This window comes from Stigmatopora argus, chromosome 14 (assembly GCF_051989625.1).
Source record: "Stigmatopora argus isolate UIUO_Sarg chromosome 14, RoL_Sarg_1.0, whole genome shotgun sequence".
Taxonomy (NCBI): Eukaryota; Metazoa; Chordata; class Actinopteri; order Syngnathiformes; family Syngnathidae; genus Stigmatopora; species Stigmatopora argus.
The window spans coordinates 4,927,148-5,059,929 of NC_135400.1; the positions used below are offsets into that span (position 1 = coordinate 4,927,148).

A 132,782-nucleotide genomic window follows, 5' to 3' on the forward strand; every position below is an offset into this window, starting at 1 on the left:
ATTCTTAATGATCCCATTTACTTTGATTTACTTTGTACTGGGTGCTTTTTGCTTTGTTGTTCTGTCTAATCACCCTCTGCTACTGTCACAATGAAATTTCCCGAATACGGGATGAATAAAGTTATCCAATCCAATCCAATACACACAAAAGTGAGCATACACCTACATAGGAGAAGGAGATGACATAATGGCCTGGACATCTGAGAACAGAAAAAAATGTTACTTTTTCAGTGTGATGTAACATGAGTACCCACTGGAAAACACACACATTTCACAAATTAACAAAATGACACAATGTCCCGAAAGAATTCCATCATTACAAAACAAATATTTTTACAAAGATCATGCCCTGTCTGCTCACTGATGCTGAAGTTTTTTACCCTTATCACACAGTATGTGGGTCTTTATAATCTAGTGTTTTTGTCAGTGTGTGGAGACAGACTTATTTGCTAAGGGTGTGACAATAGTATATCATTGTGGTGATATACGATACTAGATACATTCTATCCCAATATGATGTTGATTAGCTACTACCAGGACTCGATTGAAGTATTATTTTCAAAGACCAACATTTTGTATTAGAATAGCGTCTATGTTAACTCAGTGTCTGCTTTTATGGGTCCAGAAGTGAATTCGTAACTTGGATTTAGTAGAAGCATATTTTATGTTGACTTAGCATCTTTAATACTACTCCCCAAACCTTTTAAAATGGGCATACCAATTTTGTATGAAATATGTATGCAAATGTACGTACAGTTGTACCTCTACTTACGAAATTAATTGGTACAAGAACTTTTTTCGTAACTTGAACATTTTGTAAGTAGAGCAATACTTTATATGTAAATTCTCTCATTTGTTCCACGGTCCTCACACAACTGCCAACTAAATCCTTTTAAATTGGTCAAAGTGTCCCAATTTAGTATGAAAGATGTGAGAAACACAAAAAAATAGAGAAAATTATACGGAAATGATTTATCAATGTCTTAAAATTAATAGCAAGCATACTGTGCCCTGTGCCGCTGAAATAGTTCCCTCAGCGCCATTATAATGGGAGACGTAATACCCATGTTTGTTCGCCAGACAAATATATGCCGTGTTGCATTTGTACGGTTTTTAATCGCTTAATAGGAAGTATTGCAATCATTAATAAGGGGAGCATTTAGCCGAGGTGGACAGGTATGTAAGAGAGAATCTTGAAACATGGATAGTGGTTGTTGTGATACAGCCAATGAGAGCCCAGTGGAGGGTAGCGAGGTATTAAATGGACAATTAATGCATCCGCAACAATATTTTCATAATAAAATAACAGATAAGGAAATGCATTTATTTTGGGGATTTCGTAACTTGGATCTTTTTCGTATCTCGAGTCACTCATTTGCATATTAAAAAAAATTCGGAAACTGAACATTTCGTAACTAGAGTCTTTCGTAAGTAGAGGTATGACTGCATGTCAAAAAGAGAAAAGGATAAGAAAATCATTATGCAGCAAATAAAATGAATAAAAATTGCAAAGATATTTTCCAATGGGATGGAATTGCCTGTAGCAGCTGAGTACACATTCGTACACTTGCACATAAGCACACTACTTAGCAACTTCAAATTATGTTACACACACTTAGAAAAACAAACGATTTATTGTTATTTCTTTGGTGATGTTGAGCCTGGAAACACAGAGTGGACCCAGATGCAGGGAAGCAGGCAATGGGCGAGGATGGAGTGCTCAAACCAAACTTGAATTCCTTAGGCAGAATAGGTTTCACAAAACTTAACAACAACTTAGAAATCAACTCACAAAATCAAACCTCACGTGGAACGACATGGGGCAACGAGGAATGATGAACTTGCAACGTGGAAACGTGGAAACCAAGCAGGCGACAATGACAAAACAATCAGCTGGTCAATGAGAGTAAATGGGAAGCCAGGAGAGACACAAGAGGCGAAAAGCAAACACGCACACACAGAGAAAAAGGGAATAACAAAACCCAACCAAACCTAACAGGTATGACGGTACACAAATCAGGAACATACTATATCTCTCGCCCTCATCTCATTTTCTGAACCCCTTTATCCTAATTAGGGTCGCGGGAGAAGCTGGAGCCTATCCCAGCTGTCTCCGGGCCAAAGGCGGGGGACACACTGAATCGGTAGCCACGTGATCGCAGGCCACAAGGAGACTGACAACCATGCACACTCACACCCATACTTAGGGGCAATCTAGAGTGTCCAATCAGCCTACCGTGCATGTTTTTGGAATGTGGGAGGAAACCCACGCAGGCCTGCGGACAACATGTAAAAATCACACAGGTGGACCAACCTGGATTTGAACCCAGGACCCCAGAACATACCTATATATGTTTATTCAATCATCGTCCATGCCAGAGCCAATCTCAGCCAACCACTGACTGGCTGGAGGCAGGGGATACCCCAAATTGGTTGCAAGTCAATTGCAGTATAAAATGAAACAGACAACCACTCAAGCTCACAATCACACCACCACCGAGTGGGAAACGAACCCAGTGAGTCTGCACCCAAGTTCGTACCTTCTTGTGTGGAGTTTGAATGTTTGTTGCATGGGTTTTCTCTGGGTACTGCAGTTTGCTCCCACATCCCAAAAACATGCAAACTAGCTAGGCTGTTTCAACACTATAAATTTCCCCTAGGCCTCAGTGTGAGCGTGAATGATTGTCCATCTCCTTGTGTCCTGTGATTGGATGACAACAGATTCAGGGTGTCCCCGTCATTGTGCCCTGTGATAGACTGGCATCCAATTCAGCATGTCCCCCGCCCAATGGCCACAGTTGGCTGGGATAGGCTCCAGCACCACGTGTGACCCTTGTGAGGATAAGCAGTACTTCCGGAAAATGAATGAATGAATATATGCACATACAGAAAGTGATAAATAGTACAGTTACATCCTATATGGGGGCACCCCGGGGAACGTGTGGTTAGCGGGTCGGCCTCACTGTTCGGAGATCAAGGGTTCGATCCCAGGTCCAGACCTTCCTGTTTGGAGTTTGCATGTTCTCCCCCGGGCTTGCTTGGATGTCCTTCCACATCCACAAAACCTGCACGGTAGGCTGGTTGAATACTTGTGCCGGACGTCACCTGGAGTAGGCTCCAGCACCCCCTGCAACCCTTGTGACGGTAAGCGGTACAGAAAATGAACAAATGGATGAACATCCTAAAAAGAAAAAAATGTACAAGTAGGCAATTGTGCAACAGAATTTCTCCTGTGTCAAAAACAAATGTTATTTTATTCAGACTGTGAAAGTGGTGTCTAGGGAATGAATTAGAAGGTGTGACATAGTCTGATTGTGTGGAGACTAAATCTGGTGATACTGCACAAGCTCCTGCTAGAAACTAGTATGCTGTACAGCCTGTGTTTTGGGTGCTTTGGATTCTTGATACAGAACGATGAGTCATCTGGCAACCCATTGTTTGTCAGCAATGGCCATAACTGGTCTAAAAGTACGTATAGTCCCAATTATTTCTCTGCAATTGTCTGCATTCTCTGGGGAACTTTGCAGTCAATGTCTTTACTTCCTGGAGACCAAACAGAGATGCAGCCAATCTCAGTGGCTCCTCATTGCATCTACAATACAATACAATACAAAATTTCTATTTTTAGTTTTTCCCAGGAATACAATAAGCCAGCAGAGAAAAGATAGACAGCATAACCTTGCATGAGCCATCTTTCTGTCCCAGGGTTGCTGCATTGAGGATAATGTGGAGAAATCACAGTACAGTTGATTCAATGATGCTGAATGTGGCTCACAACCCGACCTCATTTTTGAAAAATGTTCTCATATTGCACCACAAAATAAAGGATGTTTCATGCTAAATCTTGGTAAACCTCAAGAATACCTACTGTATATATACATATCACTACAACTACAATTGCTGTAAATCTAAGAGATCTCAGGACAGGGAACAGTTATTTGCATTACACTTTATATTCAAGCTTTCCTCCCTTTCAAACATGAGTGTATATTATATTGTATGAAATTATATCTTTTTATTTCATATCAACACAAGAAATTAATCATTTTGCCCCATGGAATAGAAATATTTTTGTACAATGGAAAGCCAGTTTCTAATTGTGTTATTTTTCCTGCGCTTTTTTGGGTGTATTTTAAAAAGAAATGGATAATGGGTTGCGGCTGAGCAAAGTCAAATCTATTGAATTCAGTAAAGTACCTCCCCGCATGATAGAGGGCTTTTAAAGTAAGAATTCTAACCACAAAAATAAACCATGGCTAAAAAATTATTAAAATGAGGACAAAAACAACAAATAAACATAATAACTCCTGCAGCAGGCACCCTACTTTGTATATATTTTAGAAGCCCAATCTCTCTCTTGTGTAAATTTAAGCGAGCATATTTGGTCAGAATAACAACATGTCAGAATACATGGGTGGCGAGGGGGATTTATATGGCGCCTAGATCTTTGATTCATACCCAGAATATCTTGATTATGAGCGCAATTGTACCATGGCACCAATTCAGAATTAAACTAAATTACATTGATATTTAACTAAAAACATAATATGGTGGCATGGCATTTTATAATACTATATCACACACTTGCGCAAATGTTGGCAGGGCTCCAGAAAATGGTCACTGAATGAGCTAAATCAGCTTTCATCACATCTGACTTTCTTCTCCTCACTCCTCAGTCTGTCTCGGCCCATCTGGTGTCAACTCACTGTCATCTTGTGAGGGTGAGACATACACACCAGAGAGATTGCATAAATTGAGAGTAACAAGGTGTTTATGTTAGCATATACAAGATTTTACATTTAAAGGAAAAAGGAAAAAAAATGAACATCTGCTTATTTTACCCATCAGGTTGTGTTATTATTATATTCCACTTTGGTGAAAGTATTTGAAATGTAATTGGTTTGAACATGTTTCCATTAAGATTGCTTTTATATCAAAGTATACACTCCAGAAAGGTGTCATTAGTAATCCTGCAGAGTAGAAAATTACGATTAGCTATTTATAATGATGAAATCATCATTTGTATGAAAATGATGAAAACTAGGTGCTTAAATAGGGATTCTCTGTTTTCTCAATCAGAATATATTTGTTTTTCTGCTATGAGCATGACTGTACATTATTATTGATTGTAGTTCTTATCAAGGTACTTTGTGACTATGCTACCCTCCTTGATTAATCTATTTCATTTTGATCTGGTCTAAGAAAGAGAAATATCTATCCGACATTGTGAAATTAACTGATAAAAGTCCCTGTTAGTTTTATTCACCCTGGAATTTGTGCACATATAAGTCATAATAATAACAATATTGTTTAACAATACTATTCTTCGAGTGTGTGTGGGTGTTTGGATTCAGTACCATCTGCGGAGTTAAATCATGTTTATAAAGTCATGTCATAAGGACTTGCATTATTCATTCATTCATTCATTTTATGAACCGCTTTATCCTCACTAGGTTTGTGGGGGGGTGCTGGAGCCCATTCCAGATGACTTCGGGCCACACACCCTGAATCGTTGGCCCGCCGGTCGCACGGCAAGAGGAGACAAACAACCATTCACTATCACACAAGCGCAATAAATACACCAGTGGTGTGCCGTCAGGGCCTTCAAGGCCTTCTCTGCTGGCCTAAGAAATATCTGAATCACAGACTGATGTTAATTATATTTTGCCCATGAATATTTATTAAATAATTCCAAATTGTCTGTTAGCTTCCTTTCATTGCTTTTCCCCCTGGTTCCACTGCTTCCAGATGTGTGTTTTCATATTGAAGCATTTAACCAATCACATTTCAGCCATTATTTGTTGCCAGGGTCAGAAATCTGCCTCAAGGCCTTCACAATCAGTTCTGCAGGCTCTGCTGCATTAAACAAGCGTTGACAAGACTGTTTCTTTAACCAATCAGAATTCAATTTGGTGACACCAAGGCCTTCTCGCAGGCGTAGGGATACGTCATTGCCTACTCGCAGGCATAGGGATACGTCATCGCTTTCACCAACTATGATTGGCTAGTGATAGAGTGGACTAGCCAGAACTACCAAACTGTATCTGAAGCGAGCTGCACAAGCAAATATATTGCTGTGTTGTGATTTAATAGCGGTTTTGTCAACCCGCAATGGCTGAAGGAGAAGAAATTGTTTTTTTTTGCAGATTTACTGTCAAAGTCATTTTCAAGACGGACTTTTCAAGAAAAAAAGCTGGACATCATTAAGAAAGGTCGGACAACTCTAAAGCAAGCAAGCCTGTCACAACCGGGAACGAACATTTTCAGCACTAAATCAAATAAAAACGTTTGCCAGAAATACGACAGGATGGGCTCGACTTTCAGCATTAGCTTCGATGGCGATAGAAAAGAAGGAGGAAAGAAAGGAGGATGGATATTGTGTACAGGTAAAAAGGATTATTGGTGAGTAAAATCTGGCTATATTCCTAAATAATATTTAAATTGTATGAGGTTATTATTGATTATTTTTTATGTGTTGCAGCTGTAGCTGCAGTATAGGTTTTATAGCCATAAAATAGTTTTTGCTGAAGGCGTCACTAGAAAATGCACAGACTGCCACTGAAATACACAATAGACAAACATCCTCTTTTCATATGCATTTATTTACCACCTTGACAATTAACAAAATATTTATCAATGTAGCTGCATCATGTCAAACACACCAACTGATGGATCAAAGGTGTTAAATCAATATCAGCTTTCAGATTTCAAATGTGATAAGCACCATGGAACATCAAGCAGTGCTTTTGTTTTCCTGAACATACAGTCATACACATATTACATATTGCAACATAATGATGTATGAGCTTGACAAATGCTTTGGTCAAAGTCCTTCTACTAATCCATTAAACAGCAACCAAAAGTATTGTGTTAATTCAAAAAATTTCTTTTCTTAAACTGCTTTTACAAGCAATAATAAACCAGTTCTATCTGTGGGTCTTCTCTGCTGTCAATTCTAATGTAATTTGCTAATTTTGACAGTTGTCAACGTCCACAGTGCAACTTTCAGTTTACTTGAGCTTTTGTCTCTGAGAAAATATCAAACTGTGCAGGTACAGACGGACCATGTGGCAAATTTGGGCAAACAATTTCAAAGTGCAAGATTGGCAGTTCTAAAGCAAGAGGGATGGAGCAGAGGGAGGAAGCATAGGACAATGAATAATTTCACTCCACACCCAATGAGAAATAGGTTGGGTCAATTAGAACCACCTTTTCTTCTGACCCTAATTATTACTGCCTCTGTCTGGGAGTGCAGTTGTCAGATATTTTCTTTTGGGACTGTAAATAAGCACGAGAGAGGGCCCATGTCTGCTGTAGGTTGAGCTATAGCTGACCAATGTCCAAGTTAATCAGGATAGAAAGTCTCCCCAACAAGGCCACCATTGGAGCAGGGGCATGTAATTAGAGCTGGGAGCAATAAGCCCTTACTTTTACACAATGAGTACAGCACACAAAATAGGCATTCATCTGAGCCCCGGTAATTACTCTCTGATGACAAAAAGAGCCTGTCTATGCAGAACCTAGAGTTATTACCTGAAACAGTTATTTAAATAAAGAAGATGGTAACACTGGGATGTCGAGAGGGGGAGATTTGGAGAATGCAATCACATCTTAATGACGGCGAGAATATTACCAGGGTGTGGAAGGAGTCTCAAGGGTAAATGCAAATTTCATTCAGAATTCAACTGCAGGTGTAGAGATGTCCTCATCATGTATGTGTGTCTAAGATGTGCACTACGTATTTTTTCCTTTCTTCAGTCCATTGGTCATATTCTTCTTTGTTTAATTCATTTGCACGTCTTCATGCAAAACAAACCTGGGAAAGCTACAGCCTTGTAGCCTTATCCCACACCCTCCACAGTCTCTGGCCAGCCCTCATAACGTTACTAATAAATTTAGAATTTGGGAGGTTGAATTTTGAAAACAGTGCTTTCATTTTCATCTGCACATACAAGAAAAAACGGTACAAAGTATGCGTTGTGTGGCCAATTAAATCAAAGGGTAAGAACGTCTAGACCAGGAAGAAATCATGAGTTACGACTGGTGTTTCAGTCCACTTTTAAAATGTATGGCATTGAAGAAGTGTTGCGTATGGAGGAACCACAAAAATCGGACATTAATGATGAAATTCTGACTCCAATATTGGATTTCATTCTCAGAATTCTGATTTCATTCCCTAAATTTACTCTCAGAATTTTGATTCTCCTTTCGGAATTCAGAATTTAGATTTTGAAGTGACAATCTTGGCCTCCTTTTCTTTTCTTTTTTCATTTCTTCAGTGCGCCTAATCCTCTTTGGCAAAAGTGGTTTGTACAACCTTGGTCGGGCAGCCCGTTGGGTGAGTGATTAGGGCGTCGACCTCACAGCTGTGGGGTCCTGGGTTCAAATCCAGGTCGGTGCACCTGTGTGGAGTTTTCATGTTCTCCCCGGGTGTGCGTGGCTTTCTTCCGGGTACTCCGATTTCCTCCCACATTACAAAAACATGCGTGGTAGGCTAATTGGACACTCTAATTTGCCCCTAAGTATGGGTGTGAGTGTCCATGGTTGTCCGTCTCCTTGTGTCCTGCGATTGGCTGGCCACCGATTCAGGGTGTCCCCCACCTCTGTCCTGGAATCAGCTGGAATAGGCTCCAGCACCCCCCACAACCCGAATGAGGATAAAATAGTTCAGAAAATGAATAAATTAAAAAAATGACAACCTTGGTCAAATAGGTTGAGATACTTTCTCATATAACTGAATGGAGAAATGTATGAAAACCTATTATAAATCATACATAAATGCAGCTTTTGTGAATCTTTATAGTACACTAATGTGTGTAGAATTTGTAATCATAACAATATTTAGGGACCTATATAACATAACTACGAGGGGGTTGACAATATATTGATTTTGTCATACATCATGATATTTTGTATCTGAATAGGTTATCGATATGCTCCCGCCAAAATTAACGAACAGGCTGCTGCCAAAGGGTTCCACTAGACCAGACCTGGGCATTTTACGGCTCGCGGGCGATACTGGGCCATTAAAAACTGCCCCCCAAAGAGTTGCCCACAATTACAAAATTAAAAAATAATTTAAAAAAGCGACAGTACTTTAAAAAGATGCACAATGCATATTATGCAGTGGCTTTGGCCCATTAAAAGTTGCTTGGAAGTACGAAAATAAAACCCCTTTGGAAAACTGAATAGTGCGTAGAACTGTAATCATCCCCTAGTCTGTGGTGGATGCAACAATTTTTGGGAGATTGGACATAACAGTGCAAAAAATTTATGTTTACTTTTCCATTTAGAAAAACGTGTTATTTTTCTTAATGTCTGCATTGTAGAATATGATAGATTGGTTGCCTGACCTATTAACCGCTAATTGTTGTATCACCACATTGTCAGATAATCAATATTGTGACCTATTTATCACAAATCCGAATCAGGAGTTCACCAGATGATTCCACGCTTAATATCTACACAAGAAGCAGAATATCATCATGTCAATGCATGAAATTAAAATAGAACACAGTTGAGGGGGTGTGGCCCCGACAAAGGTAACACTTTCTCAAATAGCTCTTTTGGAAAATTAATTGCCCAACACTAATGTAGCGGAAAATCTGTCACCTTGAGGACAATGGGTGTTTAATTGCTACATTTGTTTACATTTAATTAATAATAATTATATCTATAGGTGGTTTCAGAAAGCTTTGTGGCACCAGGAAAATGATGGGGGGAACTTTTATTTCCTGTCTTTCCTAACTTAATTATTTGTCAGAAAAGATCTATTGTCTGCTTCCAATCATGTTAAAAGACAAGTGAAGAGCAATTCGGCCAAAATATTTGATTGGAAGATTAAACTTTCATAAACCTTGAAATGGGATCTCTTAAAGATTGATAAATATTGATAGCTTGGCCATAAATATTTGATTAAATCTTTGAGAAGTTGTAGTCAACTCAAAACTTTGACAATGTTATTGACTTATTAGTTGCTGAAATGAGAGAAAATTAATTTTGGCTCTAGTGTGGCAAATGTTAGAGTTTCTTAATCATTTTTGTTGCATATGATTTAGCTTTGAGGGCAAAATCATGCAGGCTGGCAGAGGTCTTTCAATGTAATTAATGATAAATTTCACATAATGGTCACCTGGAAGTATTAGCAATACAACCATCAGACAATGCTCAATTTGATTGACACTTTTGCAATGTAGTACTTTTAACAATATGTATCTTTGTTATGACTAATATTTCTCAAGTGGCGAACTAAGGTAATCAAAATATTGGAAACAACTTTTGTTTAGGGCCAATGCAGTTTTACAGCGATTGCAAACGCTATAAAATGGATATATACCATAGATCGACTTTATTTACCTCCTGAGGTCAATTAAAGAACAGAATGGGACACATTATGAGAATAGGATACGGAAACCTAAGTGCTTCAAAACCTTCACACCACTCCTCTTGTGGCTGTTCCAAACACAGACTTATTCCTTTTGCAATTTACATCTTAATTGTACCCAAACCACCTTTTTATTTTATGTATTTAAAAAAAAAACACTCTTTACAGATTGAGCGAGGCAATATTTGTGTAGTTTGGGTATGGTGTTTTGTACAAGTTCGACAAGGATGTCTGCAGTACATCTTTGCCCCCTGGATCCTCAATGCCACTTTGATATGCATGTTTCCGCTGGAGCAGACTTGGGCCATCAGTGGAGGCTGAGTGAGTGACCTAGTTTAGTCCTGAACCCTCTTGTGGATGAATTGGAATTTTATTTCTTAACACTTACAGAACACTTATTAAACTCAATGGCTGCCATTGACAAGGCAAGACTTGGAGTCATAACTAGTATGTATTTCTGTTTTTTATTCTTTTATTTATTTATTTTTTTCTCATGTAGTTTTTTTTCATCTACTTAGGAGGCGCCCCGGTGAATGAGTGGTTAGCACGTCGGCCTCATAGCTCTGGGGTGCTGGATTCAAATCCAAGTCAAATCCAGGTCAAGTCCAGCTGTGTGAAGTTTGCATGTTCTCCCCGGGCCTGCGTGGTTACCTCTGGGTACTCCGATTTCCTCCCTCATTCCAAAAAATGCATGGTAGGCTGATTGGACTCTCTAAATTGCCCCTTGGTATGGGTGTGAGTGTACATGGTTGTCCTTCTTCTCGAGCCCTGCGATCGGCTGGCCATCCCATTCAGCCTCTGGCCCTTAGACCACATGTGTCAAAGTGGCAGCCCGGGGGCCAAATCTGGCCCACCGCATCATTTTGTATGGCCCGGGAAAATAAATCATGAGTGCATGAGTGCCGACTTTCTGTTTTAGGATCAAATTAAAATGAAGAGTATAGATGTATATTAAATTTCCAGATTTTCACCCTTTTAAATCACTAATTGTAATTTTTTAATCAATTTTTTCTGTGTTTTTAGTTCAAAAATCATTTTGTAAAATTTAAAAATATATAAGAAAAGATAAAATAAACATTATTTTAGATCTATAAAAATGGAATATTCAGGGATTTTAATCCAGTTCTTTTAATCAATTTATAAAAAAAATCTAAATATTATATCTAAAATGGTCCGGCCCGCATGAAATCAAGTTTACGTTAATGTGGCCCGCGAACCAACACGAGTTTGACACCCTTGCCTTAGACAGCTGGGATTGGCTCCAGCCCCCCCACGACCCTAAAGAGGATAAAGCCCTTTAGAAAATGTGATGAGATTCCATCTACTTATGGTTAGCATGTCCACCTTACATTTCTGAGATCAAGGGTTCAATCACCGGTGAGTTCCCACCTACCTGTGTGGAGTTTGTATGTTCTCCCCAGGCTTGTGTGGGTTTTCTCTGGTTACTGAGGTTTCCGCCCACATCCCCAAAACATGCATGGTAGGCTGGTTGAATACTCTAAATCAGGGGTGCCCAATTTCGGTCCTCAAGGGCCCCTATCCATTCTGTATTTAGAGATAATGGAGAGAAAAAATGTTTAAGGACATTCTGGACTCCTAATTGATTCCAAGGGAGATAGCTAGCTCATAAAACTTTAAAGGGACTGAGATAAGTTATTAAACGGCTGACCTCAAACGGTTTGAGGGTTTAAATGCATCAAATGCCTGCACTTCCAGTTCAAATCCTCATCATGACACTTGTCATGACAAATTATATACATTGTATTATAAAAAAAATTGATGGGGCAAAGATTGTTTTCTTCAAGCATGAAGGGCAAAAGATAGAAACTCTCCTCCATACTAAAAACTACTTGTTCTCTCACAAATTATTAGCCAGTTAAATGCCTTTAAATGTTGTGTTACGGTATTTTACTGAGGCTTCCAAAAAAAGGGATATCTAGTAAAGAATAAAATGAAGTCAGTTGAAACTATCTGCTGCTGTGTGAAGACAAAAGCTGTAATAATAACTTTCATTTTCCTGAACATTGCCACAAAAGCTGTCATAAGCTGCGAGAAAAAAATGACGTCATTTTTCTCTCGCATCCCTGAGAGAAAACATTTTTGTGTTCTTCCAGTGGATGTACAGACCTTCACTGGAGTGAAAGAAGAGTGTGATGAGAACAGAAGGGATACAACAAATGTTTGGAGAAGACAAAGGAGACAAAAAAACTTCTTGCTTTAGTTCTTCCAAAAAAAAGATGGAAGAGTGGAAAGTCTAATTAAGGATGAGAGACTCCTACTGTCTCCCTCCTTTCTTTTGTTTGCCTCAGCAACTTTTACAGCTCCTACTTTTTGCCCTCCTCCTCTTTTCCCCCCATTTACTGCAGTGGCAAGCACATTCCCCCACTCATCTCAATGCCTGCAGCGTAGAAAAGGGCTACAGTACATCGGCTCTCCTCACGGCCACGCACACATTGGTAACTTCTGCATTTTGGGCACGAATAAGCATGCACATGCTTAATCATGTGTTAACGTAAAAAGACGCAACACCCATGCAGAATATTGCACCGTGTAACGCTCTGCTGGGCAACAGCAGGGGTGCGGAGGACTTAAAGATGGCGTGATTCCTCCCCTGATCTCCACTAATGTGTTTGTTTCCGCAGAGAGATGAGAGAAAAATGAGTAACATGGAGAAGTAGGGAATTAAGGGGACACAAAAAAGGGCAGAGAGTTTGAGTGAAAAATAGGACAAGTGGGGAGAGATGAAAGGGTTAGTGAAGTCAGTAGGGAAGGACGAATGGACGGACGGGCAGGAAGGGAGGGAGGAAGGGAGGAAGGGAGGAAGGGAGGAAGGGAGGAAGGGAGGAAGGGAGGAAGGAAGGAAGGAAGGAAGGAAGGAAGGAAGGAAGGAAGGAAGGAAGGAAGGAAGGAAGGAAGGAAGGAAGGAAGGAAGGAAGGAAGGAAGGAAGGAAGGAAGGAAGGAAGGAAGGAAGGAAGGAAGGAAGGAAGGATGGAAGGAAGGAAGGAAGGAAGGAAAGAGGGAGGGAGGGAGGGAGAGAGGGAGAGAGAGAGAGAGAGAGAGAGAGGGAGTGAGGGAGGGAGGGATTAAGGAAGGATGGAAGGAAGGTGGAAGGAAGAAAAAAGGAAGGAAGGAAGAAAGAAAGGGAGGAAGGAGGGAAGGAAGGAAGGAAGGAAGGAAGGAAGGATGGAAGGAAGGAAGGAAGGAAGGAAGGAAGGAAAGAGGGAGGGAGGGAGGGAGAGAGGGAGAGAGAGAGAGAGAGAGAGAGAGGGAGTGAGGGAGGGAGGGATTAAGGAAGGATGGAAGGAAGGTGGAAGGAAGAAAAAAGGAAGGAAGGAAGAAAGAAAGGGAGGAAGGAGGGAAGGAAGGAAGGAAGGAAGGAAGGAAGGAAGGAAGGAAGGAAGGAAGGAAGGAAGGGAGGAAGGAAGGAAGGAAGGAAGGAAGGAAGGAAGGAAGGAAGGAAGGAAGGAGGGAGGGAGGGAGGGAGCGATGGAGGGAGGGAGGGAGGGGGTGAGGAAGGAAGGATGGAAGGAACGTGGGAAGGAAGAGAAGGAAGGGGCAAGGAAGGAAGGAAGAAAGGAAGAAGGAAGAAGGAAGGAAGGAAGGAAGGAAGGAAGGAAGGAAGGAAGGAAGGAAGGAAGGAAGGAAGGAAGGAAGGAAGGAAGGAAGGAAGGAAGGAAGAAGTGAGGGAGGTAGGGAGTTTTGAAGGAAGGCAGGGAGCCAGGAAGGGAGGAAGGAAGGATGGAAGGAAGGAAAGAAGGAAAGAAGGAAGGAACGAAGGAAGGAAGGAAGGAAGGAAGGAAGGAAGGAAGGAAGGAAGGAAGGAAGGAAGGAAGGAAGGAAGGAAGGAAGGAAGGGAGGAAGGAAGGAAGGAAGGAAGGAAGGAAGGAAGCACGCAAGGAAGGAAGGAAGGGAGGGAGGAAGGAAGGAAGGAAGGAAGGAAGGAAGGAAGGAAGGAAGGAAGGAAGGAAGGAAGGAAGGAAGGAAGGAAGGAAGGAAGGAAGGAAGGAAGGAAGGAAGGAAGGAAGGAAGGAAGGAAGGAAGGAAGGAAGGAAGGAAGGAAGGAAGGAAGGAAGGAAGGAAGGAAGGAAGGAAGGAAGGAAGGAAGGAAGGAGGGAGGAACAAAGTAAGGGAGGCAGGGAGGGAGGGTTTTGAGAGAAGGAAATCCAAAGATCCTTCAACAAGAACACTATTAGTATTCACCTCCCGATCAATCTCATTCTCCCATCGGCTCTCCGCCATCTTGTCTATCAGATTTCACCCAAGACTGAAGGGTCAAAAGTGTTTTCTCTCTCACACACGTACACAAACAAGCCTATTTAGAACATTTCCAGGTTGGCCGTATTTGCATCATTCTTTCCATAGATGAATAAAATCATCTGTCTCAAGTGTCCAAACAAAAAAACAACTATGGGATGATTTTTTTTCAGATCCATTACTCTCCAAAATCTCCACCTTCGGGGAAAATCATTTGTCCAACATATAGTGTATACTTGGTCAAAAAATATGAATAACACAGAAGGTATATTGTAATGTAACTGAGCTAAACTGAAAAACAAGCAGAGAAGATTAATGACAGAAGTGATTGAGGCTAAAACGGATTGCAAAGAAAAAAGGTTTAAAAAGAAACAGCCCATAGGATAAATCAACGTTTACATAATGTTGTGTTATTCTATATTTTTATACCCCAATATATATATATATATATATATATATATATATATATATATATTTGGGTATATATATACATATATATACATATACATACATATACATACATATACATACATATACATACATATACATATATATATATATATATATATATATATATATATATATATAAACAGCCCACAAATTTGTGTAGGAGTCATTTTATTTTTTTTTATTCTATTTTTTTTCGTCGGAATAAAAAGAGACTTTGGCTACAACATTTATTTTCTCCCAGAACATCATACACCATTTAAAAATGAACTAGACTAGTTATAGCTGCAGTCATTCTAAAAAAAATGCAATTTCTCCAACAATAACAGTCCTTTTATGGTTACCTCTAACTCCTAGCATCTGCCATTGCGAACTTCTATGTGTATCCTTCCTACCATGAGTTTAAACAATTTATGCACGGCTCACTTATCACCTTCATACGTTTTATTCATTTCAAACATGTTGGTGTACTGTTTTTATTGTGCACACGGAATAGTGGATGGTAAATAAAATGCAGCTCGTCGCAGGTGATGTTCTAGGAACATGTGTTCTGCAGGGTCGCATGAAAAACTACAATGGAATTTATGCAGAAGACAACCTGAGTCATTGGACCTACTATATTAGATTAGATAACTTTATTCATTCCGTATTCGGGAAATTTCATTGTCGCAGTAGCAAGAGGGTGAGAATGCAGACACAGGAAAATACATTTTAGACATATATAAATAAGTAATAAATAGGTTAATAAATAAATAAGTGCGTTGTATGTATATATATGTGTGTGTGTGTGTGTATATATATGTGTGTGTGTGTATATATATAGATATGTATATGCATATATATATATATATATATATATATATATATATATATATATATATATATATATATTTATATATATATATACACATAGATGTATATGTATACATATAAATCCATTCTAAATGCAAAGTGTTCTTAACAACTTTACTCCACTCAACTGTAGTACATTAACAAGGACAAATAAATCCAAGGAGGATAATGGCTACTATAGCAAAAATTTAATAATTTGATAATTTGTCTTCGATATATATTTTTCCACATGTCCTATTATTACAAGGCATTCTGTACAAAAATGCTGTGTGGTTGTAGCTGCTCCAGCAGTTTTGAGTCCGGCCGTCATGGACAATAAATTTTGTCATTTTCTTGCCTGGGAATAGTACTGAAAAAAAAGTACAAATTACAGTGACTTCAGCGACACATTATACAGGAGAAACATCGAGTCAGTGAGTTGGGACAGGTCGCTATAAATATTATAGTGTATAGCCATATATACACTAGTGCTAAACGAAAAATTGAAATCCATTTTTGCTTTTACCATTTATTTTATTCATTCATTTACTGAAAAGCTTATCCTAACAAGGGTCGCGGGGGTGCTGGAGCCTATCCCAGGTAACTACGGCCACCAGGCGAGGGACACTCAGAATTGGTGGACAGCCAATCGCAGGGCACAAGGAGACGGACAAACCATTCACGCTCACACTTATACCTAGGGGCAATCTTGAGTGTTCAACCAGCCTACCCTGCATATTTTTAGGATGTAGGAGGAAACCAGAGTACCCGGAGAAAACCCACACAAGCCTAGGGAGAACATGCAAACACCATCGAACCCTCCGCCTCAGAACTGTGAGGCCGTGGTGCTAACCACTTGACCGATTTTATGATCAACAATTTCATTCCATTTATTTCAAATACAAACAATCAGGCAGCATGCTCGTAATGAAATAGTGCATTGTTTGAAGGGGCAATATCAGCCGGGATCCTATATTGCATTTTTTCAATATCTCTCAGATCTATTATACTTGGAAGAAATTTCAATCTGTGAGTGAGTTTTTATTCATTGCACTTTTAACTTCCTAGCATGGGGACTACTGAACATAAGGTTAATTTAAAAAAGCTAAAATTGATGTGCTCGGCAGCCCGGCAGATGAGTGGTTAGAGCGGAGACCTCACAGTTCTGGGATTTGTATGTTCTCCCCGGGCCTGTGTGGGTTTTCTCCGGGTTTTCTGGTTTCCTCCCGCATTCCAAAAACATGCCTGGTAGTCCAGTTGGACTAAATTGCCCCTAGGTATGAGTGTGACTGTGAGTGGTTGTCGGTCTCCTCGTGCCCTGCGATTGGCTGGCCACCGATTCAGGGTGTCCCTTGCTTCTGGCCCGAAGTCAGCTGGGATAGCATTCCCCATGACCCTTGTGAGGATAAGCAGTTCAGAAAATGAATGAATACAATCCCTGGGCCGCATTTATGTTAAGACATCCAGGGATGAGGTAATTTTCAAGATCTTGAAGGTTTAGTTTGGATTTTTCTCATCTGATCTCATTTCATTTTCTGAACTGCTTTATCCTTACTAGTATCGCGGGGGGTGCTGGAGCCTATCGCAGCTGACTTTGGGCCAGAGGCAGAGCACAAGTAGACAGACAACCATGCACACTCACACCCATACCTAGTGGAAATTTAGTGTCCGATAAGCTGACCATGCATGTTTTTGGAATGTGGGAAGAAACCAGAGTTCCTGGAGGAAACCCACACACGCCCAGAGAGAACATGCAAACTCCACACAGATGTACGTGACCTGGATTTGAACTCAGGACCCCAGAGCTGTGAGGCCGACACTCTAACCACTCGCGCCACCGGGCTGCCCTGGATTTTTTTTGTGCCCACCAATTCTTTGTTTCTGACTGTACTTGCCTGCAAGTGGGTCCATTCCTCAGTCCACCTCCGCACATAACCGGGCAAGTGTCGGCATTGATGCAACACAACTTTTAAGATCTTAAGTTGCTGTTCACTCATTTCTAGAGTCACATATCAAAGTTTCTGAATGTTCCTGATTTATATTAGGACCATTTGTATTCCAATGGCTTTAAATTGGACTAAGTAATAGTAGCTTGAGGCTCGGCTTGTTGACAATATTGTGTGAGGCAAGCATCTGTGGCCCTTCTCTTGCATGTTTAAAGTTCTTTTAATTAGAGCACTTGCCAGCTGAGCTGCTTGTTTGCTAACGGTAAGGTGCAGGTGTTCAATTGAGGATATGTGTGCATCCAATGTTGCACATTGTGCACACTCAGCAATCCCAAGGTAGAAGAAATCTGATTTTATTATGAATGAAATTTGAAAAATACAGCAAAGAAATATGTTTAGTATGCATTCATCAAACAGTTTATGGAGCGGAGGCTAGAAGAGAAACAATAATATCCTGAGGAAATTGCACAATCCTGTCTCACAGTCTGATGTGACACACCTTAGGAGGTTTTTGAATTCCAAATATTCTGTACATGTTTTCTCATACTAATAAATACTCTATTGATATTGCACTTGAAAAACTTAAATTAAAACACATGTTGAAGTGTCACTATCCATATTTTATTCGTTTCCTGACAGAAACAGAGAAATGTGATGGACATCATCAGAACGTAACGGACATCATGGTATCTTTTTAAGCTTTTAAGCTATGGGTCTCGATCAACCCCAAAGCCATGAGAACATTTCGTAAGACTTGAAGAGAAATAGCCGCCAAAATACCACAACACTGTCTTGGACAAACTACATGGCTGTAGGCATTACATACATTCAAATAATTGCCATGTTCGCATGCAAGCAATAACCCTTTAAACATAAATATGCTCTCACGGTGAATACTGTTTTTGTTGTTGATTTTAGGACAGGAATCCATGTTGATTTCTAATATGTCAAAAACACAAAATAAAACATGTGCCACAGTGAAAGAGTGGTTAGCACATCTACTTCATAGTTGTCAGATCAAGGGTTCAATTCCCAGTGGTGTACAACCTTCTAGTGTGGAGTTTACATGCAGAAATTTCCTCACACATTTCTACTTTGGTCTACATATATTTTTTCTGTGTGGCAGCAATGGGGCAGAAGTTGTAGACCTAAAGTCTACTTGAGTGAAATATAGCCTACTTTTGGGTCATCTGTTTTCCTTCCTGTCGTGGCTATTTGCAATCTTTTGGAAAGCATTTTGAATTGCCATTCCTGTTGTGGCAATTTGCATTCCTAATTTTGAGAAGTGTTTTGGACTATGCAGTTCGCCTAACATTGCTGAGGCACCGTAGCTCACGCAAGAAACAGATAATCCTAAATGTCTATTAAGAAAGAAAAAAAATAGAGGGAGACTATTGTCCGCCTACCAATCGGTTCAGGAACCCCAGTGACTCTTTTGAGGATAAATGATGGAGATGAATGAATTAATATTTACCTTTGCCACCTGATTCTGTAGTTTTTCACTCGCCTGACTCTGGTGTGGGCAAGTTTGGGATTGATTCCTGCTCGATGGCGATATGACTGAGTGCGTATGGTTGTCTGTCTCTCCGTGTCCAGCTGACTGGCGACCAGTCTAGGGTGTTGCGTGCCTTTCGCTCGAAGTCAGCTGGGAGAGGGTCCTGAAACCCTTGCGAGGATGCGCGTTACGGGTAATGAATGAATGAATATTTATTTTAACCATGGACATTGGGCGCTAAGAGGAGAAAGGAGGTAAGATTTAGTGAACAAAAACTGGCCAAATACATGTAGAGTCATTAATCTTTGTGATGTCAAGTATTGTCCTGGTGCTATTTATAGGCTGTATGTAGCCTGGTTTGCACAGGGTATCAACCATGTTCTCATTGGGAGAGAGGAAGATAGTAGGTAAAATGATTTAATGTATGTGTGTGCATGCATACATGTTAGAAGATACAAATTTTACTTAATTCTGTGCGTCTCCAGTGGCTTCATTATCGAGCACTAAAAATAAAGCACTCAAGAAAGCAGGATTACCTTTTTAATGGGACAGCCAAAGTGAAAGGAATGAGAGAAGACAACGTGTACACACAAACTGTAAATACTCACCCACTTAAGTGGAAATAAGGCACATTTAATCAGCAGTTATACTCTATGTTCTTTACGTGGCCATCAGAACATTCTTACATAAATGTAATGTTGTGGCTAAAAATCACAATAAAAAATAACAATGAAAGTTGTGCAGATTCCTGTTTTGTTCATTTGTTGGAGGATGATGTGCAGTCACAAGTTGATTGCGTCGTGTATCAAGTTGTCATTGCAACAGACAAATGTGTATATTCATTTAGTCGTGAAATTTCAGGATTCTTGGGTACCTGAATTATGATGGTTGAAAATATGCATGAAGACTAGAGGTAGCTCGTCAGCACATAGTTTAAAGGCAGCAGGGAAAACGTCGTATATTCATCCATGCTGGCATTAGAATTTTCAAAGATGTTCCAATCTGTGAAGTACAACCAGTATACTGTCTCATCTCTGCCTCATTAATCCACATCAACACAGTTGTAAATATGTTCATGGAGGATTAATGGCACCATCGCAGTTAGACATCTTAGTGGTGTCAAAAGGCGTTGCTGTTACAGAACTGTTATAAATGAAATATAGTATATGTAAAAAAAAAATTTTTTTTTAAACACCCCTGAAATAACATCTTGATTTTCGGACTATGAAATGCAACTTTTCCCCTTTGTTTTGAAGCTTGTGACTTACAGTACAGTGTGTCTTTTAATGCATTTTGTAGGCTAATGAGCTACATACGTTTTGGAGTAAAAAAAAAAGAGGCTGTACATCAGGTGTGCCTTATAGTCCAGAGATTACGGTCAATAAATAAACATAAAATATAGGGACCATGCTTCAGAAATACTATAGGGTTAAAAGAGCTAATTTAAACTCTGATTCGACAACTAGATTTACATTAAAATATTAGTTAAATCATCTAGCATCATGACAAATCTTTTGAAATGGCTAAGATAGTTGTATTCGCATGTTCTTTACACATATAAAATAAAAGATGAGAGCTTTTATGCCACATATATATCAGTCCTTCAAGACCTGATTGATTGCTTTTGGGGAATTTCTCATGAAATATGGGATAAGTTTCCTTGTTATTCTTAGAAAGGAGAACAATATAAAAAGCCCATAGTTTAAATACATTACCGCTCAGAATGATGAAAGCCCTGCACCATGGTCTTTTCTGGTAGTGATGCCCAAAGCAAGTTGTGACATTAAAACTGAGCTGACTTGAAATATGCAAATCACTTGGTGTGAAAAAGGCTTGGTTTCCCTTTTAATATGTCTTTTTATGGGAAATCATGGAATGGAAGTTTAAAAAACCGTTACCAATCAAGTGGGGGGTTAGGGTTTCTCCACTTATCCAAGGTTGGCTCGCGGGGGCAGCAGCTTCAGCAGGGAAGCCCAGATGTCCCTCTTCTCATCCACTTCATCCAGCTCTTCCAGGAGGATCTCAAGGGGTTCCCGGGCCAGCTGGGAGACATACTCTCCCCAGCGTGGCCTGGGTCGGTGGGACATGCCCGGAACACCTCACCAGGAAGGCATCCAGGAAGCATCCTAATCAGATGCCCAGGCCAACTCATCCGGCTCCTCTTGATACCACGGAGCAGAGGTTCTACTCCGAACCCCTCCCAGATGATCGAGCTTCCCACCTTTTTTCCCAAAAGGAGAGTCTGGACACCTTGCAGACCTAACTTATTTCAGCCACTTGTATCCAGGATCTTGTTCTTTTGGTCATGACCCGTAGCTCGTGACCAGAGGGTAGCAAAGTAGATCGACCAGTAAATAGAGAGCTCCTTCTTCACCATGACGAAACAATGCGGAGTCAACATCACAAAAGACGCCGCACCGATTCACCTGTCGATCTCCCTCTCCATTCTACCCTCACTCGTGAACAAGAACGCAAGATACTTGAACTTCTCCACTTGGGGAAGGACCTCAACCCGGACCTGGAGAGAGCATCCCACCGTTTCTCGGCTGAGGACCATGGTCTGCTTGTGCCCTTCGATTGGCGGGCTACCAATTCAGGGAGGATAAAGCCGGTTCAGAAGATAAGATGAGATATATAATTATATATATATATATGTATATATGTGTGTATGTATATGTACATATATATATATATATATATATGTGTGTATGTATTTATATATGTGTGTGTATGTATATGTGTATATATATATACATACATACACATATATATATATATATATATATATATATATATATATATATATATATATATATATATATATATCAGGTTACAGGTAATGAAGAGAGATGATTGAGGAGGTGTTGAGAGATACTGAATCATCTGAATTTGCTTTATGATCCAAATGTTTTCTACCCAATTATACAAACATAACAAGTTTGCACTGTTGAGTCTCCCCTGCAGAAATAATGAGTCCTCAGCCTGCAGGGTGTCCAACCCTGCTCACAGATTCACCCAAAACAAAGATTAACTGCTGTAACAAAGCAATAATATCACAGGGGGGAAAGTAAGCTTTAGAAGTTTTCCTACTCCCTAATAAATGTCGAAGCTCGCTCCCATGCCGGGTTCAGGCAGCCGTTGTCCCACAGGGACAGCCGTCGTCCGGACAACCAGAATGCATCTGACAGCCAATCAGATGAAAATCCAAGCCCACGTCAGGTCCCATGATATCTGGCCTTCCCGAAGCTTGCGTGCCGGAGAGCAAGCGTGCGTGTGTACGTGCATGTACGAACAGACCTGCTGGCAGTTGTGTCCATCTTGGCTCTGTCACCAATACCCTGACCCCTCTGCAATGATGGTATGTGACACCCCCGCCCCTCCTGTGCCCTTGTTTGTTCTTTTCCTTAAGTGACATCAACACTCACCCAGACAGAGTTTTAAGTAGGATACATTTTACTGTACACAGATAGTTTCTGCTATGTGCTTGTGCAATGTGTTCCACACTAGCCTGCGGGTGAAAACTGCTGGCCAGTTTATTTTGTTCCTCTCATTGATTATCAGGACGATGGTGTTGTTTTAATTGCATCTATGAAAATGTGTGCTGACAGCATGACCAATGTGATTTTAGAAGATGAATTAATTGTGCTGCACTGTGTGCGTGTGCTGAAGTAGTATGTGTGCCTGCGGGCCTACGCTTGCGATTCTTTCTTCCCCGATGCAGAATATTTGCTCCTTATTTGACCTCAAAGAGTGGAAGGCAAAAAGTAGGACACTAAAGCAAGTACACACACGCACACAGTAGTCAGCATATTCAAATCAACCTTGCTAATCTAGAATGCATTTGGATGTGTTGTTTGATATGATGTTCAAGTCTCTTGTTATACTTCCCAAAGTGGGGGTGTTGAGTGCTTAGATTTATATAGTGTCCTTAAAGTTTGCATACACATTTTGTACATTCATGATACACTTTCTCTCCAAGGGCTTAGAGTAAATGTGAATGATCTTTTGTTAAAATAAGTCACCCTGAAAAAGCATGACATGGTATTCAGGTGCATTTCACACTTTTCTCTGAATACTCCTCACTTAACTCTTTACCTGCCATTGGCAACAATAGATGTCCAATTCATTTAAACTTGGAGGACTGACTGTGAAAGCTCATGTTGTATTGTTATCTAGTGGTGGCATTTGCTGTAATTGACCCTCTGCAAATTTCAGGTGGCCAAAAAAATAAAATTAAATAAAAAGCAGTAATTAGGGGGGCTAATATAAAGTTGAATGTGTTTTCTTAATTTAACAAGACAAACAAAATGCCTTGGTACATTAAATGAATAATTTCAAGATTACGATAATACCAATTTCCGCCCATTTTATTTGGCTGTAAATAATTACAAAGGTATCCACACGTATTGATTTTTATCTTGTTTATGTTTTCATTTAAACATGCAATTTAGAAATCAGTGTATCTAGTTTTCCTACTGTACTGTAAAAAAAGCTTTATACAGAAATCCTTTAAAATATATGAAATGTTCGCACCCATCTGGTATTCTCATATGCTTCAAATGACTCATTACAGCATTCAAACACAATGGAAACTTTTTTTTAATTAACTGTATCTATCATAACAATCATATTTAGTAATGGCAAAATAAAATCTTAAACTAACTGATGGTAGTCCGATAGTTTGACATAAAAAGTTTCCATATTCCACCAAAAATGTATTTCTATAAGCGTAAATTTGAACTGAAAATTAGCAATCCATCCCCAACAATTGAGACTAGTATTTCCGTCTATTGTAACAAAAGAAATGTGTTCTTTCCGCACCTGTAAATGTTGCCGCAGTCGCATTGTAAATGTTGCGTTTGGCACAGTCATTATCCTGTTATGATTCAAGCCACCTGTTTTGGTTTATATGCTTCTGCATAGGTTTTAGGCCATTGGTCATGTGTCAAACCATGGCCGTTTATGAGTAAAGTGACATATCATGTAAATAGCAGGTGCAGTACCACTGGACGATGCTCCATGGAGAAAGAAAATGTAATAAACACGCGCCAAGTACCTCAGATGGTGTAGTGATTTAATTCGCCTGAATTCAGTATGGGATCGATCCCGTTCAGGGATTGGGAGTGTGAATGGTTGTCTTTCTCTGTGTGTGCCCTATGAAGGAGTGGGAACCAGTTTAGGCAGTGGCGGGCCGTCAGGGCCTTCAAGGCCTTCTCTGCTGGCCTAAGAAATATCTGAATCATATATTATATTTTGTCCATCAATACGTATTAAATAATTCCAAATTGTCTGTTAGCTTCCTTTCATTGCTTTTCCCCCTGGTTGCACTGCTTCCAGATGTGTGTTTTCATATTGAAGCATTTAACCAATCACATTTCAGCCATTATTTGTTGCCAGGGTCAGACATCTGCCTCAAGGCCTTCATAATCAGCTCTGCCGGCTCTGCTGCATTAAACAAGCGTCGATAAGACTGATGCTTTAACCAATCAGATTTCGAGTTGGCAACACCACAATGCTTTGTCGTAGGCGTAGGGATACGTCATTGCCTTGTCGCAGGCGGAGGGATACGTCATCGCTTTCACCAACTGTGAGGCTAGTCATTAGCCAGAGTTACCAAACTGTATCTGGAGCTAGCTGCACAAGCAAATATATTGTTGTGTTGATTTAAAGCCATTTTCAAGACAGACTATGCCAGAAATACGACAGGACAGGCTCGACTTTCAGCATTAGCTTCGATGGCGATAGAAAAGAAGGAAGAAAGAAAGGAGGGTGGATATTGTGTACAGTTAAAATGATTTTTGGTGAGTAAAATATGGCTATATTCCTAAATAATATTTCAATTGTGGGCCAAGTTCTGATATCTGAAAAGCTCCAGTGTTTGTATTTAATCACTAAATGCTGCTAGGACCTTGATTTTACCCCATTTTAGTGCAATTTTTGCCTTTTCGCCATTGACGTCCATCGCTGTTTTTTCCCGGGGAAGTCACCCCCTTGGCCCGGGTGTAATGTCTGAAAAGCTCCAGTATTTATATTTAATCATTAAATGCTGCTAGGAAGTGGATTTTACCCGTTGAAGGCGCTACGAGAAAATGCATGGACCGCCACTGAGTTTAGGGTGTAGTCTGCCTTTCGCCAGAGGTGAGCTGGGATAAACTTCAGCACCTGCGACCCTGATAGATATGAGAGGTGTCGAAAATGAACGAAAATCCTAATTAATTTCAATAACTCATTTTAATAATCTATGTCTGGTTACGTGCATGGACAATCCAAACAAATAAAGCAACCAGTGTTGGACCTGCTCACGCCATGTGCACCTTTTGTTTCTCACCCGACCATTAGAGCTTTTTCATCAAAATTTATTCTTGTCCTTAACTCTCACACTTCCCCATTAAATTTCAACTGCCTCAGAAAGCAATCATACACACATGCAGAATGTACAATGCTTCATATTCACAAACAAGGCCAGCACTCAATAACACGAACGCACACACACCACCTCTGTTGCGACTCTCGTTTTTGCATGCTCTTGTAGTTGTTGTTTAGCTTTTATTTGCATGGAAGCTTCTGGGGATTGTAAGCTGAATCAAATATTAATGATAACAAAGAAAGAAGACATCAAAATCTGAAAGACTATATACCTTGTACTGTACTATATACCAGTGGTCCCCAACCAGTTGTCCCCAATCAGTGGTCCTCAACCACCAGTCCGTGGACCGGTATCGGTCCGCAAGCCACCTCATGCCGGTCCGTCAGAGTCATAAATATTAATGTTTTCAATCTCGCCCTCCTACTTGAAATGAAAAAAGTTGTTATAATAGCAATAATTAATTGTTATTATGCTTGGAACTTGTTTTTTATGCTGTCGTGGATGCCGTTCGTGTACCGAACCCACCCCCACACAATTTTGTCTTAATTAGTCGCCCTCCCCATTAGGCGGTCCACGAGAAAATAGAAAGAGCTTTACCGGTCCGCAGTGAGAAAAAGGTTGGGGACTGCTTTATACCTCATGAAGGTAGGTACTGTAGTGTTACCATGTGGTATGGGCCATTGCTGTACCAAAAACAAATTCAACTTTAAAAAAAATATGAAACATATTTTTTCTCTTTCATACCACTTATCCTTATGAGGTTTGCGGGGTCTCGGATAATTATGGGCAACAGGCGGGGTACAACATCCTGAATTGGGTACTAACCAAGCACAGGCACATATCTTTAAATACATCAAAACATTCCTGAAATACTTACTTGAAAGTAAAGGAATTCCATTGGTCAGATACTGCTTAACTCAATTAGCTGCCATTGATAGCACTAGATGTCAAATCCATTTGAAGTGAGGGGGCTTTAAGCAAATTAATGAATGTTCATTCAGTCTACTGGTGATGAACTAATTTAAACTAATTTGAATACACAGCAAAAGTGTGATTGGACACCACACATTTTTTTACAAAAGCATGCATAGCTGGCAGCCATTTCGTGAAGGGTGAGTGGTGTTTAGAAGTAAAATCTCGAAGAGTACATTTTGGGCAGCATTGTTATGTTATTTCTCAGGATTAACCGATACGATAACATCATTTTATTTATTTATAGTTACCGATACGATAACGTCATTTTATTTATTTATATTTACCGATACTTGTATAATAATCATTGCTCCCACTTTTGAGATATTGGAATAATGTTTAAAAAGTACAAACATTACTACCACCTCCTCAGCTCTGCTTGAATAAACACCTAAACATTAACTCTGCACAGATTCCTATTTGAGCAGACATTGCAAGTAATTTCCCATGCAAGCTTTACTTAAAGAGGAAGGCAATGGTGGATGCTTGTCTCAGTAAATGTGAAATGTGGCAAAAGTAGTTGCATCAAATGGAACAAGGGTGGGAGAGATAGATCAACTTAAAAAAAAAAGTCATGAAAGATAGATGTGCTTCTAATTCGGCTGAAAGAACCTCTCTCTCTCTCCCTCTCTCTCTCTCTCTCTCTCTCTCTCTCTTTCTCTCTCTCTGTCACGTGTCACATCTAGTACTTTTCATAACGAACCAAACGATGTCCTGGCCATCCAAACTTGAACTTCCCAGTCAACATCTGAAAAAAAGAAACCAGATGTACTATGGCACTGCACCTCATTAACATGCAGTGGTCTGTTGGGGATGCGGGAGCACAGAGAGAGAGGGACAGGAACAGGCTAAATAAGCTGGTCAGGAGGGCCAGCTCTGTTCTGGGCTGTTTTTTGGACTCTGTGGAGGAAGTGGGAGAGCGGAGGATGCTGACCAGGATGATGTCCATCATGGACAGCACCTCCCACCCCCTGCATGAGTCTGTGGAGTCCCTCCAAAGCTCTTTCAGCAATTGACTGCTGCACCCTCATTGCAGGAAGGAGCGCTTCCGCAGATCCTTCCTCCCATCAGCTATCAGGCTTTTTAACAAAACAAATGGCTGATTGTTAAGAACTACCGTATGCATGCATGTACATCTATGTGTATGTATGTATATGTGCTTATATATATGTATGCGTATGTATATATGTGCTTATATATATGTGCTTATATATATGTATGAGTCTGTATGTATATATGTGTATGTACACGTATGTGTATCTCTCTCTCTCTATATATATATATATATATTTCAGCAACACGCTTATTTATTTATGTATTTCTTCATTTATTTATTTATTTATTTATTAACTTACTTATGTCTAAAATGCCTTTCCTATTTCTGCATCCTCACCCTCTTGCTACTGTGACAACGAAATTTCCTGAATACGGGATGAATAAAGTGATCCAATCTAATCCAACATCATGTTCATTGCATATAAAGTGTGATAAGTGAAGACATGTAATTTTACCAGCTAATAAATGTAACCAGTTGATGTTTCCCGGAGCTATCGGTGACGATTACTACAAAGTCTATATGAATACAAATGTATTCCTACTGGTCACGTAGTGTAGAAGAAGATTGCCGCCGTAAAAATAACCCACCTCATGTAAGACGGGGGCCATGCTTTTGCAATGTGTTACCAAATCACATAGTACACATAGTACTGCACATCCAGTGTGTTATCCTTTATTGCGCTGAGCTGACAGTCAAGCTTAATATGCTGACTGTCTCCTGTTACTCTTCAGAAGCATTCAATTGCATGTATATCAGGAATTTAAGTATTTGTAATTTTTTGTACGATCATGCACACAGGACATCAACATAAGCAATCAATCAGCAAAAGTAAACATAGAAAGCAGTCCTTGACAATGGCACACAGAGAAAATTGAAGGATTGAGTTACTTACCCATACAAGTTTTGTATTTACAGTAGTCATGGGCGATATAACAAAAGTGGTTGTCATGCTAAAAATAAATAAATAGTTATATGTCGATATCGATAATTATCACATCCGTTGTCTTTCAAATTTGAAACTTCAAACTTGCCCAGAGAAAACCCACACAGACCCAGGGAGAACATGCAAACTCCACCCAGAACTGTGTGGCCGACGCGCTAAACACTCATCCGCCGGGCCGCCATGAAAGTAACTACCTTTCCTTAATATAAAATAAAGAATATATAATATGATGATGGTGGCACGGTGGTGCGAGTGGTTAGTGTGTCGGCCTCACAGCTCTGGGGTCCTGGGTTCAAATCCAGGTCATGTCCATCTGTGTGGAGTTTGCATGTCCTCCCCGGGCCTACATGGGTTTCTTCCTGGTACTCCGGTTTCCTCCAACATTCCAAAAACATGCACGGTAAGCGGATTGGACACTCTAAATTGCCCTTAGGTATGGGTATGAGTATGCATGATTGTCCTTTGTCTCCTTGTGCCCTGCGATCGGCTGGCCACCGATTCAGGGTGTTCCCCGCCTCAGGCCCGGAGTCAGCTGGGATAGGCTCCAGCACCCCCCACGACCCTAATGAGGATAAAGCGGTTCAGAAAATGAATGAATGGATGGATGAAGATAAAGTACATGACAGGGAGTCTTCACTTAGGTCTTATGGTGAGTAGTAGTTACCTGGGATAGGCTCAACCCTTGTGAGGACAAAAGAGTTCAGAAAATGAATGAATTGTGTGACCATTTACAATGCGTGCTCCTGAATCCCTGTCACCATACAACAGAGGAAATATCATTTGCATTGAAATGGTAGAACAAAGTAGACCACATGCCGAATAAACGTGTGACGGTTTTCTACCTGATAGATAGACGATGAAGTAAAGTTTGTTATTCAATTTAAAGGCAACGTACTATACTTATTTAACCCAAGTTAATAAATAATAAGTTGGTAAATAAAATATGTTAACCGAGTATGTTCCCAAAACCTCAAGGATTTAAAATAGATGTACCTTTCGCTATGTTGACAGCACTATTTTTGAAAACATGTTTTCTGATGCTATTCCCAGGTGAATGATTGAAAATATAAAAATTGAACCAACCAGGTAGTCCAATTCACAAAGCAAAAAAACTAGCAATCACGTGATGGTGTTGCAACAGCAACTACGCTATGCAATACATTATACCCACTGAAACTGTGCTTTCGTCAAAGAAATAAAAAATTGCACATGCATTTTTATCCGTTTTTTGTTGAATAGCAGGAACAGCTCCAGATATGAGTATAATTTTAATGGCAAAGCCTCCCATTACCATAATAAATCAAATCAATCCATCTCTCATGTATGTTCTGCTCCAGGAGTTACATGTCAATCCAAAAAAATACATATAGTAAGGTCTCGAGACCTGCGAGATGTTTTCAGGACAGGAGACCACTTAGGCCTGCCGCACAGATTAGTGTCAACACCATCTTGGCTATAGTGGCCCCCACTCATTACTTGCAAATTGGACAAGTTGGAGGAGGCAGCAATGCACCATTTGGTTGATATGCCAACTACCTTTGACCTCTGGAGATGAGAGATCAAAGAAGTAGATTAAATGAACGAAGAAGAAAGACGCAGGGGGCGAAGTGCAACATGTCTGTGTGAAGTGGGAAGATGGAAGATGGGACCTTGAATTAAGAGGTGTCATTCATTGAGGGTGCGCCTTATAATGTGGTGCGCCTTATAGTCGTGAAAATACGGTAGTAGCTCAGTCTTTGTGACAAAGAAAAGTTACAGAAGAACAGAAACTGCTGACTTTAACCTCTATTTCTGAAAGGAAAGGGTAAATTGAATGAAAAATACATAGTATGGGGTCTTGACAGTAGACTAAATGATTATAAATGTAGATCTTTCTGAGGAGGATTACTGTGACGGACTGTAGCGATGTTCATGAACGGACCCAAGGGGTTTAATCACAGTGACTTCGGTGATCCCTGGACCTTCCGGAACTTTGGGACACTTAATACTGCCTGACGTTTAAAACATATGGTTAGCAAAAGTGAGTCGAAATGTGGCTATGAATAAATAATTTGCATAACTCAAACAGGAGGTGAGTCATGCGTTTGAGGATTTAGGCCTGTCTTCTCAAGAGGATGTTTAGTTTTGTCAGTGTGTGTAAGTGAGTGCCTGTTTCAAGGTCCTTTTACTATCCAGACAATAATGACATGACAGTGTTTTTTTAGAAAATTTTAGCGGTCACAATACTTTTCTTCGGCTTCATTTCAAGAGGAGATTGATATGGGTGGTTGCTTCTGTTTTTTGCTGATCAAGAAGCAATTATGATGAGAGTATAAGCCTAAGGAGAAATGCAGTGCCAGTGACAATGACGAGGCTCTTTTTATCCTTCATCTGTGATTAAAAATCAGTTTAAAACTAGTTTATCAGTTGTAGAGTGACAGCAGATGAAAAAATCTGTTTATTCACTACTGGTCCTTGTACTTCAAATGAATTGGACGTGAAGCGCCGTCAATGGCAGCCAGTGATTTAAAACAAACATGCACAGGATCCCTGCAATTTATTGCAGGCTTGTCGTAGAATGATATCTTGGTAAGCACTTCCATCTACTGGCGAATCTATGAGCTGCATGTGAAATAAGGATGCACTGTGATGCCCCTTCCTTGATTTAGGGACTTTTTATTGAACATTCATTCATTTTCTGAACCGCTTAGCCTCAAGGGTGACAGGGGTTGCTGGAGCCTATCCCAGATAATTATGGGCACCAGGCTGGGGAAATCCTGAATTCGTGACCAGCCAATCGCAGAGCACAAGGAGACGGACAACATTCACATTCACAACTAGCGGCAATTTAGAGTGTTCAACCAGTCTACCCTGCATGTTTTTGCCCAGAGAAAACCCACACAAGCCCGAGGAGAACATGCAAACTCCATACAGTGAGGACCAACCTGGGATCAAACCCTCGAAACCAGAACTGTGAGGCCGAGGCGCTAATTACTTATTCACCTTTTACTTGAAATTCATTTATTCAGTTTCTGAACCGCTTATCTTCACATAGGCCATGGGGGCTTCTGGAGCCTATCGCAGCTAACTATGGACACCAGGCAGAGGACACCCGGCCAGCCAATCACAGGGCACCAGGAGACAGAAAGCCGCTCACACTCATTCCTAGAAGAAGGATCTGAGCCAAAGGGCGAAGCTCTCTATTTACCGGTCGATCGACATTCTTGGCCTCGTCTATGGTCACAAGATGTGGGTCGTGACTGTAAGAAGAAGATCCCAGATACAAGCGGTTGAAATGAGTTTCCTCCGCAAGGTGTCTGGACTCTCCCTTAGAGATAAGGTCAGAACCTCGGTCATTTGGGAGGGCCACGGAGTAGAGCCGCTGCGCCTCCGGATTGAGAGGAGCTAGATGAGATGGCTCGGGCATCGGGATAGGATGTTACGATCGCACCGAGACGTCGTGGCGCGATCGGAGGGATTTGGACCCAGTAGCGGGGAAGCAGGAGGGGACGAGACGAACTGTGCTCATGATAATAACTTTAATAACTCAGGAAGCCCTACAAAATAACAAGGACTTGTACATCCAAAACGAAACAAAACCAGAGCATGGAGAACAGTACATTTGCAGCGATGTATGCAGTATCACACAGTACGATCCGAAAATGAATACCAATTCAGTCGTGTTTAAATACACACATCCGGAAGTAATCATGAATCACTCGCAGCTGCTCGAACCTGACGGCAAGGCAGGAGGGACAAAACGAGCTGCTCCTGACATAGGATGCCTTCTGGTTGCCTACTGGTGAGGTGTTCCGACCGACCTAGGACACGCTGGTGCGGCTATGTCTCCCGGCTGCCCCGGGAAAGCCTTGGGATCCTCCTGGAAGAGCTGGATGAAGTGGCTGGAGAGAGGGAATTCTGAGCTTACCTGCTGAAGTTGCTGTCACCGTGTAGGGCTTGGAAAACAATTATTGGTAGAAAATTAATTGGAATTAATTGATGAAAAATAAATTATTGCTTACATCAATTAATTTATCAATACATATGAAAAAGTATGAATTATTGCTCGCCAAAACCAAAAATAGTCACAACACTTGGTTTCGGCCTTTCTTTGGCCATTTCCCATATCGCGAGAGAAGTTTGCGAAGTCCTGCACGCAGTTAAGCACGCAAGACACATTGCACGCTTGCACACTCATGGCGAGCATTACGTGCACGTGCATTCATTCATTTTCTGAACCGCTTTATCCTCATTAGGGTCGCGGATGGTGCTGGAGCCTATCCCAGCTGACTTCGGGCCAAAAGCGGGGCACACCTTGAATCGGTGACCAGGCGATCGCAGGGCACGAGTTGACGGATCACCATACACTCTCAAACTTATACCTAGTGTCCAATCAGCCTTCCATGCATGTTTTTGGAATGGGGAGGAAACCAGAGTACCCGGAGCAAACCCACCCATGCCCGGGGAGAACAAGCAAACTCCACACAGGTGGACCAACCTGGATTTGAACCCAGGACCCCAGAGCTGTGAGGCCGACGCACTAACCACTCAAGTCACCGGGCCGCCTGCATTCATGCATTCAAGGTCAAATGCTGTGAGTGGGCGCAGTGCGCAGGGGATCTGCGTGATAGCTGAGCGGCTAATTATTCGTCGGGACACTACAGGCTTGTTGATTGGCTCATGAATTTCAAACAGTATCTGGCATTTTCTTACTAAAACTCTTTCAAAAGAACCGGTTGCCTTATAGTACAACTTAAAAAATTGGTTCATAAATGTTAGCATTGTTCCGCAAAGACGCTACAAATTGCCCCTAGTTCTGAGTGTAAGATTCAGGAGTTAACTGAGATAGGCTACAACACACCGGCGACTCCAGTTAGGATAAGGGGCTTGGAAGATGAGTAAATGACCATTTGTAGTCAACATCCCATGTATACATTAGTTGGGTATGTATTATGCAGAATCTTCAAATGTTATTGCCTTATTTTATTTGAAATAGACAAACCATACCTCACTCAATTTGATATAATCCCAACAAAATTTCTCATGGCACAAAGTGACAGGCAACCATTCATGCTCACACTTATACCTAGGGGCAATTTAGAGTGTCCAACTAGCCTACCAAGCATGTTTTGTGGATGTGGGAGAAAAGCAGAGTACCCGGAGAAAAGCTCACAAGCCCAGGGAGAACATTCAAACTCCACACAGTGAGGACCAACCTGGGATTGAACTCTCAACCCCAGAACTGTTGGGCTGATGCGCTAGCCACCCGTCTGACGGGCCACCTAGAAATATATATATTTTTTATTTGCTGAAATTTTGGTACAAAAGGGGCACCTGGCAAAAGACTGCAGCAACCAAATTGTACAAGAAAACAGTATGTGTTTGAATATAGGTCGCACTAGAATAGAAGGTGCAGTGGTCCACATTGTTGTATGTTATACTTTCCAAGACATGCACTGCATTAGTCTGTAAAAATCCACCGATTAGATGCACTAGACCAGGGGTGTCAAACTCGGGTTAGTTCGCGGGCCGCGTTAACGTCAACTCGATTTCATGTGGGCCGGACCATTTTAGATATAATATTTAGATTTTTTTAATAAATTGATTAAAAGAACTGGATCGAAATCCCTGAATATTCAGTTTTTTATAGATCTAAAACAATGTTTATTTGAGCTTTTTTTTTCTTAGTAAGGGAAAATCATTTATTTAATAATTTGTTTTTCATTGCAAAAGGAAACCAAATTTTTCTTTATTTATGTTTCATATTAAAGTGGAAAACAGAAAATATTGTTATATATTTTTAGATTTTACAAAAAGATTTTTGAACTAAAAACACAAAGAAAAAATGAATTGAAATTTTTCAATTATTGATTTAAAAGGGGGAAAATCAGGAAATTTAATATACATCTATAATCTTCATTTTAATTTGATCCTAAAACAGAAAGTCGGCAGTCATGAGTTACTTTCCCGGGCCACACAAAATGATGCGGAGGGCCAGATTTGGCCCCCGGGCCGTCACTTTGACACCTGTGCACTAGACTGTGACTGGATGTGATGCAGGGTTCAAAGTAGAGGAATAAACCAGCAGTTTATAGTCTGAAAAATTATGATGTCTATATGTATTTAACCAACCCTCTACTTCCCAAACAAACATGCACACACACACACACCTAGAGTACTCTCCCTCTTAAACAATTTTCATAAATTGAAAACCCTACGTCTGATGTAGTGCCAAATCAGCATGACCTGAGATGACCAAAAGAATATCTGTTGTTGCTAAATATAGTGGTCTCACATTTTGGTCAATCAATGGGTTTGTAAAAGTTTTTGAGTACTGTAATTCTAGGAGTTTAAGGGTGCAGAGTTCAGTGCCGAGGCACACAAGATTAAGATGACAAGTCTAAACCTCTTAAAGTGCAGATTCACACGAAGTCTAATATTCCATGGACATCATCCATTTTACAGGAGGGAAGGGACTAAAGAGGGAGGCTGCCATTCTGCCAGCGCTTCACTTTAAAACTTTAAAGAGCACATTTGTTCCCTAATCACTCATGCTGCTCCACCTCTGCTTTTTCTATCTGGCTACTCTGCACTATTTTTCAGCTCCCAGCTTCTTCAGCCTTAAGCCCTGTCAGCTCTGATTAGACTACAGTATGTTTGTGTGTCAGTGAGGATGACTGTTTTAAGTGGTCTTAGGGGACTGATCATTCTGCTCTGCTATTACACTGGACCCCACTCGTCTGGGGGATACACAAACTATTGCTGATGCTTGCGTCAGTCAGACATCAACATTGACTCTGAGGAGGGTTGGAGCTTGGAGATGTGCTGGTGGTGCTGATCCACCTCCATGGGCCGGTTGGTAGAGGGGTTCAAAAGCACTGGGTACATGTCGATTGGCCGTGATATCTATGCTGAGGTGCGCCCTCTGGCTGCTTCATGGATGTAAACCACATGTCAAAGTGGCGGCCCGGGAGCCAAATCTGGCCCGCCGCATCATTTTGTGGGGCCCGGGAAAGTAAATCATGAGTGCCGACTTTCTGTTTTAGGATCAAATTAAAATGAAGAGTATAGATGTATATTAAATTTCCTGATTTTCCCCCTTTTAAAACAATAATTGTATTTTTTTTAATCCATTTTTTTCAGTTTTGAGTTCAAAAATCATTTTGTAAAATCTAAAAATGTTTAAAAAAGCTAAAATAAAGATTGTTTTAGATCTATAAAAAACTGAATATTCAGGGCTTTTCATCCATTTATAAAAAGTCTATCTAAGATTGTCTAAAATGGTCCGGCCCACATGAAATCGAGTTGACGTTAACGCGGCCCGCGAACCAACCCGAGTCTGACACCCCTGATGTAAACAAAGAACTGTGGCAGTTTTGTGCAGTCTGCAGTTTGGGGACCACTGCTCCACTACAGCTAGTACTGTATGATATAACAATATATCCTGCCAAAACTATATAAGGCAGTTGCTGGGAAGTTTAATGATTAACAGTGGTTAAAAAATACATATTTCAAATGAAATTCCTCAAGAACTATAGAATATGTATGGGAGGATGGGCATATACATACAGTGGTACCTCTACTTACAAAATTAATTGGTTGGATTGGATTGGATAACTTTATTCATCCCATATTCGGGAAATGTCATTGTCCAGAAGTGTTTTTGTAAGTAGTGGCAGTTTACATTGAATTAGCATAATTAATTCCACAATCTCTAAAATTACCCCTTAAATCCTTGACAATGTGAAGTATATAGCAATTTTGCATGAAACGCATCCATGCATGCAGAAAGAAAGCATTAGAAAATGATTAATTCAGATATTAAAATGCAAAGACATTTTCCAATGGTGTGGAATTTCAAGTGGCAGCTCAGTTAACATATTGTAACATCGACAAAGAAGTCACCAGATTTGTCAAGTTTTTAATCATTTCTTTTGGAACAACACAACACACGGGTAGAGTCTTCCTCCGCATGTCTAGTAAAATCCAATTGAGTCAGTTTTTGGGTTAGAATATGTTAAAATATAAATATATGATGTACAATAATAACAATAACATTGGAAAACATGACTAAGTTTATTCCTCAATCCATTTCAAGACATTTAACACAATTCATCAATAGTGTAGAAAGAATATTGGCAAAGTAACTTCAATCCAAGAGTATTAAACTGGTGGTCCTTTTTGAAACTTTACTTCCAGATAAATTAAAAATGCACATAGAAATTTCAAAACTGGGCTCTAAGAGAGTTGTGGTAAGACTGCATTTACGACATCACTATAGGGTCCATATCGTCCAAAAATGTCTTTCCCTGCCACAGCAACACACAGCTTGTGGCCTGGTTTGTACTTGGTGATGGTAATGTACTGAGGCAGAGATCTGGCAGCCACGTTGCCCAACAGCCTCCATTCTGGGAAAACGTCGCTTCCTTTGATTTTTTCCACGGTCAGGAAAACACTAAAGAATGAAGATTAGAAAATGCAGAAGAAACTTTAAACTAAATCCAGTACCGTATTGCCACAAATTCAAATATTTATATATACACATCAGAAGAACCATTTTAACACTTCAAACGCAAGGCTAAATTTAACCGATTGCCTGGGAATACTCCCAGATACAAACAACTTGGGAAATTTTTGTAAAAACAAAATAATAAAAAAAGAATACTATAATTTGCAAATTATGTTCAACTCATATTTAATACTATATTTTTAGAAGAAAAACAATTATAGCTGTAGCATGCATGGTCCCACAGAGATGTGACTGGGTCATGTTTACTGTGTGACATCACCTTTTCTTTAAAGAACATTCAAAATAAACATTTGTTAGTTGCTTAATCTGAATTGCTGAAGCTTTGTTGGCGGAAGGTATTTTTCTTTCTAGTTTGCTGTTCAGCTTCAGCTGTTCAAAAGTCCAGGCTCTCATAGTCGTATTTTACATTTCTTGCACCCCACATTTTCAATGGGAGGCAGGTTTGGAGGGCAGGCAAGCCAGTCTACAACCCACCATCTTTAACAATGAAGCCCCACTGTTGTAAAATGCAGAATTTGGTTTGGAATTTGCTGAAATAAGCAGAGGCACTCATGAAAAATATGGATGGCCTTGGATGGCAGTACTGTGGTCCTTCACCACTTTGCAGCTTCAGAGTACATCGGGGATTTTATATTAAGTATATATATATATAAAAAGGTTCCTAAAAATTTCAAAATTCACGCCGAAATCGCAACTGAAATACGGGAGATGAAAAATGGCAGAAGTCAGGGCTCCCCTTCTTCTACAGCGCTGAATTGAGTGGCTTTCAGCTCCAAAGAAGAAGAATTTCACCGCAGAAGAATGACATGACTTTTGTTGTTATTTTTAATTTCTTTATACCTTTGTCATTATCGTTTACTCTATATTTTTTATAAATGCAATTGAGACAAACTGTGAGCAAACGTCATTATTTTATTATCTGACTCAGCAGCACTGCAACAAACTTTAACACCTACATGAGCCTCATTTCACTGACACAACTTTCTAAGTCACCAAAATTGCTCATTCGTGTTGCTGTATGTATATTTTTGACCCAGCAGATTTGATCACTTTTTCTGTTAACCCATAATAAAGTCATAAAAGAACCAAACTTCATGAATGTTTTTGTGACAAAGTAGTATATGTTCCAATCACTCTATCAGAGAAAAATCAGAGTTGTGGAAATAACTGGAAACTCAAGAGAGCCATGACATTATGTTCTTCACAAGTGTATGTAAACTTTTGACCACAACTGTAGGTAGCATTTACATGCACAACTGTTCAACATCAATCCCTACCACCACAGTATTAAGACTTTTTATCTTGTTCTGGTACATGAAATACTTTTATATACATGCTCTTGAGCTATGCATTTATGGCTCCATCTACACACAGACCGATGGGGATACGCGTTTCTCCTCATCTTATCTAAATCGGATATGATGCTGCCCTCCGTAAGTGCCTCACAAAAAGACAGAATTGTATGGTTTTTGACTGTTCAGACTACAAATAAGCCATCCAGTTTGATTTTAGCTGCCAGTCTGAAGAAGGCCATAGTTTCCCCAGCGTGTCCTAGGCCGGCCCTGCGGCATCCTTCCAGTGCGACATTCCCAGAGCACATTGCCTGAGATGCATCCTAATCAGGTGCCCCAGTCACCACATCTGCCTCCTCTCAATGCAGAGGAGCAGCGACTCTAATCCAGGCCCCGCCTGGATGACTGAGCTTCTTACCCTATCTGTAAAGGGAGAGTCCGGACACTCTGCGGAGGAAACTCATTTTAGCTGCCTTCCTTATACAGGATCGTGTTCTTTCAGTCACGAACCACATCTCGGCCAGGAAATAGAGAGCTACGCCTTACGGCTTCTTTACCACAACGGAACGATGCAGAGTTCATTGCTGCAGACGCTGCACAAATCCCCCTGTCAATCTCCCACTCCATTCCTTCCTGACTTGTCAACAAGACCCCAGGATACCATAACTCCTCTACTTGGAGAAAGGACTTCATCCCTGACCTGGAGAGGGCATGCCACCTTTTCCCGACTGAGAACAATGGTCTCAGATTAGGAGGTGCTAATTCTCATCATCGACAATGATTGTTTTATCATATTGTGGCTCTTAATGACTAAATTAAAACCTTAGAAGTTGGTTTATGACTAGATAAACATCCAATACATTGAACTTCTAGAACCATCAATGGCAGCCAATTAATTGACAAGGCAAGTGCAAACATATCTTTCATTAGAATTAAGAGTAGTTCAAAATCAAAAATTCACATTTCTGATCACCTGTGGTAAGGCAAAAACAAATAAATAACCGAGTCGATACTTTGGCAATCAAATATCATATCCGTATACAACATTTCAGTACAGAAACATTTGACAACCCTAGAGGTGACATAAAACAGCATAGCCATTTTATCTCCTGCCATATAGCACTTTTGTTTTACCTGTAACTTTCCATTGGTGGTTGAGAGAGCTCTTTTTCATTTCCATTCCACATCACAGAGATGCTAGCCGGCATTTTGATGAAAGCCAGGGAGACAGTCAGCTTGGAGGGGATGTTGTACGACAGAGCCGTCATGGGCAAGTTTGACGGAAAAGGGTTCATTGGTAGCGGAGGATATGAAAGTTCATTCTATGGGGTTGAAACAAAAAGAGGTGGAGGGTCAGTGGCAAAAAGGCTGTTTGATGGTACACGGTCAATTGGTCGCCGGTCTTTTGGTCACCCGGAAGGTAAGTGATAATTACCATTTAAATCGTTGCTCAAATTCCCTAAATACAAACTGCGAATTACTATTTAGTCATACTTAATGCCCTAGTAATTATTAGGCTAAAGAAAAGCTCCAAATTTCCCGGACTTTTATTGTTTTTTGTTGGAGAACTTGATAAGACCCTGACTGATGTAGCTTCTTAAAAGGGACAACGCATGTACATACAAACTCTTATACACTCACACGTTGGCTCAGCGAAACTGCTCATGGCCATTGTTGGCTTTTATTGATGCGTAGACCGTGTTGTTTTACCTTGTTTTGTCGCCGGTCTTTTGGTCGCCCGTTGTCGCGGTCGAGGCGACCAAAAGACCGCGACCAAGACACCGGCGACCAAAAGACCGGTGACCAAAAGACCGGCGACCAAAAGACCGGCGACCAAGAGACCGGCGACCAAAAGACCGGTGACCAAAAGACCGGCGACCAAAAGACCGGCGACCAATCGACCGCACACGCTGTTTGATTACTTGGCTCAGGTGATAATGCATTCTTTACATTTTCAAAGTGTACAATTCAGATATAATACCAAATTCTATGCCTCCTGTCTCAATAGGAAAAAGAGCCATGGAATTTGGTATGTTTCGGATTCATCCCCATGTGATGTGACGCACGGATCAGCCCTAAGTCATCAATAGGAGTTTGACGTCAATTTTCTTTCCTTCCCGACAGTGTGATTAAGGTCTTTTCTTGACGCCATTTTACTGATATTTAAAGATCCACAAAAGATTAAGATCTGTGAGAATTATCACACAGAACCAAACAAAAGCAAGAGTACACTTGTATGTTTTTACTCTAGGCCAGGCTGCCTGCTGACTTGCCAACATATTACCTTGTTTGGGTTTGTTTGAAGGGAGTCGTTGCTGCAGCCCGGAACCATGGATTTCTTCATCTGCATTGTGGGTGGCTTCCCACAGAGGTACAATAATTGAACAAAAAAAAGTCAATAGTATCAAGTTAGCATGACATTTTAATACATTTTGGCAAAGAGTTTTATTGAACGAAAATATGGCTAAACTTCAATCAAATAGCCTGACACCTATTGATTCCAAAATTTAAGAAAACAGGATTTAAAAATCTTTCACTTGTGTTTTTGCTTTACAGTAAATGCTCAATCAACTTGAGAATGTTATTAACTCATTCACTGCCATAGACAGAAATAGAAATTACATTAATTTCAACTGGGAAAATTAACATTGGGTGATGGATCATGTTTCTCTGCCATTGATGGCGATTTAATCCATTTTGATTTGGTTCACTGCCGCATTCGCTTGTACATCTGCACTAAAATGTTCAATTACCTATAAAATATGCTCGCCATGTGATACGAGCATCCTACCTCTCTCTCAGGAGTAGGAAATGGCTGGGTTTTACAAATGTAAGTTAAGGTGCTCTCTGTAGCTGGATTTGTGTGAGGGGAGCTGCTACTACGGCAAGGAGAGACAGGTTCCTCTTTTATTTGTGCATTCTGCGGCTTCATACAGGAGAAAATGTACAAGCACAAAACAAACATTACCAACAAAAAATCATATTTCACTTGTCTCATGTCATTTATTTGTCATGAAATGCCTGCCGTTACTGCGATGCATTCTACCTCACTCTCAACAGTCGGAGGTTGAGAAGGAGACGGTTGAGGAGAAGGAGATCGCATCTTACATAGGTTGGCTAAGGCAGTCATTACAGCTAGATCGCACATGAAAGTCATGGGGAAAAAAAGAGGTTAAAAATCATGAAAAACAGGAAGCAAAGGAATAAAGAGCTGAAACAAAAAATAGTCACGGGCATATGTTCATTCACACAAATTAACCATACCTTCTTTTTGTGATTTTAACTCCTCCGCAGTAGTCTCTGTCAGATCCTGAAAAAGTTATGTATTTTACTTTTCATAAAAAAATAAGATCACTGCATTTATTCATTCATTTTCCAAACCGTGTATCCTCACAAGGGTTGCGAGATGCACTGCAGCCTATCTCAGCCAACTATGGGTACCCTGAATTGGTAGTCAGCCAATCGCAGGGCACAAGAAGACAGACAACCGTTCACGCTCGCACTCATACCTTGGGCCAATTTAGAGTGTTCAACCAGCCTAACATGCATGTTTTTGGAATGTGAAAGGAAACTGGAGTACCCAGAGAAAACCCACGCAAGCATGCAAACATGTAAACACCACACTGAGGACCCACGTGGGATTGAACCCTCAACCCCAGAACTGTGAGGCAGACACGCTACCCACTCAATCACCAGGCCCCCCAGATGGGGAAGCATGTTACTTTACTGTAACAAAATTTGTTATGCAATGCATGATGACAAAGGCCCTTATTCTTTCTAACCTAATCCATTTGAAGATTTTAGGGAGCACCCTATGCTCCATTATTTCCTAAAATAATGCATCTTTCTTGGTTGCCATTGACATAGATATCATCCAATCATGTGGTAATTTTCATCCATCTGAAAACCGGAAAATGCAAAACAATCAACAACAAAAAAGAAAAATGGGACTCACCAAGATACAGCTTTTCTTTTTCCCAATTCCGCTCTTAAATTTTTCTGTGAATGTATACACATGAAAGGAATGTCCATCAACATATTAAATCAACAATCGGTTCTATTCTCGCCGGGCTCATACTCTTTGGTACAGTTTTGTCATCACAATCTATGCTGTAGAAAAAGAAACATAGTTTTAACATTCAAAGTATGCCGCCACTGAAGTCAACTATTGAATCATGAGTTTGTCTACTTACATTACAACTTCTTCATCGACAACAGATGTCAGCAAACGCCGAAACTATTGAGATTCATAGAATTGTCATATGTAGCAAAATTATTTTTTTAATGTATGCAAATGTAATTCGAACCTTTTTCTCTGACTTCATAGCGGAGAGTACTCTTTCTGCTCTGTGTGTGATTTTCTCAACGCGTGCCTGAGGAAAATTAAAACAAATTAAACATTACATACATACACATACCCTCGTACCTCTACAGCTATAGGTATGAAATTTTCAGCCTCAATATTCAAAAAGATCCAAGTTACGAAAACATTAATACATTTCCTGTATCCGTAATTTTATTTAAAAATTGTCGCGGATGCATTGGTTCTTGCTTTACAATTTCACTACGCTCTATTGGGCTCTCTTACAACAACAACTCTCCATGTTTCAAGATTCTCTTATGTCTTAATGACCGCCGTTTGTCGTTGTGTTATTGAAATTATGCTTGGAGGAAGCTGTGGCCGATTGCCTTCGACAGACTTGCAGTCGAGCCTCAACCTGAACCGCAACCTGAGATTTTGTGTGTTTATTATTCATTTATAATCTTTTTCTCTCATTTCTTGTTTCTCACATCTTTCCTACAAAATTGGGGCACTGACAATTATCAAGGGTTTAGTTGGTAGTTTTGTGAGGACCGTGGAACAAATTAGAGAATTTACATATAAAGTACGTCTCTGCTTACAAAAAAATTCAACTCACGAAAAAAGTTCTGGAACCAATTCATTTCATAAGTAGAGGTACGACTGTATGTCATTGGAAAAAAAAACAATCACTCCCTTTTCATCAGCAAGAGCGGTGTCCTTAACTAAACAGTGCAGTTAGTCATGATGTTTACCAACCTCAAGTTGTTGGATAGACCCTTCGATATCCATGTCACGTTGAACTTGTTGAATAGTTTCGGCTAAAACCTGCAGCTTGATATTATTCTGTTTCACTGCATTATGGACCTCCTCCTTCACCAGCATCTGAAGCTGTACATAAATTTTCTCACAATCATAATACAATTGATGATTATAATAAACTACAAGAAAAAAAAATAATTGCGAGTGGATTTTTTTGGATTTTTTTGCTGTCCCATTGGTATACAATACATTTTGACTGGGTGCATCAAATGAAATAAATTTTGTTTAATTTTGGTTGATTTAGGTCACTTTTAATAGTTAAGGGGTAGTCCTTGGTCATGTTCTGTACATTTTGGGTCTTTTACGGTTAGTAATGGGGCAATTCGAGAATCTTTTGATTTTTCAAAATTAATTACCATAAATTGAGATTTTTTTGCGGGAGTTGAATGGGACCGCGGACCGGCAGCTGAGTGGTTAGCATGCCAGCCTCACAGTTCTGGGATCCTGGGTTCAAATCCAGGTCGGTCCACCTGTGTGGAGTTTGCATGCTCTCCTCGGGCCCGCATGGGTTTCCTCCAGGTACTCCGGTTTCCTCCCACATTCCAAAGACAGGCATGGTAGACTAGCTTGGACACTCTATGGTGTTCTAATGGTTGTTTGTCTCCTAGTGCCCTATGATTGGCTGGCCGTCAATTCAGGGTGTCCCGTGCCTCGTGCCCAAAGGCAGCTGGGATAGGCTCCAGCACACCCCATGACTCTAGTGAGGGTAAAGTGGTTCAGAAAATGAAAAAAAAAATCTGGAGAGCTTTGGTCTTAATTTTTTTTCTTCTATCATCACATTTATGCAGTGGCGGGCCGTCAGGGCCTTCAAGGCCTTCTCTGCTGGCCTAAGAAATATCTGAATCATATTATATTTTGTCCATTAATACCTATTATTCCAAATGGTCTGTTAGCTTCCTTTCATTGATTCCCCCCCTGGTTGCACTGCTTCCAGATGTGTGTTTCCATATTGAAGCATTTAACCAATCACATTTCAGCCATTATTTGTTGCCAGGATCAGAAATCTGCCTCAAAGCCTTCACAATCAGTTCTGCGGGCTCTGCTGCATTAAACAAGACGGTTGCTTTTAACCAATCAGATTTCGAGTTGGCAACCCCACAATGCTTTTTCATAGCCATTGGCATTTTGCTGGCTGGGATACGTCATTGCTTTCACCAACTATTATTGGCTTGCTATAGAGTAGGCGGGCCAAAGTCATAGTGAGGCAGCCAGAGATCGCAAACTCCACCCACAATGGCCGACAGAGCAAAACAAATGGATTTTGTTGCAGATTTGCTCACAAAGCTATTTTCCAGACGGACTTTTCCAGAAAAAAATGGACATCATTAAGGACGGGCGGTCAACTCCGAAGCTAGCAAGCCTGTTACAGCCGGGAAAAGGGTGTGTGCGCCACTTTCAGTGCGCTAACTTAGCTGCACAAGCAAATATTTTGTTGTGTTAATTTAAAGCCATTTTCAAGACGGACTATGCCGGAAATATGACAGGACAGGCTCGACTTTCATCATTAGCTTCGATGGCGATAGAAAAGAAGGAAGAAAGAAAGGAGGATGGATATTGTGTACAGTTAAAAAGGATTTTTGGTGAGTATAATATGGCTATATTCCTAAATAATATTTCAATTGTGGGCCTGGTTCTGATATCTGAAAAGCTCCAGTGTTTGTATTTAATCACTAAATGCTGCTAGGAAGTGGATTTTACCCCAGTTAAATTTTTGCCGTTTCACCATTGACGTCCATCGCTGTCTTTTCCTGGGAAAAATCACCCCCCAGGCCTGGTTGTAATGTCTCAAAAGCTCCAGTATTTGAATTCAATCAATAAATGCTGCTAGGAAGTGGATTTTACCTCATTTTAGTGCATTTTTTGTCATTTCCTGTATGGACGTATCGACGTTCATCGCTGTCTTTTTACCGGGGAAATGATACTCCGGGCCCGGTTCTGATGTCTAAAAAGCTCCAGTATTTGTATTTAATCAATAAATGTTGTTTTCGGCTGGATTTTACCCTATTTTCGGGCAATGTTTGCCCATACGCCATTGACGTTCATCGCTGTCTTTTCCCGGGAAAGTCACCCCCCTGGCCTGGTTTTAATGTCTGAAAATCTCCAGTATTTGTATTTAATCATGAATTGCAGCTAGGAAGTGGATTTTACCCCATTTTTGTGCATTGATTTATTGATTGTTTGCTATGTGTCGCAGCTGTAGCTGCAGTAGAGGTTTTATAGCCATAAAATAGTTTTTGAGGGTTGGATTGATACGTTGAAGGCGCTACCAGAAAATGCACCGCCCGCCACTGAAAGAATATATACTGTGTGACCTACTTCAGATTGGGCGAATTTGATCTTTTCATCACAGGTTCCCGAAGAAGCTGACCGGGGATGAGGCTGTTTCATTCTGTAAAGAAAAGTTACATACAAAAAAATGCACTTGAAAATGTCACCAAACAAGCAACTCTATTTGGTAACTATGCATTGATACGTCGAGGAACAACGTGGAAATAATATTAAAATTAGCGTTCTACAGTGATACGAAAGTGTGTAAAATAATCAATTCGCCAAGTTTAGGAAATCGAGTTGGAAAGCCTTAATGTTTACGGACTCTGACAGCAATCTACATGTTTGTCCAGCAGAAATAAGTAAACACAAAAATACATTTATTACCTGGAAAAGTGCGGGTGATCTTGGACCAAATTAGGATGCACAGTGCGTCATAGTATTTTGTCCGGAGATAAACACTTCCGGTTGGCGCAGTTTCCCTTTTTCTAGTTCGTATATCCTACCTTTGCTTTTATTACCTCTCATTTTAGTTTAGTGTAGTTTGTGAGGATATCACTATGCTGTGATATATTTAGATATAGAGATATAGGTATATGCTCATGCAGTTGAGTTGGGCACATTATTACAAACATGGGCTACTCAAAAAAATGTAAAAAAAAAAAAAAAAAGTGAAATATCGGCTAAAAGCCAATAGTTTTGGGTTTTTTATGTTGTTGTTGTTTTTTTTTAGTAACATAATTCATACTCATTTGAATGTAAGGTATTTGTTATCATGGCTTGGTCAGACACTGTCTAATTCATATTCTGCCATTGACGATGCTAGACGTCCAATCTATGGAAGAGGGAAAGTGGTAGCAAACGAGTGAACGCTCCCACATTGAATGAATTGAATGTCTACTGGTCATAAACTCCTTTTAATCCACAGCAGAAGCATATAAAAACTGTCACTGGCCCTACCAACATGGCCTCAATGCGACCATGTTGGTAGGAATGACGTTTCCATCAAAGGTAATGAATGCACTGACATTAAAATTAAGTCATTTCTAGCTTCCAACTGCCTAAATATCTCAAAAAGTACATCTTGCGCAGCATTGACACTAAGAAACTTTTAGTTATGTATATCAATATGGTGCAACATTATTAAAACATTATTTAATAAGAATATAAGCACATATTATTAGGAAATAAGTCACAGTCATTGTCATCCTCACCTACAATGTTAAAACGGATTTAATCAAAGGCCTTTGACCCAGTTGGCATTAAAGAGAAAAAAACAAAGCATTCCTGTGTCAAGTTTATGTTGTCATTTAAATCCCAAACATCAGAGTAGATAATTGGTTTAAGTGGTTCATCATTTCACCAACACATACAAAAGCATAACAAAGACAATTATGATCAAATTCAAACATATAACTACACGTCCTATATCATCTGGTTAACATAAGATGCCCTACAGTTTTTGTATTATTAAAGACATTAGTATTTCAGTCAGCAATTGTCTCAACTAAACTAAACTACACAGCAAATATATACAAAAATATTTTATATGTTAATAATCTCTTAAAAACACTCTGGACCAGCAAGACAAAGCTCCTCTCTTTTTTTCAACTTATCCCTATTTCATATAAAGTGAAAGAAAAGAAGGGAGGTAATGCAGGTTTCAGGAGCCATCAACTATTGATACAAACATTAAAAGGATAAATAATGGCTAGAACTTCCTTGTGTTTAAAAAGTTGGAAAATATTCAACAACAAAAAATTCCAGTCATTTCTTTTTTTTAATAGCTTTGATAACCAGGATACAGTACATAAATTAAAAGATATCTTCTCATACACATAAGGGGGCATTGTTACTAAGGATTTTCTTCCTTTGCTATACGTGGGTAAAACAGATCATGAGAATTTAAATGAGATGCTCACCCAGATTTGATGCAAATAAACCTTGTCTAGGCTGTAGGCAAATTTTGTGATAGTTGTCGAACTTGAAACGCAAATTGAAAAAACATGGTACTGGCTCAACAACATTAGTTAATGCTTCAAAATGTTTTCAAAATGTAATTCATCAGACAATCCTATGAGAATTCTTCTACTGACAAATATTTCATCCCGAGAGAACGTGACACCCACATATTAATCTGCCGTGTGTGTGTGTGTGTGTGTGTGTGTGTGTGTGTGTGTGTGTGTGTGTGTGTGTGTGTGTGTGTCTATATATTTTATTTCTGTGTGAGTCTATGTGAGTGTACAGCCCAATTGTCTTCTCAGGTTTTAGTTGTACATCCAAGGATTCCTTCCTGCTGATATACCATATGGACAGTAGTTAACATCTATTTGCGTTTTCTAAGCACCAAATACATGAGACCACTGATTAGAGTCATTGGGAAGCTGACCCAAGCCAAAATATAGGAGGATCCGTAAGAGCCCTCATGGAGACTAATATGGTGGAAGGACTTGTTCTGGGCTGTGTAAATGGACGCCGCTATCATCACGCACACAGCTGAGGGGAAGAAAGAATAAAAAGAAAAGAGTGGAAATTACTTTAAATCATATTTGTTATCTCAACGTGAACATCATCATGCCATAATTGTGGATATGCTTTGCAGTCACAAGAGCAAAAGGAATAAAACTTCATAACACAAACTTTGAATTCTTCCAAAATGTGACAAAATACTTCTCCAAAAATTTTCCATTGCCCCATTAATCTCCAATGGAATTTAACTCCCACCATAACATTTCCATTCACTCCTGTTGATGTTCAACTACAACCTGCAAGAAATATCCATGGAATGCCCAAAAGTTAAAAGGAAGGGACCTGGGAATGCCCAGAATCATAGAAAGTTACCCAGAATAAACAGAAAATGACCCGCAAGGCCCCCTAAACTAACTGCAGGTGACGCCAAATTAATGGGAAGTGACCCAGAAATGCACCATAATCTACAGGAACTAAGCAATGAATAAAACCTGACCTCTAAATATCAAAAATCAACCAGAAGGGAATGAAAATGTGCACAAAGTGACCGCTTTAAATGACCAAGGAAGTGGGGCAAATCGGTACCCGGACATTTCGTCGACGGACACTTTGTCGCGGGACGCTTCGTCCCCAGTCGGTTTGTCGAACGGACGCTTCGTCGCCGGACAGTTCGTCGACCGGACACTTCGTCGCCAGACAATTTGCCTAACCTTACTTTAACCACTATTAAAGAAGCCAAAGGAAATTCACATATTCTTTATTAAAGAAAATAAAACTGCAAAAACTCGCTCGACAACACAAACATTAATATTTGGGCGTGTGCAAGTACTAAATGTGCTCGTCTCTAAACACACAACGCACGAAACGGTTCCTACGTTGAGCGCTCCACGTTTGGAAAGACCCCGAAAAGAATCAACGTGACATAACAACTCAGATGGCACGTTGATTCTTTTTGGGGTCTTTCCAAATGTGGAGCGCTCAACGTTGGAACCGTTTCGTGCGTAGTGTGTTTAGAGACGAGCATATTTAATACTTGCACACGCCCAAATGTTAATGTGTTTGTGTTGTCGAGCGAGTTTTTGCTGTTTTATTTTCTTTAATAAAGAATATGTGAATTTTCTTTGTCTTTTTTTAATACAATTTTTAACAAAATAATTTTATTTATTGCCTTTTATTTTAAAAACAATCTTTCGCGAGTCCGGCGACGAATTGTCCGTCGACGAAATGTCCGGCGACGATATGTTTGTTCGACGAACTGTCCGGCGACGAAGCGTCCGTACGACGAACCGTCCGGGGACGAAGTGTCCGTCGACGAAATGTCCGGTCACGCGCAAATCTTATTGCTTGTCATTGACAATGATAGACATCCAATTCATTTAAACTAGGAGGACTGGCTTTGAAAGCTCATGTTTGACTGCTGTTGATGGTGATAGACATTGAATTCATTTTCACTAGTAAAAGGAAATTGACTTCTCACCATTCACAGAATCTCGCATTTGGTTCACTCTTTGGTATTCCATAAAAATACCACTTACATACAAAGTACTGTAAGTATGTTACATTTTTCTGACAATGTACTGGGGTTTGTTTGTGCCACTTACAGGCTAAAAGCTGAATAATTGCAGTAAAGACAAATCTCTCTCCTTGCTTGAGCCTGAAGAGCTGGAGAATGAAGATGAAGAAGCTGATGCAGCACAAAATGGTGGCCAGGATCATAGTGGCCTGGACCGTCTGCAGGTAAGCTGAGGGGAGCAAGGAACCGAAAAACGGTTTAAAATTTTCACATCAAATGCAGCACATTCAGACGGATCCTTGTCCAACCTGCGTCAGGAGTGTGGCTTTTTGCGATAGAAAAGCAAGTATTGTTGCAAGTGTACCAGAGGTCCGAGTAGAGGACATCTCGTCCAGGTGGTGACACCAACCACCACGCCTGTAAAACAGCATTGAGTGTCTAATTTAAAAAAAAATCCTAGATGCAATGATTTTTCAAATTAGCGTTTGCTAATCACTTAGCGCGGTGGACATCCCTTGACTTCAGTGCAGGCAATGTGGGTTGACTTTCTATTAGGTTCTGGTTGTTTGTTGCCGTTACTGACAAGTGAACAGTCAAAGGTAGAGTTGTCAAAGGTATAGAATTATTGATGTATCAATACTGAAATGGATAATATATTTGATTACAATAGTATTGATACTTTAACTTCTATTTATTTATTTATTTTTGAAATTTCTCGTCATAAGGTAAATTTAATTTTGCATGACTCTGGTAGAATTGGAGGATATTTTGAGAAGGGTCTGTCTGTAGCTGTAGACACGAGTGCGTCTGGGAGTGTTCACTGGCATGTGGTCCAAAGCTAACCCAATTTGCACTAAACTCAATCACGCCCCCATTGTCCTGGCACGTGGTTAATAGTTTTGCTTGTTTTTATACCCTAACCCAGGGGTGTCAGACACGGGTTGGTTCGCGGGCCGCGTTAACGTCAACTCGATTTCATGAGGGCCGGACCATTTTAGATATAATATTTAGATATTTTTTTTATAAATGGATTAAAAGAACTGGATTAAAAGGCCTGAATATTCAGTTTTTTATAGATCCAAAACAATGTTTATTTTAGCTTTTTTAAATATATTTTTAGATTTTACAAAATGATTTTTGAACTAAAAACTGAAAAATGGATTAAACAATTACAATTATTGATTTAAAAGGGGGAAAAAATCAGGAAATGTAATATACCTATAAACTCTTCATTTTAATTTGATCCTAAAACAGAAAGTCGGCACTCATGATTTACTTTCCCGGGCCACACAAAATGATGCAGCGGGCCAGATTTGGCCCCCGGGCCGCCACTTTGACACATGTGCCCTAACCCCAAAGACCCCTGTAAACGAGGCGTGTTCCTGAATTTAGTGAAAGTTAGTTGGCCAATATTTTTTTGAGCCCATTACAAATTGACTGAACATTTACTGGTAAAACGTATTTAAACAGTTTAAATTAAACTTTTAAAAGCCACATGATCGTCAAAGGGACTGAAAAAGCACAACATTGATTTTTTGTTTGTTGAATTCATCCAGTATGAAAATTTTTATCGAGTTTTAAATATTTTTTAGGATCATGCCAATAGTAGTCAAGGATGTAGGCTTCCCTTTACCCAAAGTCAGTTGAGAAAGATGTTGAAACATCGATGGATGTTGTAGTATCACAATTTGTGTCAATAAACCAATAATAAAGAATAACATATCCAACATTTGTTTTTGTCTTCTGCTTTGCCCCTTGAATGAAAAGCCCCAAGATGTGTTATGGATTAATACTTACGTTGTGTATGGTTGAAACAAAGAGGAGAATGGCTCCAGCCAAATGGAAAAGGATGATGAGGACTAAGATGATCAACATGTCTGCCCCCTCTCTTTGGCGAGCAAGTGATAGTAGCAGATAGTTGACTGGACGCTTAAGTAACACTCGGTGCGATGGGTGGTGTTATCCTTTGTTTATACTGGAGGTCAAGTTTGTAGGATGACAGTCAAGCTTGATCAGAACCTCTTACATTAAAGTCCGTCTGGAACAACAAACACATGCAAAACAAACAAAGCGTGGTTAATCTTTTTGATTGCCTCGTTGGATACACAATATATTATTTGCTCATAAGTTTGGATATAAGATAATAATAATTGGTGTTGTCCTGATCGCATATTTTTGCATATACATATCGATCTTTGATCTAAAACCTCGGGAAAAGTGCATTCAAATGGAAAATATTTCAATAATACAGAAATTATCACCCTTGCATGATTCTATCTTACCGATAGCTTCTCCGAAAGGCAAGAATAACATTCTCGTGCAGGTGGTGTTAATTTTCAAATTTGCTCTGTTGCGATGTTACATAGTACAAAACACTCTTTCCGATCTAGCTCCAGTGTATAAAGCACGATTTAGAGCTTGATTGAATTATTTTGGTATGGAAGAATTGAAAGGGATAGAAAACACATCAATCCTATGCATCCCAGTAGAAAGAAACTTGTTTAATAAAGTGAAAATACACAGAATGGATTTTTTTTGCAATAGAGGAGAAAAACTATCAATCTGAAAGACCCATTGGCAGATATTTTATTTGCCAGTACTATTTGAGTCAAAAAATGCAAGCAACTTAGCTTTCCCTGCCTAATTGTGAGGCGCTGTTACCCACTGTGCGCCACATTGGGGGGAAAAACCCTGGAAGTGAAGCAGACTTTTTTTAAGCCTCAGAGGGAGAAAGGAGAAAAAATGAAACAGAATCAACAGGGACAGAAATTACAAAAGGTTTTGCCTATTTTTATCTGCTATTTACCAAGTGCGTCAGCGTTTATATCCTAAATGTGTGTGGAGTGACTGATGTCACATTTGTCACATAATGGCTGCGCTTGTAGACGGTGTCATATTCGGTCATTATGTGTATGTATGTATATATGTGCTAAGCAACACGCTTATTTATTTATATATTTATTCATGTATTTATTTATTAACTTACTTTTACCTATCTATTTATGTCTAAAATGCCTTTCCTATTCCTGCATCCTCACCCTCTTGCTACTGTGACAACAAAATTTCCCGAATACGGGATGAATAAAGTTATCCAATCCAATCCAATCCAATCCAATTCTGTATGTGCTAATCATTATTTTCTCCATTATCACAGGTCTATGAAATGTATGATTTGCATATATAAATACGTTGTGCCGCCATCTTTCACCTGATTCATTTATACTAGATGCTGTCTATTGCTTTAACATCGATACACGAAACAGTGAAACTACTTATATACTTTCAGGGGTTGCCAGATCCTATAAAAGCCAACTATGGGCACCCATAGGGGAACACCCTGAATTGGTTGCCAATCAATCGAAGGCCCCGAGGATACAAACATCCGTTCGAAACAACCGAACTAAAAACCCAATCTATCCATTGCTGACTTTGATTTATTTATGAACTGCTCTACTCGTGCTGTTTTGTTTTTTATTTTTTTAAACATTGCTGTGTACAGTCCCCTGTATTGTTGTTTAAACTTTAAGAAAAAAGTGGTATAAGATAGGAAACAGCGGCGTGGCGGGTGAGTGGTCAGTGCGTGGGCCTCACAGTTCTGGGGTATTGGGTTTGAATCCAGGTCGGTCAACCTGTATGGAGTTTGCATGTTCTCCCCGAGTACTCCAGTTTCCTCCCACATTCCAAAAACATGGATTGTAGGCTGATTGGACACTCGAAATTGCCCCTAGGTATGAGTGTGAGTGTGAATGGTTTCTGCCTTTTGTGCCCTGCGATTGGCTGGCAACAGATTCAGGATGTCCACCACCTCCGGCCCAAAATCAGATGGGATAGGACACTTGTGAGGATAAGCGGTTCAGAAAATGAATGAAAAATGAAAGACAGGAAACAAAATTAACAAATCACTATGCAGTCATACCTTGAGATACGAGCTTAATGCGTTCCGGGACTGAACTCGTATGTCGATTTACTCGTATCTCAAATCAACGTGGCATGGGCTCCTGGCTGTCTCGAATGCGCGCATCTCAAAATTTGTCTCGTATCTCAAGGTAAATATTTGCTTGGAATTTTACTCATATCTCAAATTCCTCATATGTCGGGGCACTCGTATGTCAAGGTATTACTGTAATACGCATGCACATTATTTATATTTTAGTAGCTGCCACCCAAAGTGAATCTTAAAATAAGCACAGTTGGCAGATATACAGTTATATACACACACGCAAGCCAGTCAGACAGCCAAGGAACTGGCCCATTCTGCCAAAATGGAATTGTAGTAAAAACAGACTCCTTCTCCCGACAGGAAGCAGGCCACAATTTGTGTGAGCACATGTGGTTGTGAAAGTGCTCCTAAGATATGGACTAACCCTGTTTGAGGCGGCAAGGAGAGGACAACAGAGGGTAAATCATGAAGTGTCAGTGCTATTAGTCTCAGAATTATGTGAATTATGTTCAGGGTTTAGATAGTAATGAAAACACCAACAACTTTTTATGAATGCAACACAATGGCGCAAAAAAGTAGGATTAAACCTTAATAAATAAGAAATGAAATGTTTGGGGGAGCTTAGTGGATAGGAATATGCTGCAGGGTGTAATAATAAATCGATACATCATTCAAAAAAAGAGGTCATTGTTTAAAAAAGTACCTGAAAAGTTGCCATTGACATTTTCCAGTAGACTAGTGTCTATGTTCACTCGTTTCCTGGCATTGACGGTGACAGACCGTCAATTCATTTTGACTGGGAGCCTGACAAATGTTCATTCCTCCCACTTAGTGTATTCTGCACATGATACAGTCGGGCCATGTTCTCACTTACTTTTGTAACTACAGGCCCAATAATACATTTTGAAATAGTTTATACCGCTCTACTGTGAGCACGTTCACTACATGGAGCTCTAGCATGATTCATACTATAATGCAGCAGTACTTTTTTTGCTTCTTTTCTGCTGAAATACTTACTGGAGCAGTGGGATAATTCCCAGATGTTCACACATGCTCAAAACGTAATGGTAACATACGTCATCGTAACGTAATCATGGCATTGATAACAAAATATTACATTAGCTAAAAGATATAAACAAAACTAGGCAAAAATACTGTTTCTTCACATTCAGATACACATGTAAAAACTTTAATTATATCAAAGGGAAATAAAAAAAACCTTTCAGACACTGCGTGTAACATCTTATGAGTACACACTCTTACTGCTCAACAGAATCTGTCAAAACCAATGGCAGCAAGTAAATAAATTGTTCATTCGCCGCTCTCAGTCGAAATGAATTGAATGTCTAGCACAGTCAATGGCAGCCAAATGATAAAAATATTTACATAGGGTGACTAACAGATTGGCCCTCTGATGAAAACCTTAACTACAATGTGGCCCACGACAAAGATGAGTTTGACACCCCTGCCACAGCATCTGCTTCCGTTGTGGGCTGGTGGCAGCCATCTCAACTGACACATAGACAAAGAGACACTAAATACAACCATTCCTCCTTTCCACTCACCCTTATAATAGGAAGTCAGGGACTCTACGCAAGTGTGTGTATGTGTCTGTGTGTGGGTATTTGTCGGGCGGATAAGAGATTGAGAGAGAAAAAAGAAAAAGAGAAAGACTGCTGGAAAATGCTGACATTTAATGTCCCTTTCTTTCATTAAACACAAAGCCACAGACTTAACTGGGCCTCCGGAGCTCACTCCCTCGTCCCTCTCTCTCTCACTCTCTCTCTCACTCTCTCTCACTCTCTCACTGTTCCCCTCTCCCAACTCTTCTCTTGCTGGCTTTTGGGAAAATGGCTGAAAACTGATGAAGATAGGAAAGGAAGTGGACATGAACCCTTCCAACGTAGCCCTTTGGCTGCAAATTATTTTTGCACAAAATCTTACCATGAAACCACTTACTAGGAAGGCTACTTGGAAACGTAGACATTCATTCATGAGCATTTTTCTTTAATGCATTTTCAATGAATGATATTAGGACTGCCCGCAATCAAAAATATCTCCTATAACGATCTGGGACATTTTGTAGCATTTATTCATTCATTTATTTTCCATACCGCTTATCCTCATAAGGGTCCCAGGGGTTGCTGGAGGCCATCCTAGCCAACTATGCGCACCAGGGGGGACACCCTGAATCAGTGGCCAGCCAATCACAGGGTACGAGGAGACAGAGAACGATTCACACTCACCCTCATACCTAGGGACAATTTAGAGTGTTCAACCAGCCTACCATGCATATTTTTGGTATGTGGGAGAAAACCCATGCTAGCCCAGGGAGAACATGCAAACTCCACACAGGAAGGTCGGAACGCATCGGGGATTGAACATTGTACCTCAAAACCATGAGGTAGACGTGCTAACCACTCTTTTACTGGACCGCCTCATTTTGTACTAGAATATTTTTTTAATTATTTGGTCCCCCCGCGACTTTAATGAGGAGAAAGCTGTTCAGAAAATGAGGTGAGATGAGATTTTGTGCAAAAATATACAACAATTATGAGAGCTTTTCCCTACTAGGTTTTGACATTGAACTTGCCTGCCACCAATTTTAAAAGTACAGACGCTCCCCTACTTACGAACATTCAACTTACGAACAACGGTACATACGAACATGTCTGCAAATTGCGTTTAAGTCCAAAAATGTTCGCAAGTCCAATTTTGTATTTCGCGTCTTTTTCGGAGTAGTACTTCTTTCCGCCGCTAATACCGACGCCTGGCGCTGTGAGTGCTCAGCTCACCCAGCATCTACCTTCTTCGTTGCAATGCGGAAGTGCGTGAATGTATCTCCAGTGTGCAAAGAACCTTTTTCATTTGTATCATTAAATATCTCATGCATCCAATATTGAATATGGTTGGTAAAAAGCTAAAGGCTTCTATTGAGGGAGTTGCAAGGAAGAGGCAAGCCATTTCATTTGAAACGAGTGGCAATAATAACGAAGCTTGATGCGCGTCAGAAAGTGGTGAGCGTTGCACATTCAGTACCATTTATAAACAGAAAGATCGAGCAGCAGGACCCAAATATTGAACGTTGCACAAAGTTTGCAAATCAATTGAATGATGCCATACAGTGCTACTGCATCATTTATGATGAAAAAAAAGAAGAAAACTGTGCAATCGTCATTAGGTCGCTTCTTTTGGCCAGTTTCTAAAACATAAATCTATCTCTCTCTCTACAGTACTGTACATATTCTCCATTTTATTAAATGTTTTTTTTTTCAGTACAAACCAATGCGTGTTACTTATACAAGCCTTAAACATTCAAATGCACTTATATAAACCTTCAATATACTTATATAGGCCTTAAACATAAATTATAATACAAAATATAGCACTGAATCAACTTACAAACAAATTCAACTTATGAACAATCGCTCGGAACCAATTGCGTTCGTAAGTTGAGGAGTGTCTGTATATATATATATATATATATATATATATATATATATATATATATATATATATATATATATATATATATAAATATATATATATGAACTTTTTTTATTTTTATCATTGAATATCTCGTGCATCCATTATTCAATATGGTTGGTGAAAAGCGAAAGGCTTCTAGTGAGATATATAAAGTTATATAAACCTTCAATATACTTATATAGGCCTTTTACATAAATTATAATACAAAATATAGCACTGAAGCAACTTACGAACGAATTCACCTTACGATATATATACATAATATATATATATATATACATATATATATATATATATATATATACATATATATATATATATATATATATATATATATATCACTACTTACATTTTTTCTTGCATGCATTACTCATGTACAGTTGGTGGGGTAGGGGGGTTTAATTGTTTTTGTTTTGGGAACATCTTGAGGAGGACTGCTGGTACTACTATGACATGGAAACCATTAATGTAACAAGTCACCAGAAATTCAGGCATTACCTGCTGGACAAAATATGTTGTGCAGGAACAGGTCTATTTATGGCAACAACGATGATAGACTGTAAAATGTCGATATGTAGTTTTATATAATTTTGGCGGTATATATCATCATATCGTACAAAATGAGCTCAACTGACAACTGGATTATTCCCCCAAGTAAGCAGTGAGATTAACTTTTGTCGATAATTTCAGGCCCCTTTGTTTGTCCACACCAAAGCTCTCTGCATTCATTCATAGACCTTTATTTGTGTACTGTAGTGTAGTGATGGCAAACTAGAAAGAGGACTTCTCCAAACAGTTTCCAGAGGTAAAAAAAAACATATTTTGTCTACAGTGAGTAACTGTCCATGCAAGTGTGAACAGGTTAGTGGAGGTGGTGATTGTTTAAACATCAACCTTAGTGCATGGTCTATTTTAAGTGAAAACACAAAAGGCACAGCTTCCTTGCCATTGAATCAATACAAAGTATAATATCAAGAAGGGAAATGAATACATACACTTCAAACAAACAACTTTGAATTACTTTTCAATTTTCATTGTACATTTCCCAACTTTATTGTATTTCATTAAGCCTGATTAGACTGCTAACCAAACAAACCCTACTAAGGATGGAAATAGAAATGCAGTACTACTTTTAAAGTTACTGCTCATATTTTACCATTAGTTACAGTTCAAATGGTATATGTGCGAGGTTGGAGTAGTGATTTAAAAAAGAAAATGGAAAAAAATATTTGTATATTGTTTTTGAAACTGTGGACAATTTTATGCTTGGTGTTAAATTAAATATCTTTTTTTTTAATCATTGACAAATTTAGACACGGCTATTCTTCTGCGATCTGCCAGAATACAAGTGATCTTGTAAGGAAAACCAGTATAGAAAATGTATGACACAACCGCAACTTAATTACATGGTATAATTCAGATACAAAGCCATACACCAATGCACAAGTTTTATGTAAAGTAATTTCAGGCATGTTGTTTCCAGCTGGACAGCAGGAAATTTGATGAAATCCCCCCAACCTTGGCAATAAAGAAAGCTATTCGGTCAGACAAAACCGAAATGGACTTGAAATTATGGGAAACATTACCAATCTTTATTATTCATAAATTTTCTGAACCACTTATCCTCAGAATGGTCACGGGGGGTGCTGGAGCCTATCCCAGCTAACTTCGAACCCAGAACTGTGAGTCTGACGCGCTAACCACTCAGCTTCCGGGCCCCAATCTTTATTACTAAAACTGAATTTAATCAAGTTGCCATATACTTTATAGCAGATATGGTTGTCTTCAATTTTCCAGGTTGGGTTGAAGATAATATCGACACTGAAATAGGTGTACTTGACTTCAAAATAAAGTTGCTGTTATTTATTTGTTATTGTAAATTTGATTTGCCCTACCTTTGATTGTAGTTTTTCATTTTCCATGTTAACTCACTAGTTGCCATTTACAGCGATACACGTCCAATTGGCGTGGGCTTGGCAGATATTGCAAGGCAGTACGACGTTTTTGCATGCTTGTTATTCATTTAATTACATTATTAAATATTTTTTTTATAATTTTCTTTCATTTTTGTCTATTTCTCGCATCTTTCATACAAAATTGGGACACTGATCATTTTTAAAGGGTCGAGTTGGTAGTTTTTTGAGGACCGTGGAACGAATTACGGAATTTACATATAAAGTACTTCTCTACTTACGAAATATTCAAGTTACAAAAAGTTCTGGAACCAATTAATTTCGTAAGTAGAGGTATGACTGTATATTCATGTGGGTCAGACTAATTAGGACCTCGTAAAATGGACAAATACATTAAAACACACACATGCCCATCAATGTTTTCAACGAAGAAAGACTTCCTTCTGACATTGGAATTCTGTTTTGTCGGACACTTTTAATGTGTTTGAGTCAACACGTGTTATTCACAGACATTCCTAAAGTGACAGCCATGAGTAATGGCCCCCACATGGCGTAGAGGCTGGTTAAAAAAATTCTCCATCTCTTCTTGGTCTTCATGTGTTGCACACTCAACAGTGTTTTCAAGAGTAATTTTATCAGTCAGCACCTTTTAAAACCTTGCTCTAGCCAGGTATCAAATATCACACACCTTCCTGCTTGTGCTGACAGCAAATGTTGGAAAAACTAACACCGGCTTGCTGGAAAACAGGAGGCAGTCTGTCTGTCTACCAATATGCAAAACACTAAATTTTGAAATGGCTTTCTTGAGATAAGCTCTACTATTGTGTAGAGATGTGACAATATATCAAGGTGGTTATATATCGCGATAGATTGTATTCCAATAGGTTATCGATATGCTTCCATTATACCATTTTAAAAAGATTTCGATGTTTAATAACGTAACCAACATGTCGCTACAAAACATTTCCACTAAAACAGTGTCTATCCTTCCCCACTGACTGTTTTTGTCGGCGCTAGATGACCAATTCATTTTGACTGTAAAATTGGACTTCCAGCACCATCAAAGGGACGCAAAACTGCATTCAAAGTCATTGTTCCCAGTTTGGAAATTTGAAGAAAAGAAAATTGAAAACAAGCGAAAAAGAATAAATTTGACGTCTGTTGTTGTCAATGACAGGCATTGAGTTAAGAAAGACCATTTGTTTACAAGAATGCTGAAATAATATAGTGTTGTTGTATTTTTTTGGGATGGATTACTATGACAATGGAAAAAATAAGCATAATTTATCCATTTAGAAAAATGTTTTTTCTTTAATATGTAGTGTAGAATATCAAACATTAATTTCTTAACCTATGTATTCATAATTATTCCTCTATCATGTGGTAATTGTTACTACTAAGGTTCTCACCCCTAAAGTGTTGTTATTTACAACAATAAAAACCACAGCCTCATCAAAATTATATCCCCAGAGGTGCATGGGAAATCTTAGAAAAGTCATTAAAAATACTTTTATCCAAAAGCAATCCCGCAAAAGCGACCTCAAATGGAAATTGAGATCAACTTTAACTGAAAAGACAAACAAAAATTGAAAAGAAAAAAAGTCACGTGCATTATTTGCATGCGGATTTGCCATATGGAAGATGAAAAAGGAACTTTGGAATGTTACCAGAATATATCAAACCATTCAAAGATAATGGAGCTCTTATAGTTGAAATTTTACACGCGTTGTGATCTTGTTTAATGAAAAAAAAGTTCCACCTTGTCGTAGATATGAATCAAATCATTCGGCAAATTCAGCAAAAAGAATCAGAAGCACACGAGCTGACCACGCCCCTTTGATCACAAAACTTGCATAAAGTTGAAGCAGAAATAACATGCGTCGTGCGTAAAAAAACGCTCCAGGAAAAAAGAAACAGTACAATAATGAAACCATAAAGGTGTACACAGTTAAAAATTAATTTCCAGTGCCGTTCTTTAGGGTGTATTAAAGGGAAGATAAACAGTTAATTCAAACTACATGCATTTTACTCACCGATTTTGCAGAACGGTGCGCACCGCAGCCCCAGATGAGATATCTTTTAGAATTGGAATTAAATATTAAAAGTGAGCAAATATTGCATGAACAAGTCTCTAGGCCAGAGAGCTATAAATACGCAACCAACTCACTCGGCTTCCCCCAAAAGTTAAAAGTTGGGAGATGCGCACTTGTGCGCTGCTGTCGTGGGATTGGTTCTGGGTGTGGCTTTTGGGCGCGTGCACGTTAGGGGGTGGGGGGTCACGCGCACATAAGAGTGGTGCATGCACACAGTAAGTAGAAAATCACTGAGAAAGGGCCTTTAATAGTGAGTTTCATGTGTTAAACCACGGCTGTCAAAGTGGCGGCCCAGGGGCAAAATCTGGCCCGCAGCATCATTTTGTGCGGCCCGACAAAGTAAATCATGAGTGCCGACTTTCTGTTTTAGGATCAAATTAAAATTTAGATGATAGATGTATATTATATTTTCTGATGTTGCCCTTCTTACATCAATAATTACAATTTTTTAATCCATTTTTTTCTTTGTGTTTTTAGTTCAAAAATAATTTTGCAAAATCCAAAAATATATGAAATATTTTCTGTTTTCCACTTTAATATTGCACATAGGCCCGGTGGCGCCAGTCGTTATGGGATAAGCTCACTTGCACACTTATACCCATACATAGGGGCAATTTACAGTGTCCAATCAGTCTCCCATGCATGTTTTTGGAATGTGGGAGATAACCAGAGTACCCAGAGGAAACCCACGCAGGCCCGGGGAGAACATGCATAACATTTTCATTTTAGAAAAAAAATATAAAGTTGTTAAGCAACTTCCAAACAGCAAACTTTGTTATAGCATCAGGCTAAACTTTGCTAAGCGCTAACATTTTAGGGTTTGGGTTTAATGTAGTGGGTATATAAGATTTTTTTTTCAACTACAGCTAAAAACTGAAATATTTAGTTTCTTTTATACTTTACTCTGCCATTTAAGCGCATAAAAAAAACATCTATGCAAATATGTCTGTTAGCTGAGTGCACTATCAGAAAAGCCAAAGGCTGGGCTTCAAACCTTGATCTCCAACCTGTGAGGCAAATATTCAAACCACTAATCCATAATGAATTGAGATGAGTTTAACACTTCAAGACGTCCAATCCATTTGAACTGGGAGGGTAGTTACAAATGAGCAAACAGTCTATCACTGTCAATGGAAGCCAATGAGTTATGAAAAGAAACTTATAAGCAATGATGTATTTTCCTGTTGTTTTTGTTGTTAGGGGTCTTGGAACCAGTGGGAATCCCAAACCAGATAATTGAGAAGCACTCAGTAGGTAGCACCAAGTATATTTAAACACGGAGTTGTCCAGGTTGGAGGCGGAGTGGTCAGGGTGAGTGCCATGGAGACGTGAGTCCTGTTTTCCTGCACGCTCTATTTAATAGTTCAGGATATTTATCAACATCACCCCTCAGCGCATTACACAAATAAGGCCATACTTACAGAAACAGCTTGCTCATCATAACGTAAAAGGTTTGGTCTTTATGGAGCTGTGTCATAAAACATAACATGGCATTGAAGTCTTTCATCGCATTAGTATTAAACAATTGGCATGCAGGAGGGTGAAAAACTAGTCAGTGTTTATTCACCGACACACCCATCTCTCGAGGCATATCAGCTCTGGGGTGGAGTAAGTGGATCATTAAGAGCTGTCAAATGCAAATAATTGCATAAAAAATCAACACTGAAATTAAGACCTTGACAATACTGCAAATTGTCTTAACAGGTTTAATACTTTAGTAATAGTATCCATTGTAATGAAAGTGGATTTATTGTGTGCAGTCATAAGGACATTGTTAGCCAGGCGAGACATTGGCCACAATAAATGTTATTGTTGAAGTTGTAATGCTGCAAATAACTCTTTACATATTTGGGTGACTTGAGTGCATAGTACTATTACTGGGTCTCACTTAACTTAAAACAAAATCACAAAGTATTTTTCTGTTTTTTTTTTCAGTCAGGATTAATAAGAGGAAGAAGAAAACAACAACTTGAGAAAATAGTCCTTGACAGAGGAATGAAGGTTGCGGTGCAATAACAGATGGTAACCATGGGCAAAAATTCTCAGTGGGCCTCAGTTTACTCTGAGAATGTTTAAATCTTTATTGTTGTAGCGTGTACTTACTACTCTTAGACATACATAACTACTTAAAGTATAAGGTTGGGAACAGTTACAGAGGAAAAGTGTAAATGGAATTTTTGTTTTTTGCCAATGGTTACAAGAAAATACAATGTATATATTGTCTCACTTATTGAGGCATGAACAAATAGACACACAGGAACAAGATTAGGTCAGAAACTCGCATTTGTATATTCAATTATTCTTAGCTATACACTAGGAGTTTAGGCTTGTGGGAGTGGAGGTTTCTCATTTTGTCGTTGCCTAAGTATCCTTGCTGAGTGCACAAATATGCAAGTTAAATGTGACGATTTCTCTGACTGACTAAAACATGAGCATTCACAGTTAGTCGTCTCACTTTAAAAGAATTGGATGTCTGTTGCTATGTATTTTTTTATTCTAGATTATTATCTTTATTATTTAATGACAAAAATACTACTGGGCAGCCCGGCGGATGAGTGGTTAGCGCATTGGGGTCACAGTTCTGGGGTCTTGTGTAGAGTTTGTATGTTCTCCCCGGGGCTGCGTGGGTTTCCTCCGGGTACTCCGGTTTCCTCCCAGATTCCAAAAAACATGCATGGTAGGCTGATTGGACACTCTAAAATGCCCTTAGGTATGAATGAGAGTGTGAATGGTTGTCTGTCTCCTCGTGCCCTGCGATTGGCTGGCTCCAGAACCCCCCGCAACCCTAGTTAGGATAAAGCGGTTCAGAAAATGAATGAATGAAAAAAATTAAAAATACTACTATGAAAAAAATCTACTGTAATGTAATGTAACTTTAGGTCTATAGGTCACAATGTGTGTTTTGTTTTTTATTCATTTTGACAAAATTAGGTTTTGGCGACCCAGTACCTCTCTTGGCCTTTGTGAGGATAAGTTGTTCATAACATGAAAGAATGAATAATGAAGTTTTTATTAACATTCGAATAAATTTTAAATTCATTAGTTACTATAAATAATAGTAAATAATGTTTAATCTCATCTCTCATCTCATTTTCTTAACCGCTTTATCCTCATTAGGGTCGCGGGGGGTGCTGGAGCCTATCCCAGCTGTCTCCGGGCCACAGGCGGGTGACATCCTGAATCGGTGGCCAGTCGATCGCAGGGCACAAGGAGGCGGACAACCATGCACTCTCACACACATACGTAGGGGCAATTTAGAGTGTCCAATCAATTTTTATGTTTTCAATCATTCACCCGGGAATAGCATCAGAAAACATGTTTTCAAAAATAGTGCTGTCAACATGGCGAAAAGTACCTCTATTTTAAATCCTTGAGGTTTTGGGAACATACTCGGTTAACATATTTTATTCACCAACTTATTATTTATTAATTTGTGTTAAATAAGTATAGTATGTTGCCTTTAAATTGAATAACAAACCTTACTTCATCGTCTATCTATCAGGTACAGAACCGCCACACGTTTATTCAGCACGTGGTCTACTTTGTTCTACCATTTCAATGAAAATGATATTTCCTATGCTGTATGGTGACAGGGATTCAGGAGCACGCATTGTAAATGGTCACACAATTCATTCATTTTCTGAACCCTTTGTCCTCACAAGGGTCACGGGCCGTGCTGGAGCCTATCCCAGGTAACTACTACTCACCAAAAGACCCAAGTGAAGACTCCCTGTCATGTACTTTATCTTTCATCCATCCAATCATTCATTTTCTGAACTGGCTGTATTTTTAGCCTTATCTCTGTGCCCTCCTCCACAAGAGTCAGAGGGAGGGGGAAAGAAAGCGTTCTGGGAAGTAGTTTCACTGCTGCCATTGTTCCACAAACATATCTTTCACATATTGACTCCATTGCAGTGGTTCTTAACCTGGGTTTGATCTATCCCTAGAGGTTCGGTGAGTTTGTCTCAGGGGTTCGGTGGACGTATCGACTCATCGTGTCTATTGGCCATCACTGGCTGCAGATGTTAGTATATAGGGTTAGTTGTGACCCAACGTGTGAATGTCATTGTCGAGTAATTACTTTCTTCATATTTTTATCCATACTATGTCAAGCAAAAAAAAAAGAAAGTTGTCGGACGAATATGTACAGTATGGATTGTCATGTATTAACTATATATCTTGAATCTGAAATCTTGAATTTGAAACAAAATCATATTTTATTTTACATTTGGTGAATGCGCATATGAAACTGGTGGGGTTTGGTAGCTCCAGCAAGGTTAAGAACCACTGCTCTATTGTTGTCATAATTATCAATGTAGTTATTTTTTATCTTCAATATTATTGCCATTTCTAATCTATTCAGTCTATATGTTCTCTGTGGTCATTTTCTGTGGTGCAATGTTCCTCCTGCAGATTGCCTAGAGAAGCAGGCCTCTTTATAAGCGAATATGCACGCAACAGGAATAGCGGAGTTGGGGGCTGTTTCCTGTCTGCCTGTAGATAAGTATGCTTTAAAGTGTGCTTCTCTGGCACAGTTCCAGATGTTAAAGCTGTTGGGGACATGGTTTAATGTTCATGCGGGTGGCCCACAGTGCATTAAAAGAGGAGAGCACGAGCACTAATTACCAAAGTTACATTAACATGTAGATTTTGAAAGGTAAACAGATTTATTCTTGCCCCAGTGAAATCCAAAAATGTACTGAAACACCTCAAGAGAGGAATTAGGTGTGTATCAGTTACTGTGTCCTCCTGTTCAGATATAATAATAGCAGGTAAATTATATGTGTTGGTAGTAACTTACAGTATGTGACACCTGATATATATGGCAGAGACGTTGAACCTGTTAGTGAGAATGATAGTAAGGTTCTCTTGCCTGAAGGGCGAAGAATGATGGGACTCTTTTGTTGTTTAAACAAACCTTGACCTCAGACCTGTGTGAGTGTGTGTGGGTTTGTGTGTAGGTATGCATGTATCTGTGTAACACGGAGTGACCAGAAATAGTCTGGAAGTCCACCTAATCTTCCTTCCTTTGTACAAATAATCAAACACAAAAGAACACACGGACAAAGGCTTCCTTTCCTTACAAACAATTTTATCATTAGCCAACTGTCACTACACACAATTAATTTTAAAAACATTTTAAATTGAAGTGTGAAGTGTGTGAGCTCTGATTGGTTGGCAACCAATTCAGGGTGTATCCTGTCTGCTGCTTATTTTTGGTTGGGATAAGCTTCAGCGCCCTCACGAATCTTGTGAGGATAAGCGGCTGGCTAATGAATGAATGATTAAAAACAGAAATACGTGTGGGTTACAGCTCCAAGTAACACAGTAAGATTGTTTTATTTAAAGTAAATAACTATGGAGTGCAACCTGGGCTCAAACCTACGGTACTCGGCCGTTTGGTCGCCGGACTTTTGGTCGCCGGATGTTTGGTCGCCCGGAAGGTATTGATAATTACCATTTATACTTGTTTCTCAAATTCCCTAAATACAAACTGCGAAATATTATTTAGTCATACTTAATGCCCTATTAATTATTAGGCTAAAGAAAATCTCCAAATTTCCCTTACTTTTATTGTGTTTTGTTGGAGAACTTGTTAAGAACCTGACTGACGTAGCTTCTTAAAGGGACAACGCATGGGGACAACGCAACAAACTCTTACACACACGTCCGCTCAGTGAAACTGCTCAGGGCCATTGTTGGCTTTTATTGATGCGTAGACCATGTTGTTTTACCTTGTTTTGTCGCCGGACTTTTGGTCGCTGGACTTTTGGTCGCTGGACTTTTGGTCGCCGGACGTTTGGTCGCCCGTTGTTTGGGTCCGGGTGACCAAACGTCCGCGACCAAACGTCTGGCAACCAAAAGTCCGGCGACCAAACGGCCGGTCACGCCAACCTACAGCCTAAGACCCACGAGGCCGACAGGCAAACCTCTCGGTCACCAGGCCACCGGTTTTCTAACACACACTCACATTTTGGGACAATTTAGAGGTTTCATCCAGCCTACCGCGAATGTTTTTGTGGGTATGGCAGAAAACTGGTGTACACCCAGTAAAAACCCTAGCAGCCCCGGAAGGAAACATGCAAACTCCGCACAGGAATCCTCGATCTTGGAACTGTGAGGCAGATATGCTAACCACTCTTTCGCAATGTCGCTGACAAATAATAATAACACGAAACTCTGTTACAATTGAGCAAGTAAAAGTTGTCTCACAATCTGTGACATGGTCATAGAACATGTATCCTAAGAATTTCGGCATTTTCTATAATAATATATTACACCAACCAAAAACAGCAAAGTTGCTTTGACAATTTCTTATTCTCCAGATTATAAAAATAAATAAACACTGAATCTCGATCTTGTTAAAATCTTTTAAAAGATGTTCTAAGTTCCTTATTTTTAATGTTGGCAGAATCCAAATAAAACACACATTAAATATAGCAATGTAACACAGAAGTTGCTCAAGTTCCTTTGTTTCCGCTTTTTTTGTTTCCTCAGTAGAAGAGTGTCTTCTCAACTAATTCACTTTCCCCAGAAAATGTGTCCACAGAGTCTCCCCTGTTCAGCCTTACATTTATAAAATGGACAATGCGAGTGTGTCTGAAAGCATGCATGTGTGTGTATGTGGCATTGTTCCTAGTGTGATGACTGCTCGTGCAACCAAGGCTTAACTTTTTGCTGAGTAACTCTGTGACCAAAGTCTGTCCTGAGTCCAATAGGATGTGCGGGGGTAGCCCACTGCTGAATAGACAGAATGTGTCTTCATTGACTTCATGGGAGGTTATCAGCTCAACCAAACTATGGGACACTGGATATTTAAAGAATCAATTCATGATAATCTGGCTTTATGGCATGAGTATTCAATATACCATTGTTTTTAAACTTTTTTGGAGTCAACACACACGTTTTAATTTTTTTTTAAATCCAAGGGCACCGTGACCGGACGTTTGGTCACCGGTCTTTTAGTCGCCGGACATTTGGTCGCGGACGTTTGGTCGCCCGGACCCAAACAACCGGCGACCAAACGTCCGGCGACCAAACGTCCGGCGACCAAACGTCCGGCGACCAAACGTCCGGCGACCAAAAGTCCGGCGACCAAAAGTCCGTCGACAAAACAAGGTAAAACAACACATTCTACGCATCAATAAAAGCCAACAATGGCCCTGAGCAGTTTCACTGAGCGGATGTGTGAGTGTATAAGAGTTTGTATGTACATGAGTTGTCCCCTTAGGAAGGGACGTCAGTCAGGGTCTTAACAAGTTCTCCAACAAAACACAATAAAAGTACGGGAAATTTGGAGCTTTTCTTTAGCCTAATAATTAATAGGGCATTAAGTATGACTAAATAATAATTCGCAGTTTGTATTTAGGGAATTTGAGCAACAATTCTAAATGGTAATTATCAATAACCTTCCGGGCGACCAAACGTCCGGCGACCAAAAGTCCGGCGACCAAAAGTCCGGCGACCAAAAGTCCGGCGACCAAAAGTCTGGCGACCAAACGGCCGAGTACCCAAGGGCACACCAGTATTAAGGAAAGGTGAAAAATTTCTGTAGCCTATAGTAACTTTATAAAGTTGTGTTTTAAATAGAAATTTAAAAAATGATTAAAAACATGTTATATCATATTTTTGCTAAATCTTTGTGACACCTGGGCTTATTTGTGTGAAGAGAGAGAGCTGATATCCCAGCAAAAATCCATGAAGGACATAGACAAAGTTCTTCACCACAAAATACAAAGCACAACAGAGGTATCATTGTAGCACTGGTTGAACAGAATCAATCAAGATGAAAGATAGCTTGTGTTACATTGCCTCACACCAGAGACATCATCATTTTCGGATTATCTGAGGTCGGGCAGCGGGGGCAGCATCTTCAGCAGGGAAGCCCAGAATTCTCTCTCCCCATCCACTTCATCTCGCCCTTCCCGGAGGATCCTAAGGAGTTCTCTGGCCAGCCGGGAGTCATAGTCTCTCAGCGTGTCATGGGTCAGCCCACTGGCCTCTGCCCGGAAGCATGTGCCCGGGACCCCTCATCAGGGAGGCATCCTAATGAGATGCCCGAGCCAAGTCATCTGGCTCCACTCGATGCAGCGGCTCTACTGTGAACCTCTCTCGGATGACCGAACTTCTCACCCTTTGTAGACATTAAAATTTGTCCAAATCTTCTTTTGAGCCTCTTATTAGCAAATACTATTGCCTTATATGTTTTATTCATTCATTCATTTTCCGAACCGCCTTTCCTCATGAGGGTTGCGGGGAAGCCTATCCCAGTCAGTAGGCAGGCACCCTGAATCGGTGGCCAGCCAATCGCAGGGCACAAGGAGATGAACAACCATTCAGACTCAGAACTAGGAGCAATTCAGAGTTTTCAACCAGCCTACTATGCATCTTTTTGGGATGTGGGAGGAAACCGGAGTAGGCAGAGAAAACCCATGCAATTCTAGGGAGAACATGCAGACTCCACACAGTGAGGACCGACCTGGGATCGAACCCTCGACCCCAGAACAGTGAGGCCGACATCCTAACCCAGGGGTGGGCGAACTGGTCCTCAGAGGCTGATGTGGGTGCAGGTTTTTGTTCCAACCGATCCAGCACAGGCAGTTTTACCAATGAGATTTCTGCAGAAAACAAGAAGCACCTGCCTGCAATCCACTGATTACACTCACACATTACATGAGTTTTATTTATTCATCTAGGAAATTCTTTGGAGGATGAATAGAGGACAACTTGTATGGTCACACTTGTGTGTATGTCATCACTTATCTCATTAGTATACCGATGACACAACAGCGGTAAAGATCAGAATCAGGATGATCATTAAATCTTGTCAGTGAGATTACAAATTGTTGTTTTCAGCGGAAACTCTATTATTCCTCATCAGGAATATCCAAGATGTCTAAAAAAAAAGTTGGCAAGTGAATTTGTTGCACTATTTCTCTGAAAAAAATAAAATGATCTGGGCATGTTGTGTTTTTGTGGCACAGTGTCGCTATCTAGTGGAGATGCAATGTTAAACACTATTTATCGGTGCTCTTCGTCTGTCTTGCGACCAGTTAAGGGTGAGTTATGCGATCCTGACAAAGATCAGCGGTGTTGAAAATGGATGGATTTCGTTGATTGAATGGGCGTGTTATACTATGCGCGTTGCCTTATTTGCATAATTTTATTGATAGGTAATATATATATATATATATATATATATATATATATATATATATATATATATATATATCTATATCTATATCTATATCTATATATATATATATACATATATCTATCTATCTATCTATCTATCTATCTATCTATCTATCTATCTATATATATATATATATATATATATATATATATATATATATATATATATATATATATATATATATATATATATATATATATATATATATATATATATATATATATATATATATATGAATGACCCTTTCGAGCATGCGCGGTACGGATGATGAATGAATATGTTTCCAATTCTTGCCTCGGTTTTGTTTTGAATATGTTTCCAATTCTTGCCTCAGTTTTGTTTTGAGTCAGGCAGATATCATATCCGGAACCTTAGATGGGGAGGAGTTTAAATGGTTGGACACAAAAAATGGACGACGTACCAGCAAACGCAAATGAGCGTGAGTTTTTAACATTTTAATTTATGATTAATTATCAAAAGTGACACGCAGAACTTTGACTTTTTTGTTGTTATGTTGCGTTTTTGTAAGTAGATTTTTGCTCGCCTCAATACTTTACAGTGTGACGCATCTGACATTCCTGTGCATTGTGATGTTTTTCTATGCGAGAGCAATGTTTAAATAACATAATTTTCAAAGCAACTCTTAACGTTACTGTGAGTGTTTTTTTTCTTGACCAAGAACAACATAGTAAAGTTGCTGAGTCATATTGACACAGCTTCCGTTTGATAAGGAAATACGGAATGTCCAATCGAGATATTTTTAAAATTTATTTTTGAACAAGTTGCCTAAATTTTAAAAAGGTAAAAATGCATCTCCTTCCAGTTTTCAAATTACAATTTTTTTTCGAAATGCAACGGTGCAACAATTTCAACTCAATATCAATAATCTAATGACAAAGTGTAAAATACGTCTTACTTTTTAAGATTTTTTTTAATTTTTAAATCAGGATATAATAATGTAGCGATCAAACTTTGAATTATAATTCTCTGAGTTTATCACTAGTGGTCATCCAATCATTGAACGTTCAAAGTTGAGTTTACATATATATGTTCATCAACATGAATATGTTCATTAATATGCGCTGTCCCCTATTAAATAAATCAAATTCAAGTTCATTCCCTGCCACCCTACCACTTCAAATCGAATGGACATCTTGCGCCGTCAATGGCAGGCAATAAGTTAAAAAGAGTCATGGCAAAATATATATCCTTCAAGTATTGTGCAAGATCAAATTTATTTCTGGTGGCCTGTGGTCGTGTGAAAACATCATGGATCGTATCCGCATTCAACAGTTCAGTATCGATACTGTCGTTCTTTTCGATACTTTTGACAATCTTAGTCGTGGCTTCTATCTATGACTGTCCAGTTGTAAGTGATGATTTAATAATTGACAATGGGTTATGAATGTATGTATCATGGAATAGAGAGTTTGCCCATGTAATGTAATGTGGCAGTTCTCTGTTGATTATTAGTATTTTTTAAAGAAATGTGTAATAGGAATATATGCTTTTAATCTTTCAGACTGTCCAGGTACACAGAGTGAACAGGCTGGGAAGTCTTCATCATGTCAGGGTTGTCCTAATCGAAAACTTTGTGCATCGGGCGCTACCAAGGCGCCAGATCCAGGTGTGGTTCTTTTTTGATACTGTAATAAAAAAAGCGTACAAGAGCCAATAGAATTTTATCACCACTTCTTTTTAATATGGATGTACAGTCTTCCCTTGATTATCACGACTTCACTTCTGCGCAATTTTTTTCTGCTATAATTTTTTTTTTTTAAGAAATATTATTTTTTTAAGTTCATAAAAATGTGAAAACCCACGCTGAAACTCGCAAGTGGAAGCCACTCCCCTGTCTTCTGCTTGCTACCAGGACTCAGCACTGAAGAAATATATATATATATATTTTTTTAAAGTTCATAAAAACGTGAAAATCCATGCTGAAACTCGTAAGTGGAAGCCACTCTTGCTACAAGGCCTCAGCACTGAAAAAAATAGGTAGTTATAATAGGGATTACCCTACTTCGCAATTTTTCGATTATAGACCATGTCTGGTCTACATTCACCGTGATATTCGAGGGATTACTGTATGTATATTTACACTGTGTGATGCTCAATATATTAAAAAAAGACTTTTTTTTCATTCATCCCCCTTGGCCTCTGTAGCAATTAAAGAAATAGGATCAAAACTGTCCAAGGTCAAACACAAAATCCTTGTGTTGTCCGGGAAAGGAGGTGTGGGGAAGAGTACGTTCAGTGCTCACCTGGCACACGCCTTAGCGAATGATGAGACCAAGGAGGTAATGTTTATTTCTGAACCTTTCAAATCTAAGCAAAAATCATCGAAAAGATTTGACAGTTTTCTGTCTTTTTGGATTTTAGATTGCTCTTCTGGATGTCGACATTTGTGGTCCATCCATTCCGAGAATCATGGGGTTGGAGGGAGAGCAAGTAAGCAATGGCTATTTTTACCTGGAACGCTAATACAATAGCATCAAGAAATATATTACTTTCAATGTCACTTGTTTGGTATGAATGAACAAATATGTAAATGCTTTGTCATTTTAAAGTTATACAATGAAAATGAGGAGCTCTTCACAGTGCAAGTGCTAAAAAACCAAAATAGTGAAATATACATGTAAGATAAGATTGTAAGATAAAATGACAAAGTTGCTTGGACTGACCCACTGTTCATTCGGAGAGAGTTGCAAGGACAACAGACTGTGAGCGGTTCACAGCTGTTCGAGCTCTCTCCCCATCCTGCAGTCTGGTAATAAACCTATTTCCTATTAAATTGATCTCACTCTTTCTTAACTTGCTCTTGAAGCTGTTTTTATAGATCTATCAATACAAATCTTAAAATATCTACCAAAAAAGAAGACAAAATAAAATAATAATTTGAAAATACTGCACAGTTAGAAATAGTAGCAATAGAAATATATTTATGAGCTGTAATACAATCTCATTGTTGTCAATCCAAATCGGTACTTCAGAAACAAAGAAAATGTTCCTATTTGATTTTTTTTAAATATTGTTTATTTAATTATTTTCCATTGGGGCCAGTAAGTGATTCATTTTCCTTTCCTTAGGTACACCAGAGTGGATCGGGCTGGTCCCCTGTGGTAAGTCACTTTTATTACTGTCGAGTTCAGTGTTCCTCCCAGCCACTGTTCCGCGGCACACTGGTGCGTTGTGAACTGCGGAAATTTACTTACCAAGAGGTCATATTGTAATACCCGAAGAAAAATGTTACGAGAATAAAATTGAAATATGACAAACAATAAATCCATATTGTAATTTCAAATCATAATATAAACAAGAATATAGTCATTTTGTTGCTTATTTTTAACATATTAACTTGACCGTTGTTTGGTTTCACCAGCATGAACTTTTGCCGACGTAAAGTCTGTATGACCACAAAACTGCTTTTCATGAATATTAAGAGATTGAAGTAATTTTGGAAGAAAAAGTAAGAAAATTACTAGAATAACATCAGTACATTACTTATTTTTAAGTCAGGTGAACCGGAAATTTTCTGGGACCGCGGACTTCAACTTTTGGTGATGAAAGCTTGGTGTGCAAAATTTCTAGATATTGAAATAATGTTTTTGTGTTTCTTTGATTACTATGGATGAGAATGGCTTTATATTGTAAATATAGGTGACCGAGTTTTAAATCTGAAGATTTTCAGCTCATAGAATGCATTGAGATTTTTGCAATGGAAAAAGTGTGCCGCAGCTCAAAACGGTTGAGAAACTCTGGTCTAGTTCATTTGATAACGCTATCCAATAGAAGAGGTTACATACTGTGTTTTCTGCCTTTACAAGCATTGGAATAATGACTTGAGACCTCCCTGACACTCTATCAACCAGACTTTTAAATGAATCTCTTGTTCCACTTCGTTTACAATTAGATTTTGCAGTCGTACCTAATAAAGGCACAAGGGAACTTTAATAAACTTTTTCTTTCTTGTGCTCTTATGTCAGTACGTGGAAGACAACCTAGCTGTCATGTCTATTGGCTTCCTCCTCAGTAGTCCTGATGATGCTGTAATCTGGAGAGGCCCCAAGAAGAATGGTACTTTACAATACTGTACATATGCAACGGCGATGGAAATATTACTTTTTATGCAATGTAATTACAAAAAAAAATCAAATAGGTACTCTACGAGTGTTACAATGGGTCTGATTTGCTATTTCAGGGATGATTAAACAGTTTCTGAGAGATGTGGATTGGGGAGAACTGGATTACCTGATAATTGACACACCGCCAGGCACTTCTGATGAGCACCTGTCAATTGTGCAGTACCTAAGCGCCACCCACGTGGATGGAGCTGTCATAATCACCACACCTCAGGTAAAAACTAGTACACTACACTACCACAGAAAGAAATAGTCACTACTTTTGTAATGGAATATTTTATCTGGATACAACATTACAGTAATGATACTTTTGACAACACTAGCTACTACTACAGTAATATGATTACCCCAACCTCCCTTTCCCTTTAATTAACCCTATTAGCTATTCATTCATCTTCCACACCGTGCATCCTTATAAGGGATGCGGGGGTTGCTGGAGTCTATCCCAGCTGACTTCGGGCGAAAGGCAGACTACACCTTCGACTGGTCGCCAGTCAGCCGTCGGTGGCGCAGAGACAAACGAACATTCACACTCACAATCATACCGGCAGCTGCGGAAATCGAAGCCGTGTCTGGGTTGCCTGCTTATTAGTTAGTAATGTAGATTTTTTTAAAGTCATTTTAATAATGAGTCATATGCTCCCTTAATGTAGGAGGTGTCCTTGCAAGATGTTCGAAAGGAAATCCGCTTTTGCCAGAAGGTCAAACTCCCAATCATCGGAGTGGTTGAAAACATGAGTGGCTTTGTGTGTCCAAAATGCAAGGTTAGTGAGGAAAAAAACAGCTAACAAACGAGACACTAAACACCATCTTCTCCTTGAGGAAGCAAAATCGTGACCTGATAGAAATGATGCGCAAATGTTTACTTACTTATTTATATCTTTCTTCAAGAATCTTACACAATTTGCCTTAATACCTTTGAAAATCAGAGTGACTAAAGTGGGAAAATACATGAACTGCTTCCACTGCTTATACTTAACTATTGGACGGTCCATTTATAGTTCACTCATGATCATTTTTTTTTTGTCTTGGAATGTCTTTTAGAACACATCCCAGATCTTCCCTCCTACAAGTGGAGGTGCTGAGTCAATGTGTGCTAATCTTAATCTGCCATTACTTGGCAAAGTGCCTCTCGACCCAAGGATAGCGAAAAGCTGCGATGAAGGAAAATCATTCCTGAACATAATACCGGACTCTCCTGCTGCTGAAGCCTACAAAATAATTGTGCAGAGTAAGTTTATTCTAATTTTGTGTTTTTTTTATTCAATTATGAAAAATTACATTGATGTGGCCGGCCAGGCGGATGAGTGGTTAGCGCGGCGGCCTCCCAGTTCTGGGGTCCTGGGTTCAAATCCTGGTCGGTGCACCTGTGTGGAGTTTAAATGTTGTTTCATTGTTAAAGGAAGTTAACAAAATTTCCTTTTGATCTTATTAGGCATCAAGGACTACTGTAACGTCCATGCTTCAGAAGAGCGGAAAAGTGCTTAAAGCTGCTTTTATGCCATCCATTTAGAGACACACGACAAGTAGGACGGACCACAAGCATATATCCACCAGCCACCGAGGGGTTCTTTGTTGGGGGGGTTAATTCACAAAAGTATAGTTGAGTCTGAAAATACATCTTTCAATGAAAATAATTTCAATATTATGGTTTAAATTCATGTCACTTTGTAGTATACAATATCTTACACGTGAGTACATACTCCCATCTCATTTCTGAGATTTTACACATTAATTTCTGTGTTATGAGTTATTATGAAGACAATATATTTATGTTATCCAAACTCTCCAGTGACTACTTTACATTGTATCAAAGTGTCATTTCTTTAGTGCTGTCCCATGAAAAGATATAATTAAAAAAATGCAGAAATGAGATTTACTTTTGTGAGATACTTGAAGAGGAACTGACTAGTGACAATATATGTTGTGCAAAAATAATTGACGATAGACGTCCAATTCATTTGAGCTGGAAGTTGCTGGCCGTGAATGATCACTGAGATTATCCTTCACTGGCAGCCCTCCCTTTTCAAATGGATTGGATCTCAATCTCCATCAATTTGCAACCAGTGAGTTGATTCATGTTTATCGCGACCATTTATGCTACATAAGGGGTGAATAATATGGATTATGGACCCTAATGTTCGCCGAAAAGAAGTCTCAAAATTAACTCCATTCATTTGACAGTAACAGACATATAGTAATCCATTTTAACAGGGAGGACTGGCTATGAATGCTCCCTTTTCACTGCCATTGATGGCAGTTGAAAAAATGAATGATTCGTTCATTTTCCCCTTACTGTCTAAATGAATTGGACTAGTGCTGTCAATGGCGACCAATGAATCAAGGAAAATACAAGCGTATCCGCTATTACTACCATGGTGCAAAATCAGATTTGCCCCATGGTAACAAATTTATCGTGACCTGCAGCAGTGTAAAAACAAATATCTGAGTAACAATACTTTCTTCCATCAAATATCTCCATAAATAATACAACCCTACTGACAACCTCACCATTATCCCTTTAACTGCCGTTAGGCAAATGCAGGTAAGTGATCTCACTCCTTATTTAAAATGTTTAATGAAGTCAATATTGCTTGAAAGTAACATACACCTCATAGAAGAAAAATCCAAAATCATAACGGGATAAACCAAAAAAAAAGATACAGATCCCAAGATGGAGGTGAAATGAAACAATGTTCAAATACCATTTTGTTCTGGTACAGCTATCTAAGTATAATGAGAACTAAACCATCTTTGCTTCAACTGCCACCAAACAAATGTAACACAAAGTAACCGCACTCATTTCGGAAAAAGTATTCAAAAAAGTCATTATTGCTTCAAGGTAACATACTTTTCTTAGCAGAATTCATAACAGCATTTGGGCAAAAAGATATAGATCTCAAAATGGAGAAAAATAAAAACAATGTTCAAAATAGCATTGTGTTCCGTTACAGGTTTCTGTGTTTAATAAATACAATTTTAAACAATAGAAATCAGCTGCTTTTTTTTCTTCAAAATTGTTCCCAATTTGTTGTTACTAGGTAGTAGCCGACAAGCCTAGAGGAAGCATGATCGTAGAACTAATTTATACTGGCTGAAGAGGCAATTTAAATAATTCAAATCTCAGCTCCAAATTAAGAAAAAAAAAAAAAAACAGTTGCCCAGTTTCATGTTTGTGAGGGACACTCTTGAGACACCAGTCCTGATTGACAAGCAAATGAGAATACATTTACATTAAGTTACTGAAACTTCAAGTGGTGCCTGAGGGGCAACAATACATTCTATTGAGAGCAAAGAAGACTGGAACAATCCTCAGAATAAAAAGGCTCCATTGGCAGGGTCACTTTAGTCTTACGTGTACCCCACTAGGCTGATATGCTATATGCAGCGTACAACTGGCTCAACATTATACTTTAATTCCAAAATTAAAATTGTCTTCTCATTTGCTGCAAATTGTGCTTTTTTTCTTCTTCTGACATTGTATTCCAATTGAAGGACAGAAAAGCTTTTGTGGAAACACATGTAGTGGTGAAGTGACAGAATGAGTCTTTCCAAATGATAACTGTAGAACAGTTGGCCTTTGGTGGTCATCTTCATGCTACACATGGCCTGAAATTAAGTCAAACAAGTCATGTTACTTAATGAAAAAACATGGGAGAGCAACAACATAAATGTTTAAATTAAAATACGGCTTTTTAAATTAGCAACCATCAGCACATCTAGTCAAAGATCTGTTTATTCCTTGTTCATCACAGAGTTCTAATACATTATTTCTTGAGTTTTTCTTTGTGTGCGTAACATCATTTTAAGTTGTGTTTACGTGCCTGTGTGCGCATGTTTACTCAGCTGCCAAACATTTGCCTCCTTCTCCCTCACCAACTTACTTGCAATTTCACTCTAGATGGAAAATGTCCTTGCATGTCTTTGTAATTTTAATGCCTTAATAAATATTTTTCTTATCTTATTTTGTTTTTGTCCTGTATTTCATATAAAAAATGTATACTATTATACTTTTTAAAGGGTTTTGAGGGTAATATTGGGTATTTGGTGCGGATTAGTTACAAAAAATTTAACTTACAAATCCGCTTCAGGACTGAGATAATTTCTTAAGTAGAGGTACCACTGTATTTGATAAACACAATGTGTGAATGTCTGTGGCCCCATTGTTCTAATCCAGAGGTGGCGAACTATAGATTACAAAGAGCCAAAATTTTAAACTGTGAGAGTCAAAGAGCCACACATTACGTCAGAGGCAGCATAAAAAGATCCAGTCGGCAAAATTATTATTATTTTTAAAATAATTCATTATTTGTTTTTAATGGGCCGTGATGAATTTTAGTGTGTTTTAAGAGAGAATAAAAATAAGAGAAACATGAAACGAGCCGGGCGGCTGCGTAGTTAGCGCTTAGGCCTCACAGCGGGAGTCCTGGGTTCAAATCCAGGTTGGCCCACCTGTGTGGAGTTTGCATGTTCTCCCTGGGCCTGCATGGGTTTTCTCCAGGTACTCCGGTTTCCTCCCACATTCCAAAGACATGCATGTTAGGCTAATTGGACACTGAATTGCCCGTCTTCTTGTGCCCTGCGATTGGCTGGCCACCAATTCAGGGTATCCCCCGCCTCTGGCCCAAAGTCAGCTGGGAAAGGCTCCAGCACCCCTCGCAGCCCTAGTGAGGATAAAGCGGTTCGGAAAATGAGATGAAACGAGACAAAGAGCCACAGTATATACAAAATATAAGAAGCAAAGTGCCTCATTCATTTTGGTAGGGAGCCGTATGTGGCCTGAGAGCCACGTTTTCGCCACCCCTGGCCTAATCAATCCAAGTTTGAAAAAAAAAGTGCAAAATTACCGATCGGTTTCCGGCAGTGTGTTTTTTTCTCTCTATTGCATGACTTCATCAGCATCATAATATCATTCAACCCCACCTTATCACTCCAGATACCCTTCAAATACATCCAAGTCTGTGTCAGAGTCGTAGGGAAGGGATGCCGGGTCAGACAGCACACCAAGATCCACCAGAGCCCGGTCCATATCTTCAGGCATGAACACTATTCCCACATTCAGGACGATATACTCCATCAGAAAAGCATAGTAGAGGATGAGGACGTTCACAAAGAAGAGACCCAAATAAAACATATAGGGGTGCTCGTCCAAAAGCGATTCAACTGAATCTAAGTGGGCATAAATTGTGTGGATCATAGAGAAGTCCCGGTTTAGGCGTTGCAGCGTTTGGGTCTACAAGAACAGTTGGCATTGATATCCAGTGAGCTTCGGGTGCACATTTCTAAATATTGATTTGGATTATTAGCTGGGCATTGGTGACGATTACAGATATCAAGCCTCCAGTTCATGGCTACAAATAGCAAACTAGCAGTAAATAAATAACCGTAACTCACTGCTGACATTCTTGACATTGGTTCTCAAAGCAAAATTCAAGCCATGCCATGTAGCCACAGCTAAATAAAGTATAGAGTTCAACGTTAGCAAAACACCTAATCTAAAAGAATAGTATTTTTACGCGTACAACCGTGCAGAGAAATCAAGTGTAATCCAGAAATATAGGCCGCAGATTTCTTTGCACAACAACTCTTTGACGAACATTGTTTACTGCATCAGATCATTGCGGACTCCACACGTCAATATCATGACGACATCATTAATTGACGTCCTCATAAAATGACGACATCATTAGTTGACGTCCTCATGAAATGACGACACTGTAGTCGGTGTTTAACTTAATTACCCATTATCTTTTCCTTCTCTGCTCTATGGTTAGATAATCATACGGCTGAGTTGAATGCCATAAGGAAGTTTCCATAAACTAATAACTGAAGAATAAAGAGGTTGTCAAATAAAGAAATTAACTTGTACAAATAGTACTAAAACTACAATTCCCTCCAACTCCACGATGACGATTACTGTCCTTACGTAACCATTACTCGCTCCTCCCATTTCAACCTCACCGACTGTTTGCTACCAAAAGTGGGTGTAATGGATCAGATGCTACCGCTAACATAAACAAAATAATCCGCCTGTCAAATCGCCAATCTCTTTTCAACCCCAGCCATGTTCGGCAAGTCACGCAGCTGGGTTGGAGGGCAAGGGAAATCGAAAAATATCCATTCTCTGGATCATTTAAAGTGAGTAGCTGGTGTTGTGTTAGCATGCACACAGGAATGCTAATGTTAGACAATACAAGATCTTTAATACAATACAGCAATTGCATTACTATCGTCATTAGTTTCCGATGTGTGTCACCCTGATAAATTAATTAATTGTTGCTTTGAAAGTATGCTCCCGTTAGTTGAATATATTGTGTTTGCTCTTTGATAACTAAATGATTTGTCTGACGCATACCGTGTAGGTTTGTCCACTTTTACAAATTGAAAAGTCAACAGATTTTTTTTCTTTTTCAAGATTTCAAGATTTAACACCTGTGAATGCATTTCCCTAAGCTTATGTCTTTTATATTGCTTTCAGGTACATGTACCATGTCTTGACCAAAAACACCACAGTGACAGATCACAACCGCAACCTCCTCGTAGAAACAATACGCTCCATCACAGAGATCCTCATCTGGGGGGATCAGAATGACAGTTCTGTTTTTGAGTAAGTCTCAGTCAACAGCTCAACATTTAGATACAGAGTTACATACAGCCCATGCCAGAAGTGCATGCACGTGTCCCTTCAGGGCACTTCCTTTCAGGCCGTAAAAACACCATATATTAAACTATTTTGGGACCTAGAGTCAGATCTATTAACGAGGGATGTCACAATATTCATTTCTTCAATATTATTGTGGTCCTCTCTCAATAAAAAAGTGTTGTTTTGTAAGATTTAGTGTTGGCTCAGCTACAGGACAACACGTGCTTAGGAGGGTGGCAAAATCACTTAGCTGCAGGCACAATAGTGTTTAGGAGGTCAAATAAAAATCAACATTTGTTTGGATTAGAAGTGTGCGTTACTGTATGATTTGAAGATGTCTATTTCATAACACCTTGTGGGAAAGCCAGGAAAGTTGACAAATTTTGCTACTCAAATCATCTCTCCATCCCACCGAAAAACTCACTTCAATACAGTGTTAGTTATTACCATATCATTGGAATTATTGTAACATGATACATTGACAATGACATGGTGATAAGTGTTTAAGATGTATTTCCTGTGTTCAGCTTTTTCCTGGAGAAGAACATGTTGGCCTTCTTCTTGAACATCCTGCGGCAGAAGTCTGGGCGCTATGTCTGTGTTCAGCTTCTCCAGACTCTTAATATACTTTTTGAGAACATCAGACACGAAACGTCTCTGTGTAAGTCCTTACCTGACAGCCTAAAATATGATATTTTGATACTAGGATTCCTCAGATTAGCTGACGTTCCACTCCACATAAAACGCTAATATACACTAGTTTTTAATCAGAAGGAATACACGTGGTCAATAATTAATTAATGCTAACGCAGTAATTCACTTGTAGTGAACATATCTTTACCTTTACTCCTTGATGGCTTACTCATTGGAAATGGGACAAACAAGTTTACTCCACTTGTAACCTCAAAAATATTGTCACTCAGCCTATTATAGAGTGATGACTCCCTAATATTGTCATGGCTAAGCTGTATTCAGCAAACATTGATGTGGTTATATACAGTACTGTGCTTTAGTGATGAAGGAAGGGATTTTATCTTTTTTTTGTCAATGACACATTTTACTTCCCAACTTTTTAATGGTACTAAAAATATCACACATTTGTCAAACGGTTGTTGACAGTAACATTTATTTTCTTTGCAGATTACCTACTATCAAACAACCATGTGAACTCCATCATTGTACACAAATTTGACTTCTCAGATGAGGAGATTATGGCCTATTATATCTCCTTCCTCAAGACACTGTCACTCAAACTCAACAATCACACTGTGCACTTCTTTTACAATGAGGTAAGACTGTGGGTCTTATTGAAATGTCTCACACCATTCAGTAGTGCAATGAAAACCCAGGAAACAACTTATTTCTGTTGACTACTTATTGTTATTTATTACTTATTTATTGATTATTTATGTGTGCACTTCATGGTGAAGCTTTAAATCAAATTATACTTGTATAATGACAATAAAGGCAGTTAATTCAATTAACCATCAAAGTTTTCAGCATTCGCTTTAAAGATATCTCCGTATACATGTATACATACATATAGATACATACATACATACATATACATACATAAATACAGTGCCGTGAAAAAGTATTTGCCCCCTTTCTGATTTCTGTGTTTTTTGCATGTTTGGATTGGATTGGATTGCACTGGATAACTTTATTCATCCCGTATTCGGGAAATATCATTGTGGCAGTAGCAAGAGGGTAATTAGACAGAACAACAAAGCAAAAGCACAAAGTACAAAGCAAATCAAAGTAAATTGGATCATTGAGAATCACCAAATCAAATCATTAAGACACACATGCACACACACGGGTTTCAAACCATCAAATCAATTTTCGTATGACACAGAGACAACCCAAGGAAATAGATAATGGAGTTTCTAAATGATGATTTTATTTACCGAGGCAGAAAAAATTACAAACTTGTCTCGCCCGCTGTGAAAAAGTAATTATACCACCCTTTGTTAAATCACAAAATAACTGTGCTAATCACAATTGTAGGAAAGCTGAATTTAATTTCACAGGCCACACCCACACCTGATTACCACCACATGTTGAATCAAGTAAACACTGACTGTAATTTCACACCTTTAGGGCACACTTAAGTCTAAATTTTCTCTAAAATGGACGGGGTGCCCAATCAGTCGGTGCGCCTTGTTTATGCACTAAATTCAAAATTTAGTATGACCCTGACCGCTTCTTGACCGGACGTTTGGTCGCCAGACTTTTGGTCGCCGGATGTTTGGTCGCGGACGTTTGGTCGCCGGACTTTTGGTCGCCGGATGTTTGGTCGCGGACGTTTGGTCGCCTGGACCCAAACAACCGGCGACCAAACGTCTGGCGACCAAAAGTCCGGTGACCAAAAGTCCGGTGACCAAAAGTCCGGCGACAAAACAAGGTAAAACAACACGTCAATAAAAGCCAACAATGCCTCTGAGCAGTTTCACTGAGCGGACGTGTGAGTGTATAAGAGTTTGTATGTACATGAGTTGTCCCCTTAGGAAGGGACGACAGTCAGGGTCTTAACAAGTTCTCCAACAAAACACAATAAAAGTACGGGAAATTTGGAGCTTTTCTTTAGCCTAATAATTAATAGGGCATTAAGTATGACTAAATAATAATTTGCAGTTCGTATTTAGGGAATTTGAGCAACAATTTTAAATGGTAATTATCAATAACCTTCCGGGTGACCAAAGGTCCGGCGACCAAAAGTCCGACGACCAAAAGTCCGACGACCAAAAGTCCGGCGACCAAAAGTCCTTCCGTGTGCTCGTAGCGCTTTTATGACCCTCCATATAAAGACGGGCAGGGGGAGTCGCACGAGTTACGTGACGATTTGGAATGGATTGTCGATGCCTTGGCCAAACCACTGTAGTTTGAGCTTTCGTCAAAGCTGGAATCACTATCACGAAACCCCACGGCGACATTTCTTACCTTGACAATTAAATGTAACCTAGCATTGTTAGCGAACTCGCCCACTTGGCTGAACTCTGTCGGATACAGAAGATGAGGACTTTGACAGATTTGTAGATGTTTGAATATTTTGACTTATATTTTCGCAAATACATATTTCATCAATAAAACAAAATCAGACTCAGTTTTGCTCCTGTTGCCTTTTTTAATACATACCCTAGCATGCATGCTAACGTGTGTGTCACGCTAGCACAACCATTGCAGCGCGTTCTTTGTAACGAAGTGCCTTTTGTATTGGCAAAAAACAGAAAATACACCCACAACTGAGGCGGCGCCCTTTCAGGCGGTGCGTCCTAAAGGTGGGATCCCTGGTTTGTTGAGAATATTGGAACACATTTCCAAGTCTCTATGAATCCCAAGTGTGAGGCCAGTGAATTGCACACGCAGGGAAATTATAAGTGAGAGTAAGTAGAAAAGAGCATTGGCATCGAGGCATTCATTTTTTTCTTGCTCTGTTTCCCACGAACAGCACACCAATGACTTTGCCCTGTATACTGAGGCCATAAAATTCTTCAACCACCCTGAAAGCATGGTCCGCATTGCAGTCCGCACCATCACTCTCAACGTGTATAAAGGTGAATTTCATGACCTTGCATGCACGCATGATAATTATTGACACCCTGATGCGCACAAATGCCTCTCCTATGGATCCATGACATGCTACAAATGGTCAACTTTTCTTTATATTTCTTCTTTTTGGTGTGGCATTTTTGACTCATGGGTAAAGTAGTGATGAACAAATATTTGTTTTATCATGCATTAATCATAATTCTTTTATTTAAGCTGTGTCTTTATTGTGGCCAGAACTTTTTGTTTTGTAATGTGTGGTAGGCCACATTTTACTGTATCAAAAAACATCACAGTATCATCGCATTCACTGTACATTTTAATTGGTTATGAAAACTTGTATCAGCCATTTGAAATACCTAATTTATTCTACTCTCATGCTCCCAATGTTTTGCTTACTTTAAGTAAGCAAATAGATTGGTATAGTGCTATGATAAGTGGCCGAAATATGATATAGTATTTTATTTTTTTAACTTCAATATTCTATATTGGCGGCCCGGCGGGTGAGTGGTTAGCCCGTCGGCCGAGTGGTTAGCCCGTCGGCCTCACAGCTCTGGGGTCCTGGTTTCGAATCCAGGTCGGTCCACCTGTGTGGAGTTTGCATGTTTACCCTGGGCCTATGTGAGTTTTCTCTGGGTACTCCGGTTTCCTCCCACATTCCAAAAATATGCATGGTAGAGTGGTTGGACAGTCTAAATTGACCCTAGGTTTGTGTGTGAGCGTAAATAGTTGTCCGTCTCTTCGTGCCCTGCGATCGGCTAGCCACCGATTTAGGGTGTCCCCCGCCTTTAGCCCGAAGTCAGCACCCCCTGCAACCCTAGTGAGGATAAAGCGGTTCAGAAAATGAATGAATTAATATACACTCATACCTTGAGATACGAGCTTAATGCGTTCCGGGACTGAGAGAGACTTGACGGATGCACTCGTAACATAACATAAACTTTGAATTTAACTTAAATGAACTTAGATTCCTATACACCCCCTTAAAAAAAGTTTTAATCTTACGTTACACTAAATTTAAACCTTATAACCAAGGCAAAGAGGTTCATGTATTCCACCACGGCTTTCGAGGCGGACTTCCTGCTTCTCCATACGTATTGGGGAGCCAGGTCCGTCACTCATGTTTTTCGATTATTTTGTGCTTAATATCAATTGTCATCATACGCCTTTTATTCGCACTACCCTTCATTTCACGGGCTTGCTTTGGACCCATTGTGTTTCCCTTAATACTGCACTAATTAACGCAACAACAAAAAAACACGGAAAAAATGCAACACTCCGCCCAGTGCTTTGCATGAGGGAGATGCGTCTCGGCCACATGGCTGTCTCGTATGCTTGTATCTCAAAATTTGTCTCGTATCTCAAAGCAAATATTTGCCCGGAATTTTACTCGTATCTCAAATTCCTCGTATGTCGGGGCAGCTGACTTGGGGCGAAAAGCAGACTACTCCCTAGACTGGTCGTCAGTCAGCCGTAGGGCACACAGAGGGACAATTGACCATATGCACTCACAATCATACCGCCACCAGCGGGAATCGAGTCCGCACCCGCCTGGACCGAAGTCAGGGGAGTGAACCACTACATACACCACAAGTTGGCTCTGTTCAGGACCATTCCCAAATATTTGTTCAAACCATCAAATGAATGATAGATAAATAAAGCCTAAGTCTAGATTTAATCTTGTTTGCAGTTTTTAATGTAAAATAGCAACTTTTGTCGTCCCTTCCCATCCTATACCCCTTCATATCCAACCCAATATTTACATTAACACTGTGTTTGTATGTTTCTCCCCACTCTTCCTTCTGAACAACCAATCCTTCGACTCTCCTTGTTCCTCTCCTCTCCCCTCTGCGTGCCCCATCTGCCTAACTCCAGTCTCATGTAAGTAGGTTCCATTCATTCGGTCTTATTCTTGGGCTGGGTATGCCTAAAACTACCTTTTCATTTGAAGTTTACAAATCAGCAGCAAACCAAGAAACGTATTGTAAGTTCAACAAAAGAAGCATAGTTATCAGTAACCAAAAAATGGTATCGGTGCAACACTAGTTTCCAGCAAGACTGAATGGGTGCCCTATATTTCAAAGAAAGACACCAACATTAAATGATCAAATCACACACACCAGTTTTATATATACCCAGCCTAACCTTACCTGCTTTAGTGTATTTGTTGTAGGTATGGGACTTTATTTGAAATCCCACTTCTGGTTGATCATTCTGTATCACCCATGTACATTCACAAAGAAAATTTGCATGCCTTATTATTTATTTCCATTTTTGAGGAGAACTTTATTTTGGACATTCAAATACAGTACATGTTTTCCATTCAAAAAGTGCATGAGTGCATGTCTCTGAAAATTTGAAAGATAGTGCTTTTATCCCTAATGTGTGGTGGTAACAAGTGGTCTGACTAACCATTTTACTCTTCAGTGGACAACCAGCACATGCTTCACTACATCAGAGATAAGACAGCGGTGCCGTATTTTAGCAACTTGGTCTGGTTCATCGGTAGCCATGTCATTGAACTGGACAAATGTGTGCAGACAGATGAAGAGTAAGTAGCTGCAGTCTCCCTATTTCTATTTCCCCTTTGGTGTTGAATGATCTCTGTTTTATGGCCTGTAGGTGTCAGGTTTGTACCTTGTTTGTCACTAGCTGGAGCACCCCTGCTTGTTGAAACCTCTGAATATTTTGAATAAGTGCTGATTCAATTAAATTGGGGGGGAAAAATTCAGCGCATGAATTCAATTCAATGAATGAAACATTACATTAATGTGTGCATGCAACAAATTTGGAATTTGCTGTAAAGTATTTTATTGTATTTATATTGTAGTGTGTTGTAGTTTGACTCTGACTGATACTTTTAAAAATGTTTTCTTAATGGAAACATTGACTGCAAGTCAAAAAGACATATAACCGATTATTAATTTTGGTGAACTATTTTTTGATTACTGTATTTGGGCAGTAAGTCACTAAAATCAGTTTTGTTTTTTTAGGCACAAAAACCGGGGCAAGTTAAGTGACCTGGTAGCAGAGCATCTTGACCACCTCCACTATCTGAATGACATACTCATCATTAACTGTGAATTCCTCAATGATGTTTTGACTGACCACCTACTCAACCGTCTGTTCTTACCTCTTTACGTGTTCTCATTGGTGTGCCAGGAAACCGTAAGTTGATTCAAGCAGTGGTGGACAAATAAGAAGAAAATGGTCATATGTGACTTTTTGTGACCTTGACTGGAAATATTATATTTTTTAAGGATGAAGAGCGAAAGATCAACCCACAGGTTTCCCTCTACCTGCTGTCACAAGTAAGCAACAAAAACACCTGACTATTACAAACCCATGGTTATAGACACAAATATTACCTCTCGTCTTATTACAATAAACAGCACTACAATCTTTTAGAATTGAAATGTGCTTTAACTGCAGAATTTTAACATTAATTTGAGGGAATTTTCTAGTCAGGTAAATTTGGTTAAATGCAGACAATGATGTAAATCATGTATTTTTACTTTTAAATTCGGAGTATGGCTCTCAAGGAATAACATTTGAAATTATGGATCGTTTATGGCTCTCTTTGTCAAAAGGTTTCTGACTCCTGCTGTGTGTTGTTCATGTGACAAAGTAACTTTCATTTGGGTGGTAAAGAGTAACCACGTAAATTACAGTGGTACCTCGTCATACGACCGTTCGTCATTCGGAATGCTCGTCTTACGGGGGAAATTTCGATCGAATAATTCGCCCGTGATGCGGTCAAAATTTCGTTATGCGACCAAGCCAGGTGGCCATGGCATTTTTTTTGCATATCTTTCGTGTACGTATAACAATATTTACGAGCACCGGATGAGCTATTCAGACCAGGAAACGCACAACGCCCATGCGCGGGGAAAAGAGGGCTTTCTGGGTAATGAAGTATACTCGTGCTCGCAACAGCATCCCCGGGGATGCGAACACAGATGCTACAAGCTAAAAGGAGCCGCTAGCCAGCGCCCCCGAAGCTACCATGAGCAGCGGGGCGATCGCTGATAAAAGACTCTGCTCGTTGGCTGCTCATAAGAACATCGGGGGCACTGGCTCGCAACAGCATCCCCGGTAGAAACTCTATCATAGTCGCCGTTCGAGGGGATGCAAACACAGATGCTACAAGCTAAAAGGAGCCGCTAGCCAGCGCCCCTGTAGCTCGCATGAGCTGATAAGACTGCTTGCTGCTCGTTGGCAAGTGGTCGTGCGTTCTCCGATTGTGAGGACATTTGTGTGCATCATTTTCGGAATATTTTGAAGGGAATAGTACGACAGCAAACAGCCCATGGATAGCGAACGTGAGGGTGGAGTGTTTGTTCTGTTTACGAGTGCGTCGTGTTGAAAACAAACCGAAGCCCCCCGCCCCTTTTGTGCGTCTCTCTCTCCCCTCGGCGAAATCCGCCCAATTTTAGTTAGATTAAACACTTTATTTCTATTAAACCACTCGTTATTTATTACTTTGTCAATATATGGCGAATTATAAGAAATAAAACATTTTTTTCAATCCAATATCCTGTTTTTGGTGTTTTTTTCAGAGAGTTGGAACGAATTAATTTGTTTCCCATTCATTTCAATGGGAAACTTTACCTCGAGTTACGAGAAACTTGTCATACGAGCTCAGTCCCGGAACGGATTAAGATCGTATGTCGAGGTACCACTGTATATTGTATTTATTTTTCCTCTTTTGTATTCTCAAGGTGTTTCTCATCATCCACTATCAACCCCTTGTCAATGCCCTGGCTGATGTCATTCTCAATGGAGACCTGTCTGTCTTTATCCCGCATTCAGGCGTTCACAACACACAAAAGAACATCGTAAGTCGTGCATTTTTAGGCATGATACACAAAATAACATGATAACTATGCAAACACCGAAAGGTCGGAAAACATACAATAAGCATTGAAATATGATTGAAGAGCTGTGGTTAGAGTGGGGACCACTGCCAAGATTGAACACCTATCCCATAATGCCTGCTGTCTTTCATGTATCAGTTGAAAGTGAAAACTAAGAGGAGAAGTGCTATAATTACTCAATCAGGGAAAATTCCATTGATTTGAGTGTTGCACAGTGACTATCATAACAGATGTCTTGACATTGTTCTTAAACCGTAACTCTTGGCATGATGTCAACTTTGTATAAAAAGTTTCATCAAAATTTACTAAATCAAACATAATGGCACCTGTCGTAAGCAATTATTCATGTTCACGTGTCATGTCACAATTGTGACAGTCTTATGACATTGTAATAAGCATTCAAATAGAGTGAAATCCTATTTTGTTTTCAATTAGGACATTAATGATATGTAGTGCATTCCTTTGAGTAGACATTAAAATTTATACGATTACATCTAAACACCTTAATACTTTCATTCAGTGGTACTAGTTTTGTTCAATAAAAGGATGTGGGGAAACACTAAAATGTTAGGGGCATACTCACTTTGTGTAATACAGTAAGTTCCTTCTTGCATTCTCGCTACCACCCACTCACTTTCCAATCTTATCTACCTAAACCCTCATTCTTTAGAGTTTACCACACCCCAACCCCCATGGAGAGTGAGCGGTTCAGAAAATGAATGAAATAATTTAATTTAGCATTTATGTCTGTTTATAAGGATATCAGGGAAAAACATTTTGTAACTTTAACTCTAGTGGAAAAATGTATTTCTATTTTTGGCACGTTTTGGTTGCGTAGACCAGAAATGGTTTGGGTGTGACGATCTGTGACTTTAAATTACCATGACCTCCATTAATTTCTCAGCATCATCTCGAGAGCGTGAGCGGTTTACCAGAACATAGTCATCTAAAACAGATGTTGCACTCACGCCCCCTTTAAGATACTAGTATGTGGTTTATGTGCATGCTGCAGCTATGACAAAGCAACCCCACTGGTTTCATTGTTTTTAAAGTGTTTGCTTGTTTCCGGAAGTACCAATTCTAGGTCTAAATTGTTGTTTTTTATTGAATTGTCTACAATAGATATCCGTCTTTAATTGTATCACGTCAACACTAAGAGTGCCAAATCTTTTCACCACCATCATTTTCCACTGGGAATAACAACGCTATTAAGGCAGTGAGAGGGTAAAGACAAGGTCATTAATAGGAGTGTAACAATAAATCGATATTATAATCAACAGTGATATATCGCAATACTTTGGATCCCATTGAGTTATCGATATTCTCTCGCAATTGAAACTCCTTCTTACAGGGGACTCCGCCAGGCGTTCCCAGCAGACCCTCACGAATCGTTTGGGTCTCCCGGGCCACATGGGCATCTGCCACCACCATCGGAGCCGACTCACCACCAAGTGGTGATCGGTTAGCTCCACCTTTACCTGAGTCTCCAAGACATGCGGCCGTAGGTCCGATGACACGAACACAAAGTCAATCATCGAACTGCGGCCTAGGGTGTCCTGATGCCAAGTGCACATATAGACACCCTTATGCTTGAACATGGTGTTCATTATTGTCAGTCCAAAACGAGCGCAGAAATCTAACAATAGAACACCACTCGGGTTCCGATAAGGGGAGCCGTTCTTCCCAATCACTCCCCTCTATGTCTCACTGCCAACGTGAGCATCGAAGTCCCCCTGCCGAACGAGGGGTTCCCCCGAAGGAGTACTCTCCAGCAACCTTTCCAACGACTCCAAAATGGGTGGTTAATGCTGTTTGGTCCATACGCACAAACAACAGTCAGGTCCCGTCTCCCCACCCAAAGACGGAGGCTTGTTACCCTTTCCTTTACTGGGGTAAACCCCAACATACAGGCACCGAGCCAATGGGCAATAAGTCTGCCCACACCTCTCACCATGAGCGACTCCAGAGTGAAAGAGTGTTCAACCCCCCTTGAGAAGAGTGGTACCAGAACCCAAGTTGTGCGTAGAGGTGAGCCCGACTACATCAAGCCGGAATTTATCGACCTCACTCACTAGCTCAGGTGACATTCCACGTCCCAGGAGCCAGTTATTGTAGCCGGGGATTGGACCGCCAAGGATCCCTCCTTTGGCTGCCGCTCAGCTTTCGACGTACCCGACCTCTTTGGCCCTTCTCATAGGTGTTGAGCCCATGTGAGGGGGAACCCACGTCGTCTCTTCAGCATGTGCCCGGCCGGGCCCCATGGGTGTAGGCCCGGCCACCAGGCACCTGACCATCGTGCCCCTCCATAGTGGGCCCCCGGTGATTCGCGTCCGGACGAGGGAATCCGTAGTTTATTGGTTTCTCATCATAAGGCGTCTTTTGCAACAATGGTTGCAAAATGCAAACATATGAACGCAATCACTGTTACGAATAAAAGGAAAGTCTTTTTGCCATCTACCCTGATATTTGGAATCATTTCCGTCTGGGTTTGTTATTGTTTCCTCCATTTTGTTTTCAAACTCTCACACTGCAAGGGGTAGAATCAAACAGGTGACTTGCATAAATTATGGTAGCCTGTATCAGTGGACTGCAAAAACAAACGAAAGAGAGACTATAAATGTTGACAGTTTCTCCAATGTGTAACGTTTTTCGTTGGGACCGTGTCTCCGAAAATCCGTCTGGAAATCAGGAGGAATTAATCTTTTGGCAGGAGACTGGGTTTATGCTTGGAAATCGGGAGACTCCCGACGAAATCGGCAGACATTAAGTATGCTATCTGTATCTGTACTCGGGCCTAAACTAGGAAATGCGTGTGCCTTTGCCAGAAATGGCTAGCGCTTACATCAGCACTTTATTTAGTGTGACATCTGCTTTGATTTATAATGTGTTCACACTTGATCGGTGCAGTGAATAACAAAGGATGAGTTATCTAAAAAAAAATACTTTTTAATGTGTGTGGTTATTGGCATCATTGCTCAGTTTTACAGTAAGACCTGGTTCTCATTCTCTTGTAGAATTCTTATCGTAGACACTAGCTGTTTCCTCAGCGTGGGTGCGTCTGTGGTTAGGTCTTGTATCTGTATGTGTCTTTGCAGCTGTGATGTAGCAAGAAATCATTAACTCACTGCGATCAACCTGACACATCATTACCACTTTACTATAAAAAAATAAGTGTCTATCCCTGAATGTGTGGTTTGTGGCCCGAATGGTTTTTTCCAATGATCAATGTGAGCAACTGCCCAGGGCACACGAAAGTAAAAAGATGTTTTCTTTTTCAATTATATTACCAGTTGTCTCGATTATTAGCTCATTTCCACGTAAGCTTAGTGGCGTAGACCATTATGATATAGTTGATAATAGTGTATCACAGAAGGCCAGAAAAGTCAAGTTTAGGTTCAATTCAATCATCCAGGACATAGTTTAATGCAAGCTGTATTCAGGAGTACCCTTGTCCCATTTCCGGAGTTTATCCGGAGTGAATGCGATTCACGCAAAATCGAAAGGTGCTGAAGTCGCACAAGACAAATAATTCGTCAGAACTGGTAACTCGGATGATTCACAATGCACTCTTGTTACCGAATTCTTCCGGTTTACGGTACAGTTGAATCAAGATGGCCCTAACGATGGTGTGAATTTTAAGACATTTAAATTGGAAATTTGGTACTTTTCTGAAATGGTTGCTTAAAAAAATGTAAGTGACAATGGCTGCGAAGATATGGAGATAGGGAGTGGCGACAAGGAAGAAGTGGGAGATTCCAAAGCCTAATTTGCCCTAAACTCTAACTGTTGGCGCTGTTGTTTGTGTTTTATAATTTCTTGTTTTTGACCTTTTGTTACTTCAACAATTTGTGTTTAGCTGTGTGTGCGTGCAAGTGAGTCTACAAGAGCACTGACTTTGGTGACTTTGTTCGTCCAGGCCTCTGCTCGCTGTTGTTATTGTGGCAAACTGAGCAAGTGGTTTTAATAATTACTGCTGTTATCTTGTAACACTTCTTGATAACTGTCTAGCAACAATAGTGATTTTAGTGCTTGGTTTTCTGGAAACAGGTCTTCCTCATTAGGTCCAGAATGTTCCTATTTACTATTGAAAATCTTAAGTGCTAGGACTATTAACCTCATTTCTGACTGATGTAATATTTCACTCATACTAATGACACCTTTTTATTATCCCAGGCTAGTTCGGCAGGAGTGCGTTGCTTCACAAAACCTCCAGAGTCTTTGGAGCGCTCCCTGGAACTATCCCGTCACCGTGGCCGTAAGAGAACACAGAAGAGGCCAAACTACAAGAACCTGGGCGAAGAGGATGATGACAGGGGTGCCATGGGAGGAGGAACTGGAAGCCGGGAAGGGCCAGATGAGGGCTGGGACGATAGCGGCCGAGGAGGCGATGGAGGCCGAGAGAGGGAGAAGGGAAAAGGTACAGAGGTTGTAGGAGCAGGTGGGAGTTCAAAGGGAAGCAAAGCGAGTGTGGAAACGGCGGAAGGTGAGTATGAGACTTGATGGATACAAAAGTACAGGATTCTTATTTTTACACTCCCATTAGTCTGCAGTTTGCCATCTACCCCTCTTATCCTAAAGCAACCTCTCTGCAGCAGTCCTCGTCTCCAAACAAAAAAAAAGAGAAATAAGTTCCAATATCAGCCACCTTAGCGCATTTTTGTCCCCATCATCTTAGTGAAAGGTGACCATCAGTGCATTTACTACATGACATTAATACATTCTCTTTGCCGAGTTTTGAGATGAAGCCTTCCTGCCTCCCTGCGCAGTGCATTTTAATCTTGCCATGGTGACCACTGATCACACATTCACTTCTCTTTAGAAGTCAACTGGGCATTTCACAATGACATTATCCATCCTGTGCTCCTCACCTGTCCGCCTGTCTCTTACTCTAGCTCTGTGTGCATGTATTTGTTTTCAGTCAAATTCCTGAATAGTGGAACTTCTTCATATTAAGTACAATCCATTGTGGAATGCTGGAAACAGATTTTCATTTTGTAAAATCAAATACCATGGCCAAGTCATGGTGTTGGAACAGGAGTTACAAAAGTTGGTACACCACTTTTAACCCCTTGACGATTTGCGTTTCACTTGTGTAGACACCAAATCAAGTTAAAAAAGTTATTTCATTCACTGCCTTTGACAGTGGTAGGCATCAAATCCACTTTTACTCTGGGGCTGTCAGTAACCAAATGATCCCTGCCAATTCTCCTAATCAATATTAATTGGATGTCTACCCACTATGAATAATAAACAATCAGGTAAAATTGTATTGAGCTGTTTTATCTGGAATGTCACTAATTCGGAATAATAGGTATCAAGGGGTCAGTAATAATTATAATAAATAAAAAATAAAAAAACATCCTAAGGAAACTACAAAAATGAGGTTCCACTATTCATTTCCTGTTCATTCATTACTTTGACCGAATCTTTAAAAAAAAATTGACAAACTTTTTTTTTTTACTCTCAGCCTTTTTTTAAATATCTGCTTCCTTTGCATTGAGTCAATCATGAAGGCCTCCAATAGTGATTGCGTCATTGCCCTGAGAAGACACTGACCAGTGTGGAAAAAGTTTAACCACAGTCTTCTGTTATTCTCATAATATTTGGTGTTGGTTAGTGTCGCACTATATGGGACAATAATGACGTCATCAGTATCGAGGAGTAATACATTAAATTATGTGTCGTTGCTCTACAGTACATACTTTTCAAGATCTACTTTTCAACCACTGGTCACCCGATCCAAGCTGTAAAAAAAAGAAGGCCTTACCAATTTAAAGATAGCCAACCAATTCTCCTGTGAATTTTAATTATTTTGTCACTAGTAGACATCCAAAAGTAGAAGGAAGGCAGCAAATGAACTAAGGTTTAATGGCAGCCAATTGGGTCAAAAATGACATTTCTTACTATGGCCAAGATACATTCTCCCATAATTAGTTTATCACTAGTAGACATCCAATCCATTTGAAGCGGGAAGGTGGTAGCAAATGAACGAAAGTTCAAGGAATTTGGTAACGTCAATTAGTTAGGAATTACTTTATGGTCAAGTAAAAATGCAGTATTAAAAGTAAAAAGAAAAAAATGGAAATTCGGTGTATTATCGACATCGGTATGGGAAGCCAAAAAATGGTATTGGGACAACAATAGTGTCTATACAACAGCTTGAACTAGAAGGAAACTGTTTCGAAATGTGTAGAGGAAAAACAAGTTTGCCAAGGTCGGTCAAGTGAAAAGTTAAACACCTTCAGATTTTTCATGATTTTGGGGGGGATTTAATGAGTAGTTCAAAACTTCACTGTGCTTATTATCAAACAACGAAGTTTCCCCCCTACAGAAATAGAGATGGTTGTAATGGAGACATGTAAAATGTCGGAACTGACTGAGCAGAATATAACGGATGAAGAGAAAAGCGCAGCTGCCACCCGCACGAACTCACAGAGAAGCAGGTAAATGTTAAAAATATGCATACTTGTGATGTGATTCACAAGTGCAGTATATGATTTCATTCTCTCTTGTTCCACAGGCCTTTCTTAGAAATGGTGTACAGTGCCCTGGACTGCACCAATGATGACTACCATGCACTGTTTGTCCTTTGCCTGCTCTATGCGGTCTCACACAGTAAAGGTTGTCCTTTTTATGCATTTACTGTATTTTAGGCAGTCGCTTTGAGGTAATTGGCATCTCCATGGTATGCATTCACAGTGATGCAGCAGAAAAGTTCATTTCAAATTTATTTGATGCAGAACAAGTGAACCCACTCAACAGTGTAATAAGAAAATGCAACAGGCACATTTTTTTCAGTTAAAATGTCAATATTTATTATCATTGAATTCTTCTTATATAGTTTAGATGTTCAAGTACTATGACATTTTGTAGTCACATCATGTATTACAAGCGTTCTAAAGTGTTTTTTGAAAGAGTAAAAAGGAACAATGCTTATTATTACTATTTACAACTAGCAGTGGAACCTCCGGGCACCTCGCGATACAATACAATTTGTGAGACAAGGCTGGCGATAATCATCTGAAGATATAGCGATATAAAAATTCTTGAAACATGGGACAGGAAATCAGTCTATGAAATTTTTGATTTTCTTGAATTTGGTGGCAACCTGTTGCTTCCTTTATTAAACAGTTACATCTTTTTAAAAATGGTGTGACCATATTACCACACCCCTAGTAACTAGTAGTATTTTATTTTTATAGTTGCTGTTATGCTATTACTCATTTCTATGAATCATTTATTTTTATATCAGTTGATCACATTTGACTCCAGCCTTGCATTGTGCTCTGGAGAATGTGGACTTTCCCTAAATTTCTAAAGGTTGAAGCAGCCTCCAAAATGCCTTGCAATGAAGAATTAAGAATTTTATTTATTTATTTATATATATATATATATATATATATATATATATATATATATATATATATATATATATATATATATATATATATATATATATATATATATATATACCTCATCTCATTTTCTGAACCGCTTTATCGTCATTAGGGTCGCGGGGGGTGCTGGAGCCTATCCCAGCTGACTCCGGGCCAGAGGCGGGGGACCCCCTGATTCAGTGGCCAGCCAATAGCAGGGCACGAGGAGATGGACAACCATTCACACTCACACTCATAACTAGGGGCAAGTCATGTAGTCAGCCTACCAAGCATGTTTTTTGGAAAATGTGAGGAAACTGCAGTACTTGAAGAAAACCCATGCAAGCCCAGGGAGAACATGCAAACTCCACACAGGTGGACCGACCTGGATTTGAACCCAGGACCCCAGTGCTGTGAGGCCAACGCACTAATCACTCAATTCACCGTGCCGCACTTCATAAAGGGTTTAGTGTAATTTTTGGATGATGAAGTTCACCTGACTATGAGCCGCACCCACTAGATTTGATAAGAAAACAGCATTTCTTCATATAGAAACCGCACAGAACTATAAGCCATAGGGCTTGATGCATGGGAAAAATGGTTTATAGTCAGAAAATAACAGCATTTAATTGAAGGAGAGCTGTGTCTCATATCTGACTTGATCTTATCTTATTGCTTTTTTTCCCCCTTAGGTATAAACCGTGACCTTCTGGAGCGACTCCAGCTTCCTGTTCCTGACCAGGAAAGAAGTTCCTACAGTGTGGTACTTGCCGAGAGGTTGATTAGAGTAATGAGCCAAGCAGCGCAACCCGGTAACATGCTTTGCTGATGTTTATTTTATTTTATTTTATTTTATTTTTTGCTAGTTCATCATGGGTTTCTTCTGTATTTAGATGGAAGAGTGCGTTTGGCGACCCTGGAGCTCAGCTGCCTTTTACTGAAGCAGTCTGTGTTATCCGGAAGTCCATCTATAATCAAAGATGTTCATCTGGCCTGCCTGGAGGTATGACACATCAGTTTCCTGTATGACATATAAATGCACTTTTAGACCTTGATTAAAATAAATATTTTATCAAAATTGAATTTGGCTAAATATTATCTATCATTCACTGTTGGATTTAAATAGTTATACCCATTCCTCTAAAACAATATCACAGCTCTTATAACTGTTACCTCATGGTTTTATTATCACCCCATTATTTCAAGATTATCTCCCCACCCTTCTTTGCTTATGCTGGTTTACAAGAAATAGATGCGTCACACTACTTGTGCCATTCATGACATTGCACAACACTTTTTGAGAACATTCCTTTCATCAGTATTTCTTAAATTCAAGTTAACGTGAACCATAATTTGAGACACTTCTTTTTTTGTTTTTAACCTATCAATGTAAGAGCAGTAGAGACACAAAAAGTGTCACTACTTTAGTTAGCATTTTCTAAATAACCCATTGGCTGCCATTTATAAGGATAGACATTCAATCAGTTTTAAGTTGGAGGCCTGGCTTTTATTGTTCATGATTTAGTGCCGCTGACATAGCTGGACGGCAAATTCATTTTGACGTTGAGGCGCTATTGAACATTTGTTCATTCAAATGGCGTCAAAGGCAGCAAGTTACGATACTATGATAAAATCAGTTGCGATACTATGATTTGTAGTATAAAATATGTTTTTTTGGCAATACTTCTTTACATCTGAAATATTTTGTTTCCATTAAAATTAAAAATCTATCAACGCATTTTAATAAGCCTGATCTTTTCTACACAATTCTAATCCTCTGAACTACATGATCGGGCCTGATTTCCGATCAAATAGCAAATAGCATAACGCAAGAGTAATCAGATCTTCATTATGGAAATATTTTACATTTGGATGGTTTTTTTTGTATATTACTTTTTTTATTAATACATTGCCCAGGTATCAGATCGGGACTGCGTATTGGCAGATCTTCAAAATTAGGTGATTCCTACTCGTTCTTGGGTGCAAAAATATGTATTCAGAACAACCCCCCCTTAAAATTCACACAAATATACACAGTCTAAACGAAACCCATGCTGCATGCGTTAAAGTCAGGCCAAAGTATCACAGTGACATTGAATAATCCAACTGTGGTAAAACATGTGACCTCTCACTCTGTAAAGGGTGTAGCTGCACATAAATAATTCCATCAATCTTCTGAATTGCATGGATTAAATGTTGTCATTACATTTCAGTTTCTTCAGCTGTTTGTTTTTTAATTTTCATTGAAAGTTTAATATACTGTAAAATAAAAAGGGACTTTTTCTTTTGAGTCTCTCTACTCTATGTAACATGCTGTATTGTAAATTCAGTTTTACAATAAGAAACATGTAGTCGCATGGTTTAACTTCATCTGTTACATTTTGTGGGGCTTTTTGTACACAGGGTGCCAGAGAAGAAAGTCTGCACTTACTGCGCCAATACTACAGGGTAAGCGTGCAAACTAACACAAATGCTGGAAAAAACCTTTCAATGTATATTCTTTAAAGGTCCTGTGAGGTCAAATTAAAATGAATAAATTATTGGAGTGGGCTAAAGTAAGGACTGTTACGAAATACCATGATAAATTTGGATGAAAAAAATGAGTAATATGTAATAAGGATTTGAAAATAGCTTGACCTGTCAGTTCTAGGATTCTGTAGGTGTGTCTGTGCCAACTGTAAAGGTACTTGCTAGTGCATATGCTAATGCGGTTAGCATGTTTGCTCTGTCAACACAATTGTGCATTTTTCAACCATCCAAGCTAGAATAAAATTGTGAAGAAGACAGCGCAGGGCGGCTGAGTGGTTAGCACGTCGCCCTCACAATGGGGGGCATGGGTTCAAATCCTGCTCGGTCCAACTGTGTGGAGTTTGAATGTTCTCCCTGGCTTTGTTTTCTCCGGGTACTCCGGTTTCCTCCCACATTCCAAAGACATGCATGGTAGGCTGAGTGGACACTCTAAATTGCTCCTAGGTATGAGTGTGAGTGCGAATGGTTCTTTGTCTCCTTGTGCCCTGCAATTGTCTGGCCACCAATTCAGGGTGTCCCCCACCTCTTGCCCAAAGTCAGCTGGATAGGCTCCAGAACCCCCTGCAACCCTAGTGAGGATAAAGCGGTTCATAAAATGAGATGAGATGAGAGAAGACAACGTGTTTCTGAGTGTTTCTCTGAATCGGCAGCAAGTGCAGCTGATGCAAGGTAGAGAGACAGGGGGTACTCTCCCGTTAACCCACATACTAAAATAATAACTACCCTTTGTAAAATACTCGCTGCAGAAACGGGGAGAATTCGGAATTTGTACGCCCCTTTGTTATAGGAACAGTTTGTTAGTGGACTGCAGAATCGCCAAATTTTGAGGAGAAATAAACACTTTCACGTTTGTCCTTTTGCATTTTCGAACATGTCTTTATTCCGCTTCTGACACAGTTTTTTTTCGTAGTTTGTCGAGAATTATGGCAGCGCACCACTTTCTCAAACGGGGCATAGCAACTCTCAATTAGTGAGGGCGGTGGGTCTTGTAAAATAGGTCTCAATTTGTGTGGCTCCTAATGAAGACATCACTTGTCCAATCCATTACAATTGGAAGGTTGAGAGTGATTTATTTTTTGCTAATTTGCTGCTAATCCCCTTACTTTAAATGGATTGAATGTCAATCGCAGCCATTTAGTTAGAAAACTGCTATTACCAAATAAAGAATGTATGCCTATGTCTGGCTGTTTCTCCATATTTATCTTCTGAATTGTATGTTAATATTTCAAAACCATACAAATACGATATTTATTGATGATCAAAAATAGACATTTTAGAATTTTACTACACAACTACTACTGCTTTATTAGTATGTATTAGTAAATTTCAACATCACAAAACCAATGGTGTTCAATATGGCATACAAGTCTTTTTTTATTTTTTATTTATTAAATAAACATTTCTATACAGGAGATACTCGTCATTCAATACCCTGTTGGGGAAAATGATGTGTTCTATTACTTAAGACTAAAATATGCATTCTTCATTGAAATGCAGGGTGAGGAGATCTTTCTTGACATGTTTGAAGATGAATACAGGAGCATGACGGTAAGTTGACCTTATCTTTTCTTTTTCTTTTCTTCCCTAGCATAATACCTGCTGCTTAAAACTGCATTCTCTCGCTTGTTAAGTAGCACTCATTTTCCATGTTTGATGGCTTCAGAGTAAACCACTAAATGTGGAGTATCTAATGATGGATGCCTCCATACTGCTTCCACCCACCGGTACACCTCTAACTGGTATCGACTTCGTCAAGAGGCTCCCTTGCGGAGATGTGGAAAAGACACGCCGAGTATGTAGAGTTCTTATTAAAAAAACAATCCCCTCAGCCTTCTTTCTATGTATTATATTACTTTTTTCATTTTTTTTCATACGACTCCTCTCACTATCTTCAGGCCATACGCGTGTTCTTCATGTTGCGGTCACTGTCACTGCAGCTTCAAGGAGAACCAGAGACACAGCTACCTCTGACCAGACCAGAAGACCTTATTAAAACTGATGATGTCTTAGACCTCAGTAAGTTGCACAAAATACAACAACACTCAATTATGATGTTGTCGACCAAACGTCCGGTCGACCAAACGTCCGGTCGACCAAACGTCCGGTCGACCAAACGTCCGGTCGACCAAACGTCCGGTCGACCAAACGTCCGGTCGACCAAACGTCCGGTCGACCAAACGTCCGGTCGACCAAACATCTTTCGACAAAACGTCCGGTCACGCTTGACCATCACCGGCTGCAGATGATCACCGTACACGTGTCATTGCTTGGCCAATCAGTGCTGTGAGGAATTTATATATCTTGAATTTGAAGAAAAAAAATCACATTTTATTTTACACTAAAGTAGGGTTCGGTGAATGTGCATATGAAATTGGTGGGGTTCGGTAGCTCCAACAAGGTTAAGAACCACTGGTTTATCCTCACAGGGGCCATGGGTAGTGCTTCCGCCTATTCCAGCCAACTATGGGCGCCAGGGTGGGAGCACCCGGAATCGGTGGCCAGCCAATCACAGAGCACGAGGAGACGGACATCCACTCGCTCTCACACTCATACCTAGGGGCAATTTAGAGTGTTCAACCAACCTACCATGCATGTCTTTGGAATGTGGGAGGAAACCGGAGTACCTGGAGAAAACCCACGCAGAACATGCAAACTCCACACAGGTGGACCAACCTGAATTTGAACCCAGGACCCCAGAACTGTGAGGCGTACGCGTTAACCATTCACCCGCCGGGCCACCCAATGCAAGATAGTCATTAAAAAAAATCAATCAAAACTATACTAAGTTTTGTTTGACACTTAATAATAGGAAATAGCACACATGCATAAACTTAAAGTAATCTTGCTTTTATCCTGTTTTGACTTTGAAACAAATAAATTATCTGTCTAATATTGTTTGATTCAAAAGACATCATTGGAATAAGTGTTTTTGGTAAAATAGAATGGATAGCAGAGATGACTGAACAAACTAGCAAGGTTTGAATGCAGCAGTCATCATTTACACATCTATAATGAGTCAACAGTGGATTTGTAACTTCTTGGAAAGGTTTATTCAGTGATTAAAAATGCAAACATATCAAAATTGATCAAAGAACTAAAATAACTGACATTTATTCTGTGAGTGCGTGCGTCATCAGTTTTGTGGCATGTTGCAACGAGTTTATCTTAAGCGGCAGTAGACATCATCAATGACTCAGCGTCACTCAGATTTTTTTTTTAATCTGGATGTTCTTTCAATGCAACTCTCCACCTCCCAGTTCGAATGCATTCGACGTCTACTAGTGAAAAACTATTTGGGGGAAAAATACATCTTGGCCAGAGGAACTTTTTTTTTACTCATTGGCTGCTATTGACAGTTTAGGTAACGATCTGCTTTGCAAAATGTGTGCAAAATGTCCGTTTTGTTATCCTCACTATATGATTGGCCGAAGAGTCTAAATCAGGGGTGTCAGACTCGGGTTGGTTCGCGGGCCGCTTTAACGTCAACTTGATTTCACGTGGGCCGGATCCATTTTAGATATAATATTTAGATTTTTTTTAATAAATGGATTAAAAGAACTGGATTAAAAGCCCTGAATATTCAGTTTTTTATAGATCTAAAACAATGTTTATTTTAGATTTTTTAAAATATATTTTTAGATTTTACAAAATGATTTTTGAACTAAAACACAGAAAAAAATGATTAAAAAATTACAATTATTGATTTAAAAGGGGGAAAATCAAGAAATTTAATATACATCTATACTCTTCATTTTAATTTGATCCTAAAACAGAAAGTCGGCACTCATGATTTACTTTCCCGGGCCACACAAAATGATGCGGCGGGCCAGATTTGCCCCCCTGGCCGCCACTTTGACACACGTGGTCTAAATGCTTGCCTATAAAATGCCTGAATAAATGTATAGAAGTTGTTCTTGATAGTTGTAATGCATTTGCAAAAGTGAAGACATCACACACAGATGATTATTCACTTTTTTTGTAAAAGAACAAACGTTCACACATCTCTTTCTCTCTCATCAGTGTCCAGCTCTAAAACGTTTCAAAGTTAATTTTTATTCCTTTCCCTGCATTGGCCTCAATCCTTTTTAATGTGTTATGATTTCTTTTTTTTTGTTTTAGCTTTTATATTTTACAGTTTTTGTCCTAGCAAATCATCAACAGTATTTTTTTTGCCAAAATGCGTGGTTTTAAAGTGCGTCGTTGTGTTTAGTCTGACCGTTTTTCTGACGTCATCAGAAGGCACAGGCCCGAGCACATTTTGCACGCTGAGCAGATCGTTTATCTACACCAGCGCTACAGACATCCCTCGTCACTTCACGGCTCAAAGTGGCTTCAGTGCATCGTGGTATTCAAAATCCCAAAGTTACTTTTTCATTAAAATGCCGAAATTTGCACTGAAATTTACAAGCGGGAATGCAGGCACAGCCCACTGAACTCAAAGTCCAATAACCTGTGCAGTAAACCTTCATTTTTATTAACTTCACTTCATCTACCTTGTACCCTAGAGGTCTCTCATCTTTTTTGTGTGATTAAAATTAAGCAAAGAAGAGCTATTGTCATTGTGCTCGGTGGCAAAATAGAGTACGCAAGAAAAACCCTTTTTTGTAAGAAATTGGCTGACATTACGCTATTTGAATAAGGAGGGTTAGCACATATGAATGAATGGATTGGGCGTTTACTTGTGATAAATTCAGTATAAATTAGTTTAATTTAGCTTTTAACAGCCATATGATTAGATGCCTTTCCATGTGTCAATGACACTAAAAGAGTTCACACTTAATTTTGGTTTATATATATATAGTACCGAAAATGGAAGTATATTATTTATAATAATCAATACCGAGCTAAAGAAGTTAATACCGTGACAACAATAAATCTATAGATGTAAATATCCATCTGTCTTATAGATATATGAATAAATGCTGTATTCTTGACAAATTTGGTGGGTGCGGCTTGCAGTCCAAAAATTACTGTACTTAAAAGTTAAGTCTACCAGTAACACTTAAAATGTGACTAAAAATGAATGGAGGTAATTAAAATATTAGCATATGTAAGTCTGTGAGGAAATTCTGAACTTATTGTTTGTATAGTATCAACTCAAATCTAGAGCTGACACAAGTTAACCATGCGAGCCTGTTCCATAATCAGAATTTTTGGGGAAAAAGGAAGTAAGGCTGTTGGTGTGGGCTTATTATCATTGTGGTTAAAACATTTTGTCCTTTCTAAGTATATATGCCCATAGTAAATATTGCTGATTACTGAAGTTTTTGGAGCAAGTGTCATCATTAGTCATCCATTAGTGTCCTGTAAAAAGCACTGGTATTTCTTTAAAATCTTGTACCATGTTTCTATTTCTCTTGACTTCTGTACATTAGTCTGATTGTTTGCAATATTTATTTAGCACTGCAAACTCAAATATTGTGTCATCTTGTGAATCTCACCATGGCTGTCTTATTTTGCATATTCTCATTGCACTCTTGTAGACTGTTCCAATAGCCAAATATTTTCTTCACATTTTATTATTGTATTGGTATTTTTGTTTCATTTCATTAATTATCAAAACTGCACGGATCAAAAGTAACATATTACGTTCATATCTGTAATATCATCTTGACGTGACCGGACGTTTGGTCGCCGGATGTTTGGTCGCCCGGGTGAATATAATTTTGAGAGCGGGTTTCAATGGTAGATATTTAGATATTAAACTCTCTCATGAATATAATTTTGAGAGCTGGTTTCAACAGTAAACTCTCTGTCATGTTGTCAAACGTCCGGCGACCAAACGTCCGGCGACCAAACGTCCGGCGACCAAACGTCCGGCGACCAAACGTCCGGGCAACCAAACGTCTGGCGACCGAATGTCCGGCGACCAAATGTCCGGCGACCAAACGTCCGAGTACTTCATCTTGACCATGTGCTTTTATGTCTGCATTTCAGATAACAGTGACTTAATAGCATGTATGGTGGTCAGCAAAGATGGCGGCCAGGCTCAAAGGTTCCTCGCTGTAGATGTGTATCAGATGAGTTTGGTCGAACCAGAAACCAAACGCCTAGGATGGGGTGTTGTGAAGTTTGCTGGCCTATTGCAGGTAGGAGAAACATATCTATATGCTTGTTTCAAAGAAGAGCTTATTTTCCAGTTACGGCGGCTGTTTTTGTATTTTCTGTATGGATGCTGACAGAGTAGTATTATTACCATAATACTCTCAAAAGTCCTAAAATAATGAATCATTTTCTTTTTAACATTGATAAGCCTACTCTAAATATATATATATATATATATATATATATATATATATAATTTGAGGTAAACATAAAGTCAAGACAGAAAATGTGAACAAAAGCCATAATTTCACCAAAAGTAACATATCATGGTCATATATACAACTCCTATGGATTTTCATCTTAAATCAGTTTAGATATGTATTCATCAATGGCTCTAGTGATGTAATGATAAATCTTCAGACAACTTACTTTAACACACAAGGAGAAGGAACACAAATATGCAACAATAATCACTGGCAGATATTGCTAATAGCAGCAGGGATAAAAGTAATTACTTAAGATTAGTCGGTTAGAGACCTTTTCCTGTTTGTCATATTTTTTTCCCTTAAACCACAGTGTTATTCGGCATGGTACAGAGCATCGTCGTGCTACACTGAAGGTGCATAACTCGAATTTCTGGAAATATTAGAAAATGTTTTAGCTACCACAAAAGAGGAATGTATGTCTGAAATGTTCTTACCGCAAAGATTCTGAGCGCTGTATTAAAAATCGTTAAAAGGGACAGGCAATGTTTCCCCTCCCCCTGGGAGCTTCTCTTGTTAACCCTAAAACTTATATTGAACCTTTCTCACACCATTAGGATATGCAGGTGTCTGGTGTTGAAGATGACAGCAGAGCTTTAAACATTGTTATACATAAACCTAGTTCCAACCCCCATGCCAAGCCATTGCCAATCCTCCAAGCCAACTTCATCTTTGCTGACCACATCCGCTGCATTATTGCCAAGCAGAGACTGGCTAAAGGTCGCATCCAAGCCCGACGAATGAAAATGCAAAGAATAACAGGTGAGCCTCATGTTATTTGCCCATGAAGATTCTCAGTCATCAAGATGATGTTAATCTGGTTCACGGGGAATAGAGAATGGTGTTGTCATTTTATGAACCGCTTTATCCTCACTAGGGTCGCGGGGGTGCTGGAGTCTATCCCAGCTGACTTCTTGCCAGAGGCGAGGGACGCCCTGAATCGGTGGTCAAATCGCAGGGCACGAGGGGACGCACAACCACTCATTCTTACACTCATACCTAGGGGCAATTTAAAGTGTTCAATCAGCCTACCATGCATGTCTTTGGAATGTGGGAGGAAACCGGAGTACCCGGAGAAAACCCATGCAGGCCCGGGCAGAACTTGCAAAATCCACACAGGTGGACCGACCTGGATTTGAACCCACGACCCCAGAGCTGTGAGGCCGACGTGCTCACCACTATAGCCGCTTGGCCTCTTTAACAATACAAGGTTTTACAGTACACAAAAAATATTTCTACTTTCACGGTCATTTTTATTGACAAAAACAATCTTCTAATTGCAACAGAATAATAGGAAGTTACCGAATTATGTCCCAAAATCATCAGAAAGTGACCGGAATTCGAGTTACCCGTAAATGCACCAAAATCAATAGGAAATTATCCAAATGATAAAAGTGACCCCAGAATTCCTCCAAAATCACTCATGAAAGTAACCAGTAAGTACACTAAAATTAAAACTGAAGTGACCAAAAATTAATAATTCATTGCCTTACATTGACAACAATTTTCATGTAGTGAGGGCGTGCGGCCACGGTCTTATCTTTCAGTGCTATTGACTGTGCTAGACGTCTAATTCATTTTGTCATTCACTCATTTGCCCCTCCCTGTCAAAATTGACTGTCTAGTGCCGTCGATGGCAGTCAATGAGTTAACAAGGGAAATGCCGTGACCGGACGTTTCGTCGAAAGACGTTTGGTCCCCGGATGTTTGGTCCCCGGACGTTTGGTCGACCGGACGTTTGGTAGAACGGACGTTTGGTAGAACGGATGTTTGGTCGCCGGGTTCGCTCGCTGTCAAATTATGACAGAGTTTACTGTTGATATTTTGATATTAGATATTAATCTCTCTCTCTCTGATTATAATTTTGAGAGCTGGTTTCAACAGTAACAACCCGGCGACCAAACGTCCGTTCTACCAAACGTCTGTTCTACCAAACGTCCGGTCGACCAAACGTCCGGTCGACCAAACGTCCGGTCGACCAAACGTCCGGTCGACCAAACGTCCGGTCGACCAAACGTCCGGTCGACCAAACGTCTTTCGACGAAACGTCCAAGTACCGGGAAATGCAAAAATGTCCTTTATTGCTATCATGATTATTGCAAAATTAAATGTACCCCATTACAACAAATTCCTGATGAACTAGTGCAAAAAACAATTAAAATGTATTGATAATTTTGCATCAAATATCATGTGGATAGAACATTCGATAATCTTCATCACGGAAAATCAGAATCATCATAATGCTGAACTTAACCTCACTCACACACAGCAAACACCAGTTAATCATAGCGCATTTACAGGAAGTCATGTTAAGTGCTACAGAAAGTGAAAGGATATCAATTCCAAATAAAAGTAATCAGTGCTAATCTACATAAATAGTCACATTATTTGTAATCGTTTCTGGTTCTGTTAACTTTAAAACGTCTACAACAATAGTTTTGCAAGTAAAGTCTTGGTTTTTTTTATGACAGCATTGCACAACATGTCCAAACTAGCCTGTTCCCAACCAGTACAAAAACGATAACAATAAACAGTGGAGTTTTTTAGTAGTCACATCTCCTTTCTTTTTCGGATTTCCTAATCTCTAAAATCTTGGCAACAAGTTAATCAGGAGGATGTGGCTTGTTTGACTTACAGTAAATAATAAAATCAAGAAACTGATTCTCTAACTACGACAACCTTCACTTATATGAACAATCTAATTCTAAAATTCATCCACCATTACATTTCATTCATTCATAAGTTACTGAAGGCACCCTAACTGCACACTTGTATTTTCCGCAGATACACAAAGAAAATACAAGAGCAGTTTTTATTCATTTTGATATACAGTGGTACCTCGTCATACGACCGTTCGTCATACGGAATGCTCGTCTTACGGGGGAAATTTCGATCGAATAATTCGCCCGTGATGCGGTCAAAGTTTCGTGATGCGACCAAGCCAGGTTGCCATGGCATTTTTTTTGGCATATCTTTCGTGTATAACAATATTTACGAGCACCGGATGAGCTATTCAGACCAGGAAACGCACAACGCGCATGCGCGGTGAAAAGAGGGCTTTCTGGGTAATGAAGTATACTCGTGCGCACAACGCCGACAGGCAATGGCACTAGGCGCCGTTCGAGGGGATGCGAACACAGATGCTACAAGCTAAAAGGAGCCGCTAGCCAGCGCCCCCGAAGCTCCAATGCGAATCCAACAAAACCACCCAGAGCTGCCACCCAGGAACGTGGCGCCCTACGTTTTTCATCCAGCCGGAGATATTCGCACTGCCCCACACCTCCGGCTACCCCCTGGATGAACTAATCCGCGTTCCAGTGACAGCTCTAGCGCTGCTGAGGGTAATCCTCAAGCGCCTGAGGTGGCCCAACAACAACAACAACATGAGCAGCGGCGCGATCGCTGATAAAAGACTGCTGCTCGTTGGCAAGTGGTCGTGCGTTATTCGATTGTGAAGACATTTGTGTGCATCATTTTCGGAATATTTTGAAGGGAATAGTACGACAGCAAACAGCCCATCGATAGCGAACGTGAGGGTGGAGTGTTTGTTCCGTTTACGAGTGCCTTGTGTGGAAGAAAAAAAACGAAGCCCCCCGCCCCTTTTGTGCCCCTCTCCCCTCGGCGAAATCTGCCCAATTTTAGTTAGATTAAACACTTTATTTCTATTAAACCACTCGTTATTTATTACTTTGTCAATATATGGCGAATTATAAGAAATAAAACTTTTTTTTCAATCAAATATCCTGTTTCTGGTGTTTTTTTCAGAGAGTTGGAACGAATTAATTTGTTTCCCATTCATTTCAATGGGAAACTTTACCTCGAGTTACGAGTAACTTGTCATACGAGCTCAGTCACGGAACGGATTAAGCTCGTATCTCGAGGTACCACTGTAGTTAGTTTAGCTTTTATTAACATTGTAATAACATTATTTATATAACTTTATTTTAAAACATCAATACAATAATTATTAAAAACAAATATAGTGCTACCCCTACTTACGAAATGAATTCCAGAAGTAGTTTTAATGTTTTTTAATTTTTTTTAGTAGAGACACATTTTACATTTAAAAGCCCTTCCGAGGTCCCCAATATTACCAACAAAACCCTTTAAAAATGATCAATGTATAACACACTTGTATGAAATATAGGAGAAAAACACAAAAAGAAAAAAGAAAGAAACAACAAAGAACATTTCTTATTAAGCCATTAGAATTAATAATAATCACATGCAAAAATATTTTCTATTGGGCGAGTATGTATGAGAGAGCGAAAGAGGCAACTGACAAAACATGCCAATACATTCACGTAAACACACCCATTGAGGCGTTTCGTAACTTGAATAGTACCTATTTTGTATGTAGAGACTTTTGTAAGCAGAGAGGAATTTATGGGCTGGGTTAATGCTTTTAATACAACAACAAAAAGCGTTTTAACAATTAACATTGGTCTGATTTAGGTTAAATGAGTACTGCTACCTATGAGTTCTTTTGGCTGTAGCTTTTACAATCCATCACATCTCTTCACACAGCTCTTTTGGACCTGCCTGTGCAGCCGAGCACCACGGAAGTTCTGGGTTTTGGTCAAACGGTCAACGCCTCCTCCGGTGGTCTACCTTTCCGTTTTTATGAGCAATCGAGGCGAGCGCCCAATGACCCCACAGCTAACAGAGCGGTCTTCGGCTCAGTTGATAAAGTCCCAGGTAACACTGCCATAATCAGCCTTGGTTGCATATTAAACTGGGTCTCGTGCAATCCTGTGATTACATCTGTGTTTATTGTCCACAGGCTTTGCAGTTGCTCACTGTGTCTCTCAACACACTCCTTCTCCTCTCTCCTCCCCTTCAACTCCTTCAAGTGGAAGCGGAAGCACAGGACGATGCGATTCTGTCACAACAAGTACCATTTCAGCTCAGAGCCCAACAGGTAGAACAATCATCGACATACAGTACGAAGAAATGAAGGGACAAACTTGCGTACAGGGGTGCCCGAAACACAGTACCTGAAATTTTGCTTGGAGCTAAGAGAGTCATGATGATAAAGTTCATGCTGATAAATATGAGGGATGTGAGAATTTAACATGTTGAAAACTAACTCAAATCAAGCTGTTTTTACCATTTCATAGATATTTCGTCCAGATTAATGCATCAGGATACGCCTCCTTTTCACAACCAGAATTGATCACTATAGCTAGTGTTGCGCTAGCAGGTATACGTAGACGGTACTCGGACGTTTGGTGGCCGGACGTTTGGTCGCCGGACGTTTGGTCGCCCGGACGTTTGGTTGTCGGACGTTTGACAACATGACAGAGAGTTTACTGTTGAAATCAGCTCTCAAAATTATATTCATGAGAGAGAGCGTTTATATATCAATATCTACTGTTGAAACCAGCTCTCAAAATTATATTCACCCGGGCGACCAAACGTCCGGGACCAAACGTCCGGGCGACCAAACGTCCGGGCGACCAAACGCCCGGGCGTCCAAATGCCCGGGCGACCAAACGTCCGGTCACGTACGTAGACAGAATGACAAAATGGGTGCATGGCAACAAGAGAATTGAAAGCCCAGGGATGGCATGCTCGCAGACTATTTCATAGCGCTTTTTAGGCAACCGCCCAATTGCATTTCAACATGCCTATAGTTATTTTAAAATCTCAAAAATACATGAATATATAACAACCTGAACCCTACTCTATTTGAATAGACTATTTGTTCCTTTTCTTTGTGTTTGATAGCCTATTTTATTAAAAGAAAAATCACTCAATATGAAAAACGATTCATTTAGTGTAACAAAATAATATTCATGTGTAATTTCACAGCTCTACAGTATTTGATAGGAAAAAATGAAATGCCTTGCCAGGGCGTGTATATGCATTTTTAAATGTGTTTTGTTATCCAAACGAAAGACATGAAAATGAATGGGAAAAAAAGATACCACAAAATCAATCTAAATCTCGAATACTAAAATGGTCCTTTTCCCAACCAAAGATGATGGCACATTCTTGGAGAATACCCCTCCCTCCTCATCATGCGGAGATCTAGAGGAAGCCAGTGGGGACCTAACAAGCACCCCCTCAACCCACGGTCTGCCGACCTTGGCCCCCAGCCTCACCCCAGCCTCCCAACCCACAATCTCCCTCCTCACCGACAGCACCGCGGACACCCTGAGCGTGGAATCGCTGACGTTGCTGCCCCCTGCGGACTCGCCACACTTCTACCCCTGTGCCAATCCCCTCGCTGCCCCTGCGGCCTTTCTCATAAGACTGGACGAGGAGAGCGACGAAGCAAAAGAGGAAGCAAGAAAAGCGGAGCAAGAGTCAGGAAGATCGCCAGTGGAACATACTGATACGGATGGAACAGTAAAAGAGAATTTGGATGAGGAGGCACTCATACCCACCAGTGATACAGTAGACGACCCACTGAGTGAAGATGAGCAGGCTGGCACGGACTCAGATCAGAAGGAGTATGAAAGAGCGTCAGTATCTGTAATGGAAACAGAGGATGTAAAAAAGCACACAGAAATCCCCGATTCGCCTGAACTGGACTAACAACGAGCATTCTTGGTGGTGCACCAGAACACATTTGACACAGTGACATGTACTAGAACCACTCACCTTGCCTGCTGGCTGTGTTCATGCGGCAACATGCAGGTAGCGCTGTGACGCCTAAATAGGACAGCCTTTGCGTTTGTGCACAAAGAAAACCCAAGGAATAAACTCACATGGATGCAACTGGTGGATAGCTCAAAGCACATTTGGATTCATCGGTTTCTCACATGAGTTCTAGCACGCGCGAAAGCGTGTAACCAGCAGCTTTTTTACAACTTAATGACGGGAATGTCACATAACTACTGCTGATGTGAGGTTTTAAAAGATGTGATCTATTTTTTACGTCTTATGTTCACATACCACTGAGGTTTTGTGATAAATGCATACACACAACGCTGCACAAGATTTTTATGCACTATTGTACGTAAACAGAAGCAAAGGATTTATTCATCATATTTGATTATGTCTCCATTTGCACATATGTTAAATTATATTTTTTTCCCCCACCTAACTGATTTCTTAAATGATTTCATTTCTGGCTGTTTGATAATGACAATGTTGCGCTAATTCCATTTTGGCACCTGATACAGATTCCTCTACCTGATTCTGTGGTATCAGTTAATTATACTAAATGACTTCATACTAACTTCACTGTGAAGTATAATTATTATCATGGCTTGGTCAGATGCTTCTGTTGACAGAGTTAGACATCCAATTAATTTAAAGTGGGAGGGTCACAGCTTATGAATGAACATTCATTCACTGACGAACTCCCAGTTCAAATGGATTAGACGTTTAGTAGTGATGACCTCATTTAAAATCACGGAAGAATCATAAAAAGACCTTTCATCAACAATCACTGACATTAAAATTAAGTCATAACTCTTATTTCTTAACCCATTTTAAAAAAAAAGGTTATTTTCCAAATGTCAAAGCATCTGCTATTTACTCAGTGACTGCCATTGTTGGGGCTTATGTCCAGATCTCCAATCCATTTGAAATGGGAAATTTGGCAGGGGGAAAAAAAAAACATTCATTCACGCTGCCACCCTCCCACTTGAAATCGATTGGACGGCTACTTGTGCTAAATTCATTTAATTTCAGAGCAGAAAGATGACTAGAGAACTTCTATCAGCGTCTCTGGAATGGCGACCAGTGCTTTTTTCAATGGTGCGCGTTGCTAACAGCCATTTTGAGTTGAGTGACTGGAGGTTGGAAAATGTATCTTGGAGAACACAGTGTGCAACATTGTTCATTCTGAATACTCCCTGACAATGACATTTTAGTCCCATGTCGATACTGATTGGTATCGGTGTCGTGCAACACTAGTTTCAAAGTGTCCCTGCAAGTACAAAGTAGTATGTGAAGTAAGAGAGACAGTCAATTTACAAACTTATATAAAGAAAAATCAATGGTAACTTCCTGGATTGAGTTCCAACATTCTATTACTTTGGAACGGTTACAGACAGTTGAGAGTATAGCTGCTCAACACCTTTAAAGGTAATCTAGATTCAGATGCTTCCTCATCATGTGGTTTATGGGAAATTGGCAGGCACAAGATTATGCTCAGCTTTTCATTTAGCTAAAAGTTAATATGCAATAGCAAGAATGGAGATATTAAATAGTAGTGCACTATTGTAAAATGGTTAAATTGTTCAAGTTGCTCTTTAATCCAACTCAGAGACCATGAAGCCATCTTTTCACCGATTGTATCTGCTTCGTTTTCCCCAACAGATCTGAGCTGAGCTCAATTTAACCAACAAAATCATTGGCAAGATCAAACCTGAAAACAGTAACTAGCAAAGTATCTACAATTTACCATACCAATTTATAGTTTTACTGAACAAATCTTCACATCTGCAACAAACGAAAGATTTTGTGAAGGTTAAAAACGAATGTAATACGCAACTTTTCATTTCCCAATGTTTGAAGCTTTGTGAGAAACAGCGGTCTTGGACTTTTCGGCTTTTCAGTTTTCTTCTGTGCCATTGTCTCACTTTTTCACCCGACTCCTTAAAGTTGAATATGTAATCGAAAAAACAGCAATACCCCACCCTTTCATTATACTGCTGTAAATACCACCATTGATCGTGACAATATGCTTCAATATATTTGTCCGAAAGAGCTTTTAAACACTGGTCGCTCGAGGCTTACTGTAGAAATGTCACCTTGACAACATCTACCTGAAAATTCCATGACAAGCTGCCATTTAGTATCTGATTGTACTGTGTGTGCAAGCGCTGTAAATGCTTCTGCCTTTTAAATGTGTTGTTAATTACTTTGGAGAAAAAAGGAAATAAAGAGCTGCAATAAATTATTCTACTAACAACACTGAAACGGAAGTTTTCCTTTTTGCAGACAAAATGATGCCAAAAAAAATCAAACAATAACGCACAGAATGTCAGTAAGCAAACTACGTGTGTACTTCTTGCACGTGCGTCTCAGAAAACAGACATACAAATGTGTTTCCTGATCACATCGCTCTTCCTGTCTTCAAGGAAGCCTGTGTACGCACGTGTAAATGTATTCCGGGCACTCCGGTGACGTGTCTGCATGTGTGGTTATCTATCGGTACTTCTAACATGGTGTCACCATCAGACACAAGTTTCAACATCTTAGCTGCCATTAACGGCATGACACATCCAATTCACTTTGACTAGGACGGAGAGAATGAATGAATGTGTATTGTGTCTATAATGTAATATACTGTGGTACCTCGACATACGAGTGCCCCGACATACGAGCAATTTGAGATACGAGTAACATTTCGGGCAAACATTTATCTTGAGATACGAGACAAATGTTGATATACGAGCATACAGCGGACGCGAGAGGCTGCTCATAAGAACATCATGGGCACTGTCTTTCTGGTCGCAACTCCCTCGAGTAATGTCTCTCTCGTCGCAACTCCCTCGTGTAATGTCTCTACAAGCACTGGGCGGAGCGTTGCATTTTTTGTGCATGTTTTTTCCCGTTAGTGCGTTATCCTATTGTGGGGACATTTGTGTGCATCATTTTCAGAATATTTTGAAGGGAATACAAAAGCAAACAACCCTCGATAGGTTGTATCTGAAAGTCAGGGTGGAGGCGGGGCAAATAGAGCCAACCCGGGAGAAGAAATGTATCAAAATTTAAAACTAAATTAGAATTAAGTTTAGTGTAAGGTTGGATTTAACTTATTTTTGAGTGTCTGCATCGTAATCCAAGTTCATTTAAATTTGTTAATGTTATGTTACGAGCGTGTTACGTTAAGATTTAATTTATTTTTGAGTGTCTCCATCGTAATCCAAGTTCCTTTAAATTTGTTTGTTATGTTACGAGCGTGTTGCCGTGCAAATAGTCGCCCCCCCACCCCCCCCACCCCTCTTCCCCCCTCTGTCACTCTCCCTTCCGCGAAATCTGTCTAATTTTAGTACTATTAAACATTTTAGTACTATTAAACCACTAGTTATTTGTTACTTTGTTAATAGATGGCAAATTAGAACAAATAAAAATGTTTTTCCAATCCAATATCCTGTTTTTGGTGTTTTTTCAGAGGGTTGGAACGAATTAATTTGTTTTTAGTTCATTTCTATGGGAAAGGTTCATTTGAGTTACGAGTAAATCGACATACGAGCTCAATCCCGGAACAAATTAAGCTCTTATCTCGAGGTACCACTGTATGAGTAATGGTGACAGATACAAATTCCAACTATTTAATATATGAAAAATGCTTTACCTTCAATTCTTTAGTATCGTAGCCCTGTGATATAGTAATTGGATTTACAAGGAATTACAAGAATGTAGTGTCATGAACTAAAATTACCAAGTAAAAAAAAAAGAAGATAAGATTGTGGCCACACGTGAATGTGATTACTGAAGAAAGTTTATCAGAAATTGAATATGACATTTCTTCCTGGGAAAGAAGGGGCCAGAAATTTCACGTTTTTATTAATTTCACGTGCATAAACTAAACTATAGTATTACATGTGGTGCACATACGCTTGTGTTTTAATTTCCTTAAAATGAAAACATTAATTAATCTCATCTGCCATCAGTGATATCTCCATTTGCGGGAGTATTTGTTGGTTCTATTGCCTAGATTTCTGGTTGACCTTTGGCAAGCTTTGCACGGTGATGTTTCTTCTATGGCATTTGCGATTCACCAACGAACAATGATTTGTTGTGTTTGGCAATCCCTTTTATTTACACTGTTGTCTAGACCAAATGTAACGCCCCATGAGCAAGTCAGATGTCATTTAATTACTACTGTTCATTCAGGGTGAAATGCATATGAATTAGCCAAATAATAGGAAATATTTCCTTCTACGATTACTTTAAATAATATGGTAAACTGCAATGGATTTGAATAAATGCAACACAAAACAACCCAATAAACATTAAGGGGAGGAAAATACATGATTGGATTCTTCAGTAAATCTATTGAAGTGTTAAATTGTCATACAAAGGACGATTAATTTTGCGTGTATATTTAGTTATAATACGCAATGATAGTCACAGTGGTTCAAATTAAATGATGTATTTGTTCAGCCTTTAACAGCTAAAATCCCTCTTATCCAACATTGAACTTTTTTCTTGTCTCTTAAAATGTCCCACATTGTTCATTCATAATACTGTTAAAGCCTTATTACTCATGGTGTGTCACTGTCGGACATTTCTGTTCAATGTGTGTGTGTGTGTGTGTGTGTGTGTTTGTGTGTCTCAGTTCCTTAGTCGCGCAATTAGCCACACCCATTTACTACTTTTTTTATTCCACAAATGACTCACTCTGATTGTTTTGTAACCGTCTTTCAGCAAGATGTGCAGCATAATTTTTTCTTGGAAATAATAACAAGACACAGCATGTTCTTTCAAGTTTTTTCATTAAAAACACAAATATTTGCAATATATAACCATTTTGACAATTCTGTCTCTTGTTCAGATATTTTACCATACATGGCACAGTAACATTAGAGTATTGAGTGAATAATTTAATCACGTAATGGCAGAGCTTGCTATCAAACGCACCATTTTCCACACCCTCATATTCCGAGGATTACTGAGGAAATTGCACACTGTTGTTTTTATTGTATCGGTCCATATACATGTGTGCCAAAACCAGTCCTTTTCCACCTGGCTATGTCTGCAGTTCATGTCTTCACCTGTCCTCATGAGTATAAAATCATTTGTGTGCATTAAAGTGGAGTCAATGGAGGGTGGTGCAGTACCAATGATGGCCTCTAGTTGGCAAGCTCTGAACAAAACAACCAAGGTGAAATCAACACGTAACATTTTCATAGCTTGTAAGGGAATTCCAACAGGAAGCCTTGGGCGATGTTGGTGAGGGGCAACTCTGAAACCTGCTTGCTTCCGCCGCAGAGTTCCATTATGCGTCTCCTGCAGAGTTCCTGTAGCGTGGGCTCCCATTTTCTGTGGGGGACCTTCAGGCTCCTCTTGGGGGAGTTGGTGTAATGCTCCAAGAGGTCGAAGAGGGTCGGGAAAGTGCGCACGTTGCCGGAAAGTGAAAATTTCTGCCGCTTGTAGTCGATGCGTACACTGACCGGCCCGGTTTTGGCGTGATAGGACAGCGTGAAGAAGATGTCTTTCTGACGGCTGTCGCGGATGAGGTAGCTCCCCTGTGGGGCGTCCTTCAGCATGCGGTGGGCTTCCTCCACTCCCAGAGGGCCCCAGTAGAAGCCGCTCAACTCCAGTTGGGTGGCTGTGTCTATGATGATCTTGTAGTCCTCTTTGCAGTTGAATGTGGGGAAGTGGGTTCGGTATCTCCATGATGCCGACGTGGGCTTCTGCTTGGGTTTTGGGGTGGCCCGCTGCTGAAGCGGCACCAACTCAGGATGTTCTGAGTCCAAGGAGCCTGACAAGTGGTGCTTGCCCTCTGTTGTGCTTTTGGTTACCATCCTACAGAACCTGCTCCCATGTTTTACCACCACAATGGCACCCTAAATGGAGAAATCAGCAGAAGGTCAGTCTAGCATCACAAAAGGCTAATCACATTACTTCATGACGGTGTGAACGATGACCTACTTTAGGGGTTATATATATATACTATATACACATACATATATATATATATATATATATATATATATATATATATATATATATATATATATATATATATATATGCATATATAAAACACTTTAACTATGTATAGTACAGTACAGTATAAAAAAACTTAAATATTAGCAATTATAAAATAATTTTGATTTTTTATGCTTGGGAATACATTTAGAAAATAATACACTGTTAATTAAAACTAAATTAATGGAAATAAAATTTGGAAAATACACATGGTTCCTATTATAACACATTAAAGTATAGGTTTTTTTTCATAGAATTTAACTCAATACATGTGAGTTCTCTGTAGGGGTTACAAATATATATACATACATATACAATATTTTTTGTAACGCCTACAGAGAACCCATTCAACAACAACAACAATATATATATATATATATATATATATATATATATATATATATATATATATATATAAAAATATAAAATTTTATTTTTTTGTAACCTCTATAGAGAACTCATTCAATTCATTGGCTGCCTTTAATTATTAAAGGCAGCCAATGAATTGAATGGGCACCTAGTACTATTAAAGTTTAATAATACTAGGTGCCCAAATTATTTTGACTGGGACAGGGAAATGAACAAGCAAAATGGAATGGACGTCTACCCTCGTCTGTAGCATTGAAGCAACAGCATTCACAGTTATTCTTCCTTGTTGGAATTAATTGGATGTCTGGGACTATAAATGACATGCAATAAGTTAAATTCTATGGGAAAAAAACTATACTTTAGTGTTTTGTAATAGGAACCGTTACGAATGTGAATTTTTTACATTTTATTTCCATTAATGTAGTTTTAATTAAATATGTATTATTTTCTAAATGTATTCCCAAGCATGATAATAATAAAAATAATATTAAAATTGCTAATATTTAAGTTTTTTTCATACAATACTGTACTATACATGGTTAAAGTGTTTTTACAAAATTCTTATAGGAAAAAGCCTGTTTGGAATAGCTGTCAACTGTAGTCACCACTGTCCCTTGAGAAGAATTAAGTGGAAAAAGTGACTGGGCTAGAAAGTTAAACACAAATGAGCGGAATGGGATTTTAAAAAATAAAAGTAATCTATTGGAACATATGCCTTGTACTATTTTTCCATCTCCTTTTTTTCCCTTTCGCTTTACGGTTTTTATAGATTCTCGGTTACAGCACACATGCTTCAATAAAACACATCTGTTTTATAATTTAACAGCATCAGCATCGAGAACCACCACCAAAAATTTCAACTGCGGTCAAGCACTATTTTATAACTAAATTTTCTTTCCACCTTTTTTTTTTAAACCGTCATAATGCATTTAAACCCTGTTTGCAAGTTGTACTATTTTTTTTTGCTATATGTAAGCAGAAACCTTATTGACATTTGATATGGCACAAAGCTGTGTTTATCTTTACTTGAACGTGCTCACACTGTGTAAAAGTACAAAATAAAAGATCAGGAGAAAGAGAGACCAAAGCACTGCTGCGTCCATTGATTTTTAAGACTTAAAAGTATTCAAAAGCCTTACCGTTTTGTTTCAGTTTAATTCCAAAGACGAAAGGAAGACTTGTTGCCTTCAAGTCTATAGTTGTGACCGGTTCTCTCAGTCCAAATGCAGTAGAAGTGCTTTGCCTCGCTTTTATAGAAGGAGTGGGCGTCACCATTACTTGAAACGAAAGTGAAACACATGTGGCAACTTTCATTTCTTAGAAGGCACGTTTATCTATTGGAATACACAGAACCACAAATTAAAGACAGCTGAGCATTTAGTCAGTAATTTTATTTATAGTAACAATTTTCAAATTCGTGAAATGATCTGTTAAGGGACAATGGTCCTTAGCTCGTTATTCGAAAGTTGACTCCTTAATCGTAAAATAAGGGCCAAGCGACTATTTCTGGTCATTTAAAAGAAAAATATTTCATTTGAACAATTGCTATATTATTCATTCATCCATTTTACATACTTTTGTTATCTTTTCAGAATGATCATGGGGTGCTGGAGCCAATCCCAGGCAACTACTGGTACCAGGCAGGGGACACCCTAAATTGGTGGCCAGCCCATCACCGTGTGCGGTCGATTGGTCGGTGGTCTTTTGGTCGCCGCCTTTTGGTCGCCGGTCTTTTGGTCGCGGTCTTTTGGTCGCCCCGACCGCGACAACGGGCGACCAAAAGACCGGTGACCAAAAGACCGACGATCAAAAGACCGGCGACAAAACAAGGTAAAAAAACACGGTCTACGCATCAATAAAAGCCAACAATGGCCATGAGCAGTTTCACTGAGCCGACGTGTGAGTGTATGAGTTTGTATGTACATGTGCTGTCCCTTTAAGAAGCTACGTCAGTCAGGGTCTTAACAAGTTCTCCAACAAAAAAAAAAAAAAGTCCGGGAAATTTGGAGCTTTTCTTTTGCCTAATAATTAATAGGGCATTAAGTATGACTAAATAGTAATTCACAGTTTGTATTTATGGAATTTGAGCAACGATTTAAATGGTAATTATCAATAACCTTCCGGGCGACCAAAAGACCGGCGACCAAAAGATTGGCGACCAAAAGACCGGCGACCAAAAGACCGGCGACCAATCGACCGGCGACCAATCGACCGTGTACCGCCAATCACAGGGCACAAGGAGACAGACAGCCATTTACGCTTACACTCAAAACCTAGGAACAATTTAGAGCAGGAGGTGGGGTTGTTTTTGACTGAGGTAAACATACCAATTCATATTTTTAAGTGTTATTCCTTGAGAGGCATACTCAGATTTTAAAAATGAAAATACATGAAAATGTGTGCATTTTTTGTTCATTGCACCACCTTTAAAGTACAAAAACTGAATTCTTTTAACAACATTGTTACGTTATTTCTCATCAATGAGTATCAATGAGGGTATACAGGCAGAAAAGTCATAATTACTGTATTTTTGTGAGCCCCGCGATTGGCTGGCCACCAATTCAGGATGTCCCCTGCCTGGTGCCCATAATCGGTTAGTATAAAAACTAAATTAAAACTCTTTAAATGGCGCTAGTTGTTGTCCAATCTATTTGAAGTGGTAAGGTGGCAGTGAATTTGTTCATGTGTTGAACATTTGTTCAAAGCGATTGAACATATTCTCGTGATAAACTCACATAAAGGGCTTTCATTTAGTTTGCAAGTTTAAGTAGGAGGGCTTGCCATGAATGAGCATTTACTCCCACTGTCGTCACTTGCGGACTTGAATGTTTCCTTCTGGAATGACAATCACAAGCTCTATTTCTCATTTCCATTTTTTTTAATGTGAAATCTAATTTAGTATATCTCAATTATAAAGGCCCTGCACTCATTGTGCAGAAGGGAGTAGACTGTTTCTCTATTCATGAGTAATAATAGTTCATTGGAATCCAAATCGGATACGTATTTGACTAACCTAACTTTGCGATGTTTGTATTTACTTGCATGTTGATTCCTCAAGTTTCATTTCTGTGAAATAGGGAGAGACAGAACAAAACCGTCTGTGCTTCTTCATTGTATACAGAGAATGTGCAGATGTGGGGGGGAGTTCATTGTTTCACTTGGACGATCAGCGGTGGATGAGTGGTTAGCGCTTCGGCCTCACAGCTTTAGGGTCCTGGGTGCAAATCCAGGTTGGTCCCCCTGTGTGGAGTTTGCATGTTTTCCCTGCTTGGGTTTTCTCCGGGTACTCTGGTTTTCTCCCACATTCCAAAGACATGCATGGTAGGCTGATTGGACACTAAATTGCCCCTAGTTATGAGTGTGAGAGTGAATGGTTGTTTGTCTCCTTGTGCCCTGCAATTGGCTGGCCACCAATTCAGGGTGTCCCCCGCCTCTGGCTCGAAGTCAGCTGGGATAGGCGCCAGCACCCCCTGCGACCCTAGTGAGGATAAAGCGGTTCAGAAAATGAGTGAATGAGTGCAGTTCAGTTCTATAAACTTTTTTCTTTCAACTTAATGTTTCAGCTTTCCTTTTAAGTGACATGTAGTAGCTATGCAGAACCCAGACTGCTGTCATTTTATGAAGAAAAGATTGCGCCTTTATTATGATGACCATCAGTTATTTAAACCATGATACTGTTTCACTTTCAATTTAGGATCTTGATGCCCAAAATACCTAAAATATTTTTTTTTTAATCCTAAGATAAAATAAAATCATTCAAAAAAAGAAAAAAATAGGATTCTCCCTCTTTTAAATTTAGATATTTTGAACATATTTTCTTTAATTGTTTTTAAATGCTATTTTTTAAAACAAAACATTATGTTTTTCTATTTATTTTAGAGTAGATCATATAGATTCATTTCATTTTCCACACCAATTATCTTCAGAATGGCTGCGGTGGTGCTTAAGCCTATCCCAGCCAACTGTGGGGAGTAGGCGGGGAACACCCTGAATCGAATGACTATGTTTAAACTGTTAAGGAAGTGGAAACAACTGATTGGAAAAGAGAAGCCACATTTCAGTGAAATACTACAGATGATTTGGAGGAAGTTTAAGGATTTACTGGGGAATTTATGACTTTTAACAGCCTTGTGATCTGTACAGTAGAGCACACAAACACTTCTTCAGTTCTTATAACTCTTTCCCTGGCAGTCATGATGTAAGTTGCATCACAATACCCTCAAAAACTAATTTATCACTCTTTAAATTAGTTTACCAACTGTAGATTTCCATTCCATTTAATGTGAGAGCGTGGATTGCATCAAAGTTGGTTGCCAACTCATCTCATTTTTTTCTGAACCGCTTTATCCTCACTAGAGCCGTGGGCGGTGCTGGAGCCTATCCCAGCTGACTTCGGGCCAGAGGCGGGGGACACCCTGAATTGGTGGCCAGCCAATCGCAAGGCACAAGGAGACAAAGTAGGTAAGTAATTTCATAGTTTGTTAGAGTGTGCAATCAGCCTACCATGCATGTCTTTGGAATGTGGGAGGAAAACGGAGTACCCAGAGAAAACCCACGCAGGCCCGAGGAGAACATGCAAACTCCACACAGGTGGACCGACCTGGATTTGAACCTAGGTCCCCCAGTGTGAGGCCGACGTACTAACCACTCATCCGCCGGTCCGCCCTCGTTGCCAACTGTCACTTCAAATGTATTTGCCGTCTAGAGCTGTCAATGGCATTCAATGAGTTCATGTATAAATGTAAACACATGAACTGCAAGAGGAAGGCATCTAGTATAGAGGGCGTAATAAAAGATCAGGTACAGTTTATGTTACGATCGCGCCGCGTCATCGTGGCACGATCGGGAATGGATTCGGACCCATGCGCAGGGAAGTAGGATTTGACGAGGTATTAGCTTCAAAACAACATCTTTAATAAATCAAAAGGGCTTTACAAATCAACAAAGGCTTGGAACAGAACGGGAGCATGCAGGAATATGCAGCAGCATAAAGGACGCATGCAGGAGACGATCCGACAATGATACTAGGACTCATTGATGTTTAAATAGTAATCAGCAGATTGACCGCAGCCGCTCTGCCCTGACGGCACGCCAGGAGGGACAAACAGGCCGCTCCTGACAGTTTATTGTGCTATAAAATTAAAGCTGTAATTACACGATTGCTGCCTTTTAGTTTCATTTTGAATCGCTATTAACAAAGGCCAGCCAATTGCAGGGCATGAGGAGACAGACAAACAAACATTCACGCTCACACTCATACCTAGGGGCAATTTAGAGTCTCCAATCAGCCTACCATGCATGTCTTTGGAATGTGGGAGGAAACTGGAGTATCCGGAGTAAACCCACGCAGGCCCAGGAAGAACATGCAAACTCCACTGAGGTGGACTGACCTGGATTTTGAACCCAGAACTCCCAATGTGAGGTAGACGCTGTGAAAAAGCTATGGTTTATGTTTATTGCAGGATTAGGCTGTATATGAGAAGTCCCTAATGCTATGCTATGACACTATTTTGTTAATCATCTATAGATGTTCCAAGAATCCAATCTTAATAGATCTATTTCTGCAGGGTGTGTTAAGTCATTGTGAAAGTGAAATAAAAATCCCTCCAACGGTTATCGCTCCTTACAGGAAAAGCTCAAATGCACAGAAGAAGGCTGTTTCTTCACAATGTTGTTCTCATCCATGTGGCATCTATATTAGAATGAAAGTGCTGGCAGTCTATGTACTTTCCTGCAACGCGAAAAGTTCTCAAGAATGAGATGACAAAGACTAAATGAAAACATGAATGGATAACAGCAAGTTAGATAAACATTGGCACATGTAGGAGTGTAAAATTAAGACTGGAAACACCATTTGGATCAAGACAGTGGACTGATACGAGGCCAAATGATGACATAGAAGATGATCTACCATATCTTGCCCTTATTAGAAAAATAATTTTAGAAAGGCGAAGCACTTTAACTCATTTCTGGTCCGCTGCTTTGGAACATTTGTTTATGTGTTGCTGGTTTCTGGAAGCAAAGTTCATTCCAGTAAAACAACTTCTTTTACAGCCTCCTTGCCAGGCCCTTGAGAACCGTAATTGCTTTTAAAAGTGAGGCTGAGGTTCATTAACCGTGTCTTTATTATCTCTAAAAACAAAACTGAAGGCTGTCAGAATTTTCTCATGAATGGTACCAAAACAGAAATTGTTTTTGTTTTGTGGAATATTCAAATCCAAACTCTATCTCTTCATTTTTTGGTGTTTTTATTTTTGTGTTTGAATGTTTTTATTTTTTAAATTTTTTTGAATCCAAACAGATTTGGGATTCTATTTGCTAACATAGTCGTTTAATATGCCCTGGGTTTACATAATCGCTATTACTGGGCAAGGTAATATAGTCTGTATTAACAATAGGATTTAAATTTTATTTTCTTTCCAGAGTTTAAATTTGTCCCAGAAAATAATTAAATTTAGACATTATGTAATGAAAGGAAATTGATGTTGGTATTTTCCTTTTGGTACTTTTACAGGGATTGAAAGTTAAAGTTGATTTTCAATTCATTGTCAATGTGTTTCTGTGACCAGTTGCAGTTCTGTGTAAATCAATTGTGGGTTTGTTTTGACATAATTGAAAAGGGGAAGTAGCACTTCTCTTTGATTATTTTTCCCCTCCAAGAAATGTGATCTTCGGGTATGTAAAACATTTACAGTAATTCCGTTCACACTGAAGGAAAGCTTTAGCATTATTAATAATTCACTTGAAGAACATGAGTTTACATGGATTTTTTTGCTTTGTTTTTGTAATTTTGGCTGACCTTGGGTCTATTCTATCATTTATTCATTCATTTTTTCAGTGGTGGGCCGTCAGGGCCTTCAAGGCCTTCTCTGCTGGCCTAAGAAATATCTGAATCATATATTATATTTTGTCCATCAATACTTATTAAATAATTCCAAATTGTCTGTTAGCTTCCTTTCATTGCTTTTCCCCCTGGTTGCTCTGCTTCCAGATGTGGTCAGAAATCTGCCTCAAGGCCTTCACAATCAGTTCTGCGGGCTCTGCCGCTTTAAACAAGCGTCAATAAGACTGTTGCTTTAACCAATCAGATTTCGAGTTGGCAACACCACAATGCATTGTCGCAGGCGTAGGGATACATCATTGCCTTGTCGCAGGCGTAGGGATACGTCATCGCTTTCACCAACTATGAGGCTAGTCATTAGCCAGAGCTACCAAACTGTATTTGGAGCAAGCAAATATATTGTTGTGTTGATTTAAAGCCATTTTCAAGACGGACTATGCCAGAAATACGACAGGACAGGCTCGACTTTCAGCATTAGCTTCAATGGCGATAAAAAAGAAGGAAGAAAGAAAGGAGGATGGATATTGTGGACAGTTAAAAAAAAAATTGGTGAGTAAAATATGGCTATATTCCTAAATAATATTTAAATTGTATGAGGTTATTATTGATTATTTTTTATGTGTCGCAGCTGTAGCTGCAGTAGAGGTTTTATAGCCATAAAATAATTTTTGCTGAAGGCATCACTAGGAAATGCACGGACCGCCACACTGGGTTTCAGGTTAAAAATAACATCGACATACAGTGAAGGAAGCAGTGCACTCGTTGAAAAAATGCTGCACCATGTAAAGTTGATTAAATGATCCATAGGGAACAGATATCCTAATTTAAGTTTAAAATGTTGGTCAGTGCTTCTAATTTTTTAATAATAAGTAATCACACTTTTATTCTATTGCGTGTGTGGGCATGTGTTTGTATGGGTGAAGTTTCACTGTGCACAAAAGCAATCGTTTTACAATAATGGTATAATACAAGTTTAGGAATTAGTGTCCCGGTTAAGTACTTTGATCACTAGATAGCGCCATTGGATTCTATGTCAAGAGTTTTCAGGAGAGGATTTGAGGAAAATCTATATTTATTCTTAAGCACTTGTCACACAACATGATGGAGTACGCTACATACAAGTTACATCACTATGGTCATAGTGATAAATGTAGCGATGAATTATTCAATTGTCAAAACTGACAAATATTTATTTGCAAATGCAGGTGCTTTTCTGTCAAACAACATTACAAAAAACAAAGAAAAAAATGTGGTGAAAATTCTGCATAATGCCAAAGCTTTCTTTCTGTGTGGACAGACTTACTGTAAATTTTTTACATACTTGAAGATCACATTAGTTGAGGAAAAAATAATCACAGAAGTACTACTTCCCTCTTTTAATTATATGTCAAAACTTATAACCAAACCATAAATTTTACACAAAAATGCAACTGGTCACAGAACAGATTAATATCATTAATAATTTCGGTAAGTACCAAAATGAAAATCCCAACATCAGTTTAATTTCATTGCAGCAGTTTGGAAAATGAAAATGAATTAATGAATGTTTGTTGTGTGTGTTTGTTTGCATGGTGGGTTACTACAGAATTCAACTGTCAACTACTTTTTCTGGACAAATTGTGTTGAGCTCTCCACTTTATCGCATATCACATGAAGGACATGGAGAAACAGATAAGCAGATAACATTGATTAAATTCTATGTATGAAATATTTTAAAAATGATATTGTACATCTACATTACAGAGCAGCATTGTGAGCATTTAATAAACACACAATATCTGCTTTATATGAGATCATTAAAGAAAAAAAGAGGATATTTGTGTGAAATGAGTCACCATACAATTTTCTAGAGAAAAATATACTTTATATACATACCAATCCAGGTACTCACAGGGAACGCTTACATCACCACCAGAGCCCTTTGATGCTAAAAACCGCAACACAAGACAACGTTTTCATCATTTTACAGTCTGCAGGGTCACATGATTATGTAACACTGCAGATTTCTGGGCCTACCATCTGAGATGTTTCATAACAACAACAACTGTGAGAGCCTACCTGATTGAATTGATAAATCCCTGCGATTGGCTGTGAACCAATTCAGGGTGTCCCCAGCAATGTTCCCTCTAATTTTTTGTTTGTCTGGGCAGAAAGACAACCTCCCTGAGCACACTGAGTACCGGTGTGAGCAACATCATCATTGCTCGCTATGGGCACACACCAGTATCACACCTGCCATAAGCAGGTGTATGTCTACTACACCTAAATGATTTAGTAATAATAAAATGTAATGATTAATATCTATGAATGGGCAGCCCGGCGGATGAGTGGTTCGCGCGTCGGCCTCACAGCTAAAAAAAAAAAAAAAAATGTTGGATTTTATTTTGTGCGCTCCATATGATTTGCTGTGCGCAGAGAAGACGAGAGTAGTGCACAATTGCGCACGCGCGCAGCTTAGAGGGAACATTGGTCCCCAGCCAACTGCCCGTAGTTGGCTGGTATAGACTCCAGCACCCCCCGTGACCTTTGTGAGGAAAAGCAGTACAGAAAATGAATGAATGAATGAAAGATTTATCAATATCGTGTACCGATGCATTTTGCATGTGGAGGTAAAGCGTGCTTCCCAAACTCACGTTTTTTTTCCTAAAGGAGCTCGTTCCAGGAAAACATTTTTCAGTGATTGTGTGGTCTGGAATAAACTTTGCAAACTTCTGTGAAATGCAAGCTATAGAACAAACACAGATGATCCTCAAAAAATCTGGCTGAGACTTGAAGAAAGCTTCTGAGCAGCTGTGCTTTTTCCTCTTTTAATCAGAGAAGGATATCTGCATGTTATTTTACCTCATCACATGGTTACTTTCAGTTTTAGGACGCCACTTTTATGGGTAGGAATGTTATCAAGTTGTGGATCCTTTGGAAGAAGCCATTTACAACGTCATAATACTCTGACCCGATGTGTAGCCAAACCTTAATCCTTTACCTTTAAAATCAGGTTTGATTATGAAAAACAATCGCTAATGACTGCATTCTTTGTGAGACGTGGTATTGATTATTCATTTACCGGCTCTAATACATAAAATATCACAGAGAAAATATTATTAAATCTCTTCAGAAATGTTTACCATGCCAAAAAACAAAAAATGACTGCAGTACTAATGTAAATTCACATGTAGAAAATGAAACAGGCACTCAAATCTTACTGTCTTTTGCCATTTCATAGTTTTTTAATCCAAAACAATGCATCAAGGAACGCTCACTTTTTTTTAGCAATTCTAGTTATGACATTACTAGCTAGTAGTACCTGTTGAGAGAATGACAGAATGGTCACATTTTTCTGCAGGCGAGGCAAAGGGAGCTGAGAAAGGAAGTCTAATTACCATCTCAATAATTAGGATATTAACTCATTCATTATTTTACTGTTCTCTTTATCATCACAAGGGTGGCAGGGGCGCTGGAGCCTATCCCAGCCAACTGTGGGCAGTAGGCGGGGAACACCCTGAATTGGTTGCTAGCTAATCGCACGGCATATTGACACAAACAACCATTCACACTCACACAATATTACCCAGAAACAATTTAAGCCTTGCTCAGACTCGGCAGCCAAAATTCTATTTTTAGGCCATCCAGATTGAAAGTGCATCTTCGAACGCCAGTATGGAAAACAAAACAATGTATCAATGTATTTTGCATGTGATGAAAGAAAGAGGATACAGAATAACTTAAGACTGTGATGTTTGAGAATAATTCTGAACAGTTGTGATAGTAAATGTTACCTATACGCGTTGAAGGTTGTTGAGACACCGGCGCTGCTGGGAGTTAGATGACAAAAGATTCATATTTGCTCACAATTTGTCTTGAGTGTGTTTTTAAATAAATATGACGCACATGACAAAGACAAGATGTAAAGAAATTAAAGATGGCAACAGCAAAAGTGGGGCAGGGTTAATGAAGTGCTCCTTACATGAATTATTAGAAGGCATTCTTGGGGACAAGCCCGATGTTTGTTCACTGCTTTTGCTCGGCAGCGTTGCGAACCTTACGAAGACGGCGTGGAAGCACATGTAAACAGTAGGTAAGTAATTTCATAGTTTGTTAGCAATGTAAACTTCTGTTAATGGTTAATATAATAGTATATTAACATTTGTTCCCCAGTGGCGGTCCGTGAATTTCCTAGCGACGCCTTCAGCTGTTGGAATCAATCCAACCCTCAAAAACTATTTTATGGCTATAAAACCTCTACTGCAGCTACAGCTGCGACACATAAAAAATGATCAATAATAACCTCATACAATTGAAATATTATTTAGGAATAGAGCCATATTTTCCTCACCAAAAATCCTTTTTACCTGTACACAATATCTGTTGGAGTTATTTTGGGTACTATTATAAATGTGCTTGAAATATAATCATTATATATGTGCTTGCAATGAAGCTTAGTAACATTAAAAACGTCATTTTCAATACATCTGCTTGCAACCGTGATGAACAAAGGAAAAGGTCTCTATCCGTCTGGACTTATCAAAATTGTTTTGAAACCTCGACCTCTCACACGGATCCGGGAGGACTCTCTCGATTGTTTTAAAACCTCAACGTCTCACCCAGTCGCAAGAAGATCCGGGAAGGACTCTTAATTGTTTTGACTTGGATTCCGCACCAGGGGGCGATATTGAATCGACCTCCGAAAAAACTCGCAATTGTTTTAATATGGATGCTTGCTTGTTTTAACTCTTATGCAATTGTTTTGATTTCTGACCTTAATTGTTTTGAATAGAGGCTCGCTTGGTTTACCTCATGCAGTTGTTTTGAATGGATGAACTTAATTGTTTTGACTCTAATGCAATTAAATGGGCAGAAGAGGATTCGATTCCTGAGAATGATCTAGGACGAGGACGAGTCAGGATCGATTCTCTCTTGCAAGAAAAGCTGGATATGCCTCCGATGTCTTCCTTATCTTAAAGCGTATCTATTGGTGAACCTAACAATATCCATCCTTCTTTCTTTCCTCCTTTTCTATCGCCATCGAAGCTAAAGCTGAAAGTCGAGCCTGTCCTGTCGTATTTCTGGCATACGTTTTTATTCGATTTAGTGCTGAAAATGTTCGTTCCCGGTTGTGACAGGCTTGCTTGCTTTGGAGTTGTCCGACCTTTCTTAATGATGTCCAGCTTTTTTTTCTTGAAAAGTCCGTCTTGAAAATGGCTTTGACAGTAAATCTGCAAACAAATCCAATTCTTCTCCTCCTTCAGCCATTGCGGGTAGACAAAACCGCTATTAAATCAACACAGCAATATATTTGCTTGTGCAGCTCGCTCCAGATACAGTTTGGTAGCTCTGGCTAGTCCACTCTATCACTAGCCAATCATAGTTGGTGAAAGCGATGACGTATCCCTACGCCTGCGAGAAGGCAATGACGTATCCCTACGCCTGCGAGAAGGCCTTGGGGTCGCCAAATCGAATTCTGAAGGTAGATTTCTGACCCTGGCAACAGATAGCTGAAATGTGATTGGTTAGATGCTTAAATATCGAAAACACACATCTGGAAGCAGCACAACCAGGGGAAAAGCAATGAAAGGAAGCTGACAGACAATTTGGAATTATCAGTAAGTATTCATGGACAAAACATAATTAACATCAGTCTGTGATTCAGATTTTTTTTTAGGCCAGCAGAGAAGGCCTTACAGGCCCTGACGGTCCACCACTGCTACTAACAATGAAACACATTTTTACACTGCTTGACATCGCATGTTACTGATTTGTTTTGTTACAACCAAACTAGGCTTTGAACTTTCTGATCTATTCATGTTTCCTAGATGACATTCTGAGCAATTGTATAATATCAAACACCGCACACGCTGAATGACGCCTTCATTGCCACAGCAACCTGTCAGATGGGTCAATAATGTGGCCCATTCTGAACAAGCCCAATTTAGTTTTGGACCCATGCTAAAAATGTGAACAGCCAACCCTAAAAAATGGATATGAGTAAAAAACAGATTGGAATCAGATATGCCTCAACCCTCAATTATACCGCTTGCCATTTGTCACCATTCACAATGTCGTATGTATTCTCAAGGATACTAATCAACCAACCATAAAATTTCAGCTTTCCTTGGAAAGTAAAGCACTGTTGTCAACAAGCACCGTGGAATTTGTGTCAGGCCCAGTACCAGACAGGTGGGTGGTTGTTACTGTCACCCAATCACAGATCCGGCGCCTGATAGGCTAGGGTGTCAAACCGGTCCTTACAGGGCCGCAGTGGGTGCAGGTTTTCATTCCAACTCAACAAGAGGATACCTTTTGCAAGTGTAATCAGTTAATTAAAGTCAGGTGCTACTTATTTTAGAAGACACCTGATTGGTTAAAATGTCGGCACTGGATCGGTTGGAACAAAGACCAGGACCCACTGTGGCCCTCGGCGGAATCAGTTTGACACATGTGGGCTAGGCAATGGCATATGCGTCTCATTAGTCACCACATCGCTGGATCATCTTTATCAGTTCATTGTCAAGTACCCTCTCACACTACCTTCGTGTTTGCCTCACCTGATCTCTGACCTCGTTTTGTTACCAGGACCATGACCGCACTCACGACCACGGACCACGATCACGATCCCAACCACGACCACGCATCTTGTACCTTCCCTTTGGACCCCTCTACGGACCTCTCGGCTATCGACGTCCACGCTACAGAAAACGACTCCACTATGCTTCTTCCTTTGTATTTTCGCCTGATCCTACACAACAGACACTCAAAATAAACAGAAAATTCCACGCCCAGCTTATTTGCGCTTGCCTGCTTTGGGGCCCTCCGCCCATGACCTTAACAATCTTTAAATCTTTATGAACACATAAAATATTTACTTTTTTCATGAGCTCGTAATGCCCTCAGAAAAAATGACAAACTCATAAAGTTTATTTCATTCATTCAGTTTCTGAACCGCATTATCCTCATTAGGGTCGCGGTGGGGGGTGCTGAGCCTATCCTAGCTGACTTTGGGCCAGAGGTGGGGGACACCCTGAATCGGTGGC

At 39.5% G+C, this 132,782-nt stretch overlaps 6 protein-coding genes across 9 annotated transcripts; 2 read left to right on the forward strand and 4 right to left on the reverse strand.

Annotated features, from left to right (window-relative positions):
* Window positions 1-36,577: 36,577 nt before the first annotated feature.
* On the reverse strand, window positions 36,578-46,375 carry atf7ip2 (activating transcription factor 7 interacting protein 2). 2 transcript variants are annotated; one of them, XM_077619532.1, is made up of 13 exons: window positions 46,276-46,375; window positions 45,937-46,009; window positions 43,558-43,689; window positions 42,806-42,871; window positions 42,692-42,735; window positions 42,577-42,608; window positions 42,454-42,497; window positions 41,763-41,808; window positions 41,545-41,633; window positions 41,290-41,418; window positions 40,783-40,857; window positions 39,633-39,820; window positions 36,578-37,131 (listed from the first exon to the last, which is right to left on the reverse strand). In XM_077619532.1, the coding sequence occupies exons 2-13, from the start codon at window positions 46,006-46,008 to the stop codon at window positions 36,915-36,917; spliced, it is 1,134 nt and encodes a 377-aa protein (XP_077475658.1). In that variant the 5' UTR covers window position 46,009; window positions 46,276-46,375; the 3' UTR covers window positions 36,578-36,914. The 2 variants fall into 2 exon arrangements, with proteins under 2 accessions (XP_077475658.1, XP_077475657.1); XM_077619531.1 differs by having other exon boundaries at window positions 41,290-41,424; window positions 46,276-46,374.
* Window positions 46,376-46,786: 411 nt separating this feature from the next.
* emp2 (epithelial membrane protein 2) lies at window positions 46,787-61,434 on the reverse strand. The gene is made up of 5 exons (XM_077619051.1): window positions 61,246-61,434; window positions 51,668-51,908; window positions 50,179-50,287; window positions 49,959-50,099; window positions 46,787-48,384 (listed from the first exon to the last, which is right to left on the reverse strand). Exons 2-5 carry the CDS (start codon window positions 51,743-51,745, stop codon window positions 48,215-48,217), a joined length of 498 nt encoding a protein of 165 aa, XP_077475177.1. The 5' UTR covers window positions 51,746-51,908; window positions 61,246-61,434; the 3' UTR covers window positions 46,787-48,214.
* A 9,385-nt stretch (window positions 61,435-70,819) lies between these two features.
* Window positions 70,820-76,518, forward strand: nubp1 (nucleotide binding protein 1 (MinD homolog, E. coli)). Its single transcript, XM_077618227.1, has 10 exons — window positions 70,820-70,940; window positions 72,024-72,128; window positions 72,668-72,801; window positions 72,884-72,952; window positions 73,591-73,623; window positions 74,488-74,578; window positions 74,703-74,857; window positions 75,297-75,407; window positions 75,688-75,874; window positions 76,079-76,518. The coding sequence occupies exons 1-10, from the start codon at window positions 70,877-70,879 to the stop codon at window positions 76,129-76,131; spliced, it is 1,002 nt and encodes a 333-aa protein (XP_077474353.1). The 5' UTR covers window positions 70,820-70,876; the 3' UTR covers window positions 76,132-76,518.
* Window positions 76,519-77,202: 684 nt separating this feature from the next.
* dexi (Dexi homolog (mouse)) lies at window positions 77,203-80,301 on the reverse strand. Its single transcript, XM_077618228.1, has 2 exons — window positions 79,567-80,301; window positions 77,203-78,252 (listed from the first exon to the last, which is right to left on the reverse strand). Exon 1 carries the CDS (start codon window positions 79,838-79,840, stop codon window positions 79,571-79,573), a length of 270 nt encoding a protein of 89 aa, XP_077474354.1. The 5' UTR covers window positions 79,841-80,301; the 3' UTR covers window positions 77,203-78,252; window positions 79,567-79,570.
* A 279-nt stretch (window positions 80,302-80,580) lies between these two features.
* clec16a (C-type lectin domain containing 16A) lies at window positions 80,581-113,476 on the forward strand. Of its 3 annotated transcripts, none has more exons than XM_077618224.1 (23): window positions 80,581-80,781; window positions 81,122-81,250; window positions 81,814-81,947; window positions 82,427-82,575; window positions 84,738-84,843; window positions 87,263-87,386; window positions 87,829-88,003; window positions 88,096-88,146; window positions 89,557-89,673; window positions 93,886-94,195; window positions 96,044-96,155; window positions 96,233-96,333; window positions 97,781-97,900; window positions 97,982-98,091; window positions 99,492-99,536; window positions 101,115-101,165; window positions 101,281-101,409; window positions 101,513-101,633; window positions 105,555-105,706; window positions 106,483-106,687; window positions 110,453-110,623; window positions 110,709-110,846; window positions 111,909-113,476. In XM_077618224.1, the coding sequence occupies exons 1-23, from the start codon at window positions 80,708-80,710 to the stop codon at window positions 112,466-112,468; spliced, it is 3,384 nt and encodes a 1,127-aa protein (XP_077474350.1). In that variant the 5' UTR covers window positions 80,581-80,707; the 3' UTR covers window positions 112,469-113,476. The 3 variants fall into 3 exon arrangements, with proteins under 3 accessions (XP_077474350.1, XP_077474351.1, XP_077474352.1); XM_077618225.1 differs by having other exon boundaries at window positions 93,886-94,129; XM_077618226.1 differs by lacking the exons at window positions 80,581-80,781; window positions 81,122-81,250; window positions 81,814-81,947; window positions 82,427-82,575; window positions 84,738-84,843 and adding an exon at window positions 86,441-86,716.
* Window positions 113,477-117,313: 3,837 nt separating this feature from the next.
* On the reverse strand, window positions 117,314-120,193 carry socs1a (suppressor of cytokine signaling 1a). The gene is made up of 2 exons (XM_077618980.1): window positions 120,056-120,193; window positions 117,314-118,404 (listed from the first exon to the last, which is right to left on the reverse strand). The coding sequence occupies exon 2, from the start codon at window positions 118,360-118,362 to the stop codon at window positions 117,742-117,744; it is 621 nt and encodes a 206-aa protein (XP_077475106.1). The 5' UTR covers window positions 118,363-118,404; window positions 120,056-120,193; the 3' UTR covers window positions 117,314-117,741.
* Window positions 120,194-132,782: the final 12,589 nt, after the last annotated feature.

Coding starts and splice junctions, on each gene's coding strand:
- atf7ip2 (XM_077619531.1), bottom strand. CDS start 46,008: ATGAAACAGCCTCATCCCCGGTCAGCTTCTTCGGGAACCTGTGATGAA. Junction 43,690..45,936: donor TCAAATTCGCCCAATCTGAA/GTAGGTCACACA, acceptor ATTTATGTACAG/CTTCAGATGCTGGTGAAGGA. Junction 42,736..42,805: donor CTATGAAGTCAGAGAAAAAG/GTTCGAATTACA, acceptor GAATCTCAATAG/TTTCGGCGTTTGCTGACATC.
- emp2 (XM_077619051.1), bottom strand. CDS start 51,745: ATGTTGATCATCTTAGTCCTCATCATCCTTTTCCATTTGGCTGGAGCC. Junction 50,288..51,667: donor TTGTTTCAACCATACACAAC/GTAAGTATTAAT, acceptor GCTGTTTTACAG/GCGTGGTGGTTGGTGTCACC. Junction 50,100..50,178: donor AAGCCACACTCCTGACGCAG/GTTGGACAAGGA, acceptor TGCTCCCCTCAG/CTTACCTGCAGACGGTCCAG.
- nubp1 (XM_077618227.1), top strand. CDS start 70,877: ATGGGGAGGAGTTTAAATGGTTGGACACAAAAAATGGACGACGTACCA. Junction 72,953..73,590: donor TGGGGTTGGAGGGAGAGCAA/GTAAGCAATGGC, acceptor TCCTTTCCTTAG/GTACACCAGAGTGGATCGGG. Junction 74,858..75,296: donor TCATAATCACCACACCTCAG/GTAAAAACTAGT, acceptor CCCTTAATGTAG/GAGGTGTCCTTGCAAGATGT.
- dexi (XM_077618228.1), bottom strand. CDS start 79,840: ATGATCCACACAATTTATGCCCACTTAGATTCAGTTGAATCGCTTTTG.
- clec16a (XM_077618224.1), top strand. CDS start 80,708: ATGTTCGGCAAGTCACGCAGCTGGGTTGGAGGGCAAGGGAAATCGAAA. Junction 87,387..87,828: donor TGTGTGCAGACAGATGAAGA/GTAAGTAGCTGC, acceptor TTGTTTTTTTAG/GCACAAAAACCGGGGCAAGT. Junction 101,410..101,512: donor ATGTGGAAAAGACACGCCGA/GTATGTAGAGTT, acceptor CACTATCTTCAG/GCCATACGCGTGTTCTTCAT.
- socs1a (XM_077618980.1), bottom strand. CDS start 118,362: ATGGTAACCAAAAGCACAACAGAGGGCAAGCACCACTTGTCAGGCTCC.